Consider the following 144179-nt stretch of genomic DNA (forward strand, 5'->3'; position numbering starts at 1 on the left):
ATAAGTGGAACTGACTTAGTAGAACTGCTGTGGAGAGCATTAGACCCAGAGGCTTGCTAACCAAACCTGACAGACACCCACTGCACATCACCGCCCGACAGCATTGCGCCTGCTCTCACGGAAATCAGTGACAGCCTTTGTATTGATTAACTTCAGTCCTTTCCTATTGATATTTAAACCGATGGCTAATGACGATAAAGTAACATATCAGGGTCAGAAAGACTTATATAAATGTCCACAGATGCTGCAATTACTTTTCCAGTAGACAGCCTGGCACTAAGCTGCGCCGTGCTGTTCCTGGGAAAGGCTCCATGTCTTTGCTGCTTTAAAAGCTTCCTATGGTGAAAGCAAGTACCAAGATTCCCAAACCACACTTACAATTGAGTCACTTGCCTTTTCTTGAAGAAAGAGTCCTAAAGTTTAAAATGCAAATGAATATTTCTATTAGTTGGAAGAGAGGTATGATGTGTAACTAAACATTCCAGAGTTAATTCCCAACTATAATTTAACTGGCAGTAAGTTGTCTTTTTAAATGATTAAATGAGCACGATAACTTGCTGAACTATCAATCAGATTCTCTCTCTACGTTTCCGTGCAATAACAACATGAATCCTCCATTATCATTAAGTTCCCACATTCAAAGATCAGCCCTACAATTGTTGTGCCCCTTTAGACCTCATAATCATTAGATTCTCTTTTGTAGTGGCGTAAGGACATGAACTGTTTCAGAAGACACAGGTACTAAAAAAGACATTTACGAGGTAGAATGAGTACATGTAAAGGCTAATTTTCACCCTAGAAGTGAAAGTCATGAACCTGTGAGTCACTTGGTCAGGGCTCTTAAAGCAATTTACCTTGTACCTGTATTATCCTGCACACAAAATAGTGCAGGGTAAAAAATGCCTTTCCCCTTCCCCTCCCACCCCCACAGTCCCTGTTGGTTATTGTAAAAGCCTTCTGACATTTCCAGAAGTGTAGGAATACAGTAGCATCTGCATTCCTATTCAAAGCCACACTGCCTGTAACATCAAAACAAAACAATAAATCGGAGGCGCGGTTATACATTTGGGAAATACAGGAAATTTTTGTGTCAATAGTACCACCTGCTGGATTTCGAGAAGATAAGAGAGTTAGAGACTAATCAACATTGATAAAAGCCAGATTAAGATGGAATTCAATACCATTCTTGCACAAATGCCACCACAACTAAACCGTTACAAATGAACCAATAACAAATTGCCAGATGTTCTAATAAGCTGCCAGAAACCTGCAGAACGGTCACTGACATTTTAAATATGTATTTCTTGTTAAATTGGATATTCAAAACTCACTGCACACAATTCACCACATGAATAAAAAAAAAAAAAATCAAATTGGTTACCCTAGTAGTCCATTTAAAAGCAATGTGCTACTACTATTCATGTCAGTGTTAAGTCTGGAGGGTGGGGTTTTTTTGGGTTTTTTTAAAGAAAAATGCTAATTACATAACTAATATGTTATTCCACTACAATATTATTTGGTAGGGTGGGGGAAGTGGACAAAAAAAACCCAAACCACTAACAACCAAAAAACTCCTATCATCCATTACTAATGAACCACCAGGCATTAATATTTCTGACCTCACAGCATCGAGGAATACTCAGCACATAATTAATCAAAAAGCAACCCATAACTGAGAAGAGCACACTTCACTCTGTCAAGTGATCGCTGCTGTGTTTAGGAAGATGAGCTTCACACCTTTTTACAGGCAAAGGACAGAGGGATGCTCTGCACTGTTCACACCCAACACAGGGAGCAAGTTTCCAGGAGAAAGAAATGCAGAGCTTGAGCGGGAAGGATTAGGAGACTCTCTCTTCAGAAAAAAAAAAAAAAAAGAAGACAGTTAATTGCATCTTTTCAGATGTGCTTCCCAAGGCAACGCAGATGAATTTAGCCAAAAACCACAGGGCGGGTCTGTGTTTTACTGGTGCTATCACACACCCACTCCAGGGAATCAGCTGCTCCAGGCCATTGAGCTCCTTATCAATCCTCAGCTGGCTCTCGGAATACAGCAAGGCTAGGTCCTTGCTCATAAGAGCGGTAAAAATTCTCATTTTGAGGGTAATTTGATCTAATTTTCCAGCTATCACTAGTTATCAGTGTATCTTAACACACAAATATCCTATTGATTTCATTTCAAACTACACAGAGTTTCTTTAAGATCATTCCAGGAAGTCTGAAGAAGAACCAGTTATTAAACAACTTTAAACTAAGTGACTTTTCCGAAAGGTTATCCCTACAACTTCAGCAGTACAAACATAAGCCTTGAAAACCCTCAGTGATAACCTATAAGCCCTTTGTTATCAAACATAAAGTTGTTACGATATTTCCTGCTATTTCTCAATAAATAACACTCTGAATACCTTATGCAGGCACTTCTAAAGAACTGAAGCTTTTCTTGAACCACTCAGCTTTTCAGTTACATGTCTTACCAGCTCACACTACCAGCAAGCTGAGCTCTTTCCCCACGCAGAGTTCTGTCCAAGTGCGCTTCAATCTTCCCCTAAGCCTTTTAGATGCAGCAAAGGGTATTTTAGCTGCTGCACTCAGGCACTGTTACCTGATGGATCAAAAAGAGGACTGCAATAAACCAAAAACCCCTCAGTTCTAACCCGAAGCTTGACAAACACTAAGCACTTAATCCACATAACCATAAAACAACAGCATCTTGACTTTTTAAAAGTAATAAAAAGAAAATAACGCTGTTATTACAGAGCAGAAAGTTAAATCATACCACGCTGCAGCTCCTGGGACAACATGCCGCAGCCCAGCTGTGTGTGGTAGGGCTTTTGTGCACACCTGCAGACAATCTCAGCCTCAGTAGCCAGGGATGCGTGGCACGACAGCCTCCTCCTGCTCCTCCTTCCACAAGCCTGATTAATCTCCCATGATGATGGTGAGACTTTTGAGGCCCAGTTCAGAAAGCTCAGGACCATGTTGTGCCTTGTGTAGAGTACTTGGTTCAGCGATGCCATAATCCTCCTCTGATGGTTAATTATGGCTGCAGGGGAACAAACACAAGAACTTAAATTAGTACATTAAAATAATGTAGGACATCGTGGACTCGTAGAATAAATCGCAGGACAAGAACATTGGTGCAAAAAGATATACCTTGGTGAAAATCACAGAGGCAAGAAAGAAGCCGCGTAGATGTTGCATTGTTTATGAAGCATACATATTATCAACGTAATCCTTGGAGATGGATGTACGCACCAACACTCAAATTCAGGAAATATTGTTGAATTGGCTAATGCTGGAGTCTACTAGAGAAATAGCTAGAAGAGAATGTGCCAAAATTTTAAGAGAAAGAAAGAGAAGCAGAAGAGCCAGAAAAGAGGAAAAGATTTTTGGAAAATTCAGTATCAGTAAATTGAGGAAACCAACAAAGGCCAGCAAGGACCAAAATTCTTGCATGGCAGTTCCTGCTAGTAAGGCACAACAAACCGTTTCAAAGAGGACAAAAGACTGAATGTGAAATAAAGCATTAATCCATCTAAAACCAGGAGCTGCCTAAATTACATAAGCATTTAAAAATATTAAAATAGGAAAAATACAATCACTTACATCTCAGGATGAACATAAATGAATAGCAAAGAAATGAGAATCATGTTTTCCTCGGCTACACATGCAAGTCAAAAAGGCTAAAAGCTGCTGGATGAGACAGATATATGTCTTGCAATGGGCTGCACAGGTCCATGCCATCCCCTCCCAGCCCTGTGGCTCTCATCGTATGCCTTCACATGGGCAAGTGTGCTGTTCTTGGGTTTGAGACCCCCACCTGCACAGTGCTGCCAACATGAGAAGGACATGGACCTGTCGGAGTGAGTCCAGAGGAGGGCCACGAAGACGATCAGAGGGCTGGAGCGCCTCTCCTATGAAGACAGACTAAGGAGGTTGGGGTTATTCAGCCTGGAGAAGGCTCTGGGGAGACCTGATGGCCCTTTCCAGTACCTACAGGGGGCTACAAGATGGGGAGGGACTCTTTATCAGGGAGTGGAGCAACAGAACAAGGGATAATCATTTTTAAATGAAAGAGGGCAGATTTAGATGAGATATTAGGAGGAAATTCTTTACTGTGAGGGTGGTGAGATACTGCAACAGGTTGCCCAGAGAAGCTGTGGCTGCCCCATCCCTGGAAGTGTTTAAGGCCAGGCTGGATGGGGCTTTGAGCAACACCTGCTCTAGTGGAGGTGTCCCTGCCCATGGCAGGGGGGTTGGAACTCGATGGTCTTTAGGGTCCCTTCCAACTCTAACCGTTCTATGATTCCTCAGGGCACAGCAGCGCACGCAGCTGCTGCCAGCACGTACCGATGAGCTGGCTGCAGGCTACGGCCGTTACGAGGGCACTTGTGGGTTTGGCAATAGGCGAACCGGCGCTAGGGACGGAAACCACCTTTCGGGCACCACCACCCAACACAACCGCGTTAGAGCTTCAAACGCTGGGGGGGGGGGGGGGGGGCAGACGCGCCATGACGGCCCTGCTGCCGGCCTGCAGCGCCGGCCTCCCGCCACCAGCGGATGGCAGCACCGCCTCAGGGAATGGAAGCCCTCCCTGCCGCCCCGCCGCGCCTCCAGCGGCCTCCCAATCCCTCCGCCAGCGTTACCGGAGCGAGCTGGACATCGGTTAGACCAGCGCCCCTGTTGCCCTAACGGAATTAAATTAATTTAACTTAATGCCGGGGGAAACCAGCCCCCACCCTGCCCCACACCAGCCCCGCCGGCCCTCAGCCGGCCATGCCCGCCCCCAGCGACACGTCGGGCCACCGCCGGCCCCATGACGGGGCGGGCCCTGCCGGAGCGCGGGGCCGCGGGCGGGGCCGGGGCCGGGGCCGGGGCCGCAACCGCCTCCTCCCCAGCGGTGGCCGGCCCTGCCGTTGGTGGGGCCCGCCATGGGGCTGTGCCTGCCCTGCATGGGGGGCGCCGTCAAGGACGTGGTGGAGACGCCCGACCCGGTGAGTGCGAGTGCGGGGCCGGGGCCGGAGCCGAAGCCGGGGCCGCTTTCCCTCCCTCCCTCCTTCCTTCCTCCCTCCCGGTTGTTTATAGGCAGGCAGTGACACTCAGCGGCACCGGGACGAGCGCGGGGAACACCGGCCCTCGGGGGGGTGGGGGAAGGAGAACGGGCCGCCTTCCTGAAAATGGAGGCCGAGGCTCCGCCGCAGCCCTGGGTGAGAGGCCCGAGGCAGCGGCTGGGCCGGGGAACCTCGTCCTTCGGCTGCCCGGCCTCGGGAGGGGGGAGCTCAGGCCGGCGCCCCCGCAGTACGGGGCCTGGCACCCCGCCGCCTCCTCGGGTTCCGTCCCACCTCTCGCTGGTGGTCGCTTGTGTGGAGAGTGTGGGAGGGGAGTGTCTCCCGTGAAGGAGAGACACCGCTTGTGCGGTTATAGCGGCTAAGATGACACTCCGTTTTAAACCAGGAACGGGAAAAAACAGTGCTCGCAGCCCAAAAAGCCAACCGCGTCCTGGGCTGCATGGAAAGCAGTGTGACCAGCAGGTGGAGGGAGGTGACTCTGCCCCTCTGCTCTGGTGAGACCCCACCTGCAGTGCTGCGTCCACCTCTGGGGCCCCCAACATGAGAAGGACATGGAACCATTGGAGTGAGTCCACGGGAGGGCCACAAAGATGATCATAGGGGCTGGAGCACCTCTGCTACGAGGACAGGCTGAGAGAGTTGGGGCTGTTCAGCCTGGAGAAGAGAAGGCTCTGGGGACACCTTATAGCCCTTTCCAGTACCTAAAGAGGGCCTACAGGAGAGATGGGGAGGGACTCTTTATCACGGAGTGGAGCAATAGAACAAGGGGTGACAGTTTTAAACTGAAAGAGGGGAGGTTTAGATAAGAGCTTAGGAAGAAATTCTGTTCTGTGAGGGTGGTGAAACATTAGCACAGGTTGCCCAGAGAATTTGTGGATGCCCCATCCCTGGAAGTGGTTAACACTTCAACACAAGAGCCCAGGTTGGATGGGGCTTTGAGCAACCTGGTCTAGTGGAAGGTGTCCCTGCCTATGGCAGATGATCTTTAAGGTCCTTTCCAACCCAAACCATTCTATGACTTTTGTGAAAACTATGCTTTTCTCTCTAGCGCACAGTGCTGCTCGCTTCTAAGTAGCCTGCATAGGAGAAATTTCTCCTACTTGGGGAGGAACCCATCTCCGTGCTTTTATACCCCTCATCTGAGGATGTTATGGGGGAGAAGACAAGGAGCCCACTCAGCCTGGAAAAGTGAGCTCTCCCCTTTTCAGGCTCCAAAAGGACATTTCACATACTGCGTGCCTTCTCATTCCAGTCTGAATTTTTTGGAGTGAAGGCGTCATGCAGACAGCTGAATACAGGTTTCTGGTGGGGTTTGACTAGATACGTCAGCAGCTGCTCTTTTAGCTTATTAGTCACTAAAATCACTTTGTTCTTGCAGATTGGCAACGGAGGGAAAGATGATGCTAATTGACTTAAGGTTGGCATTTTGTGGCAGTTTGCATTACAGATTTGAGTCATATTTAAAAATTAAGACTTTCAAACAAATTGTATTGGAACTGTATTGGACTAGAATTTCACTGTCTTTCACATTTTATTTAGGAAATAAAAAGAAGACAGCTAGCAGAAGCTGCTGAAAGGAGGCAGATGGAGGTAACGTCTGATAAAACCATTTATTCAAATGATATTTTGGTAACTGGTTTATGGGGAAAATAGCTAGGGCTTCTGTGGTAACACTGGATATCGTGCCTGGATTGTGGGAATTGTCATTAAATACTTTCACAGTATTATTAATATTTTATACCATTTTTTGATATCTATATACAGTAGAGTTTCACAGCTAGGTAGTTGCTGAAAGACCATTGTCAGTTAACAGCTTGTTTGGAAGGGAGAAGTTTTGCAGTAGTTAGGAAACAACCTAAGAATTGAAGAGCATGTTCAACATCATTTTTTGCCCCTTATAAGACTTGAAAATAAAAGATTGAGAAATATTTCGAACCAGATTTGGCAAACAATTGCTGTGGTGGCAATTTCAAGTGGTATTCACTTGTACTTTTCTTACAAATGCAGGTTATGGGCACTTGCAAGTTCAGTTTATCAATGCAGCAACAATTGAGTGTGTTTCCCAGTTCAAATTCCAGCAAAGAAGAAGTATTAACTTATTCTTTTATCTTTTAAAGTTTTCTAAGCTTTAACTACTTAAATATTCTTAAAGTTAGAAGAGGTAGGGTGCAAACGTCCTAGTGGAATGTAGAACTAGCCAGTCTATTTCTTCTTTTCCATACTTCTCAAGAAAGGCTTATAACATACACCAAGCAAAATCTACAATAAGAAGTGTATCTTAGAGACCACAGCGGACCTGTGGAGAGAGGGGAATGTGTTGTTTGTATGAATGTTAGTGACGTTATACACTGAATTAAAAATTGACCATTATTGATGAGGACCATGTTGAACTGGTTTTAAGGGAGTTCAGTGAATAATTGGAGCAACAACTGAGTGATGCTTCAGATTCCTTTAAAAACTCTTGATTTTTTTGTCAGACTACAAACTAAGAGCAATCCATGTGTAATCTTAAGTTGCAAAGGGTTTTTGAGCATAACTGTAGGAAACATACTTTTGAGAAGCACGTGCAAGGGGAATGTCCCCATCTAGCTCTTAAAGTGCTAAAAAGCTTTGCCGGGAGGAAGGAGAAATGAATCAATTTGGTTTATAGATGGCTTTGAAGTTCTGTGGCGGCTGTTAAGCTGCTAAAGAAAAATGGAAGTATAACACTGTTATTTCTTTGTTTTGTAGATAAAACATCTACCAGGATTTTTCAGAACTATCTGTGAGAGAATTTTAGACTCTGAATGTTAGGTAATGGAGATGTCTTGCAAGTAGCCTAATTGAGTTTGCCCCTCGTGAGGGGCAAGGGAGTAGCTCAGATGTCCATCCCAGCTTAGTGTTTTCCTGTACATGCTTCTTAACTGCTCTTTATTCAGCCTGAAGTCGTGTGAGGTGTTCTTCCTTTTGGGGTGCTGTAGAGACAGTCCAGGTTGCTAACTCGCTTAGAAGGCCAGTTGCCTAAAAGTGAGAAATCATGGGGTCTAAGTAAGTTAGTATTTGTTGGTAAGATTTGCCTTAGTAGGCTATTGAGAATCGTGCTTGTCGTCAGGGCCCTGAATTTTAGGTGAGAGCATTACTGTTATCCCTCGGTAGATTTTAACATCTTTTGCACAGCTTATGCTGTAGTATCGTAACTCTAAACTTAGATAAGCATCAGTTTTTAAAACATTTTCTTTCTAAGTTTACAGTGTTAACTGTTTGTCTGTAGTTCTGATATTCCTACCATCTGACAGCCTGGGCCAGCACTGCTAACATGACCTTTTCCTCTCCCCTGCGTGTAAAGTTCCCATCGATTTTTTTTATTTTTTTTTTCCTAGTAGCTATACAGAGCTTGTGACTTTCTCTGTCCGCTTATTGAGTGTTGGAATAGAAGCTGTCATTATGATTTCCATCATCTGTGTCCTATCTCTCGGTAGCCTTTTGATAAAAAGAGTTAGAAGAAGTGAATGGCTAAAGTTCTTTGAAGTTCTGTCTGCCCAAATTGTCTCTCCCAATTAATTCTGTTTGTGAGGGCAAGAATAGGCCCTGATACTGGAAAAAAAATACAGACTAAAATTTTATGGGACTTTTGGGAAGGGAAGTTCTGGTTCTGCATCTTAGGATGCAAAGCAGGTACACGTAATTGCATTAAATGTGCTCACCTGGATGAAATAACAATATAAAACAAAACCATCCTCACATACTTATGGACCGAGAGCTCACAGTACGAAGAAGTATCCTGAAAGGTCTGGGTTTGTGTAATAGTAGCATTACTTAACATTTCAGTCTTTTCTCACAAACCAGAGTGCACAAAATGGCATTGTTTATCCAGAAAAATAGCTAACTGGCCTTACCCAAATGTGTTTTCTCCCAGGCTTCCTCTCGAGGCATTAAGAACGCTTACTCTGTAGAGCAAAAGAAAAAGAAACAGGAAGAAATGGAAAAGAGACTTGCAGCTTCGGGTTCTGGAGGAGAAGGTGGACTGAGAGTAAGTACAAAAAAAACCCAACATGATAAAAGTGTCCTTGTATTTACTGAGAAAATCCTGTTTTGTTGTCATCTACAAGATCGACTACCTTGAGGAAAAAGCAAGAAGAAGGGAAATGGAAGAATGTGTTCTTGTCACACAGTGTTCTTTTTGAGATTTCATTTCTGGGACAAAAAGACAGCAAGGATGGCAGAGAGCTATTTTTCCCCTCCCTTTCTTCCCGGTTTCTGCATCTACAATGCGTCGGTTTTACACCACTCTTGGCCCTGGGGATCTCCTCACTGGGTTGACCTGTACTCGGCGTCCCTTTTCACTGCTGGTTGAGGTAGTTCAGACATTTTTTATCAACTCTGGGGGAAGAGAGACTTAAGTAGGGTAATTGCTTTGGGTTTCATGTATCTACTTCTCTTCACAAAGGAAACTTACAGTGTTGGCATAGATACTGATGAACTTCAGTGCTGCTACTACTTCTCTAATGCAAGCTTTGTCTCGGAAGGCCGAACAGAGATGCAATTAAGAATTAGAATCTCTCTAAGGCAATAGACGCATCTGGTTGTTGAAACACAGGCTCCATAAGCCTTCATCTCTCTCCTTCATTGCTATTTGAAGGAGGCAGGAGTTTGTATAAGCTGCTGCTGGTGGGCTGCGTGTCCCTCGCTTGCTGGCTGCAAAAGGTGTTATAAGAGGGAGTTTATTGTCTTTAGACAACCTTGTAGTGGTTTTGTTGGTTTTTTTGTTGGGTGGTTTTTTTTTTTTTTCCCTATCTTCATACGAACCTGTGGTGCATTTTGTTGGTTTTGTCTTTAGTGGCAGGTTGGATAAAGAGAGGTGACTTCTGAAGAGAAGATTGATGTTTACTGCCAACAACTTGCCAGTTTCTGCAGCAGAGTGGCACTTGCTCATCGTGGCTTTTGCTGTTTGCGTATGAAGACTCAGCACTACTTTGCCATTGTGGGAGGACTGATGTGGAAACAAACACTAAGAAACCTGAAACTAACTCTGAATACTTAAGTTTTGGCCAAATTTGTGTGTTTGTTTTATGTGCATGTTTTATTGCTTCACTGTTAAGGGAGTGAGATGGGTTTTCTCACATGGAAGCGGCCTTCTTCCCTGTAGTCAGTCAGTATGTGTATGCTCCCTGGCCAGTTGATGTCTGTCTGTCTGTGTATGACTGGCTTAGGCACAGCTCCAGTGCCCATGTGTTGTTCTTGATGCTCTTCTCAAGCTCCACCATTAAACTTTTCTTTAAGTCCTCATGTAGAAAGGTGTTCATAAATATATATATTTGAGTATGTGGGTGAGAGCATTTCTCTTTGGTTTCCTAATGACTTTTGAACTGCTTAGGGATTTAGTGCCTTTTCAAAAAAGAAAGCAGGCCATGGTGGGTCCTTACAAATGGAAGCGTTTTGTGACACTAGTTTAAAAAACCAGAAACCTTTGTAAACCCTATAATACTATAGGAAGCAAGCTGTTTTATTATGAGTCTAATATTGTTCTCCTCATTTTCTGATGTGGATTTCTTTTGAGTCTGTAAGTATTTATAATGAATACTGGAAGTTAAACATTAAATTAAAAATACTGTTATTAATTGTTCTCCTTTCTTACCACAAGAGGGCAGTGCTGCACTTCTGAGGATTTTGAAAAACAAAAAGCAAAAGGCTTTAACTGCGTCATCTCTTGGATGGTTCATTTCCTAAAGTTCCTGTACTATCTGGGTGGGTTTGTTACAGCACAGTAACATTTGCCAAATGCCCAAAGCTCTGTCACTTCTCTTCCGTATTCAGCAAGGTCTGTAACCCTTTTTCCCAATGCGAAGCTGCCTTTGATTAGTTAGAGCTACCTAAACCGTGGTGGTGCAACTGGGCTCGAACTAGTGGCCTGGAGCCACTGCTTTGATATATGAGGGACATTTGTTGCAGCATGATCAGCACTGAGAATCTAGCTCTTACTTTCCCCCAAGAGCATTATGCTTGGCCTCAGTACGTTACTGGCCCCATTTTTTGGCCTAGTTTAGCCTACAGAGCTTTTTTTTTTAAAAAAACTAAATATTTCTTATTTTACCTCCCCAAATAGTGTCTCACTCTGTCTTAGGAGCACAGTCCTGACACAATGGGTTTCCTGCCTTAGCTGTCAGAATTGAAAAGCCTCCCTTCTCAACTCGGTATAATGATATTTGAGCTAAAAGGCTGTGTCCTTGGGGGATGAGTACCTTCATTTTCCTTTGATTGCTGGCAATTGCTCTCTCTAGTGTATTAATTGGTCATAGCAGTTTCTAGTGAAAATGCATCAAAATATAATAAAATATACTAAAGATCAATTTGAAAAGTGAATTTCAATCCAGCATTTGCCCCAGCGGGTGTCCCACAAAGACACTTAAGCAGCGCTTAACACTTGGTTGGTCACTTGAGGTATTTCAAACTTAATATATTCTTCTTTCCACTCCATCCTGCTGCTCCCCCAAAGCTGTAAGGGGAGGAAATTACCATCAGTCTCTTTCCAGCCAAGCCTCTGCTCTGTGAAAGAGGGAGCACACTGGCCAAACAGGAGTCTGTGCTTCAACTGACATCATGAAGGCTTTCATTTAAAGCGGTTGAAATACCCTAGTGAAACAAGTCACAGTTCCTGGGTCACCTGTTGGTATCTCAATGCTGTCAATGCGGGAGGAGTTTGCAGGGTGAAGCAGTCACCCTGCTGGGCTGCGCTGCCCATCCAGGCTCAGCAGCCCGAGAAAAACCTTCTCGGCTCTGGGTCTGGCACCAGTCAAGGTGCTCTGCGTTTGAGCGAGAGGTTGCCACCCTGTCTGAACAGCCACACTGCTCCTCAGCCGGCTCTTCCTCCTGGGAAGGCAGGTGGCTTGCTGATGGCTGTCCCCCTGGCAGCTTCTCTGGAAGGTGGGAGTAAAGGTCTGAGCCACCTCGGATTGAGTGGACCTTGTATTTAAGAGGTGACTCTTGCAATACAGAAGAAAATAGTGCTCTTCTCTTTCTCTCTCTCTGTCCTTTAAGTAAAAAACAGATCTCTCTCTGCTTCTTAACAGTCCTTGCTTCGAATGTCAAATTTATTCCTACAGCTAAGAAACACGCCAGGATTTGGGGGTGCGTAGTTCTATACAGCAAATCACTGATTGACGACGCTATTTTTTAAAAGAAGGTTCTATACCATACCCCTCTACCTGTTTAGATGGCCAGTCTGAACTGAATCTGGGAAATTATTTGGGTAAATAAAAACACCTCTCGTTGTTTTAAATTTTTTGGCAACATTAATTTCAGTTGAGAACGAAAGCAGACAACACTGCAGGTCAGCAGTATACAGCTGTTAGCTACCTGGAGCGTTCCATCAGAGGGCAAGGCTGAGAGCTATCTACGCGCGTTAGAGCTGCTCTGTCCTTGTAGAAATCCACGCTTCCCCTCTCTTTCTTACCACCTAGCGCCGCACTAAGTAAATATGAAACACAATAGCAATTTTGTGCTCAGTTCCCCCAATCTTAGATGTTTACTTCACTTTAGAGGCTGTTAAAATACATGCACTCACGCTGACTCTGTAGGCAGTTGACATTTTGTTTGCTTTACAGCAAGTACCACCGTTCCTCCGTTCTCCACCTTCTGACAGCCTTTTCAGTTTCTTATGGATCGCTTGAAAAACTCCTGGCACTCAAAGGCCAACGCTCTTAAACTGAACTGGTGGGGCTGACTCTCGCTGCCTCCCACAGCAGAATTGTTGTTGCACTAAGAGAAAAGGAAACCATCCCCTACTGCAAATTGTTAAAATACAGAGATTGTGCCGGGGAGAGTGAGTTTGGGGCAGAACTCCCTGAGGTTTGGGAGGACACAGAAGCTGCGTCTCCACAAGGGCAGGTAGCACCACTGCAGGCCCTTAGGAGAGCAGGTGACTTCAAGCATGTGGATTTGGCCCAGTGACAGACTGAGTGGTTGAGAAACAGCTCATCAGGCACAGGCGGTGCCAGCAGTTGGACCGGGGTGGAAAAACCTCTCCAGCCCCATAAACGTTCACGTGATCCCACGTGTCTGTTTCACCTTATGTTAGATTCCTGACATACCACAGGCTGAGACAGCAGGAGAGACAAAGCCAAGAAGAAGCCCTCTCCCTCCTTCCCCGCCAGGTACAGCGTGGCAGCAGCCAGGCAGGCACTACAAAATCTAAGCCCCAGAAGAACCGAGCCCTTGTAAGCCTCCCTGGCAGACGCTTCTGTAACACCGTGGTGTGGCAAACAGCTCGTCTCCCTGGTCTAAAATGAACACATATAATTAATTCAGTGTTGGGGCTTAAGTTATAAGAAACTTGCTATACCTTCCCACACACACGTATTGACACCTCCCTATTTCGCTCATCCCCACCAACAACCCTTGAATTACTTTCCACAGAATTTATGTATCATTTCTAAATTGCTGTTGGAAAAAAGGTGGTAATGCAAAGGAAGGAGCAATTATCACTATAATAAAGATAAGGAAAAAAAGCCTATCCTCAATCAGTTATGTAAATAATCATGGAATCATAGAATGGTTAGAGTTGGAAGGGACCCTAAAGATCATCGAGTTCCAACCCCCCTGCCATGGGCAGGGACACCTCCACTAGAGCAGGTTGCTCAAAGCCCCATCCAGCCTGGACTTGAACACCTCCAGGGATGAGGCATCCACAGCTTCCCTGGGCAACCTGTTCCAGTGCCTCACCACCCTCACAGTAAAGAATTTCCTCCTAATATCTAATCTAAATCTCCCCTCTTTCAGTTTAAAACCATTACCCCTTGTCCTGTCACTACACTTCCTGACAAAGAGTCTCTCTCCGGCTCTCCTATAGGCTCCCTTCAGATATTGAAAGGCTGCTATGAAGTCTCCCCGGAGCCTTCTCTTCTCCAGGCTGAGCAACCTCCTGTTTGCAAAGTGTCTACCCCTGCCCTAGGGGTAATCCTGCTTGGAAGAAAAATTTCAGGTAATATATGAACAGCAAGGTGACAGAAGGTACCTCCCGTAATGAGCAATAACAGATGTTACAGTTGCATTTCCAAACGCATTCTGAATTACTTCCAGCGTAGCGATACTTATTTGACATTATTATAATGGTTTTTAAAAGCAGTCTTACCTGACTTAAGCATCTTGAGTTTTGTTTTAGCGCAGTTACTTTTTCACAGCCAGCAGGAGCTCCCACGGGGTTTGTTCTATGGCCCAACGAGGTCTTCGAGAAGAGGCTTCGTTGCAGTTCATAACAGTTCAGCTCTTTAGTACGGTTGGCCCCTCACCACTCGTGTTCAGCCGAGCTATACGGCAATAGAGTAAGCTAAGATCCCTACATGGCACTCTTCCTTACAATCATCTTCCGTGGCTAGTTCAGCATCTCCTCACCTGCTCTTTTAATAAGAAGCCATTTCACGCTCTCGGCACTCCTCTCACTTGGGGGACAAGAGCTGCAGGTCTTCCCTGGTGCACTCTACCATCCAGTTATGCCTTCTAAAAATCTACACTAGCTACTTCAATATCACAGACCGTGACATAGAAACCTCAGGAATCACACGCTACTGCTCGCTGGTCAAAACATGGGGTTTTTTTCCTCTCCACACATGGTCTACGTGAAGAAGCCTGTCCTGTCCCCATCACTGTAACAAGCATCATGGGCCACACCTCTTCCAGCAAGATTTTGCAGCTCAGCTTTGGCTTTGTAAATTGGGCCTTAGGCTCCTAACTCCTCTGAGCAGTCTAAGCCACAATAAAGTCCCCAGCTCCTACACTGCTATAGGGTCTAACACACTAAGGAAACGCCATTTTTCTAATTAGCAACATTTACCTTCTGAATAAGATCTTCCCAACCCCTTCCTCCAGAGCTAACCAACTTACTGCATTTTTTTTTTCTGGTTTTGCTGGCTTTGTTGACACTCCTGCTTTAATTTCCTCCCCCCGCTATCTACACCCTCCCCAGGTGCATGGAATGCAGTAAGCCCCACCTGCAAGCTTTTTACACACATTAGGTGGTAGAAGCAATACTTTAAAAAAAAAAAAAAAAACCACCCTTTCTAGTTCCCCCATCCTGGAACTGGTTAAATGGAAGTTTTAAGTCAGGAAGTGTTTTAAAGCGATATTTTTTTTTTATTTTTTTTTTTTTAAAGATGCTTGAGTACCCTGAATCAAAAAAGACTATTTTGATAGCTACAGCCCAAGCACGTAAAGTAGTTCATGTTTAATTTAAAATCTCGGTTTGAGTTTACCGGGATTATTTGTTGAAGTTTAACATTAAAATAAATCTAAGAATACTTTTTTTGAATAATTACTAATATCTGCTCTTTGTTTATTAACGTGTAAACACCTTCAAACATTTTAAAGAAAAAGCATAACAGTAACGCAAACTTAATCTTGGATGATGAAAATACAACTGCTTGTGTTTAAAAGAGCAACCATTATTTCAAGACGTTTGATGCTTTCACAAGGGGTGGGCTTTTTTTCCTTCTCTGTTCATTTGAAAACAGATCTCTCACTGCACATATTTAAAACATGTTTTTTTTTCAGCTGTGCTGTATTTTTAAAAATAATGTTGCCTATGGTCTGTTCTCTGCTCCCGTAAGGGCTACGTATGTTGCTTCTATGAGAACTGGGTCTTCCTATGGCTTTTCAAAGGATTTACTGCTTGAGTATACGTTTAATCTTCCTAGAAAATGTCTCAAAAGAAGAACAAAAGGCTTTGATTTTTCATTCTAAAGGCATATTTGGAATTACATGCTGCTACTTAGCATGGTGCACCAAGCAATTGTGCACTGCTTGTATTTAGCAGATATTTATAGATGGTGAGGTGAAATGGTTCCACGGAAGTGAGATACAACGTCCTGACTTTAATAAGGCATGGAACGTGAAGGAAGAAGGTCTTGATGCTGTCTAGCCGGTAGATATTTTGCTGCTAATTTTAAAGGCCACAGAAGCAGATCATACAGCTACGTTTTAAAATTAAACCTCAAAAAATACAGAAAAATACCAGTTGGTGCTTTAAAAATGATTTCAAGAATGCTTTCGATTTTTTTCCTTGCCTGCAAAGGAAAATTAATTTTTCAATAAATTCCAAGCATTTCCGTGCTGTCTGTAGTAAGTGAATGCTTGCCGCGTCCACTGTGTATCTCATGATTAGGTTCGCAAACAGTATTGTATATTGTAGGCATCCAGGCAGTAGCAGCGAAGTGTGGGAACACAGATTACAAATAATAAATAAGGCTTCCAAAATGTATGAGTATTTTAAAAAATTTTATTTCATTTTTAATGAAACAACTGAGTTCGGCTCAAATTTATACAGTCAGTGAAATAATCCTATAAAATGATTTTTCTAGGACATTACAAGGCACATAAATTACCAAATATAAACATAGAAAAGTAGCCAAAATAATGAACTAAGCCCCCATATGCCTTTAGCTATTTTAGAGGTGTGTGAATGATTTACAAGAATGTGAATCACTCTACTGACAGGGTAATGAGTATTTCACATTTGGCATGACCAACAGAATGACAAAGAAGGGGAAGGAAAAAGCTCAGATTCGAGAACAGTGGAGTGTTTTGGGAGTCCGGAGGGACTAGCGTCTTCTGAAGCTCCTCCTCGGGTCGAAGGGCTGTGCGTCTTTGACCGCTTCCCTTCGTGGTACCTCACCCCGCCCGCACAACTGGCCATGGCTATTGTCTGACAGAGGAAGGGGCAACCTCTCAACTTCCCTGCGCTTCTATATCGGGCAACTTTGTGAAAAACAGGAAGGGTCTACGTTACAGATCTAGCACTGAGCATTGTCTTTAAAGAGTAGAAGGTGTGGGGGTTCTTTTCTTGGGCTTTTTTTTTTTTTTTTTAAAAAAAGTAATTGCTTTGGGAAGTCGTTTGGCATGCAAAAAGTCTTTATATTCTACTGGTTAAGAAAATCTTGCAACCCATAAAAATAGTCAATTTTTATTTCATTTCAAGAGGCATTACCAAATAATTTCCACAAATATTCATTTTCTGCCTGCATATATATTTTTCAGCTAGCCTAACAGTCAAGGATTCAATGTAATACGATTTTCATACAAATATATTGTATTGCGTATTTTCTTCCATTAACAGGATCCACTCCTTTATGTAACTCTAAGTATACATTCACATATTAAAGAGTAATAATTTGGCTAAAAATATATGTCTATTTCTTATCTGATTGTAGTAATTAGCCTATCGAGGGTAATTTGCTATAAAAGATACAGTACTAGAAATAAATAGTTCTACAATTCCAAGATCTTCAAAATGGGTTGCCATTTCCAGTCTGTCTTTAATTTTCCAAAGTCCTTTTAAAGCATAAACTAAATTTACTACACTTGAGAAAATAATTTGGACCTACATACATAGAGTCCCAATCACATGAGAAGCTTACTTCACTTAATCTCCTTCTTGGTTTTGTAATGGGCAGAAACCACCAGATAGTTGTCTGGATTCATGTCCCTGAGGGTTGGAGACTTGCTCTGGATTGGAGAAGTTTTCCCATCCACTCGGGAGATCTGCAACATTCGGCACGGGTCATGCTTCAGTAAGTAACCTGCGAAAGTCTCCCATCCTCCTCCAACACGAACCATCACGTGTTTGTTGTGCAGCATCTGCAATTACATATACAGGAGAAAAACCACAAAAACTCTTGAAAGTGAACCATTCACTGGGAAATAATGGGGTTTTTTTTACTGGAAAAAGCTGTGCTTACTTTAATTCAAAGTCCCAGACATATGGTAGTAGTCTGCTTTGTAATAAAAGGAAAGGAAAAGAAATACTAGAATGGTTTTATTTGAATTTAATAAGCAAATTTAAAAAAATGTAAGAAAATTAGATGGGATGTAAAACTAAAGATTTTCCTAGTTTATGTAAACAACGCTACGTGCTTTTCTAGTCCTGCAGCACTGAGTGATCCTGTTCTTCACGTGTTTAGTCTAAACGCATTAGGGAACATGAATATTTTTGAGGTAAATTTTTTGAAAATACGTTAGTAAAGATACCATTTTATATGTCTTGAAACTGGCTTTTCTTTATAGGATAGTGATCTATAGAAAAGGACTAGTGAAGAGCAAACCACCAAAACAATCACCTCCATCTCCTAAAATATCAAAATAATTATTTAAGAAAATGAAGTTCCATTTCGTTTAACAATTTAGTATTGCTGACGTACATTCCGATTAAAACAGTCTACTGTTGTAATTAAATCAGTCTAAATGAGGGACATCAGAAATAGCGTATCTGGAACTGTTTGGAGATACCTGAATTTATGCTGAGTTAAGAAAGAAAATACAAGAAAAGTCCCCAGGCTCTTTCTAGCGGGAAAGCTCAGTACTGCTTACGCTTGCAGTCTTTATTCCAGAAACACTGGGGCTTGACCTACAAAGCAATTTCAGGTTGAGAGAGGTATCTAACCGCCAAATTACGTACCTTTCTCTAGCATATATCCTCCAGATCCACACTCATTTTCTGCCTAAACTCAAATAAAACTTTTCACCAAGTACAAACGTCTGCACCGGTGAGTTCAGTTGGCAATTTCACTGTCATTTCTCTCCTCCGGTTCTCCACACAGAACGGTCAAATAAATAAATACCAGTGAGGTATCATAAAGCAGTATATTCTACCGAAGCCACATCATAAATCACACATTGAAAAGCGCTTTGGTTAGTACATCTTATGAAATGCTAAGCATCATTTAGTTGTTAGCACCAGAAATTAAAAATCGGCCCCGTAAAAGGCATGCCAGAAGATGTTTAATGTAGTCTGGGTAATGAGGTGGATTTATGGCTGTGATGTGTATATGGGCTCTTCTACGTGTCCAAAACTCCCGCGAGAGCTGGCAGTATTTGCAGCTGAGACTTTGCAGGTGGCACGTAAGCCTTTTGTAACGTAGCACAATTCAGGTTAGTACACATAGCATAGATAACAAAGCAAGAAACATTCCCAATCAAACAAAATCACAGAAAACAAAAGGCAAAAAAAGCAACTCTTCCAAAAAAAAACCAAAAAACCAACCACCCCAACCAACAAACAAACAAACTCCCCAGCCTAAAAATATGTTATTTGACTTCTGTTACGTGAGGCGACAGATTCACCTGGAGTGAAGAAAGCATGGAAAGCTGTACAACTTTCTGAAGTTTGAAAATTAGGATAAGCTTATAAAGAATCAAATTCTTCATTTAAATAAGCAGCTGCAAATGAATTCTTGTTAGAAAGTTTTCATTTTACTGCAAGGAGATTCCTGTTTCTGCATTTTGGTTTTTGTGTGAAACACGGTGGGAAGGCAATTCAGCTTTAGAGATACTGAAAAATAATGTTACTTCTGATTCATCCTAATGAGAACACGCTCAAGTACTCTTTGTTTAATTACCATCTCTCAGCTACTGAGACTGCCTGTGCTGTTGCTCTGGGTTGTAGGAGCCTCTGCAATAGCTGTAAGTGAGGGTTTTCTCTAGATTTACATGGGTAAGAAATAACCAGCCTCACGTCTTCACCAATCACGCTTTTTCTCTTTCCTCTCAAGCTTTGTATTTTAGTTTCAAGACTTCGTTTTGAACTGACGATGGTACGATCAGCCTTCAACGGCATGAGATTTGAATCAAGTCTTTAGTCTGGACAATACATCATGGCAGAAGCAAAAGGTTTTTACATCAAGTTAGAAAACTGCAGTTCAAACGGTGACACAGCCTCGAGACAAAAGAGTCTACAGAATTTTATTTAGCAACATTCTCCTCTTCGAATGCCTAAAAAAGCATTTGAGAAATGCCCCAAGACCTTTTCACATAAAGACCTTTTCACATAAAGGCCCGACTTCGGTCCACTGCAACATGTGATGCGGTTGTGGGAAGGAGTTAACTGTTGCTGCTGTATTTCAGCTTCCACATATTGTCACAGGGGGGTTCACGTTCCAAGAGCAGCCAGTATCTGGACTTTTGATTAAGGGTTAGGAATGGAAAGTTAGCAAAAAGTGTATTTGGTTCAGTTGCCCTTAGGGATTACTGTGCAGACAAATAAAACCTACTGCTGGTATGTTATTTCCTGATGCTCAGGTTAAATGTACATCTTTTGGTTTTCCCCTCTTTTTGCTTTCTCTTTGTATTATTATACTATTATAAAATTCACTGAATGCTTGCTTTCTATAGAGACTGGGTTTTCCTACATCCCAAATATAGTCATTGTTCATGCTGTGCTGTGCCACAAAAGCCCCATTTTACTCCTGCGGCTGTATTTTGATTTTAGTAACACCAGCACAAATCCAGAATAATTCTGCTAGCTTCAGAATTCTCCAGGTTCACAGAAGTATAAAGGATTTCTCACCAGGAAAAAAAAAAAAAAAAAAAGGAGAAGAATAAAATAACTTGCTCTACTTTCTAACTGAAAAAGCAGTTTCCTCTCAACATACTTCAGCTCAAGATGAAACTTTTGAGATTATACTATCCACCCAATTCAGCCTTTCCATTGCATGAGATCTCTGAGAAAGAAAAAGTTGGATTCTACAGTAATAAAGTTTATTAGTCAGTTATCAATGTAAATAAATTAATGACATACGCTGCTATCCAGCCCATTGAAACTGAGAAAACCCTTTCCCTAAAATAACATTTAACGTATGTTTACAACTGCTGTAAATCGTCATTATGTCAGTTGTGTCTGAAGCATGGCTGTCGCTAAAGCTGTTCCCTCTCGAATCTGTGTTTAAGCAGAATCTATAGTGAAGCAGATGACCAGACGATAGCATCACAGAGGGAGACATTATAGATTGTTTTGGTATGCATTAAGGCCGTATCAAGAGATAACATGAAAAATAGTCAATAAAAATTAGGTGAACTAAGCTGTCATTGCATAGGACTTTGGCATCAAAGTGAAATATAGTCTAAAGGGTTCTGGTTTTCACACAAATAGGTTAGAGAGCTTTATGGCTTATTAAAGAGATATTAGGCTGCACGTAAAGATATTAAGCTCATATAAATGAGCATAGTTTTACTAACTTGAAAAAAAAATCTATTCTGTTTTACAGGAACTGAAAATCCGGCCCAATATTGTTACTTCTTTCCATCATTTACCAGCAGTGCTGGCAAACTGGGGAGGTCCCAGCTGACTGGCGTCAAGCAAATGTGATGCCCATCCACAAGAAGCATCAGAAGGATGATCCGGGGAGCTCCAGGCCTGTCAGTCTGACCTCGGTGCCTGGGAAGGTCATGGAACAGACCATCCTGAGTGCCCTTATGTGGCGCATGAAGGACACCCAGGCGATCGGGCCCAGCCAGCACGGGTTCATGAGGGGCAGGTCCTGCTTGACCAACCTGATCTCCTTCTGTGACAAAGTGACCCGCTCGGTGGCTGAGGGAAAGGCTGTGGATGTTGTTTACCTGGGCTTTAGCAAGGCCTTTGATACAGTCTCCCCCAGTCTCCTCCTGGAGAAACTGGCTGCCCGTGGCTTGGACGGGAGGACTCTGCGCTGGGTTAAAAAGTGGCTGGAGGCCGGGCCCAGAGAGTGGTGGTGAATGGAGTGAAATCCAGTCGGCGGCCGGTCACGAGTGGTGTCCCCCAGGGCTCGGTGTTGGGGCCGGTTCTCTTTAACATCTTTACCGGTGATCTGGACGAGGGGATCGAGCGCACCCTCAGTCAGTTCGCAGGGGACACCAAGTTGGGTGGGAGTGTCGACCTGCTGGAGGGTAGGAAGGCTTTGCAGAGGGGTCTGGACAGGCTGGATGGATGGGCCGAGGCCAACGGGATGAGGTTCAACAAGGCCAAGTGCTGGGTCCTGCCCTTGGGTCACACCAACCCCAGGCAGCGCTACAGGCTTGGGGCAGAGTGGCTGGAGCTGCCCGGCAGAAAAGGACCCGGGGGTGTTGGTCGACTGTGGGCTGAATGTGAGCCAGCAGTGTGCCCAGGTGGCCAAGAAGGCCACCAGCATCCTGGCCTGTGTCAGGAACAGCGTGGGGAGTAGGACTCGGGAGGTGATCGTCCCCCTGTACTGGGCACTGGTGAGGCCCCACCTCAAGTGCTGTGTCCAGTTTTGGGCCCCTTCCCACAAAAAAGACAATTGAGTTGCTGGATTGTTGGCAGAGAAGGGCAACAAAGCTGGTGAGGGGTTTGGAGCACAAGTGTTATGAAGAGAGGCTGAGGGAGCTGGGGTTGTTCGGCCTGGAGAAAAAGAGGCTGAGGGGAGACCTTATCGCTCTCTACAACTGCCTGAAAGGAGGGTGTAGAGAGGCGGGGGTCGGTCTCTTCTCCCAAGTCACAGGTGATAGAACAAAAGGAAATAGCCTCAAGTTGTGCCAGGGGAGGTTTAGGTTGGATATTAGGAAAAATTTTACACTGAAAGGGTTATTAAGCCTTGGAATGGGCTGCCCAGGGAAGTTGAGGTACCATCCCTGGAGGCGTTTAAAAGATGGGTAGATACAGTGCTGAGGGACATGGTTTAGTGATGGTTTTTTATCAGTTAGGTTGATGGTTGGACTAGATGATCTTAATGGTCTGAAAATGGGTTTGATTAAAAAAAGAAGTTGAGGGAAACTACACAGACGTGCTGCACATGCTGAGAGAGGCTGGCCTCTGATGGGGACAAGCCAGTAGCAGCTTGGCATTAGGATTCCCACCTGCTCCCTGGAGGTTTTGAGGAGACCTGACATAAGCAAGTGCAGGGGCATTGGGCAAAAGAGAAAGAGCTGCAGTGCTGCCCTGTGAACGATGGATTAGTGGTTCTTAATAGGGATGTATAGCAACTTCATATTTCCGTAATCATTAATGCTATCATTTGACAGTTTACTCATTTCCAGTACATGCCCATGTAGTAAATTCAGTAGCAAGTCTTAGTTGGCATTTACACCAAGTCTTCTAAATACATTCAAACAGGGAAGTGAATTTTCAGATATTTGTAGTTATATGAAGTTTTTCTACTTCTCTGAGAATTCAGTGACCTGAAAACACCACCAAGAACATGTAATAGTCTCCTGATTAATTGCCGCAAGCCACATAATTACAGATGTTAAAACCACCTTGTTAGCAGAGATTATACAACTTCATCTCTAGAGTTCATTGTAAAATTTATTGCAAAATCCTGCTGTATCATCAGATTTGAACATCAATCAGGTTAGATTTAGATACAATCCTATTTTAAAAAGTTGCAGCCATTGTAGCACACATTTTATAAAAGATATTACTGCTGCTACGTGCTAGAGTTCACCCTTATGGACACAAGGGATTGTGGGAGCAATTCCCAAGAGGATATGGAAGAAAACTAGCTTCCAGCTGGAAAGCTTTCCTCCACCTATTTCTTTTCTTGGCTTTCATTCCCCTTTTGTCATTGAATTTGTATGTGTTGTCTTTTTAGAGAAAAGTTTGAGCCTGATAAAACAGGAAGCTTATTTTAGACTTTTAAGAACTCACTTATGTGCCTAAGTGCATATCTAAGGAACTCAAACCTCAACTCTGCAAATCTGAAAAAGTGCAAATTATGTAGCCAATTCCAGATATTAATTATTCATCCACACTGAAGTAATCTACTTATAGCATATTAATGTGCATTTTGGCATGCAATAGTGTTTTAGTTGCTTCCAACCTGAATTATCCTTTGATATGATTGTATTAAAAAAAAAAATAAATAAAAAAATCTTTCCTTACTTGAAAAACAGGAGGAATGCACTGCTCGTTTTTCCCTGTCATCCCTCATTACGTCACATTTTGCCTAGGACCCCTCTTGATATAGAATTATACAAAAATGTTTTGGATTATGTCTACTAGTTTTAAAAGTTCCAAATGATGCAGCTTGATCACTCCAGTCATTGCATCTGGATTTGTTTAGGGACCTCCACTGAGTTTCTGTGTTGTCGTTCTAAAACCCCAATAAAGAAGCCTGCACTTCCCCTCTCTGCAGACACCATGATAATGACATGGAAAAGAGACAGCTCACTGGATTAACATCTCCTTCTCATTTTCAGGGATTTATATGTAGTAAATCACATTGAATCTCACTTAGTTGTAAAAAGCATTATAAAAAAGCTCAGCTTGAAAAATAGATGTCAAGAGCATACTTGTTTGACTAATTGCTTGTCACAATATTTCTAGCTGTGCTAGAGTTGGGTCTTATAATTAACACACTTTCTCAATTATAAAGAATTTCATTTTAATGTTATATCACGGGCTGTATCGAACACATTAACAGGTATCCACTCAGTTTATTGAAACAATCTCTTATACTATGTTGTATAAACAAAGACTGGGATGGATGTTACTTTATAAATTATTTATAAGCTTTGTTGGTTCAAGTCTATATTTCTGAAAGAAACCAAATGCAAACACTCCTTATTTTATACTAAATATTAAAGGTGGAAAATAAGCCAGAATGGAGGCATTCATCAGAATCCCTAAATGTCCATTTTGGGGCAGAACAACTTTTATTTCTTTGTGTTGAGTGGTATTTCTCACCGAACAAGGAGCTAATAAAGTTCCCAATTGCTTCAGCAACACCACCACAATTATATTCTCCATGTCTATCGACTCACATATGGGGGAGGATGACACCGAAAGAAGTATTGACTTAAACAGGTGGTACAAAAAATTCTATCAGTGTAGTGCCAGCTGGAATGATTTTCAGTGGCAGCTGATCAGTCATTGAAGCCTGATAGATTTTCCAGATGAGGCAGCCATAGAGGCTTCAAAGCGTATATAGACCAGGCCTTACACTAAATATTGATCAGAAGCCTTCTATAATTCATGGAGTCATTTTTTCAAAGTTGGTTTCAGATCAAAAGAACAAATAGACTTTGTGTATGCAAATACAAAAGGCATCAAAATAATCATTTGCACATGTAAATACCCAAAAGGCAATTTAAATGTGAGAAATATGAAACAGAAAATGGCAGGTGTAAGTATCTGCTTTTCTCCTTTTCAAAATTTGGTTATCGCTTCACTTAGTCAAACAAAATTCACCAGAGAGGACCATAGGCTTATCTCTCTGCAGATGGGACTTTCATTTAGGAGGTCAGCCACAGTAAAGACAGTGGTTTTAGGCTTATTCTTATTGGTTTTGAAGTTAAAATCTAGTAAGTGAGCCTTTCTGAGCTGAATACTAATTTCCATACATTCTCCTAGGCAAGAACTGTTACTATATTAGAGTGCTAAAGATAAAAGAAGAAATGTTAGTGGTGCAATATATTATAATGCCATCTTTAAGACAAACGCTATCACTGGCAGGAATCCTGATCATTGCCCAAAGGCATCATCACACAACAAATAAGGATTTAGGGTACAAGGACATATTTCGGTACCATTTACCATATTCAACTCCAAATGCTTCAGATACACACATCAGACTCACATTAACAGTGAGACTTAGCTTTTTTTAAAAAAAAGCACCACCTCTCCTTAAGTAAGTCGAGACATAATGAGCTACTCATAACGTTTAGCGGGCAATCAACAGACACCTTTAACAGCCACTATTCTATGAAGGGAAAAATATTTGATTTGAATTATGTTATATCTGTGTTTTCATTAAATTGTCTTTCCTACCAAGACACTTGTCAGTTTTCTATTACACAGTTGAGCCTCAAAAACGATGTAGAAATTCTTCATCATTTGTAAAGTGGTAGCAGTTTATAGTATTAATGTACAATATAATATCACATACTATAGTTCATTATTATTATTATATAGTATTATTGCAGTATAGTATTAAATTAAATAGGTATTACCTATTGTTTCACACATACCTATTAACAGATTTTTCAGTAAAGTAGAAATGGAAATGTTGAAGTATAGAAATAAAGTGAAGATCCGCTCTCCAAATTTTGGAAGCCTACTCAACAACAGATAGGCTTTCATCTCCTATTCCTTCTCCAAAATTAGTAGGACTTTGTATCTTTTTCACTTTGTGATTGAAAAAAAAAAAAGCCAAACCAAAATGAGTTTCAGTAAGAAAAGAAGTTTAACATCAATGACATTGATGCCCCTCTCTGATTAAGGTAATTGAGCACAGCCAGCATGTTGAGGGAGGTGACTCTGCCCCTCTACTTCACCGTGGTGAGAGCCCACCTGCAGTGGTGCGTCCAGCTCTGGGGCCCCCAACATAAGAAGGACATGGACCTGTTGGAGAGGGTCCACAGGAGGGTCACGAAGATGATCAGAGGGATGGAGGACCTCTTCTATGAAGACAGACTAAGGGAGTTGGAGTTCTTCAGCCTGGAGAAAAGAAGGCTCCGGGGACACCTTGTAGCCCCTTCCAGTACCTAAAGGGGACCTACAGGAAATCTGGGGAGGGACTCTTTATCAGGGAATGGAACGATAGGATGAGGGGTAACAGTTTTGAACTGAAAGAGGGGAGATTTCGATCAGATATTAGGAAGAAATTCTTTACTGTGAGGGTGATGAGGCATGGGAACAGGCTGCCCAAGGAAGGTGTGGATCCCCCTTCCCTGGAATTGTTCAAGGCCAGGCTGGATGGGGCTTTGAGCAAGCTGGTCTAGTGGGAGGTGTCCCTGCCAATGGCAGGGGGGTTGGAACTAACTGATCTCTCTTTAAGGTCCCTTTTGACCCAAATCACTCTATGATTCTAAAACCAGAAGGCTCCCTAACAATACTTACAGTATAATGCTTGCAAGCTTCTAAATACTTAAACATTGATATTAAAATGATCTATGTGAGGTACTTAACTCCTGGTCTCCTAGCAGACTAACTAACATATGCACCGAAAGGTCTCAGAGGAAACATAATGAAATCTAACAAAACTGAATGAGACCAGTTACACAACATTTTCATTAAGATCCAGTTCCTACTGAAGTCAATGGGAATTTGTCCAATTCTTTAAAATGTATTTTGGGTCATGTCTGTCTGAAATCTGAACCTGACCCTTTTGCTAAAATAAGTAAGTTTCATTTTCCTTTTCTGAAGAAGCCTCAAGGATAAGGGCTTTATAGCCATATCCACCATGTCCTTTGTTAACTAAATCCACTCCTCGCAAAGCAGCCCTCTTATTGCCCTTTTCATTTCACAGATATTTCTATGAAATGTTGCATAACAGCAGCAACTTTCTTACTTCACTGAATGACCCTGGAGAGTTCTCTTCTTTTAGAATAGGAAAGTGAATTGCTTTCACCCAACTCACCCTTATATAATTAATGAGTTATTTCTCTTGCATGTTTATTTTTCCTTTTTCTAGACTGACGTTACTGTCCATCCATCAACTGTCCATTCAGCAACTTGCAAAAGCACTCCTTCCCGTGAAGAACTTAAGCAAAAGGAGGGCAAGTAAAGCTAACCTGAAATGAGAACACCCTTGCCTCTTGGGACTCCATTTCTTTTCAAACCTTCTTTATTCCATTTGCAAGTTCCTGCTAGAGGATCTTTGGACCTCATTTGAGATTTCCACCTCACAACTCTTCAATTTATTTTTCCAATACTTACTCAAGTTGTTAAACCACGTTATCAGTCAAAGCTCTGTCTTTCTAATGCTTATGAAACACTGTTATAAGATGTCACATTTTCAGCCCAGGGCCGATGATGCAACTGGGAACTGAAGAGATCTGTATCCTGCTGAAGACAGAGAGGCACAAAAAGTAAGTGTCTAGTGATTTGACTGAAATTGGACTGTTGTAGCCCAGAAACAAAGGTTTCATATATTAACATATCTGGTTGGTATGACCTATATTACCTGGTCACCTGCTGAAGAAAGTTAAAATGCTTTAATACTGCTTAAGTGGCGTATAATTCATACATGACTGTAAATTCACTCTAGCAGGAAGGCAAGTGGAACTTGTACAACCCTTTAAAAATCTGAGGGCAGTGCTAACAAGTGTATCAAAGTCTCTACCTTTCACCCTTGCATAGAGCTAAATCCTGCTCCTCTGTTATTGTTTATGCAGAAGGCAAATCCTTCTCACCAAGCATCACAGCAATATGAAATGAAAACAAAAATACTTTTAGATTTAGTCACAGCTCAGCAAACTAGCATGTAATCAGGTTAGAAACCCAATACCAAGGGGAAAGAGTTTATAAATTGTTCCTAGAGCTTTCCCCTAGTTGAGGTACGTATGTGGAAAAGTCGAGATGGCTTCTTAGTTACATCCTCATTTATAACAAACAGTTGCTCAAAGTGGGCAGTTTATAAAGGTCTGAAAGAAGCCAGGAAACATATATTTGAGCACGAGGACACAGGGTGTCTAAGAAACCAGAATAAATAGAATGTTCAATGACTACAGCCTCATACAATCCGAGGGAAATAACGGACAATAACTAAGACCATGACCTCCACTTAAAAGCAGCCAGAGAACAGGCAAATGGCATGTTTACACTGGTACCGGGCATGATGTGCCAGAAGATTTTTCCATTTGATATTTCAGCAGCAGATCATACTAGAACAGCACACAGCTTCCCAAAAGGTGCAACAGCAATTGCTGAAAACAATGCTCCTGGAAATCTAATCTAACAGCATACACAGGTAACAACGAAGATCAGCAATTGTGGATTTATCAGAAGTACAGTAACAGCAGGGTGGTGACAGAATGGGAAAGTAGAAAACAGGGTGTCCCAGGATGCAGGGATGAGTGAGATGACAACAAACTGGTGACCTAGAAACAGCCGCTGAAGCATTAGAAACAGCAGTACTTAAAAGCCAGAGGAAAGAAAGTTTCTTTCCATCAGGCATCTAACAGTAAGCGAGAATCAAGCAGCATACTGAAGTCCTGAACTGATACAAGACATGGAATATTAAAGGATGGAGAGGGAGATCTCGGGACAACTAACAGTAATTACTGAAACTATTAAGAGACAATTTAAAGACTGAAAGGACAAACTGGAAGCGTGAGTGACAACACTGTCCCACAAATTATAGGATCTAGCACAGAGATGATTTTTAGCTGACACTCAGTCATCTGAAGAGACAGTAGAGATTGAAACTATGGAGCAGTGATCAAGAGAATCGCACATTATATCTGACATCAGTTCCTGAGAGAGACACAAAGACGTATATGGAAGGCGGTGTCGGTGAAACTGAGAATTTTATAGGAATGGGGTTGGAAAGAAGAAAAGTCCACTTGCACAGTGAAGTGAATGGAAAGATCCCATTAGCCCGAGGCACTGAGGAACAAGCAGTTGATTAGCGTAAAAGCCCCAGCTTGGGGAGTAGCATTTCCAAAGTGATTCTGCCATTCAAGATACTTAGAACCCATGAAATAACATCTTGCCTTCTGCAAAATAATCAGGCAAAGAAACTCGAATTTTTCCCCTTTCACATTGCAAAATTGCAATCTCCTCCCTCTATTTGTTCTTGGCAAGAGATGCAGTGAACGTGTTTGGTATAATGGCATAAACCACTAATGCACATGGATAGAAACTAATGAAGAAAATTGCCTGTTCCACTGGTTCAGCTCTGGGTTGAATACACATGCAGGGAGCCCACCTCATTTGCAAAGCTCTAGATTGTAACACAATGGAAGCTTAGACACTTTTCACATACCTGAAGAAGCCAGGAATTGGCTTAGAGGGCGATAACCACAGCCACATAAATCCTGCATGGCACAGAAACATTAAGGTCAACAGCCTGTTGACCTCTAGAGGTCAAGGAAAATGCAAAATTGTGTAAACCATTTTTACAAAGGGAAAGCGCTGGGGAAGGTCAAATTAAAGTACTGTCTGTAGCACAAATGTTGCACTTAATGAAACTACAGACTTTATTTCTGTTTTCAGAATATAGCAGACTCATTAAAATCATTACTCAAAGTATTCCTGCGTAACTGAAATCAAGATACATCTTTGGATGCGTACTGATGTAAATAACATGAGAGTTTGGACATTTGGGATTCTCACTCTTGATTAAACTTTCCCTCAAACCTTACTTTTAGTTTCTGTCTGACACAATTTTATACAATTTGGGACTAGTACATGCTTGGTATCTAATTAACACCAGACCTCGGTTGCTCTTTGAAAAAAGCATCCTGCGTAGGCGAGGACTTTTTGTGCGAGAAATGACTCAGATGCAGACAGAAGTAAACACACTTGTTTATTCATTAACAGACAAGTGAATTTCTGACAAGTGGAGGCTTTTATTTCTTGGACAAGGAGAAATATTGTCAAGGAAAATTCATTAGATGTGGGAGTCGTGTTCAGAACGGCATTCATAGGTAAAGGGACTGTGCATTTCTGAGGACTTTGGGTGAGACCCTGCATCTGGTTGACTATGAGGACAATGAGGGTGACACCTTCTTGTTGCTTCCCCTCCAGATATTTACGTGTGGGCCAGCCACAAAGACCACCTAGTCTCTATCTAACTGAAATGTGGGAGACTTCACAGAAATCTAGTTGCTTCTAGCTACAGCACTGACTCATAAGAAATATTTTATGCAACACTCGGCAGAAGAGATGATATGGCAAACAGATTAAATACAGAAAAAGAAATCAGACAGAGTTTATGAGGTTAAGTGAAAGAGAAAGAGTAAACTGGAAAATGCTGTCTCTGGATGGAGACATGGAAAACCAGATGTACTAAGATCAAATAATGGGGGGGAATGGAAGACTGTCTTTCAGAAAAACCATTTCAAAAACATAAGCATGAGGCTGCCAAAATAAATCTACAAGTGACTGCTTAAAAAGAAAGAAAAAGTTTTACTTTTACCTTTGGATTAAAAAAACCCCCAACAGTTTAATTGTAGGTATTTAATGTTTCTATTAGCATTCTGAGCCTTGGAAAATCTCTCTTAAAAACAAATAGCTAAGGGGACAATTCTGTCTCACTTTCTAAAGTTAAGTAAGGTTTTAGTCCTCAAGGAGTATCACTGAAATCATATATTGGAGCAGTGAGATACTGCTCAGAATGAGTTAGGCAAAACTTAATGAGAAATAAAAATACAAGTGCCGCTTATAAATGGCACACAAATTTAAAACAGAAACCTCTCTAAATTCAAAAGGAATTAATTTTATCCAGACTATCAAGATTCTCCTAATTTACATTCTTTTAAGGATATTAAGTCATTTACAGAGTGTATTCATGTACCATCCATTTAGATTTTGCCACTGAACTCAGCGAATCTAGGATTTCACCATGCAAATGTGTGTGGGTTGCATGTGAACACGCTCGTGTTATAACATTGCAGAAGTACAAGAAAATGTTCTTTTGAACCCTAAAGTGCCATCTGTTTTCTAGCTTTTTTCCCCAAGACTCATTCTGTCTCCCTTAATTTCCTGAATAACAGCCTCAAAACAGCCAAATAAAAGAAAATATTTCCTGCAACCAAATTGAAAAACCCACCTTCATCTGCAGAATTCTTCTCCATGTCTGCCCATGGAAGTGATGTGCATGTGATAAGTCACACAGACATATAACAGAATAATTTATTTATATTTCCCAAATACCAGGATTTTTTACAGTTGGATTTGGTTCTAACTATTTTATTTTCAAACCTTTTTTAGTGAAACAGCTACTTTTCAGAGCTGTGCATCCCATACTACAAATATAACATCACTTAAAATAGAAAATGTTGTTCCCTGGAGTAACAAAATGCCACTTTTAGGACAGTGCAATATCTTACTGAGTCACAACATTAAAAACCTAGTCAGCAATGGTGAGTCAGTATGACAGCATCATACTGACTAGTCAGTATGAGAGCATCAGCTATCACTTAGGCGAAGCAAAAATTATGACCAAGTATGGGATCACACTCTTCTGTTCATTACTGAGCCTCTCAAGGGCATCATTCTTATGAAATAAATACAAAAGGGCATGCCTAGAATCACCACAATTGCTTAGCGTGGCCTATGCAAAAAAAACTCACAACAAACAACCTCAAAACTAAAACCACCAAACACATCAGGATTGCAATTATAAAGGGTATCACAAGGAGGCAGACAAAGACCACAAACACATGAGAGAAAGGAACAAAAAAAAGTATGTTCAGGACAGGTGAAGATCTCACAAAGGATAGTTAGAAGTTCTTCACTTGCCTGTGCCGTGAAAACTAAAAGTTTCCAGACGCCTTAACAGATGACAAGAAACTGAATACCATGTATTTTGTGTTTGCAGATTTATCTCTCTGCAGAACTAAAAAAAATATTTGACAAAGTAGAAGTCTTCTGCACTGATCAGCATAACCAGCACCTCGGCTTTAGATAATTTTCTGCAGTCTATAAGCTCATTTGACATCAGTACCTTCCTCGCTTGGTTGACACTACCAAGTAAGCGAAAGGAAAGGCAATAGCCTGAGGTGTTTCACAGACTGGAGCAAGGAGGCCTGCACAGTGGCAACATATCTTATACCTTATCTATGAGACGGAATCACAAAGACTGTGTTTTCCTAGGATGGAAAAGAGGGTATAATTTCTGTTTGATCATTGGAAACAGAGGAAAACCTCCTCTCTGGGTTTAAGCCAGAACACAAACCCATTGTTTCAAGCACAGATACCTGAAAGGATAAGCATGTCCCTGTTTTCAATTTCCATTCAAGCTTACCTTTAATTTGAAGAGGTTTTTGAAAAAGATTCTTTCTCTCTTCCTGTATCCACATATTTGATTTCCACAAGCTGAATTACATCACAAGTAACAATCACCAAGCAAGAACTGTTATACTGAACTTGAAGCTGATGGCAACAGCTCCTGCTGTGTGTCTGGGCTTAGACATCCACCTTGAAAAGCTTGAAGCTGTACCAAGGGAAGTTCTCACAACCATAATGTTCTCTGTTGCATCTAGCAGCATCTCTTTATCTCCTTCAATCTGTGCTATACTGAGATGACATTGGCTTTGGAATTTACATAGGAAGTTATTTCATACATCTTTTTCCAGGAAAGCAACAATAACACTCAAACAAAAACCCTACTCTTCAGAGAGGGCCCCAACAAAAGAATGCCAGTGAGATTTTTATTTTTCTGGACATTCTCAGAGTAACCTGCACATTTTCAAGTGCAGAAGTTCCCTAGAATTTTTTTGATGAAAAGTTCAATAATGCCTTGATTACTCAGACTTTTTACCTCTTAGTGGCATAACTGTGGGGACTGGCAGAGTGCTGGGGAGTCTGATCCAACCCAATGGAGTAAATAATATACAATGACTATAATACCATTTCACTTACTCAAACTTACGAGAGAGATGTAGGTTTAGTTATAAGCTCTAAGACATACTTTGCTCATGACCTTCAGCAAGTAAATATACTGTAATTCTATACTTCAGGTGTCTAGGCTGGGCATAACAAGACTTATTTTTTTCCATTTCTTCTGTGTACTGCCTTGCCAGCTATTCAAAAATAGGATCTTTGAATCTATGTGGGTAAAACATCACCATTAGAAAGTACAGTTTGCAATAACTGATGTAAACCAATCAGAGAGTAGCCATGGTTGAAATTAAAAGGAGTTTTTAAGACTAATACATGCATTATCATGACTCCTCACTGAATGCCTGCAGATGAAATTGGTCGGTGCTTATCTAGCCACCTACATGTGCTCGAAAATGCAGCAACTGTAGGGTATAACTTCAATGTGCACTAAGCCCCTATCTCAGTGGGACTGCAGCTTATTAAGAAAATAATAATAAAAAAATATCAACAAGCACACACAAAAGAACAACATCAACGTGATGCACTGTAATTACGAGAGTTATGAAGTTTAATTAAAGTGAGAAATCTAAAACTGGGGAAGTCCCAGCCATGTGAATACACTGGCCTGGAGCGATCATGTGCCAAAATCTCGAAATGTGTCCTGATTCAAGAGGATCTATAATATGCTTATAATATGCTCCATTTATTCCTGTGCCAAAGAACTAATGCTCTTTTTAAAAGCAATACAATGTACCAGCCAGACATAAAGCCATTTGTCCTTGGTTGCTTAGTGATCCTAGAGTAGAGACCTAAAGAAATTAATTGGACCTTTATTCTGACTAATTCAAAAGGTTACATGTTATTGTCTAGTCTTATCATTAAATATATTTAACAATGCAGTCTGTTAGAAGGAAATTATTCCTTTATACTATTCTCTATGAAAAAGACTCATTAAAATGTGGCTACAGTGAGGACATTGCTTACAAAATCACTTCTAATAGCAAAAGGAATTAGTAAACACCACTGAGGTACGTTTGTCACATTAAAAGGGTGGGTTACATTTCAATAATTTAATCCATCCATTTTTGCTCCATCTTTCCTCTACAGGCTGTTTTTTTCATTCACTTTCCACAAACCCACAAGCTTTAGGGAAATCTGCTCTCTGCATTATAGGTGAGAGAAAATTAAAACCTGCCAAAGAATGGACGCACAAAGGAATAAATACAGAAACGGAGAAGGGCACAAGCCTTCTCTGTACAAGTGCCCCATGGCAATCCAGTGCTCCAAAATGGCAAGGAGGAGAAAACAGGGAACTGTTCTCACTCCCTTCTCCTAGCTCTCTGCTATTCTGAGGCCAAAAGAGTCCTCAAATAGTTGCAATACAATTTTAGTACCAGTGCAGTAGGGACTATTGCTTAACATTTAGCTTAAGGTGAAAGACTGACTTGTGGAGTAGTTGACATGCTGTTAACTCACACCCTAAAAGTAACTTGGTTAATTTGCCCCAAAATCTAAGTAGCATAATCTAACTCTACAGAGATGTAAATTTATTCCTAATATACTGAAACAGATCTTCTAGTCTTACTCTCTTCCAAAAAGTTCTGGACCATGGAGCGAAGGCTTGGCCTCCGATTGCTTCCCCCCATGGTGTAGTGTGGCAGGAGCTGTAATCCCACCTCCTCCCACTCATGGTCTCTCCAGTAGGAATCTTTCCACCGTTCCAGACTCCACCTCCTTCCCTTCAGGAGTTGCAGGAGAGCACCACATTGCATTAAGCACCTTACACCCTCACTACTTATCATAAGCAGTGAGGAACTCTGCGCTTCAGATCAATGTCACTCCTGCCTCATCTGGGGTATGTCACATATATGGAGACGTGTACATGGACAAAAGGACAAATAATGAACAGAATAGGTTAAGAAGAGAAAAAGACTTCCTCCCCCTCCCCTAATTTATACAGTTCTACCTCTACGGCTCCATTCAACTAGGTGACCTTCTCCTCTTTTGAAAGATGCCCTCCTAGATTCACACACCCTGTAGGCAGAGCACAGTAAGGCAAAAAACATGAGCTGACCAACATTTAAGAGTAAAGGTCATGATACGCGTATGTCTATTCCTCCGCTATTATTTGTCACGTACCTGGTGAACAGATAGTCGTTAACAATTCATATTTAACAATACTTAACTATAGAGAATATGAGCATATTATACACTCATTCTAACAGCTATTTTTTATTAATTTCAGTCTAGGTTTATATAGGCTTTTTTACTTGTACAGCAGTCGTCTCTGAAAAATGCATCATTTGTATATTTTATTTCACTCTTTTTCACACTCTCCCCATCTTAGTGCTGAGTGCCAGCAAGTCTCTGCACTGCAACTGTCACATAGCCTCACTCTACCATCAATTCCCCCTCAAATTTGACCCTTATCTCTTGTAGCAACACGATGTTCTCACTGTTGTCAAATTCCAGCTCAATTTCTTTTCAGATTGCATATGTGGTACAGTCTAAAGGCAAACAATTTTTAGTTTCATATAAATTGGAATTAAATAACACAGTAAGGGAATAAACACTAACTAAGGATCTGAAATCCCAGGCAGTAAGTACATTGCCAACTCTATCCTGCTGTATAACTGCTTACATTGACCTATCACTGGAAGTGGCACAGCTATAGCTTCTATGGGAAAATTACCTCAGAGATGAATCTCTTAGTTACTAGCATCTATAACAGAGTTAAAGGGCTTACAGTAAAAATATCTGTGAGCTGGCAATATTTAGGTAACATTCCTGCAACCATCCCTGACTGATTTCATTCACAAGACCTGTCAGGATTCTCTAAAAAACTTCACAAAACTTAGGCAAAGCACAGGTGGCCCAAGATACTAGCTGGCTGCCTATAGTAGTGTGCTTCAGCTTCCTTCTGCTTTGTGACTCTTGGTTATGCTGGAAACCCGAGTCCGTGTGTACTTAGATAAGATATAACATACAAAGAACACAAAAGTCTCAAGACTTGTTTTCCACAGTCTTATATATGAACAGTTCAGGGTAACACCAGAATTATGGAAACAGTTGCAGATGTCCTGAAGTAAGATGCAGAGATTTGGAAACTGCCTCCTACCTCCGTCCTCTGTTTTTTAAATCAACACAGCTACATGCATAACCAAGAAAATTACATTTGGAAAGTATCTAGAGACAGATTATTTTATCAGATCTTGCTTGAATTAAGGGTAGAGATTATTCTTTTAAATGGACAGGCCTGAAATAAATTTATTTAACTCCATGGGTTTCATTTAAACGCCTTCTAATTTACACTGGAGTAATGAGGGGAGAACAAGGGTAGCAAAATTTCAATAATGTTTATACTTAGGCTTAATTTCCTTTAAATAGTACAAAGCATCCTCTCAAAGTTTTCAAAATGATGTCAGTGTGAGTCTATGGGGTATGATGTTACAACATTGGAATGAAGTTATGTCACTGCAAATCTATGAAAGCAACATTGTAAGTAACGAACCAAAGCTATACTAATGTGTTAAAAAATTATGAAAACTATCTGAATGGAATAAACAACTTTGAATAAAATTAAGATATCACAGACCAGAAATTATTTATCTGAGACTGCGGTCAGCAGTCCTGTCTACAGATCAAAAAAAAAATAATAATATTTAAAAAAATATATATGTGTTTGGCTATAGAGCCAAATCCAGTCAAATGCAATCTCTAGTACATTACCTAAATCCAAATCCACCATAGTTCAAGTGACTGCAGCTTGCATGGAAGTCCTTGGGCAAAATTTGGTCAGAGTATAAATAATACTGGAAATGACATACCAGGTACAACAACCAGGGAAGGGTGAAAATGGTTGGAAAATTTAAACTAGCACGTCAACTGGACAAAATTTACTCCCGAAACCATGTGAAAGCAGGAAATCCACATCTGGTCACTCTCCCAGCTTCTAAAAAACAGTCATCCAAATGCAAATCAGAGGTGATTTAATCGCATTGATGAGGGTAGCATAAGCACAAGTTAACATATGACAACATGGCTGCACAATATTTCGCTATTACCAAAGCTTCTTGCTCCACCTTCTTCCTTTCTTTCCGGGATCAGATTAGGACTTGCAGTCATCTTGAATGAAATTTTCAATGTATTTGGATCTAAAATGGGTTTACTCTGAAATTATAGTGCCACAGAGAAATAAAAGATGCTCATTTCAGCTTACAAAATGTATGAACTTTACACATTGAAGTTGACCATTTCACACACGTAACTACTTTGTCACAGTCATTACATTCATTCTTGGACCTCCTTACCGACATCCCATATATAGTCTTACACTATTACTCCATCAACACTGAACATAACTGAACACACAAATTACAGTGATTTCAGTTCTCGGGAACTTTTAAAAAAATCTTTCTAATGTTCTAAATTGTACACATATGAATCATCTGGGTTTTTTTAATCAGGCATTTCTTTTAAAACAGTTTAGTGCAAAGCGAAATTCAGCTGAAATCATAGTCTCAACAAGGTTAATGTTGAGGTAATGTTGATTTTTTAATTGTTTTGACACAAGACAATACATTATACATGGGCACAAATCTTCCAAGGTTTACCAGCTAGGTAAATTCAAGTGATAAAAGAGTAAATACTGATGGTTTCATTCTCCTCAGCCCTACTTTGAGAGCACATCTGATATTAACTTTGTGCCTAATCCTCACTTTTCCATGGGACGGATCCAGGAAAAAGCATGGTAATACTATCACTTTTGTTCTGCAGAATTCCAAGATTATCTTTGGAATGTGTTCTAGGACAGTTTACTGTACTGCATTTTCATGACACTCGTGAGTGGCTGACCAGGTGCCAAGCCCTGAAATCCATTTAAGTGCTGTGGGTGCTACCAAAAAAAGCCACTTCCTTGGTGTGGAAGTTAAGACAAAGAACTGATGGGGCAAGGAGAAAAGAAATCAGATTAAACAGTGCACAGATTTTTCACGTGGTGCTCTTTTTCTTTAGGGTATTTAATAATTTTAGGACTCTGATAACTCTCTTGACACAGGAATGAATTATTTAAAGTTAGTATTAGTAATTTAGTTTAGTTTTGATAGCTGCCAGCTGTAACCTGACGGCACTTAGATTTAGTCACATGGAAATCCCCTGTTGTATATATTCTAGTATGTTGGATCTCTTTGCACTCATCAGTTTTATATCTTTCCGCAAATACCAGAAGAAAGATCTTTTTAGGTTCTGGCAAGGATCTTGGAATGGGAAATTGTGCTAGTTGCCAAAAAGGCACTGATTACTGTAACAGAGTAGCCTGGAGTTTCTATCCTTTTCCTTTTAATACGTAAACTTGTTTCTGATTTAGAACCGACTCTCCTGGCAAAGGTGTTTTCCTCACTGCTAGTTTGCGTATAGCTGGACTATGTGCGACTCTATTGTCTTGGAGTACACACGCCAGTCTTCACTTACTCAGAATATATATTATACCATTTATCCCTACGTTGCAGGAGACAGAGTGCGCACACACAAGATAGGGATAGAAACAGTAGTTCTATTGCATGTGTGCTCTTTAACCATGAATTCAATAGCACGACTACGGAAAACTCCTTAAAAAAATAAAAAAATCTTTCTAACGAAAGGAAGAGATATCTTTAGACAAACCCAGTGTGCAAGGATACTCGCATAGTCCAATACTTCATCCTTAGACTTCACTTCCTTCAGAGAAGTGCTTTTTGCTTACTGTCAGCATAATAGATTTTCCTTTTACAATGCTCCAATAGAGAATTTAATGAATGTTTCAAGATGACCTTGTACAGAGATGACATTTATTTGTATGACTATGGGGGGGGGTTTGGGAGTTTTGTGTTGTGTTTTGCTACTTTTTTTTTCCCTTAAAGTGCTCAGGTGATGCTCTAGTAAAGCCTGAAAAAGCTACGGAAACATTCTTGGCTGAAAGGCCTTCTCAAATGTTCTCTCTCATTCATTGCTGCTGCATCTGAACTGTGGGGTAGAAAGCAATTCCTATGCTTTATGCCTGTACAGTGTGCCCTGGTCACATTTTAATCCAAAAAACAACACTTTTTTTTTTTTTTAACCTTATCCCTCCTCTTACTTTCAGGTTTCCACAGAAAAGAAGCTGCAACAGCTCTAGCTGCCTCCTCAATCATCTTGACATTCAAGAAAGCCCGTGTATCCAAAATTATATCTATTTCATAATCTAAATGTAGTCAGAGCTGCAGAGAAGGAACTACTGTTGCAGTTCCTAAAAATCTTAGTTGAATCTACTGGTCTGTTAAATGCCTAAAACTTAATTATGATCCCTTAGTCCATCCACAGTGAATAAATGATTATTAAAAAAATATATGGAGAGAGATAATCTAGGAAAAAAGCATGACAATTCTTGACTTCTTGAAATCATATACTGAAATTCTACAAATGTAACATATTAAACAGCAAAAGTGAATGAGCGCATCCTTTCAAAGGAGATACTAAAGGCCGAAGTCTTCATGCCCAGAGTCCTGCAAAGAAATTGCTTGCAACTGCGTGGCAAGTTCGAGACAGTTACTAAGCCATATCTGCTTGAAAGCAGATGCTGGTGGCATCTATCTTATGAAAAAAAAAAAATCAGGTCTTACTTCAAGGGTACTGTTTTTGAGAAATCAGTTTCCCAACTGGCACTGGGGAGATTAATTTTTACTGTCTTCACCGTGTCTCTCACCAGGTGCATATTCTCACCTCTTCAAGGCGGGAATTTGGTAGGGTCAGATGACACCAAGAGGAGGCGGCTACGCTCAGGTCAGTCAGTGCGTGCAGGTGACCAGCTTACATGTAAAAGTAGGTGGTTAGCTAGGCTGAACTGGTTTGAAGCCATAAGCATTTTGTGGAGCAGTTAAGGCAGTAAGCACGCCTTTAGGACAGGTCAAGAGCCATTCCTCAGAAGGAAAATATCTAAGGTTGGGAGATTGGAGGAATAACACAAAAAACATAACAATGATAAATATTGGGGAAGGAGCGGGGAATTTCAAGCACCAGGAAAAGGCAGGAAAGTGTTTCTAGATGTCCCGGTTTGAAGTAAAACCGAACCAATTTTCTGTTCTGTAACTTTACATCCTAGCTAGGCCTCCTCTAACTCTCTGAAATTAACGGCATATTGTGGAGAAAACTGCTCGTTCTCAGAATGATAAGACCAGTGTTTGTGCTCCATGCCAAGGAATGGTATGCAGGGAGGCCCTTGCTTATACTTATTGCTATAACAACCAAGGTCAGCCAATTTCCTTATTTGCCCCCTTAGGGGGTCGGAAACAGAAAAAACGTAGAGGGGTCACATCGGTGGGGAGGAGCGGACAGGACAGGTGACCCAAACCTGACCAACTGGGGTATTCCATCCCATCTGCCCCATGCTCAGTATAAAAGCTGAGGGATCAAAGGGTCAGCCCCCTTCCTGCGATGGCCAACGTCCAGAGAGGACTCTGTCTGTTCATCTGCCTTTGATCCCGATCTGTGTGTTCCTGACTCCAGAGCTGGAATCCAGTTCCCATTCATCGCTGAGTCCAGTCTGGGACTTCCCCAGTGCCTGCCGGTGACGTGACTGTCATCCTGGGAGCTTGATATGGTTTTGTATATATTGTATCTATTTCATTATTTTCATCTTTATTTTTATTTTAATATTAATTCTTCATTAAAGTAGTTTAGTTCATTCTAAACGTCTAAATCTCCTTATCTCTTTCTCTCCTCTCTCCTCTTTTGGGGGGGGAGAAAGGGGAGGAAGGGCCATCTGTCGGTCTGGTTTTGGTAAATTCAGCCGAAACCACGACACTAGATTTGAACTTATTAGTCTTCTCATCCTTTATCTTACAAAGTTCACAACTGGCCCCATAACTACCACCAAGGCACAGCACAGAACGGAAATGCACAACCACCCAGCTGCCACAGGAGTTGTGCCTGGGAGCGTGTACAAGTGTGCACAAGGTCAGGGAAGCTGCAGCCTGACACGCAATGCCAGTGCAGAGTCTGCCTCGTGCTTTCATCTGAACTGCAGTCGCTGTTCAGCAAATCAGACCACCAGCTGGACACTAGAGCTTTTTGATGTATTTGGAGCTGACATCATACGAATCTTAGTCAGAGGCCTATAGTTTAGAATCACAAAAGTGTGGCACACGTGTGTTTGTACCCATGTGTACACACATGTAGGTGTGTACACACGCACCCCTTCACATAAAATACGCAAAGTACGCTGTGGCCAGGTAACATGGTGTATAAAGCAGACGAGAGTTCCTAAATGCAAACATATGTATTTGGGTGGTAGGTCAACTGGTTCATAAAATATTTTCATAACATTCTTTTCCACTTCTGTATTATGACTAAAGCCAAAGAATCGTGTGCCGTAAAAGAAAACTTCTTCAGGCTGGAGAATCTATTAAGCTAATTTTAGCTTTCATTCTAAAAAGACTTTTCTTTCGAAGTAGTTTTTGTTATTAGGTTAATCTTGAAAGTGGAAACTAATTGTTAGGATAAGGCTGTTGGTTTTAATTTCTTACATGGGTCATAGATAACCCCAGGCGGTAGCCCCAGAGACAAAGCTACAGGCACCTTCTCCTTAGACTAGCACTGCTAATGTTAAGCATCAGTTATGAGAAATTCTTACCATACTATTTTCTGCTCAGAATACCTCCTAAGCAGGCACTATGAATTTTCAACAGCCATGAAACATGAATGAATTCCTGTCGTGAAGATGACAGCGTAAAAATGTAACGATTTCTATTTTCATGTCAGCATCATCTCTTATCATCAGTATAGTTGTGTTTTGGTATAGGGTTCTTTACTTCACTCTTAGCAAAATGGGGATATTATGTAACAACTCCTGAAGTATTAAGTGCCCATATATTAATATTCACTAGAACCTGCAAAAAATTACTTGATGGCTCTAAGCCAAGTGCAGCCAGACTCTTGGCTTTAGAGAAGAATTCATTGACTAGCCTTTTATACAGGTATAGATACATTGCCAGACCTGGATCAAACACTTGATCTCCACATTTCCTACAGCAAAGATTTCATAGCACAGACGCCATATTACACAGGATAAAACTTTGAGCTTGAAGGCACCTCATCTCGCTTAACCCCCAGGCCAGCTTTTTGGACAAAATTGAAACCACAGTGGAGAAAAAAGAGAGGAGTTAAAAAAGCAGTATCACAAGCCTAATCAGTACTTTAAGGACATTTTGCAATGCTTCTCACTAGCTGAAACAAGGGATCCGGATGCCTTGCACATTTAACAAAAGGTCTTTCCCCTACTGTTTTACACATATTCAAGTGCTCCTAACCCACTGGCAGCTTACTTATCCTTACTAGCTTTTTTTGTACTGATGGGATTTTCTGAAGCACTGAGAACCAACTTTACTCCACAGAGTTGGTTGGTTGTTTTTTTTTCCCCACTGCCTGCAAGGGAGTCAGGGTTCGGGCACTTACAAGAGCAAATTACAATATCTGATAAGAAAAAAATCCAAAACAAACAAAAAAAAATAACCCCCATTTCTACTACTTTTCCATAGTTGGAAAATGTGTTCTAAAATTAGGCCAATAAGACATTAACGCCAAGCAAATTAGCTAGATTATACCTGAATCTGTAAGATAATGAAACCCAATTATAAATACATACAGAACAGGCTTTCATTGACTCCTCCAAAATCAGGGCTTATGCTCAGAGTTTCTTATGGAGGACTTCCTATAGTTTCTTTTGCAAACACTATGTTTAATTTAAACCAAAAAAATACTCTTACCGCTCTACCAAAGCGGACTGAGGAGAAGGAGGGAGATTTGAGAACAATGTACACTTTCAGCACGAGAGCGCCATGATATCATTCTTTGGCTTGCTAATATATATACTTAGAGAGACTGGGCCGGGCTGGAGGGAAGGAAACAGAAACAGGGTTCTTTGTGTCCTTATGAAACACCAAATGACTCCTTCTCCCTCCCGCCCCTCAGTAAGTCACAGGGAAGTAGTTAAGTAACATGAACCAAGAAATTAGCACAAACAGCATAGTCATTTCTGAAAACCTGGTTTAACTAAAATGCCAGCCTGTCATTTTACCTGATTTATGTGACAAGGTTTTACACATAATTCTAAATGCCACCGTACTTCTAGACCTCAGACAAAACAGAATATTAGTATTTAAAATACATGCTTTTTGCAAAGAAGGTTTTTTAAGCCAGCCAGGATTATCGTTACATTCTTTGTAATAGATGTCTGTGTTTTACATGTATATAGAAAAGAAATCACAATAGTAACTATTCCTTGACATCACAAGGGGGGGGGGGGGGTATTGGGGGTTTTGAGGGTTTTTTTAGGTTGGTTTTTGGTTTGTTTTTTGTTTGGTTTTTTTTTTTTTTTTTTTTTAAGCTCAAGCTATAAACTGGGTTGGAGTTTACTTTTAGATATTGATTTTACCTTTCACTTGCAGATCGCTTTGGCCTCCACTAAATTTTTTTGTGTTTGAACAGGGAACAGACTGGAAAGATATTTCAGGGAACATAGAAAGTGGACACCATTCAGATCATGCCAAAAGAGAAATGCTGACCTTATTTACAAGTGGAAATTATAACCTGTTGGCATATAACAGGCTGCTGTACCACTCAGGAACACTTAGGCAGCCCAAAGCCAACGTGTTGCACTTTTTACTTTTTGCTATGCTTTCCCATATACAGCATTATTAGATTAGGCAATTAAAGATACTCTAATCAATGTTCAGTTAGAAAAATCCACTGAGTTTCACAACAACTTTAGTGAATATCTGCTGTAGTTTCCACATTGAAAATTTTTCCTAGCACAAAAGAACCACCATGTTAAAAAGCTAAACAAAAAAGTCTGAAAATTTGAGACTAACAAAAAGGGAAAATGCGGGTCGCTTTTGTTCACTTTATGTTTACATTTGCCTAAGTAAAACATTGCAGTTGTATATTACCTTCCCTACTTCCTTGATAAATCTCAGACAGCTAGCAGGGTATCAGACCAGGAATACTGAGAATTCCGATAGATTTATGCTGGATTTCACTTTTTTGCCCCATGTGAGAACCTTTTATAGACTCACTTTTTCCATGCTTTTGATATTGAATTTTACTGATCTATGTTGAAGTTGTAAAACTTTTAAACGTATTATTCCTTCCCTCTAATTTCAGTCTACCTGCCTGTAAGGAGCTTACATCGTAACACTGTGGGATCTCAGCAACATCCATCTTAATGTGTTGGAAAGTGCTTACTAACCTAGAATGATAACAAGGAAAGAGCAATAAAAGTAATTGTGAAAGATTTTGTAGTGGACTCTGGCTAGTCTCCACCTGACTTTTGAGTATCCAGGGAACCAAGTGACTCCTTTCAGTTGTGTGTGCAACCTTACGGAGCGTCAGCTTCATCCAAGTACTCCTGTCCATGACTGTTGCACTAAGATTCACCTTTCTCTGATTTAAAACCAGATTGAAATACATGGAGGATGGGAACCTCCAAACCAGAACCGGGAAACAGAATATGAAAACATCAGTAGTTTTGTAAGACTGTCTGAAATGGTAATACAGTTGGAAGCACTATGAATCAGGTCCTCAGCAAGTCAGTCAGGTTCCACAGAAATACTGGCTGCTTGCGTTAGGTCTTTGTCCAATACAGTGAAGATGGGTGAAGGAGTGAAACAATATAGATCATTGTCCTGATAATCAGATAACAGAATAAAAAGAAGTGACAGCAAGATAAACTTAGGAAATTTTTGACTGGGAAACCTCTTAGGTTAGAAATTTTGAAATCCAATCATACAGTTAAAAGAATTCAGTTTACTTTTCAAAACAATATTCAATTATCATGATCAACTACGATGGTTAAGACTATGCGATCTGTATCAGTTTAACTGGCTGGGTAACAGGCTAGCTAAGGGGGAAATTTTACTCTGGTCCAATACTGGAAGAGAAACCTGAGATGGAAGAAGGTTAACTACTACTAATCAAACTTTTTTGAATGTATTCCCTTGAAGATGAGTTGAGAAATTTCAGAAGCTGAAGCGATATTGTATCAGTTAAGTTGACCTCAAATGTCTTACATAGAAAGCAATGTATTACAGCAAAACCATATCAGACTGTTACAAATATCTGTGTCAGTTAAAAAAAAAATTATAATAGAAATTCTCATTTTGTGACTTAACTGGGTCATCTTTAACTGACCTATTAACATGCTCCATGTAAAATAAAGTAGAAGGGGGCCAGTAAGTTGTCAGTTGCTAAGCCAAAAGGCCACATGCCATGTCTTTGGGCCCCCCCTGCCACACCAGAACCATTTGCATCAAGCACGCTTGTTTAAACACATCATTGCTCTAATGGCAAGATTCCAAACTGTGCCTGGGATCAAGGCTGAATTTCAGATGTGTGGAGATCAAGGATTATACCTTTATCACATTCAAAAGAAAGAAAAATTGAAAGTCAAGGGGAAGGAAAGGTTTCGGATTGGGGGCTGAACACAGCTCAGGTGGAAACCAGTTCCTTTACACAAAGCACAGGGAGTCTAATGTGTAAAACTTTAAGGCACAAACCCACTTCCTTTATATTTAGAAAGTCTTTAAAACTGTTGAGTCTTCCTTCAAATAAGACAGGAATTTATTATGGCTCTGTATTTGACAAAAAGTTATAAACACATCTCCTTATGAATAAATAATTACTCTTAACTTCACAGGAATGTTGCTGTATTTAAGACGGTCGCACGTTTAAGACGATATGAGAAAAGCCAGACTGTCAAAGGCTTTAGGTAGTAAACACAGCAGAGGAAGCAGCTCCTTTTCCCTACGCTGTATTGTGGTAGAGTTTAAAAGAACGTTTTAGTGTAAATTAAAAATTTACTTAATATTATTTCAGTTGTTTACAAAGGCAATCACAAGCTAATAACTAACAGTAAATGGCATGTTTAAGGCAATGGTTCTGGCTCTCTCTTCTGACTTTTCAGAAGTGCAAATAGGGTGGCATCGAGTTGGGGTAGGCAGAAGGCCTGTTTTGGACAGGAAAACCTAAAATGATTTAATCAGCTCTGATTTCAGCATGCAATTGTCTAAACAGAGTGTTTAAAACAACTAAAGCATTTTGGCCTCTGTCGCCATGACTGAAATACTAACTTGAAAAAACACTACAATTTTAAGGAGCCGGTACGGTGGAGGGTGGGGGTTTTTTGGTTGTTTTTTAAACCTTAAGGTAAATCCATTTCTGGCAAGTTGAAAACAAGGCACGATAGCACAACACAAAGCAGTCTGAATCGACTGACGCCGATTTATGACTTGAGGGACAGTCTATATCTGGTCTTCAGTTTAACAGTTGCTGGTTTTCGGAAAATACCTTCTGATAAATAGCTGAGTCTGAGATCTCCAGAGTTTACTAATCTTTGCCAAAGAAAATGTTTGCTGTATTTAATACTTCCTTACAGCAACAGATTCTTCTTGTTTTGCTCCGAGTTTCAAAAATTAATGACAAAAAAGGGGCAGGAGAGACGCTCCTAATCTTCCATTAAAACACACGCATCTTTTCAAAAGCTTTAGATCAGTTTTACACAGATTAGGTCTCAGTGAGACTTGCAGAATAAAATGATTTTTAAAAACTGGTTAAAAGTTATAGAAATTGTGTCTTCACCGTTTAAAAAAATCAAAATAAACAGTAAAATTTGTTTTCATATACAGCTATCCCTCAATGAAATGGCTCATTATGACAAGACAGTCACAAGAAATCACTACTGGACTTATGTAAAGAAAACAGTGTTGTTTTCAGGAAAGGTTAAATAATGGCACTGAGTATATGTTTTAATAGAACTTCATATCCAGTTTTAATTCCGAATTCCACATTTGGAGAAGATAGAAGTTTTCTCCCTTGGCTTTTGTGAGCTACCACCCACTGTCATTTTTATCTACCAACTTACATCCGTCTCCTTAAGTTGTCACTTATTCTGCAGTGCTCATGTGATAATTAATAAACTTTTTATAAAGGCAAAAATGTGGTAATTATAGCCTTTTTAATGTTTCATTGCTAAAGGAGTAAAATCACGTGGAAAATAACTTCTGTGAAAATTCATTAATTTATGCGCAAAGCATATGATTGAATTTGGACTTAGAAATGAAACTTCTAAGGCCAAGAAGGAATTAAACAGAAACATTGTAAATAGAGTCAGGCTCAAATGCTGACCTTGGTTGAGCAGTTGAAGTTTCTATTGATGTGAAGAGGAGCCACAGAAGCATAATTTTGGTCCCATGGGAACTGGGGTAGTTGTTTGATGCTACTATTTCTATTTGTGACATACAAAGAGGTCAAACGTTCAAGAAGCAGAGACAGTAAGTGATACGTTCTAGTCTAGGGTATGACAGTTACCCGTGGAGAACCAGTAAAACCTATATTATAATCCGTTCATGTATTTTGATCATAAACTAAATTTTGTATGTGTTCAGCACAAACAGCTTGAACAGGCAAACTGTTATCATATGAGAGCAAAATATTCAATCAAATTTGAGTGCACAGATCCTCAAAACCTCTTTCCTTAATTCTCTTTTACTGTAAGCAATAACATTTACAAACCAGCTTTCAGAATGATTAAGTTAGCAAATGAATTTTAAAAAATGAAGTAAAGTTAACTATTAATACTGTGCTAAATTATTAACAGCAAATTACATTTCAAAGGAAAAATTTATTACATTGTAGTTACATAAAATCTAAAAATCTCCACTTACTCGCTATATCCTGCAGTATTATTTCTTTGCTATTGCATATATAAAATAGACACACTAAATTATCATGACTATTCATAGTCTTTGGCTCCAAGACAGGTTAATAAATATTTCAAGGACCTAACTGTTACAGATAAATGTCTCATTGTTTTATCCATTCTCCACCAGAAAAAAAAATATTATTGATAAATTTTGTTTTTTGAAAGAGAAATCAATTCCTTTTGACTCACACAGATGCAGCTGAAGTTTTGTTTTGTTTTCTTTTAAAATTAGAACATAACATCTCAAGATAGAATCTTGAAAAATCAGTGTAAAAAAAATTCCCCATAACATAACTTAGAACAAAGAATATCTCAAGTGGACAGTTGACTTTTTTAACCTAAGATATAAATAATATGATATACCATGTAATTCTGTAAATTGATTAACAATGCGGTTAATCAACATAACAGAAATAGCGAGGAATTACGTGTTCCTCTCCGCTCAAAACAAACCCTGTAGGCAGCAAACCTAGGTGAGATGAATCCATACCACAGATTCTAAAAACAATATTCATTTTTTAAGAGAACAAAACCCAAAAATAAAATCTCAACTTCCCCCTAGTCTCTTTAGGAAGAGTGGGCATCTCCCAACTTCTACTAGAAAAAAAAAAAAAACGTAGTGGAACAGACTGGTTGATAAATTCATTGGTATGCAAGTCATGAATACTCTCATTAAAATACAATGTTCTATATTTCAACGTGATAAAGAGGATTTAGAAATAGAGCATTTACTACATTTGTACTGGTTGGAACTAGGAGGCAGCACAGAGGACAAACTCATCAATAAACACATGAGATAAAATCCTGCTGCCTTTTTTTTGAAAAAACTTTTTTTTTGAAAGTACGTGAAAAGTACTTTACACGCATCTTGCATGTTGCCACAGAGGTGCAGTGAAGCTTAATTTCAAAATAAAATGCTGTAGATATAAACAGTTTTAGTGAATAACATGAACGCATACAAAGTGTAACTGGATGCAACAGGAGGAAAAAACATTGCTTTCACTCTGCTAAGAGAACGGCAAAGAAATAAAACACTTTTTAAAATGCACTTTAACTTTTTCCTGTTATTTCAGGAATGGAAAGGCCAAACCACATTGTATGAAATATTTAAAAAGCCTACATACCATTTTTGTTAAACCATGGCCAGTTCAATTCTATGTAGAACCATCATTCCTGAGTCAAGATATAAAGCTCAGTTGGAAAGTCTCATGTAAGCTACAAGTTCTTTAAGAATACTACCCTAAAGCTAAGGAATACTGCAATAGATAATCAATACACTTTTATGCCTGAATCCTAAATGTTCAATGTGAATCTCTGATGACCAGTGCAGAAACTTCCGTTTACTGACACCACCACAACATTTATCGTCACTTCTCCGGATGGTAGCAGGAGTTATGCCGATAGCGTAAAAGTATACTGTACACAAAGCATATCACAGCAAAGAATCAGTGTTGTTTTTTCTTTTTCATTAGCATTGTATACTAATTATCTAAAGATAAAGTGAAGAGTATCGACTTTAATTCACCCCATAAAATATTGCAGCATTGTCCTGTAAAAGATAGATGCGCTCACCTTGACTGTGTCAACTATTATTTACTGTCGTACAAGACCTTTTCACCCCACCAGGAAGAAGTTTAAACAAGAAGATGCAAAGCTTTGTGTTATCCTCCTCAAAAAGCAACATCACAAATAGCTGCATTTCTAGTTCTAAAGCATCAGGCTTACAGGTTCCAAAATACGAGCTTAACTGCTGTCTCATCTTTAATGTAAAATCTATTAATGTCTCGGAAGTGTAAAATGGATTCTTACAGAATTATTAATCCATGAAAAGAACCACAACAAGAAAATAACTGAACAGAAAGGGAATACTTTCCCCTATTAACACTTTCAGTATAATCTTATGGGACCCAGTCTGCAGTTCTCAGTAATAAAGGTTTTTTCATTTTGCAAAGTAATTTTTGTCTGTAGACTAATGGTGGAGTGGATTAGCAGTCTATCTGTGCTCGCGGATATGCAGATGTTCATCCAGTACTTTTCATATAAAAGGAGTCAGAGGAGCAGGAAAAGAAAAAAAAAAGGAGGAGAGATCAAACAGGAGCTGAGTCACATAATTTGGTCTATTTTTATTCTCAGCATTTGGGCGGGGAGGGGGGGAAGCCTGAAACAGTGAGCTATTCATCTAGCATTTTTATTCATCTTTATTTACCTGTAAAGTATTGAGAATTTTTTTGTGTAATTAGTTACCACAGAGAAAACGCTGCTGACACCGGGGTGCAGGGTGATTTTACCTTGGTACATGCTTGACAGAGAGCAAACTGTCACCCAGGGAAGTCTCCCTTTGCGGTCCTCAGCTCTTGCAGGCACCGGCTGCATTAAGCGCACACCAAAGGCTTCCTAAGCCTGAATCACATCGCTGAGGAAGTCAGTTGAATTTTTGGGTGATGCTTTTAAAGATATTACATGTATAGCTTCAGAATACCCTACCCTGCCCTCCTGTTCTGAGCCACCTCCCAAGGGAGATTTCTCTTTCCACCAAACACAGGGAACCTTATATTGTTATAACTCAGGACTCTAGGAGCCTAAATTACAAATACCTTGGCAGGAAATTACTGCAGGTGTATTAGTCATTCCAAGAACTTCTTGAAGACGCATTACATCCTAGAAAAGCACAATATAATTTGCTAGAGATTTTTCAAGCACTCAAGTGGACTTCTCATTGAGCGATATTGCATAGAGGGAGACACTGGGAATTAAAGATGACACTATACTTAATTGTTCACAGAAGGAGGTCACTAAAGCAAACAGGTCTAAGCTAGTGAGAAAAACTGCTAAGCTACTGCATAGCCTGTCAGTTCCACTGAACCAGAGTATTGCACGGGAGATACGTTCTATCAAAAAGTTTTCAACCAAGACAAATGAGAACACCATTAGAATGAAAGAAAAAAGGGGTAACTCCATCACTTTTTCATTAAATTAGCATCTAAGAATTTGACTTAAACAGCTTTTTTTTCGTGACGTTAACAATGAATCCTTCCAAAGCATCTTTGCTCACAATATGCATTCCAAACTATCCCCAACACACATAAGTTTAAGACACTAAATTAACATGGACGCCCATGCAAAAGAAGCAAATGGAGGAAAAAATATAGGAAATTAAATCGAGATGGGGGGATGGGGGAAGAATATTTAATTCCTAGCACTTTATGGATTTGGCTAACCCTCAGTGAAAAATCTGTCAATCATTTAACTAGAAACGTCAAGTCTTCACAGAACCAGGTAGTGGAACTGTAGCTGCTCTCGTGGTCGGCACCGACACAGCATCATCAAGTATAAAGTAAACAGAGAGAGATGTCCATGGGCTTCTCGCTCAACGAAGGCCGCTAGGTCTGAATAAGAAAGGCTCGAGGCAGGAACAGGAGAAAAATTAAAGCAAAAAAGGGAGAAGGAGGAGGGAAAGTGTAAGACTGAGAACAAGCAAGCTGCAAGTTCAGCTGGGGGAGGGCAGGGGTCTGCCTAATGTCACTCAACAGATTAATGGCAGGGTAAAGAAGAAAACAGATTGTCTGAGCGTCCTATAGGCAGCACTGGACTCCAGTCACCCACTGACATGTTCAGTATCATATGTTTGTCCAAGAGGTTTCGAGTGCTGTGGACTGAATTTTACTGGGTTTTTAAGGACTTTTTTTCAGAACAAAAACCAAAACCTGAGAAGGTTGGGAAGAATTCCACCTTCACTAGCGCAAGTAAGACCGAAACGTGCCAACTACTCTGTGAGCATAAAGCAGTTGGAGAGGAATTGACACATAGTAAAAAAAGCGTCCAGCCCCCCCGCTGCTGGAAGGTCTCCAGAAACACCTTACACCTGGGACATAAATTAGTCTGGACTTTAGACATGCCTTTCCCTGGGTCTTTTGCAGTCCAGAGCTGAGAATTAGTCTGTTTGTCTATGAGCATGAGGAGACCGAGATTAGAAGCCCAGAGAAGCAGCCGATGACTGCCACTGCCCTGAGGTCCACGACGCGTTTTCAGAATTCACTCGCAAGACGGCTCTCAGGCATCCCGCTGCACGTCCTTTGGAATTAATTCAAAACTCCTACCTATGTTTTTGGCATTTTAAACATCCCTGACAGGTATTTGATGTGGATAAAGCTCTAAGGAAAGAATTTCAGTGCTAAAAAAGTAAACTATTTTGTAGACTAGAAGTGAACAGGCCTGGGAAAAGCAGAACTGTTAAAAAGCTTGGAATAAGGAAGACAATAAAAGCCAAGTAAATGATGCTGAATTAAAAACAGAAAAAAACAGAAGCACACCAAGCAAAGGCTATGACTATGACTTAATGCATTTGGACCGGAAAAGCAGAACAAGACATTTGAGTCTTGAGAATTGTATAATCAGTCTGCTTTCTGTTCTTCCTTATTGCCAGTTCTTAGGTAGTATATCCCTACTACCTGGATGGTCTGGAGTAAAGCACGCTTCCATATTTACACACGAGTACATTTTTATCACCAGAAAGAGCTAATATCATACACTGACTGTCTACAAAGTGTCTATATACACATATGACACACATATAGACATACACACACATTTTGATAGTGAATCCCAAAATAAAGTTTCTACACAGGTGCTGTAGCAGGCAAAAAATGCCTTTCATTTCCTGGGATTTAGAGGAAGTTAATATGAAACAAACATTTTATTATTACTACAGCAAAATAATGCTAAGTGATATTAATGATTAAAAGTCTAAGGTCAAAAAGTATAAGAGCAACCACATGCTTATCATCTCATCTGCAAGGTAGAGAACACCTGTAAGTTTATAGGAAAAATTACAGGTTTTAAAGCCAGAATCCCTTACATCATCTAATCTGACTCCAGCTGCACAACGAAATAATTTTTCCACGGTGCAGAACCCAATGATTTGAATGTCATTATGGGCACAGACCAACAGGACAGATCTTTCTGAGAGAAGCTTGCTAATTTGTGGAAAGTGTGCGTCCTTCTGTATATACGATGTAATAACACAAGAGAACTTGAAATAAGAATATTTGCCACTGAACTTGTTAAAAAAAAAAATTACCTTTTTTTAAGGCCTGACTGACATTTCTTACTATAAAAATCTCTATTAATCTAAATAATTCCTTTACTGCCTTCTTCAAGAAGTAAGCACTTCAAACCCTGTGACTCTTTTTTCCAATTTTTATGCATTTGTACAAGGTAAGTTTTCATGACTTGCTATTCTTTATTTTTAAAAATAGCCTTATTAATTCAGTTCTACTTTGAAAGATTCAGGCTGGTTCCCTAAACCACTTTGTGGCATAAGGGGATGATCTAAGAGTGAATAGGCAAATAATTGAATGTATAGGGCACACATATAGAGATAACGCTAACTCTAAACCAGTGTCTCAGCTATAAATAAACTAGTAATTTCATTTCCTTCAAGTTAGTAACATAATCCGTTATTGTAAAACAAGTCTTCCGTCATTTTTGCATAAGTGGAATTAGACTCTCATTCCTATAAGGCAGGAAGGAACACAAATTCCCCAGAAGTTAAATTTTTACTGAAAATAATTTTTTAGCATGTAAGCCACCACAGCATTACGGTAATCATGTTCAGTTTATGCATTATGAAACTTCTTCATGCAAAAAGAACTACTTTTGCGACGTGCGTTTTTACCAGCAGACTTAAGTATCTTAATGTTTACATGGATTTTCATCATTTCCATTACTTCACGGATATCCATGGTTTATTTTCATCTCAAATTTAAACATTTTTCTATGTTAAAAAAAATAGTAATCTTTATTTAAGTGGGACCGTTACCTTAAGAAGTTACTATGATACAAGAGAAATTTTGAAGGACCACCTCCCCTGCATTTTGCTACATATTCCAAAGTGGGTCTTTTTCCTTAAAATTACTTTAGATTGACATGTGTGATTTTTTGGTATTAATTCTATGATCTGCCAGGTTTTATTTCTCTTTGCCATTCCTTTGTTACTTGTTTCATATACAGACATAAATTAAGAAAAAGAGGGACTTGGACACTTTTTCTTCTTTTTTTTTTTTTTTTTTTTTAACAGAGCTCATAGAACTAGAATAAAACAAATTTGTTATGCATATAATACAATTAAATATTTTCTGAAAAAAAAAATCTTAACCATCAATTAACAGGTGTTAACTCCAATTTAAACTTAGCACTTGCAATGTTTTATCATAGGGCATACTTGTAACAGCACTGAAACTAGATAGGTTTTAAGTCCTATATAGGTTACTGGAGAAAGCCAATAGAGACAGTAATGGGTATACTAAGCCAACTTAAAACAATAAAACTTTCAATCTCAATTCAACAGGAACATGTTGGGTTATAAACAAGTGGTATATATCTGGCTGTGTCATGCTGTGTAAAGAACATATAATGTAGGTGGAACTATCTCAGCAGTATCTAATACGGTGCCAAATATCAACAAAATTAAGTCAGCTATGCATCTCAAATGTGTTTTCTCACAAGTGTCCAAAGGATTCCAAAGAAAGGCTAAAAAATCTACTTATGTACACAATAAGAGTGTGTAGAATGAAGACTAAAAACTTACTGTGATCCAGTGAAGCATTCCAAAATGAGGTTCAAACTAACCAAAACCAAAGACAACTGATTTTTAAAACCTAGGAATATGGGCTTGGTCCCACTGAAGTTGATAGCAAGTGTTGTAGGAATGATCTCTAATACTGTAGTTTAATGTCTAAATCTGTTATTTTTTGGAACAATTCAACTTGGAATGCAGTAGCGTGATATGAAAAGGGTGTTTTGTTTGCAAACTTGGAATGAAATCTGACTTGGACTAGATTGCACAATAAAGAAGCCAGCAAAAGGGAATTTGACACTCACCATTCTGGCAGAAAAAACTTAGTTTATCAAAACTAGAAGATTAAAAATACTTTGATATTGTTATTTGAAATTAAAATCAAAAGGAAGAAAACAGAAGTGTTGAACTGTGCCAGATTACTGGGATCTTTGGTTAATGAACATTACCTTTTTCAAAGTTGTTTGAAGCTAGTAATAAAGCTAGTACAGAATTTCAAGTGTCTCACTGGCTATGAAGCATAAAAACTATTAATCCTTTATACTAGCTTGGTTAAATTTCAAACTCTCTGTGACAAATCCTGTATTTCTTCTTCTTTTGGAGTTATTACTGAATTAATTGAGGGTTCTCAATCCTTATTCAACACAATGCTTAAACATGTTCTCAACCTTATACCCACGAGAAAACCTAAATCCTTATCTAAATTTGACTTTGTTGTAAGTTAAGCATAAGTTTATGACAGAGCGAGCACTCTGGTCTTTTGTTGAACTAGGAACTTGACTTGTACAGATGAGTCGTCCCTCTGACTTCTTTTATTCTCACAAGTACTAAATCCTCAGTTTTATCAGGTCATGGTTGTATTCCTTCAGCAAAATAGGGATAACAGTTATTTGAGAGGAAGAGCTATCCATTACTCAAGGATAGTACATGTGGAGAGGAAAACGGAAAAAAGCATAGCATGAAACAGATTCTTAACCTATTAGTACAGAATACTACGATTATCATATTTTAATTATTATTACCATAAGCATATATAGAGAAGATTAAGAGGATCAAAATTAAGTTTGGATAGTATATTTGTGCTAAATTCAGCCAGATACTATCAAATATTTATATTAAGGATTAACTTTGTGCTATGGGGGTTAACACACTGCATATGAAATCTGAAATACAGCACTGGGTTTGGAAATATCTGTTGATCAAATGAAGTACTATGGACATTAATGTTTTGCTCACCCTACTTTACCAATATGTCTTAGTCATGACTTGCCAATTCAATGATCATGAAGTCTTTGATCTGTTTCCTGACCTAGCAGTCAAAGCAAATGGAAGAATGGCTGTTTAAATGAAGTGGATGTTCTTTCAAACTGAACTGAGAGGAAATCATCGTGTCTGTTTGCGAAGACTTTTGGTTGCCATTGATCAAGACAGAGCAAATTCAGTGACCTAAATGTAGAAGGGTCTAGCACATGCTAATAATTCCTTCAGTCAGTTAACCCACTGTAGTTTATTCCCCGACAGCATCATAGAAACATGCTGTTTAATAAGAAAATATTTTCTCCTGTTGATCAGTGATATCATTTGCAAAGTGGAAGATAGCACATACTAGCAATTCACTACAAAATAAAATATAAAACCTTTACCCTAATAAAGAGGATCTTCTCTCCAACTCTGTATCTTCCTTGTGAAAGACGCTCCACACAGAACTTATTAGGACATTTACAAGGTGGATCTTCAGAAATATGTTTAACCTGAAAAACACGGAAATTATTAATAGAAGCTGTTTAAAAAACCATGTATAGCAAAAAATCCAGCAAAAAAGACATTTGCCGTAACACAGTATGACTAATCTAAGTCTTCGTTGTTATTCTTCATTAATATTTCTGTAATCCCAGGCAATGGCGTTTCCATCAAACTTTTGTAGATGTGTTCTCAGTATTTTACGGTGAATCAGCTCTACTGTCAAAGTGCTAAAATAACTGACAGGCAAAACAAAGATGTCATAATGATGTATTTTCTCTTCTAAATAAATGTAGTAAATACAGAAACATCTTGCTTATCAATAAAAGACCCTTCCCAATACCTTCACTTGGCATTTTCAAATAGTGCGTTTACACCTTAAAAAAAAAGTATACAGAGAATACTGTGACATAATCACAAATCCATGCCAAGGTGCTCCCCAATATTGCGAACTACCCTTTGATGATGTCCACCTGAGGGCATTAGTGCAATCACAGGTTATTTAAAGGGGCCTCATTGCCAGTTTTCTTGGATGAATGCTGACCTAGTGTGTCAACAAAGCAAAATGCTGGGGGAACTTCCTAGAGGTTCTGTCCACTTCGAACAATATTCCAAAGACCTTTTCAAATCCAGTTTGTAAACCAAAGCCTGTAAAAATGGTGTGAGGACTGGGAAAGAATATTCTCAGAATAGCTAACAAATCAAAGTCTTAAACTCTTTCAGAAAAAAATCCAAACAAACACGGCAAAGCCATGGCACTCTGACAGGTGTTTTGGTTATCTTCAATAAATGAACAAGAAAGACTCCTGAAGAACAACAAATGTTTTTCAGATCTGCTTTTAGAATAAAGTTACAGTATGTTAAATAAACTAGAAAGAAATTAAAAGTTAACCATACCATATTTCTACCCTAGAATGGGGAGCAAAAATGCTTTTGAAATTAGCTCTGTTGACCAACTTAAAGGCTTCCCAATTATTTCTGAAATCGTTCAAGGTTGTTATCTGAATAACTTTTTTGCGTCACGGAATAATTTTTTATAATTATTATCTTTTTTTTCTAAATAAGGGAATGATATTTTTGTGAAAAATTTCATTTTAAAATAGCACTTATCAGAGGAACTCTACATATATTTTACTTGAGACACATTTTTTGTATGTATCAGATGAGTTGTCCTTAGTTTGAATGTACAATCACTGAATTATTTTAAGATTAATTATTCCATTGTTTTTTATGACTGTTAGCCTCCATTTCTGGAGAATCAAACCATTTAGATAGATAGTGTACAACAGGAATAACTCATATGAAGTCAGTGGTAGATGACTTAAATCCAAGTGCAGGTTGCCGAGGATGCAAAAGGTGTATTCTTGGAATGTGGTACCAAGACTGGGATTGTGCTCAGAGGACTATTTGGCAACGGCCCTCTGGACGTTGCCCAATAATCAGTGATTTCTGACATAATAACCTATGGCAGTTATCACCTCTGGAGACATTCTGAAATTAGAAGCTGAAAAAGGACAGCATGAATTATGCCTAAATAGCCGCATCTACTAGGGTTCATCTAAGCAAGCAAAAACCCAGAATAGCCAGACATTACAGTTTCAAGGTTGTTCTCAACTGTGTAAGCAAAACAGAGCCCTCATAGTTCTGTGGAGAATGAAAGCCAACAGATTTATGCTGGTGTAAAACAGAGGATAATGAGACCTTCACTGCTGATCCTGCTATTGAAGGCTTCCATTACCTTACTATCCCAAAGGACACAGAACTATTATTGAGTGGAATTTGGAAATCAAATAAGGAAGCAGAGGGAAGAATTATATCCTATTTTATTTTGTGTCTGGACTATATGAGCACTGCTGCTATTTTATGGTGTGAGTGTCTGGGGCAGTGTGGGTCAGGAATCTAGCTGGATGAATTCCATTCTGATTCTCTCCCTACTACTTTCTAAATTAAAGGAGGTGGTTGGAGACAACCTTCATGCTCTCTCTTCTGTTCCCACAAGATACGCAATCACCACCCTCCTTCCACACATAACTGTTCTTTCTTAATTCTGTTGAAACATAAATGAGTGGTTTTGCAAAGCTAGGAAAGAAATACAAAATGTAAAAAACCTTAAATGCAATTATTTGCATCAAATAATACAAAGTATTTCAATAAAATGAATGAACGTTATATCCCATCTGCTCTTTGTAACAAAAAAAGTGGCACATGGATTTTTCAAGAAGTGCTTTGTAACTCCCAGGTGGCACATCTACCTTGTAATATAGCGGTTACTATAGTAACTCCTTCTTTTTATAGAATATATTTGTACTTTTCAAGTTTAACCTCTTCATCGTCTCAAAATGTGTCCTTTTCATCTGATTCCAGCTGTTTCAAATGAACTCCTCTAGGGTTTGCAACAGAGAAATGAACACCACAGTACAGTGCAAAGAGTTTAATGAAATTCAAAGCAAGATACTTTCTTTCTAATAATGAGGAGAAAACGCTTGCTTTTTTACTACACGATAAACATGCACAACAGCAGCATAAAAATTAGGCTGAGATAACTTGTGTTTGTTAACAATCTCTACAAGTTATTATGGGCCAAATCTCCTAGTCCTGACTCAGTCCTTTCTCAGACAAAACACTAAGTGGGAGCTGATGAATAAAAAGCGAACAGAAAAAGAAAGCACAGTAATAAGAAGAGAACTTGGCCCTAAACACAAAGCTAGGCTAAACTGCAGATCTCCTACACAGTGAGACATTTTTTCCAAACTTCAGGCATAAATAATTGTGGTCAAAAATAAATTAACTCTATCCATCTGCAAATCTTTAGAATACAGTCAGATGTTAAACTCGGGCTTCTGTGTGCTTTGCAAGTAAGTGCATACCAGAATGGGTCAGATAGGAAAAACCTTCCTCCCTCAACTTACAGCATCATCCAACAGTTTCCCTGTGCTCTTTTTCCCAGGAGACTTTGTTGGTGATGGTGAAGGAGACGGGAGGGGGGCTGAAAGTGTTTCCTCTTGTTCAATCTCTTTTTCCAACTTTATTAATCCAGGAGGCTCCACCCCAAACCTTTTGGAAAGATGCAAACAAATTAGAGTCCTTATACAGTATTACATATTTTAAAACAAAACAGTCGCAAGAATTTATACTTTCTGTATTGCACTATTATACAATAATGGAATGCTACATACATTAGTAAACGTATAAAATACATCAATCATTAATGCCCTCATTCCAAATTATTACAAAAAATGAATTTAGATGGAATCTCTCAGTGGATGAAATTTACAGGAAATACAGGGTTTTTTTCCAACTTCTCTGTCTGATAACATATATGTTGGTGAACGACTAACATATGAACAACACTAGGCCTCAAAAATTGCTATACCATGCAGGACAGATTCAAGTTCAGCACATTCACTTTTTTTTTTTTTTTTTTCTTATTTTCTAAATAACATCCTTTCAAATAACATGACAACTTTTGTTTTGTGTCAGTATTTTTTCAAAGAAACCCAGATGAAAAGGGATTAAAGGTTATCCTGGTCTCAACTATTGTACTGAATTTATAGATAAATAAATTGAGACATGGCCAATTATTTTTTCAGAAGTGGCTAATGCTTCTTCTAACCGATTTTTGACATCCAACTTCAGATCTCTGTTTCCAGTGGCAAAACAGTTGTAGCTCCAACTAAAACAAAATACACGCAACTTTGACAAGGAGCACGTCAAACAGAGCACTTGGAGAGCGAAGCTCTTGAAAACAATGACTGCTTTTAAAGCTTTATGGCAAGTGATGTCAGTATCTCACAGCAAGCAGCAGAGCTTGGACAGATGTCAGAAGTGTAAAAGCCCATCCCATTTTCCTGATCACTGATAATTCCCCTCTGTTTTTTTTCTTTGCCAACACCGAACAAAACCCAGAAAAAGAGAAAGATTTCATTTTTCAGAGAAGGACTTCAGCTTGGAAACGTTATCATGCCAGGTAGGTTTCTCATAGCAAACTACTTGCATAAATGAAACCATATTTTCTTTTGTAGTAGCCCAGATGCAGAGTTATGCTGACTTATCTAGGCAAAGATCTGGATACTAAAATATTGAGCAGTAACAGATATATTATGCAAAGCTAAGCTAAATATCATAATAATGTTAAAAGTGTACAGAGAGAGGGCATAAGCACGTATACTGTCTTTTGTATTTTTATGATAACTTTTAATTTAGTCACACCACTGCCTAGAAAGTTAATTTAAAGAAAACCAAGAACCAAATCTGCACTTGTATTGGCTTCTAACTGGTGCAGTCTGCCTAATGAAAAGTCATCCAACATTGAAGCAAGCACTTATATACAATCCATTTACTTCCTGTCTGTCTGCAGATGCCGACAGGCTGTAAATCATTAAATTCCCACGGGGCTCTAAGCCTACACCTGCATGCAGTCTTACTCATCAAATAAAACTCTTCCACTCTAAGCAACGCCGCCTCTTTGCTTCCGCTGCTTTTCATAATCCCCAATTTTTGTCATTGTGACAGACTTTTAAAGTTCTGTGTATTTCCAGTATTTTTAATTCCTCTGGTGATGAGTTGAAAAACAAAACAAATGAGCAAACATATAAAAAGTTTTTTCCACATATCTTATCAACCTGAAGCAAAGTTGCTGGAAAGCTGAAATGGTAAAAAACACATCTTTTCTGGGAGGGGCAGAGGTGCAAATTCTAGTCTGGAAGGTATGCTGAGAATTTCCTTTTCTGCTTACTTCTAGCCCGCCTTCACATAGCTACAAATGAAGCAGCGTTGGACTGTAACATGATCTCCAATAGGCTTCTTAGAGCACCACTTCCCATTTCTACCAAGGAAAAATTGAATACAATAGCAGAAAGACCTTGAAATCGCTCAACAGTAATTTTAAAAGACCTGTGGGGGTTGTTTAACCCCTCAGAGTTTCATAGTTACCCAAGAACTTCATTCTTTCTGCAGAAAAGATAGTTTAGCTGTTTTCCATTGTATAATCTCTCTTTAAACACACACACAGACAGCACATATACATCTATTTGAAAATAATTACATTTTCCATGAAGTCTTGATTACAAAGATTATACAGATTACACCAGTGATCAATTCTGTTCTCACATCACTTTGTTTTAAATGATTCACTCTGACTTTAAAATACTTTGGGAGAATGTTGGACCTGTGCAAGCCACTGCAATAGACCTGTGTATTGTCAATGTCCAATTTCATCCTCTAGGACACTTCCCTCCCTCATAAATGTTCTCACTGTACCCACGTGGTATCTGCCGCTGCACACAATGGCTCATTTTAGCTATTGAAATTTCACAGATCACCTGAACAACTGAAATCTAGGATAGTTTATCAGGTTATTCTACTTTTTGTTAGTACCTGACCTTTGAAATGCTATTCTTTGAGCCAAATGATCACACCAGTTTTTTACTCACTGGTCCATTCATCCAGTCCATCTCTCTCTAATTTGGCTAAAAGAACACTACGACGCAATATGCTAAAAGCACTGCTAAAGCACGGATGAATTATCAACTGTCTCCCCTCATCCACCCAGTATCTGCTGAATGGGTTCAAGTTTAGCAGAACAGAGCTCAATTCCATCTCTGCCTCAAACAGAACCCATTCCCACTCACTTGTGCCTCAATCCCAAGCCTATTTTCATTAAGAAGACAGACCTAGGTTGATTTGTGGGAGTTACAGACCCTGAAGACTAACAGTAATCTAGCTGGGCAAAGCGTGCCAGAAGCTGGCTGCTTGTGACGAATAAACCACTTTGAACATACCTTTCTGCTTCTAAAACAGAAAAGGAAGAGAAAAGTAAGTAGTTATTCAGTGTCTCTTACTCTTTTCATTCTTTAAAAACATATTGAGGTATCTTTTCAAAGATCTCTGCAGCTCCTGTTCTGGGAAGCAGACCCCTAGGACCGTCAACAGACTCAGTTTGCTCTACAAATCAAGCGTACATTGGATTTATCTCCTGTTTAAAGCAGGGCAACAACAACATCAGTTTGATGTGCTCTTTCCTACACTTAGTGGAGGCAACTATCTATTCTCCTTTTCCATATAGTTCTAGTGTACCACATCTCAGGCAAATCTAGCATCGCATATTTGCTTTTCAATTATATTAACCTGATGTTTCCCTTCAACACTTTTTGTACACCTTGGAAACGTACAAGATTATAAATGGGGTTTTGGTTGTTTTCGAAGAGATATTAGAGCATGAACAAGTAGACAGACATGTTATTTGACCCCTAAGGCATAAACAAAAATAAAATACTGTAACGTAAATATAATATCTAAAATACATTACTGATACTTGGTAATATACATGTATTATAAATAAAAAATAAAAATATTTTAAAGGCAAAAGGATAGATATGCATAATAAATGAAAACATGGTTCATTTATTGGTTCAGTATTTGTTTTCATGCCTGGTACAGAGAACATCTAAGATGTGGAAGCTTAAGAAAAGAGACCGATATGAAGAATAAGATTCTATCTTAATTCCCATGTTGATCTGTTGAGAAATCAAATCTCATTGGAAAATGAGATTAATATAAGTCAATCAACTGTAGCAGAATCCAACACTGCATTCCCTGGTGAAGCTGGGTACTGTCAAGTAATCAAGCTGGGACAGACTCTCCTGACAGCTACGCCCCGGGTATAGGGTCTTTGGATGCTGGAAGATCTATCCTCCCAAGCTGGGGACCTTGAAAGAAAAGTTTGTTTGCTCAGGCAAATTAAGATTCATGAAAATCAATTTCATTGAGCACCTACAGATCAGAATACTTTGTTATTCACAGAAAGTTAAAGATATTTTTTTTTTGGCCATGTTGGACTGAATCCAAGTTTTAAAGATAACAAAAATCCTGCAAACTGGAAAACAGCTCTTTTTCTAGCCAACGCTATTCCTTTGCAAGCTTCCACTGACAGCAAGGGGTTTTCTGAAGCTTGACCAAGAGGCAAATTTCTAGTCAAGCAGCTTCCCAAGTGAGCTGCATTCACAAAAAAAAATGAATATCCATAGTGCAAGTATAACATGAAAATACTAGTTCTTAGTCTAGGAATAAAGAGGAGTCTCATTCACATTGATTGTAAGCACATTGATTGGAATTACAATAGATTGTAATTTCTTCTGAAATTAATGAAACTATTTGAATAGCAAGGCACTCCAATTTGATACACATGGATGAATGCAACTGCAATTTACATGCAAGACAGGGCAGCAGTTCATATATTTTGTAGCAAATCTTATATGCTAGGCTGGTTAAACCTGCATCTGCAAAAAGCGAAAAAAAAAAAAATCACATTCTAATTACTGTCATTTTGATTGCCTAGCAAAAGTCACTGTTGTCTTGACATCAAAGATAACAATGCAATGTATTGAAGGTCCAGCCTCTCTAGAATCGTCTGACAGAGACAGAACACAGACTGTTAACTCAATTCTTGTATTGATTCTGTTGGTGAAAATGAGAGCTACGTTTATTTAAATAAATAAGATAAGAGTCAGTATTGCATCCATCAGATTTATGTCATGTGAAGATCAATTTATTATCAGTAAAGTTAATAAAATCTCAGTTGTTTATAGAGAGATCTGACTGTTAGAAGGAGAAACAGCTGAAACCTTAATTTAGAAAAAAATTATCAACTCTTCCACCTCCTAATATGAGGATAGCCAACAAATACCTCCATTGAGGTGACGGTACAGAGATTTTTATTGTATTTGTTAACAACTGCCCACAAGATATTCTTGAGTGACATCAAGCCAAGCATTCTCCTTGAACCTAATGAGCGTAAAAGTTAGCTTGAGATGTGCTGATTTGGTAAGTCTCTCAATAGCCACTGCTGTCAAGAATGTAAATATTTCTGCATTCTTTAAATATTTTCACCTACCTTGCTGCAATCCTTCCAAGTTCCAGCAAACAAAGGCATACTTCTCTTGGCTGCTTGTGGAGAACTAGAAAAGCGAAATGAAGACAGAAAACATTTATAAACAAAAGCTATTTTAAAGATCTTGGTGATGAATGGAACCTAATCATCCACATCTCTAAATCTTGACTCAGATAAAACCAGGTTTTCTTTGGCTTGCAGAGAGTTTTACTGGAATAAAAAGGATGGGATTGAGGAGTGGTTCTCAGAGTGCAGACGATTAAGGAATTTCCCATTTAGTTATCCTTTAGCTCCTTTGAAAATACCATTCTAAATCTAAATCACTGAGTAATTATTGGGGCTATTTGGTAACCTGCAAGCAGTTCATAACTATTTAAAAATAATCAAGAGCTCTGCCAGAACACTAAACTAGTAGAATGTCAAAAATAAATTAATAATATTAGAATTACGCTTTTCTTTCCACAAACTAAGAGAATTCCTATCCATTAGATCACTATTTTCCTTAACTTATTTAAATCACAAAAATAACAAAGTTGCACTAGCAAAGAGGTATCTCATTATAAATTTGGTCCTGAATTTGTTATACATTTACTCTTAAAGCAAATATGAAACTAGAATACTTCAGGATTTCAGCTCATTATAGAAAAAAATCTCAACCAAACAAAAAACTTTTCTTCTGTATATATACACATCTATATGCAAGTTTTCATGCTTGAATTCCAACAAGACCTGTAGTTTTTAAGCTTCAGAACCAGCTGCAACACAGCATGAACTTCTCATAAAGAAATACCAGCACAATCCAAGATAATTCTTTCATTTTTCCCCACAATTCAGATAGGTAATTTTCTGTAGAGAGTACAGCAAAATATATAAGCAAAATCCAAAATCAATAGATGAGGATAGGCCTGTGGCTGTTTGCATAATCTACTCCCCAAAAGTCCAAAAAGAAGAAAGGAAAGAAGAAGAAAAAAGAAAGAAGGAATTATGAATGCATTGCCATCTTCTCTCCAGAAATACCTATTGCAGTAAAATCCTCATGTTGTGGATAAAACTCAGGTTTTAGAAACTTCCACAACAATCAAAAGATTTGTACCTTATACTTCAGATTGAATTGACACCAAAAAACACTTGTGTGAATATTTGTGTAAATCAGAAAAATATAAACAACAACAAAATTGATTTGTTTTTAATGAGTTACGGTCAAGTATATCCGCTGTATAAACATTTTGCTTACCTAAAGACTCACCTAACTCAAATGCATGAAGGAAAAAAAAATACCATACCTGAAAAAGATATTTCAATGTCTAGTTAAAGATCTGAAAGTATTTGCTTTGGCCTATATTGTACATATGAGACCCAGGAATGAGAATCCACAGACTTAAACATCTCTAAAAACTAATGCCTGCTGGGGCAGATCTTCAGCTTCTACAACTTCAACTTCCAGCTCCACTGACTTGAATAACAAGTATGGCAGGTTGTGCGAGTCGAACGCTCATCCCAATAACTTTTACTAGGTATCTTTTACTATTCGTAGCACTTTGAGATGTATGCATTCTTCTCCTCTAATCTCATCCAAATATATTTCCTGAAGTGAAATTGCAGAGCATGAAAATTAAAATGGCACCGCTCTAGGACAAGTATTTTTTAATCCTTCAGCCATCTGTTATTAAGACTATAAAAGATGCAGACTTGGACATTCAGTTATTCTCAATATTCTTCCTTGCTGCAACACAGTGATTTTTATGGAACATTTAACCTTCACCAATCAGTATTTTTAAAATGTTACACTCATGACTGCAGAAACTTATTCTGTTGCTTTGGTTCTAAACTAGTTGGGACTGCCCCAAAATAAAACCTGATTTTAAGAAATAAGGCATCCTCCCAAATGAAAATGGAATAAACTGGTTTCGGAAGACACAAAGGGAGCCTAATATTTCTTAACTGCAATTCACATGTGTACACATCTGAATAACTTTTGGAAGGAAGGACAAAAACAGAGGCTCGAGTAATATTATGTGCAAAAAGTTCTGTAAATAGAATTGGAATAGGACTTGATTAAGAAAGGTAAAATGTTTTTCTGTCAATACTTAAAGCTCCTCTACCCAAACAAAATTCAAAATCCTTTAGCAAATCTGACCCAACACAATCTAGACATTTCATGCATTTCACATCGAACAACGTGACACAGTGAAATCATTGTTAGAGGATGAAGAGCTGTGCAGGCAATAACCAACCACAAAAACAAATATCTGGTCATCTGGTAAGATGGTGACACAGGGCTTCTAACAAGAAAATGTTAGCATTCCTGAGGACTATACCAGCATACGTATTCGGGAACATTAGAGATAAACAAATGTTACTTTGTACACTGCAATACCCACTGGAAATAATTTAGATTCTCAAACCAAAATTGTCTTCCCCCCCCCTCAAAAGCACAGCTATTTAATGGGCTACACCTCGCAAGAGAATGGTCAAGACTTACAGCAAAAGCCAGAGAGACAAGATTAAATTTCCACACCTATCTTGGTCCCAAACATTCAGTATAACTTTAAGCAAGCAAATAAGACCATTGCCTTTTGGAACAAGTAGCACTTTTAAGCGCCTTCATTTCTTTGTACTTCTTTTGAGATACTTTTTGTCTCATGCTATTCCAAAATAACTGAAAGAACTAGATATTTACAGTCACTTTCAAAAGGCTGCCTTCCAAGTTTTTACAAAAAAAAGCTACCTTACGCTTTTTTCCATCTAGAGTACAGAAAGACAAACATTTCTTACACTTCCTTTTTTAGTTTTACTTATAGAAGTTGAGTTAATCAATATTTTCGAAACACTTCAAGATATTAGATAGAAAAGATGGCAAAAACTATTTCAAAGGCACTACACAGCGTCAAAATAACTTCTTTCATTATTTAAAGTAAGTATTCCACTAAAACAGAAGATCTGTACAAGTCCTCATAATTCCCATTTAAATTCTCACTGTACCGTAATTTAAATTCACATTTACATCCTGACTGTACTGCAGTTCCTGGCTAACTACACTACATACATGTAAACAGTTTTATAAACATATAATTGCACACATATATATGGCAATAAGTAATCATTTGACGACTACAAGCAATTCGTTCTGAGGTGATTGGCTACAAGCTCAGACTGAAATGTAACACCCGTGCCGACGGTATTCTGTTGTATCCAGTGGGAACTACATCTACCATTCTCTGAATTACTTACTATAATCTATATTAATAGTTGCATTTCAGTAATGGGCACCACCTCAACTTTCTGACCTGACCAGTTACTTCATCCCAGATACGGCAAACAGACATTTGCTAAGAACCACATTTTCTGTAATTGTAGCAATTTATATGCAGTAAGACACGGTAAGTACTGGAAGCTGAAAAATGAATTTGAGAAAACATCTTCATTCTACCTACAGCCACATACACAATTCACTGCGCATCATTTAAAGTCTACAGTCAACAACTCATTTCCACAACAGTGCTACTGTACGCTCTGAAGAATTCAAAGAAAAAGCAAAAATGAAAATTTCTTTAACACTTCTATGATGTAAGTAGTATTATTATCCCCATCTTATACATGGAATTAAGGTATAGGTATAGGTATTAAATAGAAAAAAAAGCACACTTATCTCTGCCTGATCTCCAGTTGAGTTTCCTATTCCTACATTTTTGTATGAAATCAAAGACAACACAACTAGTAATTCCATTACAAAGTCTGAGATGGATCCTCCTGCTGCATGTAGGAGCTATGTGATAAAGCCATAGTCACTTCTTCCGATGTCATTCAGTAGCAACATCAAAATAGCATCTTACACCATTCTCCAAACATCTTCAGATCTTTGCAACAATGAGGCATGTGAGGAGAAAATAACATAGCAATAAGAGTTTCTTTCACTTCATGAACTAGACGATACCAAGATATCAGCAAAGCAAGGTCCATCCTAAATATAACACGGCTCTTTTAGGGGAAAAATGGCCCATGACCACGTGAAATGTTGATAGGTGTATCATAACAGTTAAATAATTTAACTAATGTAGCATAGTCAGCCATAGTTATAGCCCAAGTACTCCACTTTGCAGCATTAATATATTTTTATGTGATTTCCTGTAATTTTTCACATTTTCATATATAGAAGAAAACAATATTCCTGGAGAATCATCGGCCAGTACTCCCCTATCAAACATCAGCAAGGTGAACTGTCTGACTAGGTGACTATAAACAAGTACCAATTTGTAAATGTAGAAGACACGTACCCTACACAGATCTACTGCAAAAGATAAATGGAAATATCCACCTTGCCAGAGAATCTCACTGATGATTTTGTTTGACAAGAAAGCAATGTGAAGATATAGAAATAGCGTATACAAGTCCAGTTTATTTCAGGCGTCCTGACAGTGACAGACCCTTTTGCTTTCCACCTCATTAATTTCAAATCCTTCTCGTCTGCTGTCCTCATTGCCTGCATCTTTTCAAGCTACGTCCAGCCACGTTTTTTAACAACACTTCCTTTTCAGGTCCTAGCAAGCTTTTATCCCTCTTTTGCTATAACTTCTTTCTCCACACTGCTTCCATCTTGTTGCTGCCCCTTTCTCCTTTTACCTTGTTCTCCTTCCTTGTACTTTTTGTTTTGTTTTCCTACCTACTGTCCATCACATTCCTGCAGCCTTCACCACCTCCTTCCCCAGTGCCTGGATGCTGCCAGGAGAAGCAGAGGAGGAACAGCCTCTGCTTTCAGTGCTGATCAGCCCCTGGGGTTGTGAGGCTACAGAACGCAACCTGCACATGGAGACCATGTGTCTGCTGAGCACGTTTAAAATGAGAGTGTTCACAAAAAGAAATGTGAGGGCGGTTTTGTTTCGCTTGCTTTTTTCATTAAATTAGCAGAACGCCCAACCACCATACAGGAACAAACTTCTTACAGCTCCCTGCCAAGTTTCAAGCCTTCGCTTTTAACATTTTTATAAGCCATTACTAGTGGAGGCAGTTTTTCTTCTAAACGCAAACTTTTAGAGATCTCAGGCATAGCTGAACCAAAAAAAGTGAATATGATTTCTGCTTCTAAAGCATTTTTTAGCTCACTAGAAACAAAGAGATATCTTTTTCTGAAGAATTTAGTATTTTTTATCACAGCCTTCCGATTGCCATCAGAATTCACACACATTTAGGGAAGGTTTTTCAACAGGTTGATCCTTTGATCCTTCTTCCTATTGTCTTTCATTTTCTCCTTTAATACTTCTGATCCCACATTAGTCTTTTATTTCTTTTTTAACATTGCTTTGACAACACTTAATCTGTCCAACTTACCCCAAACATATCCTCGCTTCTGCATCACAGCGCTATATACTATGACATACTTAAATCAAGGAGCTGTGTTCCCCAACTCCCCATTTCAGCACTATCACGTATGGGAGCCTCAACACAATTAACGTTTCAAACACAGTAAATCCATGGATAGTAAAGAACTATTCTAGAATGAATATAGAGATCATCTAAGCACTAATAATTTACTGGAATTCATTAATTTAAGAAGTTAATCCAATGGTAATAACACAGTGTCCAGGATGCTTTTATAGTCCTCATAACAAGACATATTCAACAACAGTATGAGTTGTTTAGTAAAATGTTGTGAAACACAAGACAAAGCCTTATTATGATGCAACTACATGTAAAATTTAACACGCTTACAAGCTGTAAATGTGCCACTGTGAAAGAACAGTGAAAAGTGTACTTCTGTCTTGTAACATGAAATTAAATATATTAGAGTATTAATTAAAAAAAAAATCATTTAACCCATGCATAAAATAATTTAAGCAATCGATATTTGAGCGTTGTTTTTTTTTAAAAAAAAAACCTTTAAAAAAACACATTAGATTAGAGATCGGAGGTGTTTGTGTTTAAGTCTAATTATTTCCATTAAAACACTAGATGCCTTTGTTTAGGGAACCTGTCCATTAAACTCTATAACCAATAAGTTGCATCAAAAGAAGTCCATGTCATATATTGTGTGTACACACGCACAGTTACAGAATATACAAGCACAAAACATCAATACAACAGTATCATCCAACAACTCCCAAAACAAACAACACACATTAGCATGCTGGCACGCTCGGTTGCAAACCCTTTTCTTGCCGGGTGGAGTCTTTATCATAGGAGAGGTGCAGAATATTCATTGGTTCCAAATCCTATAATCATCCAACAACACTACATTACCAACGAAGAGTTCATAACGTACGCTTTAAGTTCACTTAACTAAAGCAATCATAGAAAATCTTATCATTCCTACTATTTGGCCAAGAAGAGTTTGCTTCTAATATTACACTCTTCAGGCTCGAGCACCATAATTACAAGTATCTCCATCAAGAATGCTTTTACAAATTGAACTACCATAGCTGTGTGGATCTGCTGCCCTAAAACCTACAAAGGGGAACTTGCAAAATATACATATCATGGGAACAGAGGAGTTACAAGCAGCATTACTTCTCTTAGACTGAAAGGAGTTAGCAACTTATGTTCCAAGTCCTAGATACCAGACAAATTTTCACCTCTGATATATCTATCACCAGATAGTGAAAGTTTGAACTTCAGATCATAGTTTTTGGTATCAATAAAAATAATTTCTTCTTCTTTAAATACACTAACTATAGAAATAACAATTAAGAACAGCATGCTAAATTGGTCAATGAGTCCAGGGAGCATACAAAGTCTCCCTCTACCTTGCAGCATTCAGGATTATCCCTGTATAGCCTGTTGCTATATTTGTTACAGATGCTAATGTTTTTTTTTCCTGCAGCTCACGCGACAGGCACAGGATCCACCTTTTCTTTGCAGAGGCATTAACTCTGAGACTTTACTGCCGTGTCTCTGCATTAAGACAAGTGCAAAGGGCGAAATACATATCGATTGCTACCAGTCAGCTCTGGCTGTATTATAAATTTTTACAGAAAACTGTATTTCCAATTTGTTTGTATTTTAAACTATGTTAAAGCATCATAATATTCAGCAGGACAAAATACATCATATTGCAGACTACTAACCACAAGTTAGTACTACAAGTGCGTTGTTTTCAAACTTTGAAGCTCTGTACTGATCTCTTTCAAGGATCTTTAAAGTAACTCTACGGATTGGAAGGCATAATTGTACATACCAGCATAACAACGACCACTTGTTTTTTCCTTCTATTTATTTTGAAGAAAGATTTTGATTGTTTCCTTGTTTAGCTCAGCTGGACAGCCCAAATCCAGCAAAGCAATTGAACCCATACTTAACTTTAAATAATTAAATCAGTCCACAAGTGATGAGCGAGGACATAAAAGTGACGTGAGTGGGTCTACTCACTTTCTCATCTGGATCATCCCCAGAATGTTAATACTTTGCAGAACCAAGGTTCTAGGAACACTTAAGATTCCCATTAATAACACTCGCTTGCAATCTCCTCAGGTGTGAACTGCAGTTATCGGCTACAGTGTCTGTTGGACACAGCTCCATCCCACAGTTCCACACCTTCATGTGACTTCAATCTGAGTGCTAAAAAAGTGGGAGTGTTGGATGCACTGGTGTGCAGTTATACCTGCACAATTTCAAAGACTTCAGAACTCATCAAGCTGAGAACATATTTTAAGTAATTAGAAATAGTAGCAACTAATAATTTCTTAGTCTAGTATGTATCTAATTTTGCTCATTTCTGAATGGACTTCAGGCTTTTTTTTTTTTTAAATCAGTACTGTCATAAATTCATCATCTGTTTCAGTGTGATTAGTCTTAAAAATTACTCTTACAGTGTTAGAATAGAAATCTTTGTGAAATAAAACCTCAGGAATATTTTAAATGATACAATAGCGTGAAGAAAATATCACTATGTGCATCTAATTAAATAATACAGTATTTATATAAAATAAGGCAGGCAGAACACAGTGAAAAAGGAGGATAAAAATCAAATAAATTAAGAACATAAATGTACTAAGGTTTCTCAGCGTAGGGAATAGTTGCTTTATCACAGCCATTTACATGTCAATACAGTTTATTAGCCATGGGGAAAAACCGCAAGAAAACAAAAGCCAGTTACTTCTAGAACCATCATTTCATGGCAATTATTTATCATCAAAAATACAGAATTCCATGAGAGCAAACACTTGGATGTCATTCACACACATTTCTCACTTTGAATAGAACCTTTGATATTACTTACTTTTGCTGGATTTTTATTTCTTATGCAGTGAAGAAGTGATTTGTGGGAGAAAGAGGAACATAAGAGCTTTAGATTGGCAACTGTTATGATTCATCATTATTTCCAATGCATTAGAAATACCTCAAATTAAATCAAAACTTTTAAGAGTTCTAGTTCAAACCGAGGGAGAGTAGTAGCTTCTATTTTTATCTTTTTTTAGAAATGGCATGATTGCTACCTCACTCTCAAATTCAGAAAAATAGGTCAAAATATTATCGAGTCCTCATCCTGTTTCCAGCACCGTATGTCTTTTCAATATGTGCATCAATAAACAGTAACACCCAGAGAAGGAAAAAACCCAGAACCTAGTTTTCAATCAATGAAGAAAAATCAGTCACTAATCAAAAAAATCCAGTACAGCCATATCTGGTTTGTGCACTGTGTATATCTGGGTATACTTCACTTTTCCAAGAGGGGAAGTCATCTTGAACATCAGCTTTCCGGGTGCATTTGCTGGAAACACAACAGTGTTATACTGTGGTGGGCAAAGTACGTGTATATGTAAAAATTAACTTATGCAGGGAATGTTGGTATTTCAGCTATGCTAATTCCATCTCTAAATAAGATGTTTGTTGTTTTTTTTAACAATGCGCAAGAAAAGTCCTTATAAACATGCCCTCAATTACACAGTTAACCTATTATTGGAACAATGGTAAACTGCTGTGTTTACCACAGCAGTACAAAGTCTAAATTCATTTAAGCATTGGATTAACCACAGGTTCTTCTGCTTATCTCAGACACTGGGAGGTCTGCGTCTCTTTCCTTTTTGTGTTTGCAAGTTTCCTGGTAATGTCCAACTTCTCAATTGTTTCAAATCTTTGGAAATACAATTATTGTTCATCTTCCAGATGACTTACAATGTCCAATAAAAATTTTATGTTGAGGATTTAATTAACAAAACAGAGACAATACATATATCCTCCTTACTATTTGTCACACTTGTGATACTAATTTCTTCTCTGCCAAGCATTTTCTCCTGGGGATATAAAATCATTTAGTTTCATTAAAAAAACCTCACAGGACAAAAAAACAGACAAATGAAAAAAATTGCTTCCGAAATAGTAGTGCTAGAAGAGCACGACTGTAAAAGAAGGGGAACAGATCAGTTGCAACACAGATAAGAACTGCAACAGGGCAAAGACCTCTTGAGCTACAGAACAAAGAAGCCTCTTGATTCAGTACAATGCGTTCATTTGTCTTCTGTAGAAACTGAGCTGTCTATCATGACAACTGCTTTACACTTTTATCTGAGTTCAGATAACAACCATTTCACCCTCTTCATTTCATGATATTTGGCTAAAACAAACTCTCAAGTAAGATTCATAAGTTTTCCTTTGGAGGGAAGAGTTAAAATAATGAAGAATATGTACTATTAGAACAGTGATTTCCTAAACGGTTCAATTCTTTTGATGGAACATCTTGAAGCACTAGTGAAACAGCTGGAAAAAAGACCACTATAGGATGCAGAGAAAATTTCTTATTTTCTTGTGTTCTGAGCAACCCATTGAATCTGCATAAATAGCTAAATGTGTGGAGCCAAGACTGAGTGTGCACTTGTATCCTACTCTCCTGAAACAGGAGAGCACCATCTTATACATCAAACTAAGAAACAGCACTCTGTGATCAAAAAAGCATGTGTAGGTGAAAAAATCATCTGCATACAAGAAATCATAGCAAGATTTTGGTCTCATTTAAGCTCCTTTTAAAATTGACTTAAATGAATTTTAAGCGATGTGTACTTTATTTGTTCACGCTTCAGATAAGGGTCAGAATTAAGTCAGACACAGGTCAGATTTGGAGTCAGGATCTATTAAGAGAGCCATTCTCTCTTTCAAGGCAAGACACAAAAGAACTGGTAGTTAAAATTACCACCTACTATATAAACAAATACATACCCAAACCTTCTGACTCAAACAGGCAGGTATCATCCACTCCTACATCTCTGCACCAGGATAAGAAATTTGCTGTGTTGTCCCGTGCAAAAAAAGACCCTGAAGGAGCATTGGCTTTGCATGGAATCTTCCGAACTGGTAAGGTCTGAAAAACAGGAGTTCTCTATTTAGATAAATGATACCTGCAAGCATAGTACTTAGGTATTCTGAAATCAATATGCAAGTTTTGCATAGGTGAACGACCACAGAACCACCAACGTATTTCCTTGTCCATTAAAGAATTCCAAACAAAGAAGAATGAGATGTGAATTTAATGGCACAAAGTTGTCAACCACAAACTCTCTTCAAAAGCATCATGACTGGCTAAGCAATGCGAAGTTCAGAGCTCAATCAGTGTTAGCAACTTTTTCGCAATATTAGCAACTGAAATTTTGGGATTTAGTGTTCTCCAGTACAGAATTAAAAAAAAAAATTAATAAATTTTTGAAGACAGACTTTAAATTAGGATTGAACTTTTGCAAACTTAAGGGTGAATTAGTTTCAGATCTATGTTAGGAGGCAACAATAGTGTAAAGCAATAGGTCTTGAAGACCAAAGACCATAAACCTTTAGAAATTCCACTGTCTCCAATTTAACAACACATGGAAGACCCCTATCCACAGCACAGAAATGTAATCTAGGAGCTACAAGATCAAGGTCTAACACAGCCAGGCTCTCATTGTACCAGACTAGTTCCATTTACAGGATGTCAATATCAGAGGAGATGCTATCGATAGAGCATATCAATATCTGAATCAGGGTAAACTACCACAGCAAGCTTTTTACTTGTATTGGGACATTTACCGAGACACCGGAAAAAAAAAAAAAAAAGAATAAATCAGCATTTAGTTCTTATTTAAGATTTCTGTTCCTCAAATTAAAAATAGCCATTGTCCATGCCAAAATGAAGAAAGAATGAAATGTTATTATATAACGTTAGAAATCTCCAAACCATAGCAAAATTCATGGAAGAAATGCGGGGAGGGAAAAGACAACACCAGAATAGATTTATCCTTATAACAGCTGCTGATAGAATACTAATGCCAGCATTTAAAGACAGTTTAGAAAGAGTTGAGATATTGTATCTCTAATATAAAATCATATCAAAAATGTAATTGCAAAAAATATATATATACGTACACAGAACTACTCACCCTCTATATATCTGATAAACCAAATAAACTGCAAATAGAACAGCTACAGGGGTAAACACTATTCTACTTATTTCATCAATATGTCAATCAGAGCTTATGAATTGTCTTAGATAAACACATGCCTTATAATTTAGACCCATTCCTCAGACCACCATCTAGCTCTCATTCACCTATGATCCTTATTCCAATTGCACTTTCTTACATTTCCCTGTTTTGCAAAAATTATGCTTATGTTTAAAAATATTTACAAGGAGATATTAATCTCACTCAAAGAGTTGTGCTCAATGGCTTGATGTCTAAGTGGAGACCAGTGATGAGCGGCATTCCTCAGGGATCAGTATTGGGACTGGCACTGTTTAACATCTTTGTCAGTGACATGGACAGTGAGATTGAGTGCGCCCTCAGCAACTTTGCTGACAACACCAAGCTGTGTGGAGTGGTCAACGTGCTGGAGGGAAGGGATGCCATTCAGGGGGACCTTGACAGGCTTGAGAGGTGGGCCCATGTGAACCTCATGAAGTTCAACCAGGCCAAGGGCAAGGTTCTGCACCTGGGTCATGGCAATCCCAAACACAAATACAGATTGGGCAGAGAATGGATTGAGAGCAGCTCTGAGGAGAAGTACTTAAGGGTGTCAGTCGATGAGAAGCTCAACACAAGCTGACAATGTGCATTTGTAGCCCAGAAAGCCACCTGTATCCTGGGCTGCATGAAAAGCAGTGTGGCCAGAAGCTCAAGGGAGTTGATTCCAACCCTCCACTCTGCTCTGGTAAGATCCCACCTGCAGTGCTGTGTCCAGCTCTGGGACCCCCAACATAAGGACATAGACCTGTTGGAGCGAGTCCAGAGGAGGGCCATGAAGATGATCAGAGGGCTGGAGCATCTCTCCTATGAAGACAGACTAAGGGAGTTGGGGTTGTTCACCCTAGAGAAGAGAAGGCTCCAGGGAGACCTTATAGCCCCTTCTAGTACCTAAAGGGGGCCCACAGGAAAGCTGGGGAGGGACTCTTTATCAGGGAGTGTGGTGATAGGATGAGGGGTGATGGTTTTAAACTCAAAGAGGGGAGATTTATATTGGATTTTGGGAAGAAATTCTTTACTGTGAGGGTGGTGAGACCCTGGAACAGGTTGCCCAGAGAAGTTGTGGATGCCCCATCCCTGGAGGTGTTCAAGGTCAGGCTGGATGGGGCTTTCAGTAACCTGGTCTAATGGAAGGTGTCCCTGCCCATGGCAGGGGGGTTGGAACTGGATGAACTTTAAGGTCCCTTCCAACCCAAATAATTCTATGACGTTGTGATGATTCTATGAATATTTCCCTATATTGTATTAGCAGAAAGCACTGACCAGTGTTACACAATATGTTGAAGAGAAATCCAAGTAAACCTTGTGTGATACCACACCACCTCCTGGGCCATCCTGGAACAAGGGAAGGGAGTGGAGAAGTAAAAGACAGCTATTCACTGAAGCCAGAATACATACATAAATAAAACTCCTGAAACCTGAATTCTTCCAAGGGACTCTAGATATGGAACAACCTTACAGATCAGAACACAAGGAAGTTGTTAACCATTACTTTAAATCCCTTTCCATTCTTCTGGAGGGGAAAAAAGAAAAAAAAAAAAAAGGAAAAAAAGTGCTCCATTCATCACAAACCAGGGCTTCTTTTTTTTTTTTTTCTTAAATAAAACAACAAACAAAAAACACAAGGGTGGGAGGCCCTCCTCAAAAAAAGAGTTATTAGCACTAGACACATTTCTAGACTAGAATGAAAATGAGTATCTGTGCCCTGAGGTAAATTCTCATTATACTCTACAGACTGCTTCACACGTTGAATTTCCCCTTGTGGCTTCCAGCCTTTAGGAGAAGTAATGCAGCATTTGTCCATCTCTGCCCCCGCCCTTTTCCTCTCCATCCTTTCTCAGGAGACTTCAATTGGACAAGTCTAATAGTCTTAAAAGAGCACCCGCTTCTGTGAAAAGGAGTCACACAAAATTCTCTGGCAGCCTGCTGGAAGAAGGTCAAGTAGTCCAGTCTGCATTTAGAGAAAACCTACCAAAACAAGCCATTTCTACCAAAGTCTTACACAAAACATTACAAAAACCTTAAAGAAGTTCCTTCTCAAAAAAAATTTCCACAGCTAGGGTCTAACCTGACCTTACTTCCTCCAGCACAAAGAGAAACAGGCAGTGTGGGCAGGAATGTTCCACTGGCGAACAGCAGCATGAAGCAAGATGGCAAACAGGCGGTGAGCAGCACGAGTTGGGCTACTCCGTGAGGGAAGGTAAGCCAGGAGCTGACAGTGACCCCAGCACAGGTCAACGGTGCCCTCACCGGCAACGGTGCCATCTCACAGCACCCGAGTAAGGCATTACTGGTGACATAACAACTTAGGCCGACCATCCCATGACAAGATGAGGTGACAAGCCATGTCTAGTGTCTGTCCAGGAAGACAAGCCAGAAACAGCACGAGACAAGGCTGGATGCGAGGCTACAGCAGAGGCTGAGGCTCCAGCCATGAAGCCCAGCCAGCAGGAAACAAGGCTGGAGATGGTCTGTCCACAGCTTGGCTCAGGGAAGAAGTGGGGCTGAGGTCAAAGGGAGCTCCTGGGCCATGGGTACAGTGTGCAGGTTGGGGTCCCAGGTGAGGCTGGTCACAACTATTAAGGTATTTTGGTTCCCTCAGGTCCTGCCAGCAACTATTCTGTGTTTGTCAGTATTTCAGTGGAATCAATCACTTCAGAAATACGTAGCTAGCTTATAATCAACTCCAACTTGCCAGTAGATTCAAAGAGATGCCATTTCATAGCACTGTATCTTAATCTGATCACATTAAAAAAATCCACTGTACACACAACAGACTTGATCATATTCTCACAGAACCAAATTACCAGCAGCTATAATTGGTTTAACACTATTAAAATCAAATTGAATTAAATTCTTTTCCCATAATACCTTGGACTAGAGTATCTGAAGTGATGCATGGATGTTGAACTGACTAAACAGGTTAATGTAAAAAGAAATCATATCTGACAAAACTATACTCTTTAGAATTTTTGAATGACTACGTCCAATTAAAAGCACAAATCCTGGATGACCTTATCATGGATTAACAGCACTGTGACAGGAACAAGATGAAAAGAAGCCAGCCCCAGTATTCCTGGCACTTGCAGACTTGGGCGTAAGCTAGTGCAGAGAGCACGGAAAGGAGAAACAGCGACAGTTACATTTTGTCTGAAAGCAGCCTTGCAGTGTCAAAATGTGTCACCTCCCAGTTCTCATCTCTGGATTTTCCACAGTGCCTATAACTTAATTTGTTCTCAGGCTTTCCTTTGCAGAAAACTAGCGAGTCTTCTCTGAGGAAGAAGGAGGAGATAATAATAATCCCAGGGACAGCTCGGAAGGGCATTACAGGTGAAATCATACCAGGTTTGTTTCCTTCCATGCAGTTCTCCAACTCCACCCCAGCCAATTCTGTGCCTTTAAACTACTTTGTCCTGCCACATTCCCCAGTAGCCAGCCTATATTCTTTCATCTCATGCTAAGGGTATTAAACAATTTCTGGAAGCCTGCGATAAAACCCTCATATTATTCCAGGAAATTTGAACTAGGGAAAAAAAACCACAAAAAGAAAAAGAAAAGCCACCGCCAGAAATATTGTGCTATACGACTGGCGGCTGCCATCTGGCAAACAGAGGAGACTTGGACCCAATGTGGGTACAACCAATCTGCTCTCCTCGGCCCTAAGCCCAGAGGGCATGAGCAAGTCCAAAGCACTGGTCCTGGAGAGCGGGAGCCGCTCCTTGGCACAGATGCCCTCAGCAGTAGAAAAGCAGCTAGAAGCGAGGAGATGGCCAGGAGAACCTACACAGCCTTTCTTGTAAAGGACCATTGGGAAGGCATTGCAACGCCCAGCAGGAATGCAGAGAGCTCTAGTTTTCCCCTGGGTCGCTGCTGCTCCCCAGCACTAACAACACATGAATAAATCTGGTTCTAAATATTTTATGTCTTCTGATTTAGGTAGAACGTAATGACTGAATATAGAAATGCTTTCAAGAAAAGAAATTCAGAACAGATGGTTTACGTGTGAGAAATCTATGCAGTTAGAGGCAGCAAATAAACCATCTAAAACTTCATGTACGTAACAGACTGTCCATAAATTACGCTTCTACGCCTTGACAACTAAGACAGACGTTTAAACACATCAGTCAACCTGGCTTCACTGTGAAACTCAGGCATTCACGGAGCTTGCAACATTTCTTTTACAGCTGTAAAGATTACAGTGTCTTTTAGAAGTCGATTTCTGTAGTAACAGCTACTGACAGCAAATAATAAGAGCCCGGGTACAGAACTATCACACTTAACTAATTAAACTTGTGATATTCTCCAGTTTCATAGCGACAGAAAAAATGTCTGATAAACACGTGCCCTAAACAACTCAGGAGTAATAAATACCCAAATGTAAAAACAAGGCATGCCTGAACTACAGAAGGAAAAAAAACCTACATTATTGAATTGAAAAATAATACTAAAAAAAACTATAAGCCATTTTATGGAACAAATACTGTACAGATATATATCCCTGGCATCACATGATCTCACTAAAATGTACCATTCTATATTTCATCTCATTTCCCACAATATTAGGGTCTTGCTGAAGAGAACAGCAAAATCCTCCTCTCCATTCAACAACAGCACAATCAGGTTTACCACAGAAATCATAGGGAAATACTCATTTTTCTTATCACCTAATAAATTTCCCTACCACCTTTTAAATAGAAGTCTACTTTTTTTTAATATTTCCAAAGCTATCACTGTAATGTTCAACCTCTAACACATGAAAGGTCTTATTTAAGAAAGGTTTCATGCACCAATATTTTTTACTGATTTGTATAAATGGCCTGACTATCTCAAAAGTGCTTTCTAACAGATCATTCTGAAGTAATTAGGTTTCCATATGGCAAAAGTGACTTTTGTTGACATAGTATAGTATAACCGCAGTTGCTTTGAAACAGCAGTGGCCGCAATTACTCCTATCAAATATCATGAAAACAGTTCCCCAGTTACAGTCCTTTTACAATCTTGTCTTGTTGATGTGCATGCATGTGGTTTAATGCAGGATGTGAAAGTGTGAGTGAAACATATGATGCAATCCTGGAAAAATGCTGTCAGGTTCACTTCTAAACCCAAAAGGGACTCTCTTACACCAATGCTCTGAAATCACAAGGAAAAATGTATTTTTTTTTTATAATGTTTTTCCAAAATGAAGGTCCACAAATACATGTTAAACCCCCCCCCCTTTTTTTTTTTTGCAGACTTGAGCCACTTTCTGAAGATTCCTAATCATACCCCGCTCTTTGAGTAGATGATTTCACTTTTTTTTTTTTGAGCTGTCACTCGCACTTGAATAAAAGGAAAAAGTTTAGCAATTTTGTTTGTTATGAAAGAGGGTTACAGTTAGCTAGGCATTCATAGGAGAAAATTGATTTTATCACCTGATGACCTACATTAACAAAAAGGCGGGGGTGGGGGGGAGGAGTGTGGGAATTACACTATGCGGACTGCAGTGGTGTCTCTCTCATAATTATTTAGTGTTACATAAGCAGAAATTCATTCTGAAATTTGAGTGTATCAGCTAGATAGAACATGCATCTATTCAGAACTTGTTACAATTTTGCCTTTACCTTTGCTACTGGCCGCAGAGCTATTCTTTTCCTTCTTAAATTCTTCCTTCATTTTGCTCAGGTGTTCTCAGAAAAACCCTCCTTCCCCTTATAAAATCTGAATTAGCTCTTTAGAGCAGGGAATACAAAGTAGAAATTCTGCCACAATCTTCTCTGTAAATATGCTTTTTCTCCTTGTCTTTTATTAATTTGTTAAACATAAGCAAACTGAAGCTCATTGCTACAAGAACTTACTCTTATTGAGCTCTTACAATTCCCCTCACCACAGATTGACAATACCCCAGCCAACCACCCCGTATCCAGTTGCTACTCTGAATTCTTTAGGAACTCAAACCTAAAATGTTTGAGATCCCATTTAAGAATCACAGATTTAGTGTCCCAGACACTCACTTCAGCAAACGAAAATTAAGCTTACCTTAGGCTGCTTTGCAGTGCTAAAATTCAGGTTTAGCGAATAGCTATGAAGTATTAACAATTATGAACTAGACATTAAATAAATCAAAATGTAATACATACAAGGTAAAATAACTACTCCTTGTCAAGGTGGGCCCGGTTTTGTTTTCCCCCCACCCCATTTACTATGGGAAAGAACACTTTCCAAATATAGTAAGCAGACCAACAACCAAAAGAATGTGCTAAATGCATACAAAAAATGGGTAGAAGGAACTCTGAATATGGAAACACCTATGAAGAATTTGAAATGAAGCATTTCCCAATGCAAAAAATAAAACCTAAGAAAAAATATAATCCCCCTCTAACCCTCCCAAAGCTGCATGAAAAGTTAAAATCCAGGAAAATTTAAAAAACAAAAACTCAACATAGAAATTTTGAAGGCTTCAGAGATATCAATAAAAATTGCCCAACTTTTCAACAGACACGAAACCAGGAACAGCTTCCAGATTAATGAAAAATGACATTGCACTTAAAACAAAGAAAGCATCCCTAAGCAATGCAATTCACTTAACAATTGGCAAAACATTGTCCTGCAGTGAAGTACAGTCTTTACACCGTCATATTAAGTAATGTAGAGAGATGACAATTTAACAGAATAGCAGGTAGGATTTCATGTTTAAAGTTCATGTGTTGACCAGATTTTTACCCCACGTAATGACTGCACAGATCATCAAAAGCCAAAAATCACTCATTATCATCTTCCTAGATTCTAAGAAAGCATTTGTGATCACTTTGGAATACCTAACAGATTTATGATATGCCAATAAAAATAATTAACATCATCAAGGCTTTATATCAACATACAGTCTACAATGTTAAAATAAATACAGAACTAAGTGAATGGTTTAGCTATGCTATTAGTGTCAAAGTAGAATACATTCTCCCACTTCTTCCACGTAGCATTAGTTTTAACTTCTCAAAAGTAAGAATAGATGGGAGAATAAGCTTAAATTGAACAACAATATAGTTTTTAAAGTTAAATTTTTGTTCATGGTTTTGTTCCTCTGAGTGCTCTAAGACACAGCTTACTGGTCACACAGCAAAAGATGAAAACATTGGTTATCATTCCAAAAGAGATGAGGTTAACGAAAAACTAATTTAACAGAAACACTGCAACTTTTACTTCTAGTAGTGTGTTAGAAAGCCAAGGAATACTAGAGATGATTCAAGTCACACCAATGCACCAGACAACTGGGATATCCAGAAGTAAATAATGTCAAAAATTGGCAAGGCAGAAGCTTCATTAACCAGCAAAATCACAATGTTTGCCAGAATAAGTGACACCTGTCTAACTGAAAGCAAAAGCCTCAGTAAGATATGACATGTGAAGAACTTCCGTTAAGATTCAACCGATATTCAGCAACCGAATTACCTGAAAATGTCTGGAAACAGAAACTAAAGGAGGAAACCTGTGGGACAAGTTGTGACCGAATCAGAAGGCCGCCTATGAGAGGCTGGCTACCAGGCAGCTGGATAACACAGAGACCAACAAGCAGGAACCTTCCATTGGAGAGCAGGTGAGACACAACTAATGGAAGCTGACAACAAAAAGCCCATTTAAACAGATGTCAGACCCTATTCCTGCTTGCTCAATTTGTGTAGTTGAGGATGGGATTAACTCACTATAGTCTGAAGTCTTGGGGAGGTCCATAAATTGACTTTCCAAATTTCTGGACATCTAACTGTATAACATATCTATGCCAACTGTCAAGTTCATTTTTATTAGCAGTCTTTCAGAGATCTTGTAGAAGTCATTTACAAGCTCCAGGCATGTATGCACCATGAATTGAAAGCCATTACTTCTACTTAACTACAATCTGAACATGCTAGCAGGCCAAATGTAAAAATCAAAGGTTGTTTGGTTTTTTTCTAATGCTATAATAGCATTAAAGAGAGAGACTACAATGAAAATAAATAAGTAAAAAAAAGAATAGAAGTTTATTAAAATTTCACAAGAAGGGAAACTAAGACAGAGACACTAAGGTAAGTTGTTAACAAAGAACTCCCTGCAGTGTTCCTCAAAACAAACGCAAAGGACAAAGCCTGGGATTTCATTCCTATTCACAGAATCTTCTTGGTTGGAAGGGACCTTTGAGATCATTGACTCCAACCACAAAAACAAAAGAAACAAACCAACAACAAAAAAAATATCAACAAAAAAACCCAGCAAACACCAAAACAAAACAAAAAAAAAACCCACACAAAACAAATAACCACACCCCACACCCACCCACAAACTGACACAAACCAACAATCTCAGGCACTAGAGCATGCCCTGAAGTGCCATGTCTACACGTTCCTTAAATACCTCCAGGGATGGCGACTCCACCACCTCCCTGGGCAGGCTGTTCCAGTGCCTGACCACTCTCTCAGTAATTCTTCCTAATATCTAATCTAATCCTCCCCTGCCACAGCTTCAGACTATTTCCTCTGGTGCTGTCATTATTCCCTTGGGAGAAGAGGCCAACACCCACCTCTCTACACCCTCGCTTCAGGTAGTTGTAGAGGGCAATGAGGTCTCCCCCTCAGCCTCCTCTTCTCCAAACTAAACATGCCCAGTTCCCTCAGCCTCTCCTCCTATGACTTGTTCTCTAGACCCCTCATTCAATAAATGCTCTGTACATTTCAATGCAATTTTCAAAACCGGCATTTCACAATAGGTTTCCTAGATAATATTCAATTAGGACAAAATGGGGCAATTCTCACAGTTGCTCTTTTCAGAGGACGATCACACCTTATCTTGATACGTGATTGCGAGCTTTTCCCTACCACAACCACAGAAGTCAGAGCTGGATTAACATAGCTGAAGAATCCTAGTTTCAGAATTTCCCTGATTTATATTGTAATTTAATGAGACAAGCAGGAGGATTGCATTTGAATAAGTTGGTTTTGGCTACTTCATTGTCACACAGCAGGACCTGAACATGAACACGGCAACTACGTGCATAAGCAGCAATTTTTCCATGAGATATAAACTGGTCAAATCTGAGTGGCTTTTCATAGGACACATTTCAAAAAGCATCTTATTAAGATCGTGTCTTATCAAACATCACATTCTTGAAAGGGATACGATTCTCTCAAAATAAAATTAAATAAGAAAAATATTAAATTTTGGCAAAAACAACTCATTTTACTGTCAGAAATTTCAAAATCACTTTTTCCCCTTAATCATTCCAGAAGAACCCAAGCTGAGGACAACACTTTGAAAATTTCAGTCAGAATAGCTGAAGTCCATCAAAACCCGTTGTAGGTTCTAAAATTTCATATTGAAAGATGTTTCCATAATTTCACTTCCAGTGTAGTGTAATACAGTTCAAATATCCAACATATTTCTTTGATCTATGGAATTATAGTGGATAACCTTTCCCTGGCAGTCTGAAATGAAAGAAGCCATTCAAATTCCTTGATGTAATAATTATAACACTGGGTATACCGCTGTATGACAGTCATGCCTCTTCTTCCTTCTCCTCCTGTTTTTCTCTCCATGATCAACCTCACACTTTGTGACCTTCTGAAGTGCAAGGCAGGGTGGGGGGTCCCCAGCCCTTTCCCTAAGATTAGTTCCAAATGGTGCTTTACCTAACACGAGCCAAGTGTCAAGGAAGACTGTGATAAAGGTCTACGCAGCCTAAAGGAAGACAGAATTTTTTCAGATGCTTTATCTGTTCGCGTTTTGGATTTCCAGATGTTTAACAAAGATACACTCTATATGTGGATGCTGAAAATATTCAGAAAGAATTTCACTTGTAGCTCACTGCAGGTAAGTCTGATTCTTCAAAGCCCTGTATGCTCATTTTTAAGAAAAATTGCATCTTTGCCTTTATGATAAAGAATCTGATTTTCTGTGAGTTTTCCAATTAGAAACCACAAGGAAACTGCTAGAGCCCTGGGAATTCTCAGCTGGCGTAGAATTTAAAAATGTCCATGATTTGAAAAACATGTTGGAATGTTAATCTATACAGCCAAATTTCCAAACCAGCCTTAAATCAGCCTCTAAAGTTGTGAACAAAGCTTTACTGCATACTTGAAGCATTTGGGACCAATATACATATTCGAGCCCAAGTGGGAATACATGTTTATTTAAATAAACAGATCAGACATAATTATGATATCTATAAATTGGTGTCCATGCCATAATTTGTGCTTTCTCCTTCTGCATTGCAGTCATCACTTATGGTTGTATATTCATTATTCCCATTGTTTCAGAAATTTTGGCTTATTAGTTCAAGTTCAAGACTCGCTTTTGGTAAATGGACCAAATTCCGTAGTTCTTACTTATTCATTATTCCCTAAAAACCACTAACACTAAGTTTGACCTTAGAATTGCACAATTAAGCTGAAGATGGTTAGTCTAAAATATGTTTTTGCAAGTTTTTAAAAACATACGCTAATTTCTATTCAAGTCCCTAATCTTACATTTACTGTTCCAGACTATTCCTAACAATCTAAATAAAAAGCCCTGCAGAAAGATCTGTTACAAAGATTTTTACAGTTTGCTTTAAACACTTAACAAAATAAATAATAGGGTTGTTACAATGCATTTCACATAAAAGGCAAAATGCAACAAAACTAAAAATGGCTATTTCTACACTTCTCTCAAAAAATATGCCATCCCTTTTTACAATACCTGGACTGAAGTAATGGTAAAAATGCAATGAAAGCTTCCAGTTTTAATACAAATTTTATGAAGTGTTTAAGTATTACTATGACATACAAAACCAATGTTAATCAAAAAAATCTTGAGCTGTCTTCTAGTTAAATGATATTGTTAGAAATCAAAGTTTGGTTCTCCGCTTGACCTGATTTACAGTCTGAATCACGAGGATATTTCCAAAGCAGGATCTAACCGGCAGTTAACTGCTTTAATCTGGACTGCATTTCCATGACAACTGCCTTGAGATGCAGATTCTGATTATTTCTGCAATGTCAAATAGGAGCGGAGGGAGGGGTATGCAGGACAATCCCTACCTCAGGTTCACTGACAAGAGCAAGGGAGGGCAGTTCACCCAGACATCAAATGTGCTCCAGCCAAAGGAGGGAACAAACCCTGCTTTCCCAAGGACAAGAAGTATCAGCACAAATTATGATCTGGAGAGAAGGATGTTGTAGAGAGGTGGGTGTTGGCCTCTTCTCCCAAGGGAATAATGACAGGACCAGAGGAAATGGTCTGAAGTTGGGGCAGGGGAGGTTTAGATTAGATATTAGGAAGAATTACTTTGCCGAGAGAGTGGTCAGGCACTGGAACAGCCTGCCCAGGGAGGTGGTGGAGTCGCCATCCCTGGAGGTATTTAAGGAACATGTAGACGTGGCACTTCAGGGCATGCTCTAGTGCCCGAGATTGTTGGTTTGTGTCTGTTTGTGGTTGGCTGTGGGGTGTGGTTATTTGTTTTGTGTGGGTTTTTTTTTTGTTTGTTTGTTTGGTTTTTTGTGTTTGGACTCGATGATCTCAAAGGTCCCTTCCAACCATGAAGATTCTGTGATTGTTATGTCTCAGCGCTCCTTCCAGGGTTGTGTAGCTCTGCCTCCACAACAGCACATGGCTTCAAGTGCACCTAAAAGCTTATTAAAAGTTCTTCAGTGTATTCATCAGGAAGGTGCCAAGCAGACAACCACAGAATATCCTAAATTTGTTCAAAAATCTCTTCTTATGGTCTGGTGAGAAACAGAACTCTACCCTACCATGCAATCCTCCTGCAAGCAGAAAAAAAAACTTAGTTGTAAGAATTATTTGCTGAGGCATATAGGGTTTGTCCACATGACCTGTTGCAGGCAAATCTTACAGTATCTGCAAGAAACCTGGTAGCAATCTAGTCGAACATGATCTCAGCAAGCTATTGACATGTCTGAGAAAGGTACAAGGAATTCTCTAACAAACAGCTTTACAGTCTTGGGGAAATGATTCCTTCCAGATGGATTAGCACTTGTGAGTCATTTTGCAAGATTATTCTTTTCCTCTCATATCCACATCAGTCTGCCACTATAAAGATTAATACACAAAAAGACAACGCTGTACTTATTTTTTTCCTCCCAAGTAACTGAGGGCCATATCTATATTGTATACAATTAGAAATTGGCTCCACAGGTTTTCACTGCAAAACAAAAGTCTCCAGAAAGTACAAGTGTGCAGACAAGCAAATTGCTGCCCCAGACCACAAAGAATCTGTTCACAGCCTAACCACATTCATGCAATTCTCGACTGGAGCGTCAGTTCTATAACTTACAGAGAGCACCTGAACGTGGCTCTGCTGCAGCTGAGGACTCTGCACTGGGCAAACAGACTCAAGGCATCAAGCTTACTGAATACTGTATTTACCGGGAATCCATCCCATTTACAGGACACACATAAGCTTGAGGAACTGAAGCCTACAGTAAAAATAAAAGCACCACATTGATTAGATCAGATTTACAGCTTGGCCATCAAGGGTCTAAGAAGAGCAAGATCCACAGGCTTCAAAGGAAGATACTTCAAAGCAGATAAAAAAAATTGAAGAGACTGTCCAGAGAGAAAATTTATTCTTAACCCTTTTCATTTTAACTTGAATTACACCTTCAGGCATGAAAACTTATACCTGTTCCAAATTTAAAAAACATTGAAGCAACTCTCTCTGTTGTACCTATGAATGCTCTCACAGCAATCACACATATCTGATTCTGTTCAGGAATCTGTTAATCTTATTCTTAATCGAGAATAACTTTGATGCAGTAAGTTCAAAAAGTATTACTGTGTTTCAGAAAGCCCAAATGAAAGGAAATTATAAAGTTACTGATTTTCATTGCACAGCACCTCAATCATTTGTTGAGGAAGATTTCCTTAGGGCAGGACCTCTTCCACTTGAAGAAGAAAAATAAAGTTATATCTGGTTTGGCATATTATTTGCCTTGTAGTATCCTGAATAATTTTGATGCCCACCTGTTTTTTGACAACTCCAGTAAGGGAAGCTCAAAGAGCTTTGGTGTTGATTTTGTAAACTATAATATCTAGCCCAAAGATTTTTTCACTAGCCTTCTCGTTTTTAAGAGCCCGTCAAAAATACTGTGGTCTTTACTACTTTATTCAGGTTTAGTTAGATCTTAAACCAACTACCAAGTCTTTGAATTATGCCAAGAACAGCCTGCCCTCCTGTCCACCAGCCAAGCTAGTTGTCTTGGGAAATTATTAAATATTTTCCTTGTTCTCTTCCTGTTTGCTATTTCATCAGTTCAGGTGAACATAAACTAACGTGACCTATTATACCTTTTACAATTTGTCAGATGTGTATGGTCTTCTGTAAACAAACCCAACAATTTAACCATACAGTATCTGTACAAGTGTCTCACCTTGTCCAAGCCTTGAACAGGTCTTCCTGGATTACTTACAAACGTGGGTTGCAGTAGCATATTCATTTGACATTTAACCTAAGTGCTAATATATCCATATGAAGATACATGAGAGTTTCTAAGAACAAATTTCTCCATTTCTAAACTGCTGCCAGACTCTGCTTTCTTTGATGATACATGCCTTGGAGACTCAGAGGCATTTGTTACTCCTCATGAAGCTCCAGGATTCTGATAATTTCTCCGTTCACATAATGCCCTTTATGCAAAGGAATGACTGAAAAGATAGAACAAGCATAAGCGTATCTTTTGTTCTTATACATTGTTAGAGCAATTCCAGAGTTGTTACTCAATCCTGACTCTCGCTGGTTGGGGATTCTGTACAGATCCTCTACTTTAGGAAGACTGGGCTCCCTACATTTTCTTGTTGCCCTGTAGCAGAGCAGACACAAAGCTCTCTGAAGCAGTAGTTTCACAAGCAAAGGTCTGTCTCCTATCTACATTTAGAGAACCATGAGTTCCTGTGTCTCTTGTAAATGAGCAGAGTCAAATATAAATTTGTTTTCATAACGGGAACTACCAAGTACTAATCACAGCTCTCCAAATGGGGCAGCAATACTCGAAGTGCTCAAAGCACTTTACAATGTTCACAAATCAAGCCTGTACAGTGAACACTATTCCCAGGTTACAGATGTGGAAAATGAAAGCACAGGGATGTATTCTCCCAAAAGCAAACAATAGGCTTACAGCTGAGAAGAGAAATTAACTTGGCCTCCAGTTTATGATCTTGTTCTTTTGCCACCAGCCCCTTCTTTCAATATTGACTGAATTCAAGTCAATTCCCTGACTTTTCAAGTCCTTTAGTTTACAAAATTCTGCCTCTACTTCCATAAAACATAGTTCTCTTTAGAAAGATAAACATATTGAAATTTAAAACCAACTGTGAGTTTGTTTTAAATTTGTTTAAATATGGGGTTTTTTTGTGAAACTGCTGAATTCTTTCACCTCTGAGATCCAACTTTAATATTAGAATTTAGATAAGGGCAAAAAACTTCCATCCCAAATCTCAGTTTGGATCTCTTAATTGTAACTCTCAAAATGCGTAATGTAACTCAAAGATCCCTCCCTAGGCCAAAACGTCACCTTACACAAACCCGCATGATTCTGAGAAGCCAATGGTGCCACAGTGATCTACACCCACCAACTGTCAGATTCACTAAGTGTATTTCCCAGGAGCAAATGAAAGCTTTGGATACGGAGCAACAACTGCAAAATACACTTCAGATACTAGGACTATGGGTAAGATGTGGACAGAGTCTCTTAATGTTAGGAAATACATGAATGTGCACGTGTGCATAAATTACTGTTTTCACAGACAGTTTCAGCGGAAGAGCACGTACACATCCAAGGACAAGATCTACTCACTGTTTTCTACACAACAGCTTTATTTCGGTGCACATTTGGTTGAATGTTATTAAATCAGCTCCCATTGGGAGAATAAAATTAAATGCATACTTGAATTAAACATTCTAGACTTAAGAAATATTTGCATCTGGATTGATTTTGTACTTATTTCTATTTCTTTTATAGGCCAAATCAAATCTAGATCCTGGCTTCCTGAAAATGAGGTTCAATTTTAAATTCCAATTCATTATTAAAAAGTATTTCTAAGAGAGATTTGAGTTGAGATTTATCTTATTAACCTCTGAGAACTCTGAGGAAAAGTATGATCCAGCTTCAACTTGTTTTCATTCATATGCCCTGAAAACATTGTTTTCAGTGGGATGTTCATAGGCAGCTTCAAGGATGGTGGGCAGACTGTTATGCCCTGCCTATTAAAATGGTGATAACTATTAACACAATTTATTTATGTTTATTTTAAAATCTTAATTAATGGGCTTACTAAACTAAGCCCGAGCAAATGTGGGCTCTGTGCATACTGCACATGCCTTGATGCTTTGAATTTGTTTATACAGCTGTGAAATTCTCAAATTAACTATCTGTCAGGAAAAGTAAAATACTGCCAGGACAGCACAGAGATGAAATCCAAGCCAATGGGAGAAAATTACAAAATGGCATCCTGTGACATGAATCACTTTTATGGAATAACTCCTGGTATAATAATAAGTCTGTAGTTTCTAGACGGTAGATCATTAGCGGCAGCAGCACAGGTAGTTCCAACAACTAACTGCCATACAAATCTTGAGCATTTATTAAGATTGATATCAGTCATCTCCTTGTCATTTTATAAATGTACATGAATAGATTTATTTATGACTGTAAAAACTCCAAAAAGGGGAAAAAATGACTTCTCTAAAAATACAGTACACAGTCACACCAGTCTAATACTGCCCTCCCTGTTTAAAATTTCCATTTTTATTTTCAAAAACCTCAGAGTTTTGCCTGTCTGAAGAGAAGCTCAGATACAACATCAATGTTTTCAGAATCATCAGGTTTTGAAGCATGGTTTAGCTGCTTAGCAATAAAGAACATTGCCTTCTGGGACTTGCAAAAGAACCTAGCACCTAACAACTGCTCATTTCGAAGGATGTCAAATGTTTCATCTTTAGAAACTGAAATGCTTTTAATAATTTATTACTGAATGATTAAAAAAAAATCAAACACCACAAGGTTAGGGAGCTAGACTCATGGAGGATGCATTCAGAGTATCTATTATGATATCTAAAAATGCCTATTATGACATTAAACTCAGAAGATCAATGAACAGAGACTGCATAAATGCTGCCAGAGGCTGCCAAACTCCAGTGCTCTCCATCACACATTATTCCCGTGGATAACAGACACCAAAGCAGAGTGTGACTTGAGTGCTATTTTTAGCTGCCAGGATTCAATCCTAAAGAGGCATCTTTATACAGAAAGAAAAGTAGAGATTTAATTTAAAATAATTTTTTTTAAGTTTGACCCTTGTGAAAAGATAGACTTGCCCATGCCCACCTGCACAACCAGCAAAGTATTCAGCCCCAAGAAGCAATAATGCACAGAACATAAGAGTGACCCTGCTGGGTCAGCTAAAAGGTCATCTAACTCAGACACAGACTGGCCATAAGTATCTGGGGAAGACCAAGACCATAGGAAACATGTTACACCTCTCAATACTTTCCCAAGCTCCAACCATTTTCAGCTATGGGGACTTCCTTGCCTGGATGAGATTCCTGTGTATTCAACCTTCCAAGAGATCTCTCTTCCATTACCTTATTCAGTGTTTTCTTGAACCCAGGTAAACTTTAACACTCATTGGCAAGAAAATTCCAACCGGTTCATAAACAAGGACCCCCTTTTTTCTGTTTGGCTCCTACTAGCTTTATTTGATGTCCCAGAGTTTTTGTACAAAAAAGACTGGACAGCTACCACGCCATTCCTGATTTTGCAGGTTCCATTATAAGCCCACGTTTATCCCGCACTCAAAAAGGCTGATGCTGATCCAGGGTGTCAGTTCAGTCCTCCCTAATAAGGAAGGGAATGCTACAGTTCTGTTAAGAAACAAACTGCAAAAATTACAGTGACTAGAAACATATTGCACAAGCAGGTAACCCAGAAGCAATAGGATTTAACCTCTGCCATTCTGTAGAGTATTGCAATACAATCATAAGGAATTATGGCAAACAACTGATGAGTCACTGTATGCAACATTAGTTTTTAATGTCTTCTTACATGCATTGCTATAGCTGCTAAACTGGCCAGACAGCCCCAAAGAGCTGCACAAGTGAAATCTTGATCAGTAGTAAGTATCAAGCAGAACAAGATATATCATCTTCCTGTAAGACAAAACTAAAACCAAAATATTTTATGGAGCTTTGCCATCTAGGAAGTAGTACACATACAAGGAAAAACTTCACTTATGAAAACACACCAAATATTTGGGCTTCTGGAGGGGCTTAGTAAGATTACACACACACCCACCCTTTATCTATAGCCTTATCCTGTCTCCCTCACTCAGCTGTAACCTGGTGCAGCCTGCAAGCTGATCCTTCTGGCAGCCACTCATTTTATATCAGTCTGCTTCCAGTTGAAAAAAAAAAAAAATTACATCTCTAAAAAAAGTTACATCTATGGATAGAACAGCATGTTATCTATTTTGCTAGCAGCTAAACTCCATAGAAGTCAGCAGCTTCTTCCAGCTGCCAGTGAAGTCACCAGGGCACCTGGGTGAAAGACCATAATATTTCCAGTTTCCTGTGCACAGACAAATTGCCAAATGGCTTCAAAATTCCACATGTATTATTAACAGACCACATAATAATGATGCAGGGGAGGATTGTGGAATTCTTACTATGCTAAATTTCATACAGTACAATCTACATATTAATTTCCTTGGCACCACAAATCAGATATTCCAATGTGCAAAGGAGTCCTATTGCTACACAGGGAATTAAAATCTGAAAGGATGAATAGCTCCCTAATAGCCTACAATGACACAAATCTATTACTCTGTCATTTCTTTGAATTCTTACTATACTAAGTATGAAATAATATACATTAAGAAAATAGCAGTGGAACAGAATGTTTTTCCTTTAATTGCATTCCCTGTTATACTAGTCTGTACAAATAAAAGACCAACAAATCTAAGTTATTACAACATATGGGATTACAAATGTCTAATTGGCTTCTAATGTAACTTGAGTTCAAAAAAAGGGGATCAGCTAATTGAGGTAAGGCAGGCCATATACTCAGCTGAGGAAGTTAATACAAGAAAGGAGGTCTACCTCTTTTCAGTCGCAAAACACAGAAATACCAAACATTGGAAAGCTAACCCAGAAACGTACCGAATGAGCCACCATCAGACAAAAGTCTGATGATACAAAACAACCAACCCAAAAGTCAACCCAACAAAACAACTAAAACCCCAAAAAGCAGTTGTTCAATATCTAACAAAAACATCCTGTTCGAATTTCCTAATATTCACTAGAACTTTGTAGTAGAATTTATGACTATTTTCCTAAGAATTTTATATTAAATAAATATAGAAAAGGGAATGTTTTAGAACTATGTAGCCAAGTTAACCTTTTGGGCATTCACTGTAGCTTTTAGCAGTTTTTGTCAATAACAGTATCTTTAGTTTGTTAAGGGAAAAAGCCAAAACAAGGAGTAACCCTTCTTTCCGCCTAGCCAGTTCCTAGGCTAAATTGAAAAGTCTGCCATAAGTGTTTTCTTAACTTGGGAGCTACCATGACACTAACGAGCCACCACTTAGGTGAAGACAAGCTGGACCATATTATAAAGAGGAACTCAGAAGTCATCCGGTACTTCTACTAACCAAACCCTGATTATAATTTGAAATATGAAATATGAGTTCCAGCTGTCTTTTCCTCCTTTCTGGAGGAAGGCTTCCTTCCTTCTCTACTTATCCTTCTTCTCAGCTCTCTCTTCCTTTTTATTTAGAGAAAAAAATACAAAGCAAGAAAGCAAGCAACACCCCCCTGCACACCCCACAGCTCCCCAATCCACAGCAGATAAAACATAATTAAATAAATAAAAGCCTGCCTTAGTGCGGAAAATTTCTTCTGCCACAACAATTATGAGCTTGGAACCAAGAAAAATAACTTATGCAGCTCCAGCTGACACAAGGCTGTCAGTTCTCAGAATTGCCGATAAAATTTATGCTGTGCCCTAATTTCTGCTACACACTAGTTATGAAAACAAAGAATAGAAGATGCATTATGTGATTTCTGCTCTTGGGCTCTTTTTTACCTGCTGTGTATTTGACTGTTTTGGCTCTCAAGGAAGATGTATCTGAATTCAACAAGAAAAATAAAAACAGTTTCACAGTAAATGCATTAATGTATATGTCAACCATTTAATTTAACTTCTCCCAGAAATAAATTTGTTGCACTTTTTAATTTCTCCCACTCAGATTGTCCTATGAAAATCATTTAAATTAAAGGGAGGTTACAATCAAGCAAGATCTTAATCTGATCTTTGCAAAGCTCTTCAGTATCTTCTGAAGGTTCACATTTCCCACATCATCCCTGTAGCTCTTTACTGAATCTCTTCCAGAACACCAACCGGACCTTTAAACTCAAGGCATCAAAATGAACTATAGAATTTTATTATTGGCCTCCCAAAGCTGTTTATGGAGGAAAAGGCACCTCCCACAGCTACTCAATATTCCCTTTGCAAATAAATACAAGGATTGCATTTTCTCTGTTACCTACCACATCACGCTACTAGATCTTGTCCTATGCCTTATTCTCCTCATGTTACAAGTTATTTTTTGAGTAACTGCCTCCTCTCATAGTTACCTTAGTAATTACCCAAGAAGTATTATTTCCCCCAATTTTATATTGTAATTTTGCTACACAGAGCAATTACCTCCCTGCCCATTTGCAGAGCCTCCAGAAATGAAATCTCTTAACTGCCCAAAAAAAGTTCAGTACCAAAACAGTCAGATACTGACAGTACATGCTAGAACATTTATCGACACTTACTTTGCCAGGCTTGTTTGCATCAAAGCTGTTTTCTTTAAATTTCTCCTGCAGGGTCTCAGCTAACCGACAAAGCAAGGCACCATTATCCAATTTCTCCATAAAGGTTTCTGCTGTTATTTCTCTACCTGAACAGCAAACAGAAAGTTAACATGGCAGAAAGCACGCAACAGTACAGACTGCATCTGTGTAAAGAAAGAAATCAATAGAAATCTTGACAACAATTTGAAATATGCTTTAACCAAAAAACTTGCATTACTTTGAATATTTAGTGAATAACCTCACTACTATTTTACTGGTAGACATACAGCAAATTATTCAAAAATAACATGCTTGCTTTGGGAAGGCATTTACTATTTCAAAAATAATTCTAGCATATCAGACACCACATATCTCATTTTGCTTATGGAATTCCAGTGCTTTTAACATATTGTTTTAAAAGACAGAGTACAGCAGGCAAATCGCTTACATCAGTGTCCACAGGTAGCTATAGCATAAGAGTCCTTAACACTACTTCAGCTCGTTTTCTAACAGAAGCAGAAAACCATGTCAAGAAGGACAGGACTGTATATTTTTTTTTTTTTTTAATCCTGCAAGAAGTTGACAAGATACTACAGTGACTGCAATGTTCCTTTAAAAGAGCTTTTTCAGAGGTAAAGTTAGGTACATTAAAAAAAAAAAAAAAAAAAAGGGAGAGAGTGAAATTTCATGTCATGTATCTACTTGCCATGCAGAATAAAATTTTCACCCAAAGAAAAAGCCAAAATACTTTATTTCATAACGTATCAATTATTATCATGCTACATGATGCTGTACTTCAGCTGCCATAGATCGTCCTCGCTGGCTACAGCAGACCAGATGACCTACACCGTAATTACATCCTTCTGGCAGAGGAGATCTCAATAGTCCCATGATGATACGTGCATTCTGACCGGGCCAGATGAAAAGGGAATCATTTACCATTACCTTCCAGCATCTTAACATCCTTTCCAGGTAAAAATATTCCTGTTTCTTATTGAAAGTTTTTCATTTTCACATTTCTAGTGGAAAATTTGCCTTCTCTTTGGACATTTTTTTGACCAGCAGCTGTATTCTTCAGCCCTCTTAACTTCTACCAAAATCAAGAGAGCATCAAGGACTAACTCTTGCTCTTCCTACTAACATAGGAATTACATATGTCATTTGGGAATGAGAATAACACTATCATCTCATTTTTCATAGGCTGTCAGACAGCAATCATCAATAACAATTTTCTACCCTGCCACATAATAAATAAATAAAAAAAAATCTGAAGTGAGAATGGTTCTTCATCCCATCCAGATCTGGCTTGTTTGCAAGCAGGACAAGAGGTAAAAGTCTGCCCACTGCTGGTTGGATTTTTTTGCCACAGATTTTTGATCAACAAGCAGCTGCCCGACTAAAACAGGGGTTTTCTGTTTTTCCACATAGTTTGAGGAAATTTATTTCCCATGAGAGGGTCTGGAAGCTGAAGACATTAATCTGCTTAGAATGGATTCAGAACATTTTTTGTCAAAAAAATCTAGGAAAAGTAGATTTAAAAAAGAAATAAAGCATTTCTATACCTTTTCATTCAGAAGGGAGAGGGAAACTAACATTCAGAAGTAACAAAAATGAAGTAGATAATAAAAAATGAATATTGCACTTCGGCAATATATTGCCTGCACATTGCAAGCTGATAGTCAATGTCACGTATAACACTAAAAATAGCAGTATTATAAAGCAATATGATTACAAAAATGCTAAAGGAAGGTTGATTTCTCCAAGCTCTTGCCTGAAAACTGTTAGATACTTCAGCATCCATTGGGAAAAAAAATATGAGTCTTGTTAGTTTTGTCAGTTAAAAATCAAAGACTAAGATAAACATCTTTGCAGCAAATCATCTTCAGATACAATAGACTTGTATTTTTGCTTGAAGTTAAAATTGTTTTTTCTAACTCATTTCTACTTCAGACATATCTGTTTAAAGTGAAGGGTTTTTCTCCCCTTTTTATTCTCCCTTAATTCTGTCTGCCATAAAGGCCACTTTATAGCTCCTGCATACCTAAATGACTTCTCCAGGTTTGCCTGGAGCAGCAGCAGCACTGCAGACTTTCAGTGGTAGCTTGTGCATAACTGACAGTATTTTAGCAGTGCCTCCAGCCCAGCCGAAGCCAGGACTGAAACTATTACAGTCCACAGATATAAAAATTGAGCATCTCAGCACCTCAAAAACCTTCATCACCATTCAAGCCTACGTATCTTCCCATTTGCCCCATCAGCATTTTTGGCAAAAGCTACAAAGCCACCAGAACACAAAATTTGGAAAATGAGTATGTTATAGGAACTGCTTTATTTTTAATACAATTGCATTTTATAATAGACTCATTTTCTTTTAAAAAAAAATAAATATTTCAAATATTTTAACCTACTGCAGATTTTTATTTTGACTTGGAAAGCATGATTTTTTTTTTTTTTTTTTTTACACAGGTAAAAGAAAAAAAAATCACATTATACGTATCTATTCTGTCCTATGATTTATAGATTTATTATTTCACTGGTCAAGCATTAAAAAAACTAAAACCTATTTAGAGGTATTTTCTCTTTACACAGCATGGAAAAATTCTTCTATCTTCTTCTGCTATTTAACAATACGTTTATATTATTTTAAATGCTGAATTGCATTAGCAGTTTGGTCACTGTATATTGTACACTAAGCCAGAGTATTTTAGTTCTGTTCCCTTTTATGAAAGCTGAAAGAATGAGTTTTGCATTGAACATCTGTATCCAATGAAAAATATATTAGGTGTCAGCTTTCAATTCACTGTATTTTATGGCTCCAAAAGGTGGCATTTCTTTGCTAAAACAGACACTCTGACATATTTAACAGTTGAAATGTATTGATTCAAATGAGAGTAATGTTCATAGCCTGAGGAAAAAAAATGGTTCTGTATATTTGTATGGAAAAAACATTAAACTCCATTAAAAATGTATAAGTCCCCTTATAATTACAAGAAAGCAGTTGCAATGTTTTTATAGAATGGTAATAACATTAAGTATAATAAAAAAACAACACTAAAAGTATGAAAAAAAACCTCAGGAATATGAAGGCTGTCTCAAACCTCCAAACATTGCTTACCCTCTCTTTTACCACAATCACCAGATGCCCCTTAAAAAGACAAAGTGTTAGACCTCAACACCTACCACTTGGAAACTTTGGGCAGCTATCTCTAAGGCCACCCAGTCCTGGGGGTCCTAATGCAACCAGACTGGGAGGTCTGTTAAAGAACAACCGAAAAAAGCCCATGCCCAAGAGGCCAAAGATAAAGCATTCCCTACGGGCCGTCTCAGACAACCTTCAGTAGAAGGTAGAGGGACTCAAAGACTAAAAGAAAGAATCAAAATCTAGTTGGTTCCTCTGTTATTGCACTGGGTTCTTCCATGCTTAGTTTAGTCACTACAGTGCAAGACACTGACTCCAGCCTCTCAACTAGCTGATTGACTATTTTAATTGTACGCTTCAGTGTAACACAAAACTACTAGTTTACAAATAGAAACATATCACTTGGGTGAAGCTCTAAAACGCATCAGTAGAAGGATGAGCTTCTACAACGCTGAGGCACCAGTAGAACAGTTCCTCCTGACCCTCTCCAGCTGCGTGGCATTTAAGCCCAAGATAACAAAATGCAATAAAAATAAAGAAAACAAAGGCCAATGATTTTATGCACATGCAAAACTGGTTCTTTTCTGATGAGCTACTCTGTTCCCTCCAATAGCCGACAGCAAGAGAAATAGTTTTGATAGCATTGAGACATTATCACTTACTTGAAATGGGACATATACACAATCTCAAAAGCATGTTTCTATTAAAGAAAATTATAAAGCCTCTCCACTAAATAATAACCTGTATCAGTGCCAGCAGAATCAGTTATAAGTATCACAAATGTCTTGATATTCAGATATTTAAAACCAGCATTTCCCACTGGCTTGAGCTGAACACGCTGAGGTTGAAAATAAAAGGTACTACTATGGAATCCTTTTAGACAGCAAGAGGACCTCCCACCTAGACTAGACCCCCACCTCTGCAATGCTAACACGTCCCACTTTGAGGATGCTATAATATACAATATTGTATGAGTCAATCCCATCTGACACACTGATGAGCAAGAACACTGACCTGAAGCAGGTTTTGCTTCAATTCAGGATCTAAGAAAGACAGTTTTCTTGCAGAAGACCACCCACCCTTCATCCCTCAAACTTTGCTCCTTCTTCAACACACCTTTAAATTCCACGCCTGATCTTCAACTCAATGCATCTCCTGACATCCTTACCTCTCTGTTCCTGTTCTCCAAGCCTACTTCACTTTTGCACCCAAGCAACTCTTACATGCCTCACGCAAAATTTAACATTTACATGTCCAGCTCCTCAGTGTCTTGCATTCTCCAGCTCCTTTACCTATGAGCCTCTGAAGCCCAGAAATCTCTGTTAGGAAGAGGCCTCAGCACTGAAACCCTGGAGCCCAGACATGTGCCCAGGGCACATCTTACAGGTCAATACCACGGTCTCATGTGCTAAATGAAGCTGGATGGAGTAAGAGACAATATCATAACCCCTCGCAGCTAGTAAACTGGCTCCGGGAATACAAAAAAAGATCAGAGCTCTACTCAATAGCCAGAAGGGAAACAGAGAAACCATCCCTCTTTACTTGTCGTACAGACTGGCGATAAGGCCTGCTCCTGCTCATCTCAGCCCTTTCTGCAGACACACAAGAGAAAACAAGACAGTACTGAAGAGTACAACAGACAAACCAACCCTTTTTGCTTTCAAATTGCCATTTTGTCTCTGCTAGAAGATTACTATGGCCCAACTGCGCCAACCCCCATGTGAAGCCTGCTCAAGGTGGAACAGATGTCTTCAGTATCCACAAGAGCATTCTACTAAAATAAGCATATACATAACCTACCAGATTTGGAGTGTGTCAGCAATGAAAGCATTGTTGAGTGTTTTGTTGGTTCTGTACATAATAAAAACAAGGCTGAAATATGATCATGATTTGCAAGACAGTTGGGTCAACACATCTCCTTAACTTTGTCACTGGAAGGATCTCCTGACTGAGCCACCAGAGCTCAGCAGAGGAAAGTGAGGGTGAAAGACACAACATCCATAGCTCAAATCTACCTCTCCAGCATGCAAACCCCCACCTCTGCAATGCTAACGTGTCCTGTTTTGAGGACATTATAATGTACAATATTATACGAGTCAATCCCATCTGACACATCGATTTCAACTGCAATGTCCTTTTTCCAGCCCCCAGAACACAGGCAGCTAAAATCTATTCAGCAATGCAACTGTAATGACAAACCGTCCTCTCAGAAGCCCTGAGCTTCTCTGACATGGTTCCAAAAATAACTAGCAAAATGCCTACGAAAGTACTAGTGATTACTAAAAAAACCCCACAACAATGTCCATGCTAAATTAGAATAAAATGTCCAAAGTCTCAGGGTTAAAAATTCCTACAGCATTATTTTCCAGCTGCACCATGTATCTCAGTCTTCCAATTTGTCACTCGAGTAAGGTCAGGTTCTAGCTATGCCTAATTTCTATCTAATATCAAAACACTTCATTCATATTATAAAGTGCAATATCCTTCTAATGTTTTCCAGTTTGTAATTTCGAACACACACCAGGCTTTGCTGCTGCAAAACTGTCACCATTTTAACTTCCAGTAACACTGAGCAGGGCATATTTGTCTCTCCTTAAAAATTTCCAAAAATATCATCATTCGATCAAACTGTCTGAGATGTTCAACCCTATTCTTGCCTAAAATACTTTCTGTTCTTTTTTTTAAAAAAGAAATCTACATTTATTTGAAAAGCTTATGTGTCCTTGTTGAGTCATGGTACAAATGAATGAACAAAATATAGATGAAACAAAACATGAACCAACATGGCAAAAATTAAATGAAATGCATATTAATTTCCTTTATAAATTGAGAAATCAAATTGCATTTAAACTGGCATGAAGACAGTTACAACGAGGCCAAACAAGTTATAGCACAGAGCGAACTAGGGTGTAGATACAAAGAATATTATCTGCTCTGTGTTATCTGCACATATATTTGCATGAAAATCTACTGACCATTAATGCACAGTACATTATTTCTTCCATGGAGAAAAAAAAAAAACAACAAAACAAACAAAGAAACAGAAGAGTCCTGCATATCCTTTTATCCTTTTGGGTGCAGAAAAGTGAGAGAGTACAGAAAGGTTTTTACAACAAGGTAATCACATGCTATAAATTGATACCTATTTCATCTTATAGCAACATTCTCACGTGTCCCTCCTCTCATTAAAGTTAACCTAAATTATCCAATAATTAAACCAAATTTGAATTCTGAGTTAATATATTTATATAAATATTAATTACTTTAATTCAGTTACACTTAATTTATTTTGAATATGAATTTTAACTTAATTGAATTATTAATTTGAATAACAATGTCTACAAAGAAATTCAAAGCAGTTTAACGAATCGCTATAATTTCAGTTCTTCAGGACAAACTCTGAGAAAAGAAGAGCTTGGTGTGAGAAGGTGTGGGGGAACACATTAAGCAAATGAACTGTGTACGCTGCTTAATTAAAAGAAGGTTGTGCCCGTTTAGTTCTGCAGTGAAGAATTTGGTGTCCATATGAAAAATCAGATTTTTAATTATAGTTGGCATTTCAGAACCTCCTGCTGGTTGCTACTTTCTTGGTAAAAAAGTGACCTCATTCCTAAACTTGTCACTGTGAGAACTCTGTTATGAACTGCAAACAAGCTTCTATTTGTTTTAGAGTGCCTCACTAAAACTTCATTGTTTAAAACATTTAAACAATATATTAAATCCTTAACGGAATGTGCCGCTTCTGATTCAGAAAACAGTCTTTTGGATTTTTGTCTTGTGGTAATTGGAATGAAGAGTCAGGATTTCTGGATTTTGTTCTGGCATTGCCTAGACAATTTTATATTCTAAACTCATTAATTTGAATGGAAGTACCACACAAAGATGTAACTTAAAACAAGTGCCACTTTTGCAGTTGTGGATTCATAACTATTCCAACTCTAAAATGGGTATCCCCTACCTGCAAAATACTATGTTCTTGCATTCTACTGACATTGGACTTATTAACTACACCTCTCGTACCATAGTGATACTTCCCTTCCTCTTAAAAAAAAAGAGGAAATAGAGCAATGTAGAATGGGCAGATGAAAGGCACTAGATATACTCTATTATATCATGGTGCTGAAGCGGGTCCAGAGAAGGACAACGAAGCTGGTGAAGGGTCTGGAGAACAAGTCTTATGAGGAGAGGCTGAGGGAGCTGGGGTTGTTCAGCCTGGAGAAAAGGAGGCTGAGGGGGGACCTTATCGCTCTCTACAACTACCTGAAAGGAGGTTGTAGGGAGGCGGGGGTCGGTCTCTTCTCCCAAGTCACAGGCAATAGGACAAGAGGAAATGGCCTCACGTTGCGCCAAGGGAGGTTCAGGTTGGATATTAGGAAGAATTTTTATACTGAAAGGGTTATCAAGCATTGGAATGGGCTACCCAGGGAAGTGGTTGAGGCACCATCCCTGGAGGTGTTCAAAAGATGGGCTGACATGGTGCTGGGAGACATGGTTTAGTGATGGTTTTTTTGTCAGAGTTAGGTTGATGGTTGGACTAGATGATCTTGAAGGTCCCTTCCAACCTAGATGATTCTATGATTACTGTATGATATCACTGAGAAAGTTCACTCACAGACAAGACACTGCCTATGTTTCACCAGATTCATAGAATGGTTTAGGTTGGAAGGGACCTTTAAAGGTCATCTAGCCCAATTCCCCTGCAACAACCAGGGACCTCTTCCACTAGATCAAGGTTGCTCAGAGCCCCATCCAACCTGACCTTGAATATTTCCAGGGATGGGGCATCTACCACCTCTCTGGGCAACCTGTGCCAGTGTTTCACCCTTGGTGTAAAAAATTTCTTCCTTAAATCTAGTCTAAACCTATCCTCTTTTAGCTTAAAACTATTACCCCTGTTCCTATTGCAACAGTCCCTCCCAAAATATTTGTCCCCATTTTTCTTAAAAGCCTCCTTCAAGTACTGGAAGGGGCTAGAAGGTCTCCCAGGAGCCTTCTCTTCTCCAGGCCGAACAAGCCCAACTCTCCCAGCCTGTCCTCATAGGAGAGGTGCTCCAGGCCTCTGATCATCTTCATGGCCCTCCTCTGGACCCGCTCCAACAGGTCCATCTCCTCCCTTTGCTGGAAATGTCTGTTCACCAGAACAGACTTCCAGAAAAAAACAAAACAAAATCCCAAAAGCCACACCCCACAAATTTAAAAATGCTCATCCCAGTTTTCCTCCAAAATAACATCAGCAAAAGTTTCATGTAAACATCACCTCCTCTAAAGTACTTTCTCCTCTTTGTTTAACTACTGGCTTGTTTCCCTTAGGATGAGGTATTGTGTAAGTCAAGTATTTCTTTGGTAGAATCCTTTTGATTTACAGAGATCACATAGAAGCCATTTTTCCCTGAATGCTCTCAGCAAGCAACATACTACTTCCTGGCTCATAGTTTCTAAACGCTGCCTTCTTGAATGAGTTGTATATCCCAAAGAACCGCCTCTTTCCTTCCTGCCAGAGACATACTCTCATTCACTCCTTTTCATATCTACCTGTTTTTTCTTGGCTTTTGGTTGGCATACTCTTTCATCAACAACACATTTCAGCTTTGCACACCAAGACATGCAGCTGCAACCAGTAAATCCCCAGGTCCCAGCTGAAGCCACTAGGTCAGACCCCTCTGTGCACAAACTTCCACAAGTCTTAGCACGCATTGCCTTGAGCGGCAATTATCAGTCGCTAGACTGCTTGGTCAGCAAAGAACTATTTAATGGCTCCTTCCGTTCAAGACAATCAGTACGCCCATACTCTTTAGGAGGCCTTCCAGTAAAAATGGAAGGGGTAATGGCGGTAATTAGCAAAATTCAGCTTAATGGTATTAATACAGACAACACATGCAAAAGAACATTTAAAAGGAAATTTGAGGAAAAATAAACATGATATGAATGATAAAGTTCAATGATGCCACTCCCAGAACCACTGTGGAGGCAAACTACTTATTAGCTTTTCTGACCTTGCTAACAGTTGCACTACATGGAGGTAGCTACATAATAACTACCTTTATTTCTGAAACACAAAGAAGGCTGAAGGATTGAATTCCCAGCCAACAGCGTACAAGAGTTCTCTTAGTGTCCAGTATCCAGTATTAGATAGCATTCTATCTAATTGTATCTTACCCAGCAGGTTTGTGAGCCACAGGGCCAAATCCTCTTTCATCGGCAGCAAGTTGGCCTCATGTCTACTTGCAAGCCACTGACTGTATTGATGCATATCAGAGAGGCCAGGCCCACGTGCCTTCGGGCTCAGAGCAGTGCACATTGCTTATCCACTTGTTGGACCTGTTTTATTATATATTAAAAAAAAAAAAAAAAAAAAAAGAAAGAAAAAGAAAAAAAAGAAGTACTTCATATACATCAAATCAAGTTTTGCAGATTTTCTTTTCAAAAGATAACAATAGTAACTATGATTCTAAGAAATCAGATGTCAGACAAACAGATGTGGATCTAACACACAGATACAACATCGATGATTGAAGTTTTGTTTTGTTAATGGATCACATCGCAAGTGATTAAATCATAGAGATAAATGTCAACTTCATTTGTACTTACCAAGCTACACATGTTGCCAACACATAAGCAAATATTCTGCAAGGAATGATTAAAATCAAATCAAAATAAATTAACATTTTACACAAAGCTAAGAACTCACTAAGGTGCCTGATCCAAAATCCATTCAAAATAAATGGAAAGCTTCAGAGATTTTTGGATCAGGCCCAAGAAAAACACGGGAACAACTGAGTTACGCTACTATAGCAAACTTACTAACAAGTAACAAATGCAGTTACCAAATGGAATCAGTCCATTCTACAGTTCTACAATAATTAAAAAAACAAAACAAAACCAAACAAAAAAAAAAAAACCCCAACAAAACAATCAAACAAACAAAACCCTCACCAAATATATTTACTGAATAGCGTTACTTCTTCAGAAAGCAGCACAACAGCTAGTGCTTGTCACCCACACTTTCCAGTTGCACCTTTTATACGAATACTCCTCTGCTTCAGTGACGACCTACTGAAATTTAGTTTCAGGTAAGACAATACGTCATGTGTTAAATATTATTTAAGTGTTGCAAGTCTTGCCACAGTCAGAGACCTTGGGCCCAATGGACCAATATCTGCTCCTGAAGGACTAATTTCTCCATCTGTGGCATAATTGTGCTAAAGGAGGTTATTTTTCTCTGAAAAGAAAGTCAGATCTGCACCCTATTGCTTGTAGCAACAAGCTGAGCTATTTTCTCGCCTGGTAGGCTGTAGCCTGCTGAAAGCCCAGTCACACCAACTAACAGTCAGAAGGTCTTACACAAGTGGCACTAGACAGGCATTAACTGGGGTGGGAGGACCATAAGAAAGAGTTCTTTGCTTATTGTCAACTGGCTGATCCACACCAACCATGGTTACATGTGTCAGCCGGCTTCAGCTTACGGTATACTGCAAACACTATTTCATTCTGACCTTTGCATACCTTTAAAGTCAGGTAAGAGGCAATAGTGACTTTAAAAACAACAAAAAAAGAGAACAATTTGTTATACTACTCCATTGAGGCCTGGAATAACAAGAATACTAAAAACAATTCCTTTGCCAAAAAAAAAAAAAAAAGGATAACATTTACTGAATGTAAAAAGCAGTTGCCTTTCCATAAAATTGTGCTGTAACCAACATTTCAATATTTATGAAATGCTATTTGGGATATTTTAATGCTTACATTAAATACTCCAGCATTTTTTAACCATACCCTGGGTCACTAAACTTCATGTTTGCAAAGAGATACGCTTAAGCTCTTATTGAGACTACCTCACCTCAAATCCTGAAGTTCAACTTGCTCTTGAAATAGGCACGGCTTTCACTATGAATATACTTCTTATTGAAATTAGATATTTTTTTCTGTTGGGGAGGGGGGAAAATAGATGTAAAAAAGACTTTGCTCCCTTGTATAAATACACATTTCTGAATTATCAGTAGATTTTACATTTTTCTAACAAAAAAATCCTTAGGTATCAAAGTTCCTTTAGAAGCAGAGGAGTTTAAGATAGAATCAAGTATATAAGTTAAGCACAGCTCTGTTCTGAAAACTGACTTTGTAAAAATGTCAGCTTGGATTTACAGTTTCCTGGTTGATTAAATCTAAATCATACCTGTTCATTTGGTGTGGGACACAAGGGGGTGGAGGGAGAAGAATTAGGTTGTTAGCTCTGGAAAAGTCAATCTGGAACATCATTCTCTAAATAGATTCCTTTGGACTAGACAATAGTAATAGCTAAGGAATTGCAATGACAGTATATTTAAAGTTGCTCTAAGCCTCTCAGAACGATGTAATTTGGTGCTTCAAATCACTGCTTCATTTTGGGCAGATGTAAACAGGGGCAAGATGCATAACACCACCATTTCTTCAAAGATTATATGGGAAAAATTAGGTATAAATATCTCTGTCATTTATTTTAGTTCCAGAAAAAAAAAAAAAAAAAAAAGCCTTAAAATGTTTTTGGACTGATTTCTGGAGTCTATAAACTCCATTGATTAGGTGAGAACCAGAACTGAAACTAGTTTATTTTCTTTAATTATCTCTGAAATTATATCAGTAAAAAGTAATTAAAAAAAGTTTCTAATTCCTGAATGTTCACTTCATATACAATACACAAATAAAGCAAAGGTGAAATACATCATTTTTGGCAACATTTTTACTGTTTATTAACACCTATTTATCTAAACATTTAGGAAATGAAATCCTGCAATTTGTTTCTTTTGACATACAGATTGGAAAAATTTACCTGAACAAAGAAGCATTATTGTAATAAAGGAACCAGTTTGACACTACAACTCTTCACTGGAATTAATGTCACAGTTCATACATGCTCTGAGGAGAGGGTTAGACTAGACGACCCCTGGATGTTCCTTCCAATCTAAACTATTCTGTAATTTTATTTTTCATGAATGCACACAGCAATATTCGTCCATTCGCACACACTGAGCTGGGTTGTGTTAAAAGGAAAACTACAGACACAAAATCCTTTTCTTTCACTTCAGGAAAGGTCCACCTACCTTATCACTTCCAAGACCATGTACATGAAGTGCCCTGTGAAACTTGAAGCTAATTAATAACCAACAGCATTATAATACACCTGACAGCCAGCCAGACACGGTACAGGCTGCTGCCACCAATGGAGCTGAAGTAATTCTAAGGTCTGAAAGTTGCATTTCTTTAAAACTAGAGAGTAAAAAAAATAAAAATAAAAAAGGGAAGGCTTCTGGAGCAGCAACATGGAGGCAGCTTGGGTTTCCATATCAGTCTGTGAAACTAGTATCATCTGTTTATGCTTCACGCTAATCTCTGTGGAGACACAGAGCAGAGAATTCAGGGATTTGAGATGTTACTTCAGTTTGGCTCTTACAGGCAGGGCTGTCTTGAAATATATTCCATGCTGACCTACCTCTTGCTTCATACAACTCAGCCAGACTGTGTAAAGGTCTCAAGGAACTTTTGAGACTCACTGAAGGAAGAAAAGTGGGAGAATAAGAGCTCTGGTTTCAAAGGATGCACGGGTGCTTCAGTTTGGTAGTAAATGTGGTGGTAAGAAGAGAGAAGATTCAGAGAGTTTAAGACAGTATTAATAGGACACAGGTTTTCAGAATAGAAAACTAGGAAAGATGAGGAAAGTCAGATAGACAGGTGACAAAAATCCTTAGAAGCTGAAAAGGATGCAGGCATCTCTATACGAGAACTAGGTCTGCTTGAAATAGCCCTGAATTGACAATAATGTACAGATTAATTTGTGAAGCAGGCATGCAAAGCAAGGACTGAGGACTGAGAAAGTTAGTACTGATGAAGAGTCTCCACTGAGAACCCTGAAGAATCACAGATGAATCACATACAATCCAACTTTACCTCTGCTTAAATTTTCTTTAATTTCGTTTCTGAACCCCCTTCCCCACTTCTCTGAAAACATGCCCTACACTTCAGTAAAATACATTCTTGTTAGAATCAAAGGAACAAAATTTCTATGTTGGATTTCTAAAATAAATTTTAAAATATCAGCCTTCAAGGAGCAGAGTGCAATCTGTTACCTGTACCTCCCATCGCAAATTCTACAAGTGATATTGTGGTTCAGTTATCTAACTGCAAGCGTCAAAAGCTATCAAACTCTTAATCATTCTTTATGCAAACACTGAACACAACTGAACTTCCACGTTTAACTTAAGCCTCCACTGCAGTGCTGAAGTACCTAAGCTTCATTAAAACATTTATCTACTTCATCAATCGTAAAAGTCCATACATTAACTATTAAAACTTTATCACACGCTAGGTGGGATCTGGGAAGAAGCTAAGATAGTCAGGTGAAGGTGACAGCAGTTGGGTCCTGAGCTCCTTCAAGACCCCTTTGAAGAATCCACCTGTAGTCAAGGCTCTTGATTCTTCACTCAGATAACAGCAACTCACCTCCTTAAAACGTCGTAACATATTTATTCTCTGGTGAGCAGGAGTAAAGTTTATTGACAATTTAGTGGTGAGGAATTTGCTCAGAGAAGTGGACTAACTTGCCACAGAGATGGACAGTAGCATTGAAGGATACATCACCAGAGATGAGGCAAGCCTCTTTGGCTCCAACAACTATTTCATCCTTTCCTTTTGGCAGACATAAAGTATGAACAAAGTAGCCAAAAAAAATTGGTTTTCCTAATCTCACTACTTTCTAACAGCAACATCAAACCATCCTATATACAGCTCTTTAAAATTAGCCAACACAAACATGTCAGATATTTTATAGAATGTTACACTTCTCTATAAACTGTGGAGGCTGACGCGAGATACACACAAGCATTTTCAAAACTTACCTAAATGCTTTGTTCTTCAAAAAGCAACTTCTTCCCCCTACTATTCTGAAGGCAGACAAGGAAAGGTCTTTACTTTTCATTTGGTTTTGTTACAGGTCATATTTATGCAGCGCAGCCTTTTTTTTCCACCTCTCTCAATAAGCGCACGACATCTCAAGTTCTTAGACTTATTGTCTGGCTAAAGAATTCAGTGTGGGATAGTTCACAGTACACTCAGTGATACGTAACAGATTCAACACACTGAAAGGTTATATTTCTCTCTGCTTCCTTCTACTAAACAGTGAAGTTTTTATTTTGCTTTACAGTAGTACATTTAGTTTTCTGTGCATTGTAGCTCACTGCTTGTGTTTTGCCAGCAGTGTAACTTACACTATCTGCTGATTGTTGTCAGTGATCATCAGGTGAAAGCAATAAGAATCAAACAAGTAATCTTCTGTAATTCCACTGGCTTTTGTTGGGGTTAACTGGTAGAACAAAAGGGATAGACTCTGTATTTAAAACACACAGGAAGCAAAGACTGTTTCATCCAGAAAGAAAAACTGGCTGCACAATTAGGCACTCACAGTTGCAGATCCCTGGATTCAACTCCATTTCCTATTCCAACCACCTTCCTTACCTGTAAAATTGCGATAATGGTAGTCTTCAGCAAAATCAAGTATAATCAGGAGTAAAAATTTTTTCTATATAGTAAAAATGTGTATACAAAAGTGTGCGTGTATGCATAGGTAAACATACACAGAAAATACACATGCTCCAACCTATGAATTAATCATGCAAAACAGTAAGCTTTTACTCCAAATTACACATCCAGTTCCAGCATATATACACAACAGCTTATACTGAGTAGTTGCTGGCTATGCAGTCCTCTCTATATAACATGAGTTTCATTGTTGCTTCAGCCTTATTCCTAATACACGTGCATTAGTTCTCAACAAAAGGAGGCTTGAACCACTCTTTTTAACTTGCTCCTAGATACAGTCCTTCCAGGCCAGGGATGAAGAAGTCTGGCTGAATCACTTAGTCTTTATGACTTGGCTTAAGAATTAGCATAGAAATTAAGTATCCAGCAAAACAAGCATTTTTCTTTGTATTCAGTTAGAAAAGAATAAGATGATGTTAGGAGGGGAAAAAATAAATAAATAGAGCAAATACAGAACTGTGTTTAGACATCAATCAAATAATCTCTGACGCAAAGGTCATACATGATGCCCCATTTCTACCACAGCAGCTTGACTGTGACACTGGGCAACAGACAACTGTTTTGGTCCACCCAGGTACCATCGCCCAGCACGTGAGCTAATTGACTGGCTCTGTTCAGTTGGCAGCCAAAACAACGTCATCCAGGACTGAAGATTTGCACATATGCCAATTCAGTAGCCTAGCTGCCCTACAAAGCTGGAACAACTGGAACAGAAGATGGCATAACTCTGCCTTGGACACTGGGTTGAAAGACTATTTCATAAAATCTTCATATAATTAAGTATGCAGGCTTTAAGCTTGTGAAACGAGGTCTCTTGTAATATGATTGAGGAAGCACATTAGCTATCTGTTGTAAAAGAAACAAAAACATCAGGCATGCAACTGTGCAATAGCTTTGCTGTCAGCAGTAGAGAGAGCAGACAGTAACTTAGACAAGAGCAGCAAGAGTTTTCTCTGAAGGAACTGGAACTTGAGCACTAGACTGCGCATTGGCTTTGACAGAGGGGTATCGGCTATAACTGCAGACAATCTCCTGCTGTCTTAGAGAGAAGGTAATGCTATTGGAAAGCAGCCATCCTGGAAAGAGAGGAGACAGAGGATCAAAAGCCAGAACAGAGCTCATGAGTATCTGGCAAGGGTCTCTGCTGGATCTCCCTGCTAGTTCTAATCACCTCAAGCAGACGGAAAAGAACAGAACTTTTGAAACTTTACTGGAGTTTAAGTGGACTGTGCAAAGCATTCACTTACTGTAACTACAAGTTGGGTGCAAAAGAGGCTTAAATAAAAGAGTCAATGTTCACAAACAGATTAAGTTGCAGCAACAAAATGCACATTTGTGCAAGCAGAAATGAGGCTGCCCAAAACCGGAGACACATACTTGCCATCACCACTTTCACATAAGCAAGTGCCAGTGAGACAGACATAGCACATATAAGCATAAACACATACACATTTGAAAACCGATTTCAGTTTTCCTGCCTCGGTGTTGGTGTGTTTTTCAGATTTGGAGAGTGTATGATTAGTCCACAGGCTAAAGGCTGCTCTTGTTTTTCCACACCCTCACCTATATTAATACACACGTGTATACGCACACATATATGCAGAAAGGGGCAGGGGGGAAGATATGCGAATGTCTTCCTTTGAGAGCCACAGAAGTAACTAACAACTTCTGTAATTGATATTTTTACTGTCAGGAAATTGTTCCCTATGGCGAGATCTGCTAGACAGTGCAATAATTTCCCAAAGTGAAACCATGAAAGCTCCTCTACTTGAAATCCTTAAAATTGACTAAAAGAAGCAGTAGGAAAAAAAACAGAGACCTGTCACTCACTGGTAGATGTTACTCAGTCAATCTTTACCACCTTCAGTTTCCAGTTTGCTACAGAACAGTAATCACACTCATTTTGCCCCTTTACGTATGTAAAGCCAAACACAATCACTTTTAAAGTAATTCTGCTACTATATCACATCCTCCTCTTCAAGAGCTATCACAGAGCTTTCCCTTCAGTAAGAAAGAACAGGTCATTCTTGCCTGCATCATCCTAGATACATATAGCTGTAACCTTAGTTTTCTCACTACCATAAACAAGCAGATAAAACACAAGCTCACAAATGCAGCAAGCATATTTTTGTAAGGAAATTCAATTTTTCTAGTTATTTTATTATCCTTATAAACTATACCACAACCAATTTAGCCCAAGGTTTCTGGAGCTTTCCCAGATTAACTTGGAGCATACTGTACATGTTAGGAGCAGGGGGAGGGGCACTGGAGGGGAACCACCATCTGAAACTCATTAATCAATTAGAATTTTTAAGGGCTTACATCAAAATGTGATCTACAGTGATAAAGTAAACTTTAATCACAAGAAGCCTTTGTCCTTTACGTTATGAATATACTTGATACAAATGTGTGCAGCACTTCGACTGGAGGATAGAGAACCTGGCACAACAGCTCACCGATACTTTAGACCTGCAAGGCCCTTGGTCTGAGGCCAGACCAAAACGAAGTTAACCACACTTAAAAATCTGAGCTAATCATTGGAAGCCTACTAGGCATAGTCCTGAAAATGTCTAGAAACAATTTTGTTGCCTTGATAATGTCTCCTCTACCAAAAGGAAAGGAAAAAGTCCTTCTCACATAGACCAAAACAAAACTTTAGGAATGTTCAATATCTACTTGCTCATAAAATCATAACTTCTGGAAACTGAGCCCGATTCCTAACACAGTCCAAAAACTTTCAAGTTGACTTTTCTTTGCCTGGCTCTTACTGTATGTTTTTCTGCTTGCCTAAGCAAACTAGCCATTAAAAATTAATACAAAATAAGTTTCAACGTCCACCAACTAGAAAAGGAAATACATATTTAAACTGACATATCACATGTTCCAAGGACTAGAAGCGTGTCTCTTGCCACAAGCACACTATGCAGACAGTTTTACAAGCTGATTCCCAGCTTTGCTTTCAATTATGAAGTTCCATTTCCAAATCCTGTCCTGAAATCAGTATGAAGCTTAACTGAGAGGTGTAAAGTGGAGTCAAAGAGGTAGTTTGGATAGTAAGTGTGCCAATTTAAATATGATTGTCTGTAAAATAAATAAAGTGACTAAATAACTTAGTAGCCTAGTGTCAGTAAGAACTACAGACTCGAGGATAATACTGACTCCTCCTCACCTCACCACCTCCATCTAGATTTGGTTTGGTTGCGGTTCCAACTAGGGTACCACCATATAATGCTGATCAGATGGCCTATGGTACCATATGATATGAATTTAGGAATGTCAACTAATTTCCTATTAAATCACAATCCACATCACAGAACCATCATAAAACCATTACACTTGGCACAGCATCTACTCCACAGTGAAGAAACCATTCATAATTTAGTATACATAGAAACTGAAGAATACTCTTTTTGTTTATCTTTCATTTCAAAGTAACATCAGAACTGTGCTGGAACAGCACCGGGGAGCCTGCAGTGCATCCTTCCTGGTGCCCCAAGGGCCCTTCTCCCCTAGGAGCATGCAAAGCCAGTAGAGCCAGCAGGCTCAGCTGACACACACCATAGCAGCAGGATGCTGACAGCAACCCTAGATAAGGAAGACAGAGACCTTCATTTCTTATAAGTAAAGCCCTAGTGAAAAAACAGAGCCCCCTTGAAGTCAAACTCTGCCCTCCTGGGATTTGCATCCCGAGTCTGAAGAGGAAGAGCAAGAACCTGGAAGGATGGATTTTGGAATAGAGAGGTCTCATCCCGCCTGCCCTTTGGGGTAGGAGGGGGCAGGCCGGGAGCGCCCCGGTGGAGCCACCCGCCCGGCGGCAAGGCTTGGCCGCCTCCCACCCGCCACTTGCCGCAGCCTCCGAGGCAGCGCTCGCGTTTCCCACGACCGACGCAAAACGTACAAACCCCGTCCTTCTCTCCCGCTCCTTGCACCACCAGCAACCAACCCACGGCTACGTGGAGCCGCCCGAAAGATAAGCCAGAGGTTACGGGGAGGGGGGGGAAGCATATAGCGAGTAGGAACAACCCGAAAGACGGGCTGGAAACGCGCACGCCGCCTCTCAAGGGGAATCCCACCCCCGCCGCATTTTGCCCGCATCTCTCCGAGCGCCCGGCAGTCGCCCCCCCTCACACACACACCCACCCCCCCCACCCCCCCCGCTCTCACCCGCTCTGCGCTGCGCCGGGATGCGTTTGTCCTCCTCGGGGCCCCTCCACGGTAAAGGCTGAGCTAATGGCTTTGCCATGAGCGCTGGAAGCGCTGCTCCCAGGTCTGCCCCTCGGGGGCAGGACCAAGCAAACCCGCCGCGGCCCCCGGCCCCTCCGCGGGATGCCCCGGGACGGTCCGCCGAGCAAGCCCCCGAGCTAGCCGTAGCGAGCCCCCGGTGAACCACTCGTGGGTCTGCACCACACACCCACGCACGCTCTCATTCCGTCTCCGCGATTCTCCCCAAACTCCAGACAGCCAGAGCGGGAGGAAAAAAAACAAAACAAAACAAAACAAAAAAAACCCAAACACAAAACCCCACAAGCAGAAAGAAGACACCCCCCCCACCCCCCGCAGAGCGGTACCCGCCGCCGAGCCCTGCCGCTTCCCCACCGGACCCGACACCGCCGGGGAAGGAAACAATAGCACCTACTCCGCAGCGAGGAGCCGCCGGGCGAAGCTCACCTTCCCGCTTCGCTCCCCGGCCCCTTGCTCTTTAAACTCCAAGGCAGCCGGCGAGACACACAAAACTCCCGCAATTTAAAGGAGACCGGGCTGCGGGCTCCACCGCGGGGCCGGTAGCGAGCTCCGCTGGGGCAGGCAGGCAGGGCTCCCCCCGCCGCCGGGGCGGGCAGGCGGGCAGGGCTCCCCCCTGCCGCCGGGGCGGGCAGGAGGGCAGGCAGGGCTCCCGGCAGGGCTCCCCCCCGCTGCCAGGGCAGGCAGGAGGGCAGGCAGGGCTCCCGGGGGCGCACTCACCGGCCCCCCGCCTCCGGCAGCCGCCGCCGTGCCCCCGCGCTGAGCTGAGCAGAGCAGACCGGCAGCAGCCGCGCTGCCGCTCTTCATACTTCTGTCCGCTCCGCTCGCTGCTCTCTTTGGGAAACCCTTCTCTCTCTCTCTTTTTTTTTTTTCCCTCTCTTTTTTTTTTTTTTTTTTTTACTCTCCGAAACCTATTTCCTATATTTCAGCAGTCTGCACAGGCTGAACGGAAGTTAAATGCTTACTTTTTTTCAGAGGGACGGCAAACGCAGTTCACACTGATTTTACCCTTGAAATGCTGAGATATTGTATTACAGCCCTTGGCAGCGAGTTGGTGTTCGGTTCCATTTCTCTTTTATTGTTATTACTCCTTTCCAAGATTCTTGTCTGTGGAAAAAGAAAAAAGAAAAAAAAAAAAGGAAAAGAAAGGAAAATTTCACATCCAAGATAAAACTCTCTTTTTCTTTAATTTGACTAGTTGTCTCTGGAATCCTTTAACACATAATAGCACCTCTTTTAATTGTCACTATTTTTTTTTTTCTCCCTGAAGGAACATCTTGGGGAACTCTGCTTTATCACATATTTCTCCGAAATGATTTCATGCCACCTTGCAGTCTATTTTGAACAACAACAAAAAAAAAGTATGCTGCTCATAAATTAATCATTCTTATATTACACTTCTAGAAGAGTGACGGATAGAGGTTTTGTCTATTCTTGTATGTCTGTGCTCCGTTTGCCAAACTAATTCTTAGCACACCTTTATTTCAGTCATTTCATTCTCGTCTTATTTCATTTTCATGACATTTCAACATTTTGTTAGATGTCAGAGATAACCTTCTCCAACTGTTGTTTATTCACTTATTCCCTGCACAGAGAAGCCCCTTTCGTGAATTCAATAGTGGGAAACAGATGTTCAGACTTCTGCTTCTCTTAATGCATGGATGTAGATTGTCTTGTTGAGTTTCCTAATGGTATCATGATATCACTTTCCATAAGAGTGCTCCAGTCAAACAGCACACTTATTTTTTTCTTTCACCATGTAGATCCACTTAATTAAACTGTTCTAGCCGAAGCACATTATGTATAATTACACTGAAAGAATTGTTTTAACCCGATTGCTGAAAAGCACATCAAGCTGACCCTTATTTTTTTTTATTTACATTCGTTTCTTTGTACTCTGATCTGCTGGGAAAACTTGATTTGCACAATTAATGCTGGGCTATTTCTCAATAATTGCACTGTAAGCAAATTCCTCTTCTCTGAGTAGCAGATGTTCATTTCTAGCCAATCAGAATCCACACGTGTTTTGATATTTATTGTATTCCTATACTCATACTAGGCTGTTCTGATGGACTATTAACTGCTGTGATGAGAGCTACTTAAACATGAGCATTTCATCAGCATTCTGATGTATTTAAGTATGATGAGCTCTAGCCATGTACTATGCGAGTAACAGGACAGATTTAAATGAACGCCTAGTTTTGCTCTGGTGAGCAAAATCTGGATGCCCCTGGGCATGACAGTTTTCCTTGGCCCCCTTTTTTTTTCTGAACAAGAAATTGAAGAGAAGAAAAAAGCCCTCGAGTTTCCTAAAATACACTGGTGGGGAGTGGATGAGCAGATCCCTGTATGCACTTAATTATCTTACAGAGGTTTTGTCTGACCTTTTAATAACGATCAGCTATTTAAACCCAATTTATGTGTCAACTCAATATAAAAACCAGCTTGAGATGAGAAGACCAATTCTGTTAAGGTGTCCTCTATGCCACTTTATAGAGAAGTTGGAAAACATTCCCCTAAGCAGTAGTTACGTCTCCAGAAAAGGTTCTCAAAATTCACGTGTACTCTTGAAGTTACAAAATTCCTACGAAGTTTAGGAGCAATTCTACGCAGGGAGTTAAGCTGAGGCCTTTCCAGGTGTCAGGCAATAAATCTTGTATGTGCATCTACACATGAACCGGTGGGAAGGGCTGAAAAAGCAATTGGAAGATTTTGAAGCCAAAGTTGGTTGTGCACTCCTTGATATGGTCAGTTTGTCACAAAGAATAATGTAACATCAGCAGATAGTAGAAGAGCATGCATTCACAGATATATATTCTACCTGAAGTTATTTCAGTCACTAGTTTCTTACCATCACTTCATAAAGAGTTGCTAGTAGACTAGCAATACGCAACACCCAGTGCAATGGTTAAGAAAAACAAAAAACTAAAGGTTAGATCAACTCTTATACAAGCAAGACTGAATGGAACACTGCCAAGTATGCATCTGAAATGTACATTATATAAATGCTGTGGAAGTTTCGGAAGTGATGCCACAGTTACGAATGCACTGAGGTTCACACTTCAAGCAGGACTACTTTTCTGTTTCACACTCAAACATTACAATTTACTTTCAGATTTGACACAGTAACTTTGGAGCCACAGCACAAATACATTTTCTACATAAGGTTATTTCAATAACATCCTTGCTAACCTTTATAAAGGAAATGAAATACACAAAAGTTGCCTTGTGAAATGCTATAAATTTCTTTACTGTTCCTCTATATAAACAATCTTAGCTTCCCACACTTTCAACTTCCAATGTCCATGTGTTCTGATAATATTTTTGACGCAGCCTTCTTCCAAACAGGTAAGAGGATGAGTGGCATATAAATAAATGATGATTTGAAGACGGATATGGGAAAGAGAAGGGAGAAAAGAAGTGAGGACTTAGAGTGGGGAAGGTAAGGCTTGTTTAGAAGTCATATGCACGTGCAGGAAGCCTGAGCAAAATTATGACCATGACTAGGACCAAATGGTTCTACACATTGTCATTTAGATAATTTTAATAATAGGAAGGCAATATTAACTCTCAAAATAAATAGAAGATGTGTTTAGTTGTCTGAGATACAGCAAAGATATAAAGATGTCATAAACTTTCTATGATTTGGGACAACAATTTAAGATAAAAGATTCTGAAAGATTTAGTCTAACTTGATTGCATATTATAAATCTTGATGCATAGATAATTAGAGATGAAATTCTGGAGCACGAGGTCAGCAACGATGATCACAATGGCCCATTTAAGCCCATGAAATTCCTCAGCTCTTTTCAAAAACTGTCTTATAACTTCTAAAACTGTACACCAGTCCAGGTTAGGGGCTGACCTACTGGAAAGCAGCTCTGCAGAGAGGGACCTTGGAGTCCTGGTAGACACTAAGTTGACTATGAGCCAGCAATGTGTCCTTGTGGCCGAGAAGGCAAATGGTCTCCTGGGGTGCATTAAAAACAGCATGGCCAGCAGGTCAAGGGAGGTCATGCTCCCCCTCTACTCTGCCCTGATGAGGCTGCATCTGGAGCACTGTGTCCAGTTCTGGGCCCCCCAGTTCAAGAAGGACAGGGAACTACTGGAAAGAGTCCAGCGGAAGGCTATGAAGGTGATCAAGGACTGAAGCACCCCTCTTATGAGGAAAGGCTGAGAGACCTGGGTCTATTTAGCCTGGAGAAGACTGAGAAGAGACCTCATCAATGCTTACAAATATCTACAGGGCGGGCGTCAAGAGGATGGGGTCAGGCCCTTCTAAGTGGTGCCTGGTGACAGGACAAGGGGCAACGGACACAAGCTGGGACACAGGAAGTTCCATCTGAACATGTGGAAAAACTTCTTTACTTTGAGGGTGCCAGAGCACTGGAACAGGCTGCCCAGCGAGGTTGCGGAGTCTCCTTCTCTGGAGATACTCATAACCTGCCTGGATGCATTCCTGTCCAGCCTGCCCTAGATTCAACAGTCACTAAAGAGGAGGAAGAAAAGAGAGCAGGAGAGGGAAGATGTAGAGAGGAGATCGAAGTTCTCAGTGGGCAGAGACACAGGCATCTGGTTTGGCGTATCTCTATATCATGTTTTCCTGGCGGTTTTCCAAATTTCCCAAATTCTCCTTCTTCAGTATCACTGAAGTGTCACAGCTGACCAGTATAATAGGAGTTCAATATCACGGATACAATGTAATTTAGGACTGCATCCCAATTCTATATCAACTCTTAAAGCACATACAGCCATTAAACAGGACATACCTTGGGCAGCTAAGAGAACAGAGATGGGAAAGAGCAACTGAAGCGAGTACCAGAAATGATGAATAAAGTATAAATTGAGTAGAGAACGTCATACCTGTTGATTTTCTTGGGTTTTTACCACTTACACAAATAAAAAAATTGAACTGAAAATTAAGCAAGTTTTGGAATCACTTACTCTGTTCTCTTCTTTCTTTCAGTATATGCCACAGAAGCTAAAATTCAAAAGATGTGGAGTCAGAGGTCAATAAAACCGCTGATACTTGACTCGGGTCACCTTGCCAGAAGATGAGAACTCTGTGGAGCCGCCACTATGAGCACAGAACATGTTTCTTAAATGACCTAGCATTGTCCTAGTATCATACTACTTCCATGCAAAAAAATTTCCATGTCTTCCTTGACTTTTAAAAAAAGTAGAGTAGCTCTGAGGGCCTGTGATCAATAAATATATCCTTGTGGAGCTCACCGAAATATATTGCATTAACCAGTGACAGATACCTCCTAATTTTACATCTCTTCTAAAACAGTTGGAATATAGTATATAAATCAAAGTTAAAATGTGTCCTGTGTTTGGCAATTTGAAGAATATGTGAAAAAACACAAATGGGTAAAACTTCAAAAAAAATTGAGTCATCATCAATTCAGATAATTTTCCATTTTAATTATCATGAAAACAAGGCATGCTGTAAGTTAATTCCATCCTCTGATAATTCAATTCAATGCACATGATGATTTTGCAATTGATTGAACTTCTATCCAACCTGCAGTGGAATATCCTTTTTAAAGCTCTACTAATAAATTGCACACAATTCCTTCACCAAAGTAGTAGTATGTTTTGTCCTTCCATCTTGTAAACTTACTACGCAAGAAACTTACTTTCTATTCATATAATTATACGTGACTTAAAATAATTACAATTTTCATGAAACTTTTTTGGTTTTAATCTTAAATGAGAAACTGACTGCTGTAATCTGAAAAAACCAAGTTTTCATCATTTTAAGCCTAAACATAAGTTAACTGTTTCCTCTGCATCATATTTACTAAAACATACCTTCACCAGCATCAGGGAAAACACCTGGATGAAATTTGACCAATAACAGACATTTTTCTATCATCATGGAGTACACGTATTTGAATTAAGGTACTGTGCACCGGCATATATAGACTTCCCAGAAGCTACAGGTGTATAGTACACACATCACTGGGACATACATTATGGAATATGCACCACTGGCATGAAGTGATCACAATTCTGATTTATGCAAAAAGCAATTTTTTTGGCCGAGTGTCATAATAGTTTATTTGTGGATACAGAGCATGGTTGACATGCCAAGGAAAATAATGGGGTTGACAATGATTAGCAGGGCAAAGTCTACGTTCTGTTTGACAATTAAAGTGTAATGGTCTGTCTCTAAACAAACCAGTGCCTTAAACGTTAACAAGGCAGATTGTTATTATTTTTTCTTAAATATGAGGATCTCAGATACTACATTAGTAAAGATCGTTTAAATGCCTAAGTAGGCTAGATAGGGCTCATGACACCTTCCTTCCTTCTTAAAGTGGAATCAGTGATACTTCTACAGAACTCAAAATTGTCTAATTCATACTGCACTGCCTTCTCCATGAGACAACGTAGCAATTGGAAGTGACTCAGGAGACAATGCAGCAACTGAAACTAACTCAAATACCTACCAGAACTAGCCCAAATGTAAATAAAGTGATGGGAAAAAAAAATGCATATTTCATCTCTGTTCCTTTTATTTTACAAGAACCCCAGTTTTTGTGGTTGGTTTCTAATTGTGATGGACAAGTCATTAAAATAAGGTGCTGAGGTCACATATAAGCATCAGATTTTAACTACCAACAGCACAAGAACAGCAATTAGAAAAGGAGGATCTAACAATGCCAACAGCTACCACAGCAACATCATCTTCTTGCATCAGACGTGTTCTGGAATCATTTTATCAGCTTATTCTTATATAGTAGCTAAGTTAAAATACATAAACTTATTCCCATAGGAACTAACAGGTAAACACTGTGCTTTGGGAGGCAATTTACAAACAGTCCAGATGCACGTCCAAGTTTCTTGAAAGTAACAAATTTTCCAGACCAAGAATACCAGAAGACCAATTCATTATTCAAGAACTCAAACATTCTTTTAAACAGAAAATGTCTTAACGGAGTAGTAACATCTGGCCACTTGCTCCTCCCTTGGTTGGTCAAAATCCTGCCTTCCCTCTTTTTCTCTCTACCTTTCAATGTCTTCCTTCTCCCGACACATACCTAGGTGTCTCTTACAATCATTAATATTTGTTGCTTCAGTTTCCCTTCCCATTAAGTTGTTCCCTTTGTTATTGGACTTTGAAAATATTTTGTTGAGTTTCTACTTGTACTAAACCAGGGCCCAATTCTGTCCCTAGTGCCACCCACAGTGAAACTCCCTTTAACATTAAAAAAAAAATAAATCTGATTTCATTAATGTAGTTTATAAGAACTAAGCATTTATTCCAAATCTGAGATAACTACAGATATAGCTTTAAATCTCTTCTTACAGTCCTATGGACTCATCTCAAAGTCTTCATAACTTCATCATATCCACATTGATCCTTTCCTACACCACTCCAATCCATACTTCTCAGAAACACTATCATAATATTTTACTGAATGGGGAAAAAAAATGTATTTCAATAGGCTAGCTAGCGATCTGATACCTCTAAATGAAAATGCTAAGCTCAACCCAGAAGAAAGTATGTGGCATACAAAGGTATCTCAGTACAGGCCGATGTGGGACAAATACGTCTTCCTTCCCTACTGGCTACCTGGTGAAAATACAGCAACTTCACAGAGCTACTCTAGCCTAGTCACTGGAACAACTTCTGCATTCCAGTTTAGGATCCTTTTTCCGTATGGAGACTCCAAAAAAGCAGCAGATTCTTTGGCTATCTCACAAGTTCAGCTCTACTCTCCTCACATTGCTCTGTCCATGAAGTAAAAAATGGCAGACAGTTAGTTCTACCCCTACACATTTGAAGTGATGCACACTCATGAAATGTGTAATTTGTAATAAACCTGACTTTGTAGCAACAAAATTCAAGAGCTTCATTGCCTGGCCAGCAATGTAAAGGAAGAGAGACAGCCTGGTCCTTATAGGCAAAAATTAGGTGCCCACTTACATTCCTGTGAGTTTGATTTTCTCTCCACAATACCTTCATAGTTCTCCCAGCCTTTGTCCCGGTGCGTCTGATGCTGCTTTTCAGCATTTATTCCTCAACCTTACACTTTCTCCATCAACATTTCAAATTAATTTTCCTCGGAAGCTATTGTTGAGATAATACTTCTATCGCTATTCTTTTCCAGGCTTTTTTTTCTGCAACTGCTCAGTGCAAACATTCAACCTTATACCTTAGGGAATGCTTGGAGTTCAGCATTCCTTTTCGTTCTTCTATTAAAGTGGCATCATCGAACCATTCCTGATGGAAAGAACACCATTCCCTCTGCACTTTATCACATTGCCAAACGAAACAGGGTGAATGCCAGCTCATTTAATGAATATAAGTTATTCCTGTCTGTCCTGGGTCTGGCAGGGATAGGGTTAATTCTCCCCAGGACCTAGCAGGGACACAGGTATTCCATCCCATGTGAGCCATGCCCAGGGGGTAACAGGAGCTAGCCGGGGAAGGGGAGGGGCAGGAAGTCATCCCCCAGGGGAGCGGAGCGGTCGGGGGGCGTCCCGGGTGCGATCGGCAAGCGGTGGTATCGTACTCGTGGCTGTGTATTCCTCTGTCGGTGTTATTATTGTTGTTGTTTCTTGTTCTCCTTACTGTTCTGTTAAATTGCCTTTGTCTCAACCCACGAGTTTTTGCCTTTTTCTTCCGATTCTCCCCTCCCGGCCGCGCTGGGGGGGAGGGCCCCATCTGAGCGAGCGGCTGCCACGTGGTCCTTTGTTGCCGTCTGAGGCTAAACCACGACACTGTCTCATGGGAGTTGGGAGATTCGGTTCCTTTTCCCAGCTCAACAAATTGATCTGTTGTAGGAGTTTCATCGAATCACTTTTTATTTCAGTTTCCCCATCTGTAAAATAGGCATATTCAAAAAAACTTTCTGTAGTAAAGTAGCCTCGTGTTAGTGGACAGCAAGAATTATATAAAGCTGGGCTCAATTTATTAATTCAATTTATAGAAGAGTCCTGCACATATTTTCCTTCTCTGTCTTTCCTTCTTCCTTATCCTGCAAATCCCATATCTGGTAAGATGCTGTTAGAGAAGGGAAATAAGGCAGTTTGGGAATGATCTTGGCTCTGGTATTCACTTGCTGTCATAACAAAACAAGAAATCTGTGTGTGATCTTGGGAAAGTTACTTATCTTCCAGATGCTTCAGACTTCCAATCTGTAAGATTATTAAGTATATCTCATGAGGGTTGTGAGGTAAGAGACACCTATTAAACATTTTGATGTCACAGACCGAGGATTCAACAGAAATGATAAATATTACTTCTTTAATGTATTGCCTCTTTTGCAAGCACTCTTCTTGCTGTGAGGAAGTTGCTCAATTCTAGAAGAATCTCTGTAACATTATTCTTCATGTAAAGGCATGTTGTGGAATGGCAGTTCCCTTCAGAAGAATCTTCCCAGTTCACAGCATTACAATCTGAAATGTGATAGGGCAATACCTAATTGCTGACAGAAGACTAGTGTTATTTTTTTTTTGTATGTTTCTTTCAGACAAAAATAAGTTTTTGTAATTCTGTACATTTTGAATTGAGGAGGTTATTATTTTGCATAAACGTTGCTGCAGCACCTGCAATCCAGTTTATCTTTTCCAGTTTATCTCTGTCTTCATCAGGAATGATTCTTTATCCTTGCTGTTAACCATACCAATGTCAAAATAAGGACTCTGTTTTGTTCAACAGGTTTCTTGTTCAGAATGAAAGCAAAGCACCATTGCCAAGCGTACACTTTCGGTTTTCTTCTAGGAGGAGCCTGACATATCTCTGTTTATGCTACAGCCTATGCCTTGGGCATGTTTTCCTAATTGGGGCTGGCTGAAACTGTTCTGCTTTCCTGCTGCCTGTCATAGGCTGAATTACAAACAATGGTGAGACGGTTACCCAGCTCCCTTCATTAATGACATATGTTGCTGAAATGCATTGAGAGAATTTGGGTAAGATCAAATTTCAGACCAACCTTGAAACCAGATGCCCAAAACCAATAGCAAGGAGAGAAAGCTATAGATAGAAAGCTAGCTTTTTTCACCTTGTGAACATTATAGCTGTGATTGCAAATAAGACCAGGGTCAGAATTCCAATACTAAAAGCCATCCTGTATGACCTTTTATTTTAGTATGTTTCTTTTTCCTCATCTGTCACAAGCCCAGGAAAACAGCCCACAAAATAATTACATTAAGAAATAATTCAACAAATGTGAAAAAACACTTGGGCAAAATATCATAGGCCTGGTAGGTGAGCAGAATTAGGAAGAAAGTAGAGCAAACAATTAAAACCGAGTATTCAGATCAGTTATCTGGATGGTATGATAGCATGCGAAACTTGGATGCTAGCAATTCCATATGGAATTTGCTACCGAATACCGTATTGTGTATCTGTGGCCCTTGGGCTTCATTCAACAAGAAAGTTGAATGGAAAGACAGAAATCTGACATACTTTGGTCTTAGTATATGCAAGTGCTAGGGCCAGAATCCATCATAAGGGCCTCTTTATTTCCATCCCAGTAGTTATGCATGTGAAATTTTGATCTGTAGAAAAGAAATATAAGGTAAACAAAAATATGCAGTTATCTACTAAGGCATAACTGGTGATCCACATCTTCTGCTGTAACATACGCCAAGCACCAACATATCTTACTGGACATAGATAAAAATAATTACTTTCTTAGGGTAACTTTAGTTTTTATTAGTGTAATACTAAAAAATAGATTATGAAGCCAATAATAAATATGGTAGCCTAAGCAGAACACATAATCATATTTCATATCCTGTGATAAAACTTAGGTCACCATCTGCTTCTTCATGAAATGCTATAAAATGTAGAAATCAGGAGAAATGCTAATGAAGCCGAGAGATTTACACTACTGTGAAAGTAGAGCAAGTACAAAGAATGCCAGGCCCACAATGTGTAGATTTTAGAAAAAGGAGTCTGGAATATCTCTCCTTGAAAAGACACTGAAAAATAAAATTTAACAAAGACTCCCAGTTTTGCAAAGTTCAACAAAACTCTCCCCAGAGAGTCAGAATAATTCCATGGATTTTGCTGAACGTGGCAGTAATTTGTATACAGACCAGTTACAACTGACTGGGTACGTTCAGTGAGCTGTTAAGAACTAGGATGCTGAATCCCTTAGGGGACAAATTTAATGGGAAATCCATGACCAAATCTGATGGATTAAACGTCCGTTTATATCCGTTAAGATTATAACTGGAGGAATACTCAGAACAGGACTGAAGTCATTGTTTGCAATTTATTAATTAAAAGAGCGTGTAAAAATAAAAAAAAAATAAAATCCATATTATTTTTGACCAATACCTTTGTCAGCACATCCCATCAAACTAGTTAATTCAAATTTCCTGAGATAGTGATGCATTAGCTGTAGTAGCAAGTTAGGCAGAAGGTGTCTATTTGCAGAACAAATTACCTAGAACCGATGTGCTGTGTATAACTTGAACCTTACACATTTAGTATGAAGCCTAAATACACATGTTGAAATCATTCCCATGTGAAGTCTTTGCCAAAACTGTGAAAGAAAAGGACTTGGAAGCCAGGAAGAACAAAATGCTACTAGAAAACCTTATATATTCAGAGAAACAAACAAAAAAACAATGTAATGTAAGGAAAAGGAGCAACAAACATTGACCCATGCTAAGCCTACTGTCTGAGGAACCACTGCATCCTACCAGGCAGTCTCTGCATTTCCAATCCTTCCTCTTCTGCAGTTCTTCCCACACCAGCAAGAGAAAAGGCAATTTTGAACCAGGCCGTGTATCTTGATCTTGTCAACATGATAGCGACTGACAAGACCCTTTCTTCTTTTCCAAGTCCTTTCAATAGATCAAGTCAGGATAGAGCAGTTCAAACCAGTGAACATTCATTCAAACCAATGAGAAAAGGTTCAAAATATTTCAACAGAAGGCTGGAAAGTGCCTTTACTCAAAGTCAAACCTCCCGAACAAATTCTCTGCTTAGAGTAAAAATTTGCTGAGGTAAAAGTAACTCTCCTTCTTCAACATTACTACAGAATTAGAATGCTTTTTGAAAAAAATTTTTAACAAATGTTTCATTTTTTAAATCTTTAAAATAATTTCATTTTAAAATCTTCAAGTCAAAAATATAAAAAAAAAAAATACTGATTTTCTCTAAACTAAGATCTTGATTTATCCCAAGTCATTTTATTTGATAACTTCATTCAGCAGAAAATTCTGACCCCTCATTCATAGTGAAATCACTGTTTGCTAGCAAAGCCTATTTGGACTATTCTCTTGGATAACATTTCTGTACTATGGTTCATAGCATCTATCCACTAGGACCACAGTATTTAGGCAAGTTACACCCAGATTACATGCTGTTCAATTTCCCACGTAAAACTTCTATTGTGGCTATCACCAGCTGCAAAAGATGCTTTCACTAGATGAATGAGTGTCCCTAACTGGGACACAAGCATCCCTGTTAATACGCAAATTTTCAAGAGCTCTTAAGACTCTCAGGCATCTGGTTCCCAGTGACTTGCTCTTGTGGTAAGGAGCCTAACTCCCTTAGGTATTTTTGAACTGTCAATCATAGCCAAGTTTTGTCTGGAAAACGTGATCCATATTGTCCCTTTTCTAAGAACTATTAGATCCAATTCTTCCTACAAAAAGCACAGGAACCAATTCCAGCCCTCAAGGCTCATAAGTTATCAATTAACAGAACTTCAAGCTCTTTCTAAACACTTGATGAGCATCAGCATTTCACACAAAGAAAACATATACAAATTATAATTTTTCATTGTTTCATGGGAGTTATTTTCTCCATGCAGAGTATAAAACTCCAGTACATTCATTACAGCAATAATTCCTTGATGTAGTTACAAATGTATTTCTCTCAAACTAAGGGAAGCTATTGTAATATCAAGAAATATGAGGATGCTTGCAGCAGCGGTTTCAACTAAGAATAGTGTTTTCGCTGTTTTCATTAGAACAAATTGAATTAATATGAATTTGATTACTTCCAGGTTTAAAACTGGATAGTTGTTACCTTTTTTTTTTTTTTACCCCAAAAATGGGAGCTTTAATAAAGCAGACCTCTCTTTTAGACTTTTTCCTTCATTCTAGGAATTGATCTTCACCCATTACCTTCATCCCACCCAAAGGTATGAACTACACAGCGATTTTTTTTCTGCTGGCTTTTAGGTTTATGCAAGTATCCTACATGCTACAATCTCATCTCTGGTTGTGTGTTTGGTTTTTTTGTTTTGTTTTTGTTTTTTTTTTTTTTTTTAACACATTATTCTTTTCTGCAAGTACAATTCATTGTTTTAGCACTGCTAATTTCCTGTCTTATTGAGAAGGCTAATGGCAATGTCTCAGGTTTGGCTACGAACTAGCATATTCTAATACACTGTGATGCTTTTTGGATATACACAAAGGCTCCAACCTTCACCATTACACAAATCCTTAAGTGTGGTTCAGCGCTGGACGAGGAACCAAGTCAGACAACCAAAATAATATGGAATTAACATGAAACACACAAATCCTAACTGCTGTGGAAAACTGTAACACCAGATCCAAATATTTTGGTTTCTGGGCATTTTTACTAATTAAATATCAGCATTTTCTGTAAAATGTGGGGAAAACTTCTCTTTAAAGAACACTGTTAAGTTTAAAACTCTGAAGCAAAGGAAAAAGCTTAAGTCTGCCTTTATTTGGCCTGCCCTTTCTGCAGAAAATATCAGTATCAGGACAATATGACAGTTACGGTTGTGGTTTCTGTGATATGAGAAGATTACCACCAGGAAGGTCCTGTCAAAATCTGCCAGAGGCATTACCCAGAGACAAGTACACAACTCATTATTAACAAGTGGCCCTCAATAGAATCTGAAATTTTTTCACTGTACTATTGATCCTATAAGCAGCTGTATCAGTTTTAATGATTTGCTTTCAGAGGATGCCATGAGTATAGATAACAGAAACCAGTATTCCTTTACATGTGTTTAAATAAGTAAACAAAAAAACCCTTAAACTTTTCTCAAATAGGAAGAAAAACCCCTTCAAAGTTTTGCATTAACCTTTGCTTGATTCAGCCATTTATATGATTTTTTTCATGGGATGTTCTTCTTGATACAATAGGATGGAGAAAAGTAAAATCTTTTAATCATTAATGAGATTAACGTATAACCCCCCCGTTCAGTTAAGTAATGATTCTTACCATCCCACTCTCCCACATTTGCTTCACAGTGAAAAGGATGTTAATATGGAAAATTGAATTCCTCTGTAAATATTAACCAATGAGCTTCTTAGCAAAGGTTGAAAAAAAAATTTATGTATATATTCTGTGGTTTCCATTTCCTTGGCTTTATTGTTTTTATGTAAATTCTCCCAGGACATTTCAGGTTATATGTCTGGAAACCCCAGCCATCCAGCAGAGGAAAGGTTGAGAGAATAATGAGAAATGTGCTGGAAGAATTCACATAAAAGCTTTGGAGACATGAAAATGGAAACAACAGATACTTAAAAGCCTTATTGCTCAAAAAAAAGAAATGTCTATCCAGCATGTGCATGTGTGTGTGTGTTAATGTAGCTGTCTCTCTATACACAGACATGTATTATTCATAAAGACACTGTACAGAGCTATGAAGGAGCGATATTAGTATATCTGATAATTTAAGATGTTCTCAGGATATTAGTGCAATGAAAGAGAAAAATCCAAATTACTTACGTTATTAGAACCCAGACATACATATAAATAGCCCTATACATAGTTGCCTTGCATTGAGTTTTATGTATCTTTTTCTGCAAGTGAAAAATATAACCAATTCCAACATGAAAGTGTGTTTATAAGATCTCCCTGTACTCTTGTGAATGACAGCAATTTAACTGTCATGGAAACACACAGAATCTATGAGTAGGAAAGAATTTTTAGATATTATTCTCAAACGTACAGATTTTTTCCTCCTCCTATACTCTTAAAGACCCTTCACTGTTAAGTACTAAACCTGCGATGCTAGACTAAGCTTAGTCCTCGTATGCTTGACTTCACACAAATACCACAGCGTTACATACCAAAATTACAAACCTTTAGCCATAGCCAGTGTTTTATTACTCGAGCTTTACGGAATATTATTTTCAGAAGATAAGATGGTCTCTGAAACAGACAGCTCTTTAAGATACTACTTAACAGGTACCCTAATAAGGGGGAATGGGTTCAAACTGCCTCAGAAGGCTCAATCCGTGCACCTGATCCTGTAATAAAAATACTTAACATAAGTAACTACGGGTTTTCTCAGCTTAAATGAAAAGAAGCCTAGAAAAGGGCACATAGACAAATACTCTAATCAGCACATGCTGAGGTCTATCAAACCCACCACCACAACAGACAGCAAACAAAACCTCTCTAAAAGATATCCCAAAAAATGGCAAGTGATCAAAGCACACAGCTTAATACCTTAGCATTCATCAGCTGAGCAACATTAACTGCCTGCATGCATGCTCTTATCCCACAGCAAATGTAAGTTAAAATGCATTAGCTCAAAAAAACTGAAGGCAAAACTAGTTGTAGCTAATACACGCTTGACAGCGGCAACTGGTTTTGGAGTACACGCATGATCATTTAATGTGGCTCATCTGGTAAGAGAGACATTCATCAACATGTACCTCCACCACTTCTAATAAACTATTCAGTCAGGAAAAGGTGGCACAATTTACCACTCAATTTTATTTACTTTTATGTCTGAAGAGCTATACATACTGAAGCTTTATATACTGAAGAGCTATACCCTAGCTTAGTAGCTTTGCTAGTATAGTCCTGACTCATAGTGCCAAAATTAGAAAAGGGGCTGAGCAGCAAAGTCTGACTGTTTATATGTTTAGTTCCCTAAAAAATCAGTTTTGGTGTAGCCAGACATAAGCAAAATTCCTAATTAGAGTGGTTTTTAGGCTATCTCAGTAATGACATACGTTACATATAGCACTCCTTCAACACATGGATTTTCAATCAGTTTTCACTCTAATGCATTATACAACATTGACATCAACTACTCAAATCATAGGTCTAACACATTGCAAACGGGCATTGCTATTAATACATTGGTACATTGCAATCAACATATGCAGGACTTACCACAATATCCTAGCTGGAGCATAGCACAAAGTTTCAGGGAAAACCCCCCTGCTGACAGATATGCCTTTTGTACAGTCTGAGGCTCATGCTGATGTACAAATTAATAGGTCCAACACCCTTACTATGCCGTTTGATTTTACACTTGTTCTGTTCTCATTCCAAAAGCCCACCACAACCTTGCTAGTTTTTGAGATAAGAGATTACATTGACAAAAAAAATTCTAAGGAATTCACCAGACGATATGGAAGGGCTGATAGAGTCTGCCAGGTACTGACTTGACTAATAACCTCAGTTTTCTGCAAAGTTTGTTGCGGAAACAGGAAGAAATTCTACAAGAATGGTCTGCCAGTTCAGAATCATCAATATGCATAAGCCTCTATATAATGAGTGTGGCAACCTTATTCCTGGCACGCAGTAAGAGGCAGCTAAACAAACCTCCTTACAGTTAAAAAGTGAATATTAGTGCCAGAAATATAGATGATCATACATATCTCTCAACATATTCATTTTTATAGTTTGAAATAACACCTCCTACCTAAGGAAAGACCACTTCAGAGTTTTATAATGCTAGGTATACTGAATAAACAGATTACTACATTTTTATTCAGGAGAAATTGTACAACGATGTTACAGCCAGTATGACTTCTGAGAGGAAGGAAAATACAACAGAATCCAGACTTCTGGCTAGTTTGACCAATTTTGCTTCAAAACTGATATTCCCTGCCAGGGTGAACTTTACTGGCTCCTTAACTAGAGCGAAGAAACTCACTAGTTCCATAAAACTTCATATGAATCTTTTACTTGACTTCTCCACTTAGATAAAACAGTACAATAATTCACACAAAATGCAGGGCTTGTGAAACTGTTTTGCAGTGCTTCACTGAAAAGTGGGCTTGTTTTCAGGGAGCTGTGGAAATGACTTCCCAAATTCTGTATCTAACAGACGCTTTTCTTACTTGCTCAACAACTTTCTTTGCCATGTATCTTATCAATCAAAAGCTGTAATAGAGGAACATTCACTACAGCTTAACACAACAGTAGATGAATGCACTCAAAGACTCTTTTCTTATAGACTTTTTTGGGGAAAAAAAAAGAAAAAAGCCCCACACCTCAGAACCAAAACCCACAACACAAGAAACTCTGGATATCCCTATTCACAGTATCATAGCTACTTGCAAGAAGCATATAGCAGAGAGCTTAAACAATCTGATGTGTTGGAACTGTAAATATATCCTGTTTTCTGTCTATTTTCTTCTTTTCTTTTAAACCGCACAAAACAAAGAGGTTACTTTTCAGTAGTGATAATTCTTCAAAACAGTTGAAAAAGGCTCTTTTAACATCTTTTCCCATCCTTCCTTCATAGAAGAAAGCCTCATGCACTCACATGTAGTCTGTACAATTTTCTTTAAGGTATCTTTGGGGCTTCCATTTCTCGTTAGAAAAAAATCAAGAGACTGCATAGCTTATGTAACATGAAACACGCATCCAAACACAACCTAAAACAGTATGAGAGGCTACTACAAGAATAATTAATAGGGGAAGCAAACTGATATTAAACAACCAAAGGCCTATGTGGGACCCGGAATTGAACTTTTAGGTTTTTTTCTTAAAAAGCAATCAAGCTAAGTAAGAAAGCAACCACACACACACACACACACAGAGCTATCTGAAAATCCATTCACCATTCTGTTCCCCCCCATCTCCGTGTTCTTACCGTATCTCTTGATAGCCTGACCCAACCTTTCTCATCTTCTTCCCCAACATTAACTCTCTACCTCACCTCCTCAGTCCTCCTAAGTATCTCCCCACTACCCCATAGGTGTTCCTTAGGTAGAAAACCAACTCTGCGCTGTAAAGATATTTTTAAATAATGTCTAAACAATCCAGCAGCGCTATCAGGTAGCAACAGACTTAGCAAAAGTTGATAAACGGCAACTACCAAATACAAACTTTGATGCTTAGTAATCTTTCTGTTAGTAGGAAAGACCCTAGAGCTACTCAAACTAAAACTGATCATGGAAGAGAGAGAACTAACACTTAAAAGTTACAGGAAAATAATTCACCTGTGAGAAAGACACCACGTTTGTTCAATTTAACTTGATTATTACATGGCACCAGCATTAGCAGATCAATCAACAGATAAATAGACTCCAGTCTTAAAGTGGAAGATCCCAAAACACTTTCTGAGAGTGGCTAGGCTCTCAAATAAGAACACAAAACTTGGAGTAAAAAGGGAGTTCCTTTGATGGTGAGTGTGGAAAAAGAGTTACTGTTTTTGAGGGCCATTGTAGTTTATTACATGAATCATAACCATCTCAGTGTTATCTTGTTTGTTCCTGGAATTCATCTTCTAATGCATTCCTATGCAGTACTCTCCTGTTCCTCAGATCAGGCTCTATTTTTCATTATATGCATCAACTGTGCCCCATCATGACTGAAGACTCCAAATACAGCTGTAATACCTAGAAATACATAAATGTCTTTTTGCATGAACCATTTTATTACAGAGATGTCAGACTGTATCCCCTTGATGAAAAATGCTCATAGACTTTTCATCCTAATTTGAGACAAAACCAAGTGCTGAAATATTCAGAGTTTTTCGTAAAACGGAAATTCCATTTTTCAATCAGCTCTACAGAGACCCATTAGAGCAAGCAGGCCATCTCCCTTCACATGCAAGAGTATTCCAGATACCATATTACTCAGTGTTTTTTCCAGTCTGGTTAGATTTTCACAACCTGTTTTTGTTAGTTTCCTGGTGCTGCAAATGTGATTATTTGATTTCTTTCAACTGAAACATACTGAGACATTTGCAGGATATAAAACCCTATACTTCATCCAATAAAGAAAAAGAACAATAATGTGAAAGATTTCTTGTGAAAAGTTTTCTGACATAAAGGGAAATATCTCTTCTCTTCTTCATGACATGGAGCATATGCGCCTCCAAAAATATCCCTCACTAAAATAGAACATGGGTCTGGAATTAACTGGAACTGTTTTATTCCTGTATGCCACAGCACTTAATTCAAGAGACGCTGCATTAAATCTAACCGAGAGGCCAAAGTACGTAATATTTAATTATATTTCAACCATTTCAGGTTTCTATCACCTTTCCATTTAAGTAAAGCATTAAGTAACACTCAATTGTATGTAACTGAAAAGTTCGTATGTTCCATCTTCTCTTTAATGAATATTAGTTTATAATATGCTTTGGAGTATATGGGCATGGCAGATGATTGGTAAGTATGTATTCGTTAATAACAAAAGCAATTCCATTGTTAACAATGCAACAAATCTCTAGCCACCTGTATCCAATTTCATGTTTATTACTCAAGAAATAGTTAACAGAAAGCTTAAAAGAAATTTTTCAGGAGAAAAACATCTATTTTATAATGATACCTTGTAATACTTTACATTCATAGATCATAGAATCATAGAATGGTTTGGGTTGGAAGGAACCTTAAAGATCATTTTGTTCCAACCTCCCTTCCATGGGCAGGGACACCTCTCACTAGACCACTAGATACTGAGGGATTGTTATGAATTCCTTCAACCAGAAGGGCTGCAGAATGTCACTCTAATTCCTGTTATTAGGCCCTTGACCTACCTACCTGATTTAGACCATCAAGTGTATAACGCCCTTTTTTTTTTTTAAAATAGATGACTAAAATAATAAAATAGGATGAGAACTCTGTTTTCTTGAAAGTATTTGAAAAGGATCTTTCCTAAACAACCACCCAGGGCAGCCCAGGTCTGAAGAGCGGAAGTAAAGGTCTAAACCTTTACTTACAATTTTCTCTTTCTCCCTTTTGCTTTATTTTGGCAGTATGATGTGAATTAGAGAAGCTGGTCACCGAAAGCTAGCAGTCACCTTTAGGGCAGGGGTCCGTGGCCAGGGGACAAGGTCTGAACACGTTCCTAGCAAGGCGTAAGACTAATGGGTTCAGTGGCTCTGTTCAACCGCTTCAGTTTTCCTTAGCAGAAAGGAAAGCAGTAGAAGCAAGTTGTGGGCCTCTTTCTCACCTTTCACCCATGTTAGTTTGAAGTCTGGTGTCACTCAGAGGCTACAAGAGTTGTGTCCCTTACTATCTGAGCTAATGAATATTTGCTGCTGAGAGTCTCTTGCACGTTCACTCCATCACCCAAAAATGCAATTCCTTTAGGTAACAAACTCAGGGAAAACCATTTCCAGCACTAAAATGTATGAAAGAAAACACGAGTTCTGCATAAGCGGCAGAACATTATGGTTTACCCTACGATACTGTAGCTCACAGTGTTATAGTTTGGTTTCTCTTGCTGGATCCTGCAATAAATTCCAGCCAGACCTCACTTATTCTGCCAGGCATTGCTCTCGCCTTTCAGAAAGCCCGTACCAAAGCAGGTGCTCGGGCAGGCCGGCGGTGGGATTTGGGCACTCCCTCACAACCATCACCCAAAGGGATGGGCTGTGGGGCCACGTCCCGCCTGGTGTGGTGAGGAGGGAGGGGCCCCCCCGCAGGCCCAGCCCCGGGCACTGCAGCAGCCAGCAGCACCGGCAGCTCACCGGGCCTCTCCGCTGCCTCCATACCTGCTCAGGGGTAATAGTAATACTCAGTGGTTTCTTCAACATTAAGAAAAACGTCTTTACTTTGAGGGTGCCAGAGCTCTGGAACAGGCTGCCCCGAGAGGTTGGGGAGTCTCCTTCTCTGGAGACATTCAAAACCCGCCTGGACGCGTTCCTGTGCAACCTGCTCTAAGGGAACCTGCTTTGGCAGGAGTGTTCGACTGGATGATCTCTGAAGGTCCCTTCCGATCCCTATCATCCAGTGAGTCAGTGGCCAGGATTATGCCACCGGGATGATGAACTCCCCGAGGAGCACCCAGCAGCGCCCAAACCTATCAGCTCCAGTGCACCCGCCGCCTTCCCGCCATTACCTCACCCCCTCAGGAGCGGGGGAGCAGGAGGCACCTGCAGAAGCTGCTGGGAGCTGGGCTGGCCTGCTGCCTTCCACGCTGTGAGGGAACGCTGAGCGTGGCAGGTCCGTCACGGGGACAAGGATTGAGGGAAAGGACCCGTCCCCCAGCTTAGCAGAAGCCCTCGAGGTAGCAGACGTGAGGAAAGCACCTGGGAACGGCTGCTCCAAAGGGTAAACTGCATCCTTGCAAGCTATGCCTTGTGCCTTTAGCCTGCCATGGAAAACTGTCCTCCAGCTGGCAAGAGGCGGGAAAGGGAGAGTGAGTTGCCTCTCCTCAGTGCAGGGGGGAGCAGTTACAGCACATTTCTACCGTGCTGTCTAGGGGGGTGTCTGTGAGGGAAACGCTTTGACTGGGGTCAACTTCCTGCCCTTTCCTGAGGGACCGCACACAAACGACAGACGGAGGAGGCCGGTTAAAGTCTCCTTTAAGGGAAAATCAACCCGCATGGGATTGACGTAGAGTTGGACCAATAGGTTTACAAATCTCCTTCCTCCCCGGCTCGGATTGGCTGCCATGCCCGGCGGAAGGTGGGACTTCTGCTCAAACCGGTGGCGGCAAGGCCTGCGCTGGCCGCCATGGAGGCCGTGCTGGAGCAGGTGGGGCAGCTGCCCGCGCTCCTGGCCGTCTCCCGCTCCGCCCTGGTGCGGGACTGGGACTCTCTGACCCTTGACAGGGCTTTAGAGTGGGCTCGGTATTTCCAACACCTCCACGACCGCTTCCGCACTCGGCCTCGGCTCCGGGAGGCCCTGGCGCGGCGGCTGCGGCGGGGTCAGCCCAGCCCTCTGCTCGGCTTCCCCCACCTGGGCCGCTGCCCGCAGCTGCTGGGCCTGGCGCTGCTGGAGAACCGCGCTCTGTCGCCCGCCGCCTGCCGCCGCCTGCTCCACAGCCTTCTGCAGCCTGCCAGGGTGGAGGCCGACTCCGAGCCCCGCAGCCTGGCGCTCCTCGCCCGGCGGAAGGCCGCCTCCCGCTTGCTGGCCCTTCCTTGCGGCCCGCCGCGGCCCTCGGAGGGGCTGGAGCCGCAGGTGCAAGCGAAGGCGCAGCTTCTGCTAAGTCGGCTGCGGGAGGAGGAGCAGGAGGCCGAGCCGGCTGGGGAGGCCGCGGGGCGGCTGCCCTGGCTGTCGGATGTCCTGGAGCAGATTTCCCAGCCCCGGGCCTTCGAGGTGGTGGCGGCGGCGCTGCTGCTGGTGAGGCAGGAGAGTGGGGCTGAGCAGGCCGGAGACAGGGGTCAGGATGGGAACAGCCTGGGCGGAAAACAGGCAAGTGCAACAGGAGATGACTATTCTGCCGGGCCTCTGCTTTCCTGGCTGCTGGGGAACCTGGAGCGATTTTCTGCCTTCTGCGTTTTCCTCCCAGGCTCCCTTCTTGCCTCACTAGCTGGCCACTATTCCCAGTTCAGCAGACCTTATTTGGACCTCTTAACCGGCTGGGGAAGCCACTTGGTCTATGACCCCTTGCAGGGACAGTGGGTTAGAAGTTGTCTTGACAAGGCTGAATTGTCCTGGGAGGAGCTGAGGGAGCGCTTCAGCTGCCTCTGTCAGGGATCTGTGCTGCTCAGGGGACAGACCCAAGCTGCTCTGAAACTCCTGAAGGCGCAGGATGGAGACTTTAAAGTTCGTGGCCTAAGTGTGTGGACTGACTTGCTGATGGAAGTAGAGGAGTATTTGAGGAAGGAAGCAGAGCGCTAATGTACGAACACAACAGCAACATGAAAACTTCTGAAATCCAGCAAATCTGCTTAACTCTACTTGATGTGAAAGGAAGAAAACCATACCTCGTTTAGAGTTGAAAACCGAGTGTTGTAGCTGCTGATCACACTGTTCCTGGCTGCATGTGAAATCTTTCAGAGAGGCCTGGTGCTTTCTTGTAATTGCACTATTAATTCTGGTCACCGCAGGAAGCGTGTGTCTTTTCAGTACTTGCTGCTTGCCTAATAAAATAAAGAAAATTTGTTCTCTTTCAAATATAGAACATTTTTCTGTTTAGAAAATATTGCGGTTCAGATATGGTCATGGTAGTCGTGTCTCTTAACTGTTGGAGGCTGACAAAAAACTCAAAGGGAAGGAGTTTCAAACATGAAAACTCCAAATTGAGGGTTAATTTGTCTTCATTGGGCTGTCTGCTCTGGTGGCTGCTTTCATGCTTCTGTAGCTCCTGCACATGACTTAGCCCCTAGGTCTAAGTGAAGGTGAGAGAAAGCCATCTGGAAAGCTTTTTCAAAAGTGCTAAAATTAGAAGGCTTTATTAGTTGCTGTATTATATGATAATATGCAAGTATTTCCTAAGAAAACTGCAGTAAAATGTAGGGTGTTCTATGTGGTTTTCTTCCCTTTTCAATAGTCTGTTACATGATTTTTATTTCTGTTTCGTGGAACAGAAAAGTGAGTGGGTGACAAACACATGACTTTTTTTTTTTTTTACTTCACTCTGTTATGTTTAATCAGCTTCTGTGAACAAAACTTGATCAGAGTAGTTTTTATCTTACCTTATCACTGTCATTTAAAATGAATTTTGTAATGCAGAGGTAGCATGTTCCTACATACTTAGCTCTGTAAGCTAGTATTACCAAAGCAAGCAGTGAGATAAGAGATAGAATAGTGAGGAACATGGGGGAAATGTATGTGAATGCTGCAAAACGAGGTCTTCATTAATGTCTCATGGAGATTACCTGTCAAAGTGTTCCTCTAGCCCATATTTTTATAGGTTCAAGATGAGTTGAGACAACTCTCTCTCTCTTCTGTTGCTGAAGTCCCTTTAGGATGGGTTAGAAGGTGCTTTGCTTCTGCTTATAAGCTTAAAAAAGCAAACGAGACATTAAAAAGTATAAACTGGATTTGAAGCTAATTAGAGTAGTAGTCTGTATTAAAACATAAAATAGTGTGTACAACCGTGGCAGATATTTCTGTATCACAATACTAGAGAGGGAGGAATCTTGTTATTTTAAAATGGAAACAATCAGTACAAGGGGCTTGTTTATCTGGGAAGAGAAATAATGCCTTTTCTAACTTGGATGGAAATAATTAAAGACATACATAAGTTCTTATTCTTCCTCCTCTTCTTCTAAAACTAAAGAGATACTCAAGGATAGCACACTTAAAATTCTTAGAAGGACATGCTGCTAATCATACCTGCCTACCAAAAATATGACTGTTTTCTTTGGATTCCTTGCTATATCATGTCAGGGAGGCAATGAAGTTATGGAGATCTGCAGATGAACATATTCTAAAAGCTACAGCTGAGGCAGTCATCTTGCTCTTTCTTAAACAAGGTTGTCCCCCCTTCTGGAACTTGTGGTGGTCAGTCTTACAAGAGCACCTTGTCAGTGAACTGGAGGACTGAGTTGTTATTTCTGTGGTATCGAAAGGAATATGAACACTGTCTATAAGCGTTTAAAACTGCTTGGAAGTATAAAGTATGAAGTTTGAACTTATGTTGTCTAGCCACAGCTCCCAGCGTTCTGTAGTTTTGGCATTTGGTATGGAAACTTCACTTGAGCTTGCTCTTAACGCTTTTAACAGGCATAAGGTTTTTTGTCTGTTAGAATACTTTTTGCTATCAGAGGTTCCTGATGAATGATATACCCAAAGATAATAGGCAAAGCTATTCCCTTCTCCCTGGCTATATGTTAAGGGTGAATATAAAATGTTGCAGAAATGTTACAAAAGTTTTAGTGACAAAAAAAAAAAAAAAAAAAAAAAAAAAAAAAAACCACCAAACCAAAACCCTTATCGATGCTCCTTCTTTTGCATGGAAATCTAATGGGAAAAGTTGGGTTGAAGCTGCTGATGTTCCCTCTCTTAGTGAGGGATAATTGACATCAACTATTTAAAAAGCCAACTGTTCCCATGTACCTGAGTGACCAATTTCAGTGAGAGTTAAGTCTTGGTTTTGCTTGTCAAAGCAGATATATGTCCTAATTTACTCAGCATGTTGACTGCGAGTTCAGTCTCTTAGCAGCTTTTAACTACTTCTAGGATAAATCTGGCGCTTGTAGGGAGCTCTTACTTGCACCATTTCAAGTCTTGCTTTTTGATAAACTTAAGCTTTCTCTTATAAAATTCAGTTCATGACAGATGTCTTCTTTCCAAGTAATTTAGCTTTACGCCCTTTACTAGCTAAATGCAACTGCAGAATCTCCTACTGCAGTAGCTAGGAAGTAACAGGCTCTTCACTGTGACTTTATTGAGAAAGTAAAGAAATAATCAGGGAGGGGAAGGCAAGAAATGGGCCAGCGTAGACCATACATACTTGATTTCCATTTCTGTCCTCCTTACAGGAAAACTGAGTAGTAAAAGGTAGTTTAGCCTTGGTGAGGCAGAAGCACCTGGTTATAGCAATTTTGCAGAAATGTTCCAATCTGTCCCAAATACATTATAAAGAGGTGCCAGATCCATGATTACTGAATTCCAAAATCCATATGGCATTTATTGAAATAAATGCAGCAGTCCACATCCCCTATTATTTTGGCATACTTGTCAAGTTTGCCAGGTAGCCGTGTAAATGACATTCAGTTAAATATTTTGGAACTCCATTTTTAATAAAAGTGTAAATAGGAAAGGAAAAAGTGTGATGTCTGTAACCTCCTCCCTCTGTGTGTTTGCAGCTTGTATTTGCATGCTGAGGTTTGCAGCCCCAAACTTTGCAAACTCTTGAGCTAAACAATCTCAACTGTCATGGGAAATAAGATATTAGAAATGACAGACTATGGCCTCTTCCCCCACCACCTTTTCCCCCTTTTTACTAATAAAGAGAGTCAGATCTTTGCTATTTTCTCTATTAAAAGGATGAATGAAGGAACAGTTATATTCCTGTATCAGAAGGTGGGTAAGTATTGAGGCTTCTTATTTTACATAGTGAATCATGAGGATTTTATTTGCCCGGTAAATAGCTAAGATGGATACATTTTGCTACTCCTGATTTTTTATTTATTTTTTTTTTAGTAAGGGAAAAACATTTTACCTTTTGTCAGACAGTACTGTAACTCTCCACAAGTGACATACGAAGAGGCGTGTGGATACTAAGTTGCTTTCTTCCTCTTGTGAGGTGTCTGTTACCTTGTAATAACCCTACTAAGCAAAATTTAGAAGAAAACCAATTATATATTTTTCTAGTAATTTATGGTATGTATCTCGGTACTAGAATGTGGTCTAGAATAAATAATAGCATAGAATAAAAATAATAGTGTAGAATAAATTGTTCTTTTAGGAAAAAATAGAAGCAGCTTGGTACCATTCAGATGAATATATGAGCCCAACTGTGACTGAAAGAACACGTGTTAAATTCAGAGTGTCTGGTTGAAATGTCAAGTCCAATAATGCATTAAAATGAATTCTTGTCTTGCATGCAAGGTTTCTTTCCCCCACACCCCGACTAGGTGAATAAGGGTCTAATGTTCTTGTTCTTCAGTGACAACGACAAGTGATTTCTTTCTTTGTTTTGTTTTTCTTGTGTGTAAGAATATTTTTTTAGGTCATGGAGACAGACTAGTATTTTGATTGTGTGGCAGTAGTATTTTCAGGTACGGTTTAACTAGAAAGCTGAGTTGAAGGTGTATGGTTAATTTTAGTTCAGCTGTTTCTGAAAGATGGAAGTTTTAAAGCTGAATTCTGTTCCTCGTGAAGAGTTTGGATGAATGACCTGTTGCAGAGAGCAAGTGACGGCCCCAGACCATTGCCATGCAGAATACAGCAAAGATGCACCGCTAGCATGGGACCCATACGCTTGAGAATCTTAGTTTTGTGGGCAGAGTTATGGAAAAATAAAGTGCAAATGGAAATAGTGAGGAGAAAAGGCAGAAAACTGCTCCCTTCTGAAGGCCCTGGAGAAAGGGTAGGTTACCCCTTTACCAAAACTGAGTGGCTTTGCTACTGCTGGGGACAACTTTGGGTCTGTGAATGGCGTGATTAAAAAACAAATAAATCAAAAGACTTTTTATTTGATGTTGGCTGCTCTGCTAAAGCACTCAGCCTCTGCCTTCCCTAGTGACGACTTGGATCAATGGTTTAACAGGCAAGAATATTAAGGTAGTGAATGAGAAATGTAGCTCTGTGTGCAGGGTAGGAAACTGCTTATTTAAATAGAGGTTGCTCTCACAGAGGTGAGAGCAGAAGAACAATATCCTATCTGCCTTGCTATAAAATAGACTTGAATAATCACAAGTATGGTCAGGAAAAATAGCTTTTATCAGTTAATAATTAATATAAATCCTTCTCACAAGCTGTTTGCTCTCAGTATTGTGTCTGTCTCATGAGGGATTAAATGTTATTTTGACCAAACACATCATTCTGTATTAATCACTGTACTGAATTTCAGATTAAGAGATGATAGACAACCTGGAAACAGTTACATGTTTGTTCTCCCTTACCTATATACTTTTTTTAATGTCTCAAAAAAAAAAAAAAGTCTGTAACAATGAACTAGACCGGGGGTAAACACACAGCTAAGGTGCATTCTCTTATCATTTTTCAAATACATGTTCAAAAGTTGTTAAACTGGTTAATGTAGCTACTACTTCAATACTGAAGTCATTCGTGTAGCAACAGCACTTTAATTCCTTGTGTGCCAGTACCTTAGAGTTACTGATATTGCTTTCCATATTTAATTATATCCTAATAGTTTTTCATTGTGTCCGTTCTTTCACAATTAGAGACCTTTGTCCCCATTGTCTTTAATTAGAGTGGTTGGCATTTTACTTACAGTTAGTGTTTTGAATCATCTCAGATACCACAGAGGGTGGCAGCAGAGTCTCTCTGCACAAATGGGCTTGGACTTCTGATCCAAAGGGAGAAGCAAAGCTCGGGGGCTGTTTCTAGAGGCAGAAGAGTTGCAGGGAGTAAATACCCACTGTTGTGCTACCCACTCAGAAGTTTCCAATTGAAAAATCCCATTGAGAGTCTATTTTCTCCTTGCAGTTCTGATTTTACCAGCTATTTAATTTAATGTAGGAACAGGTAATAATATAAACTGTATCCCCTAACTGTCTCTATCCACAGACCTGTTTTATTAATAATATTAGGTATTCAGCTCTTAAATTCCTTTTCTATTACATGATAAATTCCTGTAGTATTATGTGATCAATTTACCGTAACCCTTAACTAGGACATTTTACCAGAAATGATAGCAGTATGCACTGAACAGAGAATATAGCAATCAAATTCTGAATTTTGCCTTGAAATGCACCTTCCTATTATATTTCTCCCTCTGGGAAGAAAGTCCAGGATGAATGCTCAGACATGGGCTATTCGTAGTGTGTAGCTCACAAAGAGGCTAATCCCTGCATCTGATAAAGCGTTATTTAAGTTTTTGGCAGTCATCGTGAGTTTTAAATCCCACCACAAAGATTCCATTTGAATGTTTTCCTAAGGACCGCTTCCAGGAATGAAATTATATGAACTGCTTTTACCTGCACGTTTGTATCCCTGTTCCTCTTATGGCGTGTTAGACTTTATGAGTATCTGAACAGGAAATCGTAATTGTGGTTGTGAGTTTCTGTACACAGTGCTTCTCTCAACATAAAGTTAGCAATGGAAGAAAATGATTATGTGCTTTCTATTGTGTATGATAAAAATTACACCCATAAAAATAAGCCAGCAATACAAGACAAATTGTTATATGATCCAATTGTCAGTTAAATGCATAGAGAAATACTTGATTTTAATGCTGAATAACTAGGAAAAATTGTGGGGGTTCATTTTTTTCCTCTTATAAGAGGAGGTAATGAATCCTCTTGAAATAACAGCAGGCCAAAATGTAAATGCAACCTCTATTTCCAATACTTACAGGCAGTGAAGTCATTAATATTTTCTTATTAATGTAAATGAGCTAGGTAAGAACAATTGATTTCTTCTAGGAATTAATTGGACATGATCAATCCCTAAAACAAGTGTGACAACAAGGTCATTCATCAGCTGCTTAATGATGCAATAGCCTAAGCTTGCCCTTTTGGCTAGGAAAAGATGCCATGCCCTGGGGAAAAGACTTTCAAATCGTTATGCTATTGGCAAAAAAACGCGTACTGTTGTCTCTCACAGCCTCATCATTCTTAATAGTGAGGTGAAAGTTGCTGAGTTCAGGTGTTTTACAATTTGCCTTGTGAATGGTACCTCTTTTCAAGCTTAAATTTCTTTCACATAGCTTTCCTTACACCTTATATTTTTACGAAATTTAACTATATATTAAGAGTGACAGTCAGCTGCTTGGTCTGGCCCAAACGTTTGAGAAAACACGTGGAGTGCTCTTCTTACCTACAGAAATACTACCAGTGTTTGTGTCCTACCGAAGCAGTTGTGTTTGTGTCCTAGAAGGGTTGATGGCACTCGTGAGGATGTGCTTAGCATTCTGCGGAGTTGGAAATATTTGTTGGGCTGTAGGAACACTTTCTACCTGAAATTAAGGGTCTCAACAGCTACAGAGGGATCTTTAGGCATTGGAAGTGATAAGGAAGAAAATATCATTTATGTCTAGATATTTTTTTTGACTCACTCTTGAGTAAGAAGATGCTTTTTTCTGGATTCTACCAATGAAATAATCTAACCCATCATTTATTTATTTGTTTTAAGTTAGTTTGAGCGCTGATTTCGCCTCCAGTTTACCTAAGTCTTTTGCTTTTTTGTTTACAGGTTTGCTATGCCCCAAATGCAACAAGCACCTTCCCTTTTATTCCTCATAAATGTGAACAAAAACTTGTTCAGGTTGAAAGGTAATATATGTTAAGGGAATACCAGCGTGACCATAGTGCAGAAAATAACTTCTGTAACGTGCAACTAGAATTTCTTATTACTAGTGGAGTAGTCAAGTAAATCTTTTCTACTATTTTTAAATTATTTTTATAACAAGTTAATTACTGCATGAACCAAAATTCAACAAGGCTACAAAAAACCCCCACACCTTCAAGCGGTATGCCAAACT

At 39.3% G+C, this 144179-nt stretch overlaps 3 protein-coding genes across 3 annotated transcripts; 2 read left to right on the forward strand and 1 right to left on the reverse strand.

Annotated features, from left to right (window-relative positions):
- The first annotated feature begins 4839 nt into the window (after positions 1-4839).
- SVIP (small VCP interacting protein) lies at positions 4840-11390 on the forward strand. The gene is made up of 4 exons (XM_074149657.1): positions 4840-4991; positions 6606-6656; positions 8962-9075; positions 9883-11390. The coding sequence occupies exons 1-4, from the start codon at positions 4929-4931 to the stop codon at positions 9895-9897; spliced, it is 243 nt and encodes an 80-aa protein (XP_074005758.1). The 5' UTR covers positions 4840-4928; the 3' UTR covers positions 9898-11390.
- A 6060-nt stretch (positions 11391-17450) lies between these two features.
- Positions 17451-104720, reverse strand: GAS2 (growth arrest specific 2). The gene is made up of 7 exons (XM_074149791.1): positions 104579-104720; positions 95266-95390; positions 74182-74323; positions 64042-64105; positions 59060-59204; positions 56054-56161; positions 17451-17669 (listed from the first exon to the last, which is right to left on the reverse strand). Exons 1-7 carry the CDS (start codon positions 104718-104720, stop codon positions 17451-17453), a joined length of 945 nt encoding a protein of 314 aa, XP_074005892.1.
- A 31101-nt stretch (positions 104721-135821) lies between these two features.
- FANCF (FA complementation group F) lies at positions 135822-136960 on the forward strand. The gene has a single exon (XM_074149899.1). It carries the CDS (start codon positions 135851-135853, stop codon positions 136958-136960), a length of 1110 nt encoding a protein of 369 aa, XP_074006000.1. The 5' UTR covers positions 135822-135850.
- The last annotated feature ends 7219 nt before the right edge of the window (positions 136961-144179 follow it).

Source organism: Numenius arquata, chromosome 6 (genome assembly GCF_964106895.1).
Source record: "Numenius arquata chromosome 6, bNumArq3.hap1.1, whole genome shotgun sequence".
In the NCBI taxonomy this organism is placed as follows: domain Eukaryota; kingdom Metazoa; phylum Chordata; class Aves; order Charadriiformes; family Scolopacidae; genus Numenius; species Numenius arquata.

Bases quoted from the DNA above. Each gene is read 5' to 3' on its own strand.
- SVIP (XM_074149657.1), top strand. From the start codon at position 4,929: ATGGGGCTGTGCCTGCCCTGCATGGGGGGCGCCGTCAAGGACGTGGTG. The intron at 4,992-6,605 runs GTGAGTGCGAGT...CATTTTATTTAG, and splicing joins TGGTGGAGACGCCCGACCCG to GAAATAAAAAGAAGACAGCT. The intron at 6,657-8,961 runs GTAACGTCTGAT...GTTTTCTCCCAG, and splicing joins CTGAAAGGAGGCAGATGGAG to GCTTCCTCTCGAGGCATTAA.
- GAS2 (XM_074149791.1), bottom strand. From the start codon at position 104,720: ATGTGCACTGCTCTGAGCCCGAAGGCACGTGGGCCTGGCCTCTCTGAT. The intron at 74,324-95,265 runs GTAAGTGTCGAT...CCTGTTTTTCAG, and splicing joins ATGCAAACAAGCCTGGCAAA to ACCTTACCAGTTCGGAAGAT. The intron at 56,162-59,059 runs GTAAGTTGAGGG...CGTGTTTTTCAG, and splicing joins GGAAACTGTTGGATGATGCT to GTTAAACATATTTCTGAAGA.
- FANCF (XM_074149899.1), top strand. From the start codon at position 135,851: ATGGAGGCCGTGCTGGAGCAGGTGGGGCAGCTGCCCGCGCTCCTGGCC.